We start from the raw sequence: 141,933 nt of genomic DNA, 5'->3' as shown, positions 1-141,933 counted from the left end.
AGTCTTTTTTTGTGGAACTCGGGTTTAAAATAAAATGTTTTACCTGCTGTTGTGTTTGAACCAGCGACTCCAGGTATTTAACAATGATCATCTTAAAGTCCTTAACTCTCTCTTTCTGCAGGAAAAACATGGATGGATTTAAAGTAACAGAGCAGAAAGTGTTGGATTTAAAAACGAGTGCGACTCGTACCTCGAACCTGCTGACTTCTTTGCGGATGGTTTTGGAGATTTGCTCGAAGTCTCTCTCGCCCTGCTGGACTTTTCCCTCCAACTGAAACACAGAAAATATTCAGAGTTTCTGTCTTTATTTGTCTTTAATACACACTGCCTGGTATAAATGTGTCATTTCACCTTTTATTGCACCAGGATTATGGCAGAGACTAGGGCCACACAAAGAAACTTTTTTAAATTTTGAAAATAAATTTGTAAAATTATGAGAAAAGTCATTTTAATTAGAACAAAGTTTAGACAGTTATAAAGTGATCAGCTCTCCAAGTCCATCTGGTTCTTTTTTTAAGCAGACTCAGTCGTTTGTACAATCGTTACAAAGTCCAGTAACTGATAATTATTTGATGTATTAAAAAAATAAGCATTTTCTTATTTGTAACATATAAATAATGTATAACTTCACAAGATACTCAACATTCCTTTGATTTGAAGAAGATTGAATTCAGGGGTTCTCATAAAATTACAACTTTGTTCTTGAACTATTATGAATTTATTCTCATTAAAACAACTTTATTCTCATGATTAGACAGTTTCTTCATAGCAGCATAAACTCAGTGAGAAATTTAGAAAAAAAATAATTTTAGTATTTTATTACAGGTGAAACATATTCCGCATTATGAAATTACTTTTTAATAACTCATCACTAAACATATTTACTGCTCTTAACCTCTTGACATGACCTCACTGTAGATAAATCTGGACTGTCCCTTTAAGTTTCTATGAAATTTAGTTTTAAGTTCAGCTTCATTAATAAATACATTTAAAAACTTCGGTGTAATTTCTTGATGCTGATTAAGTCACTTTTTGGTCTGAATAAAATCGTTTAGGTTCTGCTGTTGGGGGCGTGTACTAACATTTCGTCCAATGACAAAGTGAGAATGGTGGGCGGGGCTTGATCAGGCTACTGAATTCAACCAATCAGAGCAGACTAGGATTTAAACCAGCAACCTACTTTAGCAGGAAGTATTTTCCTTGTTAAATCAACGTTTCAGAGGAACTTCTAGGTTTTAAAAGTCAAATTTAAGGTCAGAAAGCTTTTTCATCTCTACTCAGACTAATTTATGTGGCGGAGGATGGATGTGAAAACACAACACATCTAAAAGCAAAAACAAAAATATGTTGAACTAAATGTGCTAGAGGTGAACTAAATGATGCAAATGAAGGCGTGAAGCGGGCAGCAGACAGGCAGCACACGGACAGACAGAAACAGGCGGGGGCGGGTCCTACCTCCTCAATCTCCTGGTGGTGGGAAGGCATGGCAAGGAAAATGCAACAAAATTTAAGAGGCTGGAGAAAATAAACTCAGAGCTTCCAGAACCAAAGAGGAAGATCCAGAAAGATGAGCAAACAGCGAGGAAGAACAAAACCACTGAGGGAAAATTTGCAAACTTACAGAAAAAATGCTGATAAATTTCAGTCCTTTAGTGGAATTCATGAAAAATGATCAACTAAAACTTTAGGAGAAGTTCAGAAAATGTCTGGAGCAGAAGTAGTTAATATTCTGATAATATTGCTTAGTTTTGCTCCTAAGAATCTAAACTTTTATTTTGTCAGTTTAAACAGGATTAAAACTGAGAGCAGACATTTACAATGAGTTACAGCCACTGAAGATGGAAAAACAAGGAGAAAATTTCTGCCAGAAAGTCTCCAGAATTTTCTAGAAAAAACAGAAAATTTCTGAGTTTAAGTTTTTAAATAGTGATTGAGTTTAATGTTAAAATGTATTTATTGGCCAGTTTTAGACACATCAGCGACTTTAAACTGATTTTTGAGCAGCAGTTTCCCAGCTGACTGCAGTTTGTGTTTGCTGCCCACAGGGGGCAGTGTGGGTTAATGATCTGATTTACAGCGGAGGAGCCTTCATCACAGAGAAGCTTGATGATGATGATGATGATTACAAATACAACTGGACTCAAAATGAAATTATTTTTCTCTAATTCAACCAAGAAAAGAAAATTATTTTGACAGAATTATTGACTTTTGTAAATTTTTGTGAGTAAATGATTAAAACTGACATTTTTTTAGTCAAAATATGCAACTTTTTAATTAAAGTTTTTGACTTGCATCGCAGCAGAAACTATTTATTAACATTAGAGTTAATTTGCTGATGATGCCTGGTGCAAAGCTGAACCTGCAGGGTTTTGATTTTGCTTTGTTGTGTTTCGTCCAGGTTCTGCTCCCAGGCTTCCCTGTAGGTCCAGTTCGGATCAGCTGCAGGTTTCCAGCTGCAGCGGTGAAGAAAACTCGTTTTCCCGTCAGAAAAAGCCGCTGTGTGTTTTCTGCTGTCAGAGCCGAAGCCCAACTGCTGACAGGAAACTCCAAATAAATGTGGGTTGTAACTCTACTGCGATCGCTGCGCCTGCAGCCTCTGACAGACAGCCCTCCCCCCGATGCTCCGACCCCCGACCTCGCCGTGTATCTGTGTGTGTGTGTGTGTGTGGGTTCTGACGGGTGAATTTGTGCAGTGACGGCTTCAACAGAAGCTCTATTAAAGTACTTTTCGACTCTCCTGTTTGTCGTTGTGAGTTGGGCTGAAGTCTGCAGACGGGAAGGAAAGAAGTTTTCGGATGACTGAGTCGAGTTTCTCCTGGCTGCCGGACGGGATCCGCTTTGTTTCACTGGGAAAGGATTCAGCTGATCAGAGCAAAACGCTGCAGAGTCCGAGGAAACAATGATGGTTCCATCAAAGCAGCTTCTAAATTCAGATTTTATTAAAATGTGGATCCATTGATTCTGCATCAGCTTTAATCACAGGTTTCCTTTCTTCACTTTTCAGATCAGATCAACATTCTGCCTCTTTTCAGAACAATAAACAGCTTAGAGCAAAATAAAAAACCATGGGGAGAAACTGCACCCATGATAATTAAATGTAATGCTGCTTTCCACCGCCAGGGGGCGCTCCAGACTCGGTCATCTGGGGTTAAAGGTCCCTGATGAAGGGAAAACGCTCAGAGCTTCCTGTTGCAGCTTGAGGTTTGATTTCTGTGAGAAAATTATCCACATGAACAATCTGATGACGAAAAAAACAAAACGACCCGGAAACGATCCGAGAATCAGTGAAAACCTGGAGAGCATCACCAGATGAAACAGAAAATCCTCTAATGCTGGCAGATTTTCCTTTCATTCTACAGAAAGTAAAAAATTATTCTCAACATTTTATTTTCTTTAATAAAATGTGACTAAAAACAGAAACATTTTTGTTTTATTATGATTTGATGAATGTCTCATTTCCCATGAGAAACAAACTTATTGTTAAAATTAAAATAATTTAATATCTAAATCTGCCAGGGGTATGAATAATTATGGGCTGTAAATATCTGAAAATCCACAAAATCTCAACTTCCTGTTAAAAATTAAAATCTCAACTGATCATAGAAAATCTGCAGAGTAATGTCAGAAGATGCTGAAACAAAGGTTGCCATGGTGATTACCAGTTTGTTTTAGGAAGCCCCAGCAGGGATGAAAATGAGATGAAGTGAATCTGTTTTCAGGACGGTACCAGTAGAACCTGACCAGCTGGAACCACAGCCCCGCCCGGTTCTGGACTCTCTCACCTCTTTGATCTCGTCTTTGGCCTGCTGCAGTTTGTCCGGTTTGTTGGTGAACTGCAGTTTGGCTTCAGCTTCCCGTTTCTTCTGCAGCAGCATCTGGCTGTCCTGCCACTTCTGCCACGTCTTCATGCGGTGGTCAAACACTCCCTGGACACAAACACGCTCGCTTTCAGAATAAAAGTCCAGAAATAAAAATATATGACACTTTCCTCTCAGGTTTTATTAGGATTTTCATGTCATCGTTCCAAGGATCCAAATCTGGATCAAACTGGACATTTGGGAGGAAATTTTTCTGTTGTGAACTTTTTCGTAACAGAAAAACTCGTCTGTCCAAAACTACAGTGACCCTCCGTCTATTCATGGATTTTTCTCCAAATTATTAGCGGATAGTTTACGTGGTACCAGATGTTTTTTGTAGAACGTATCTAAATTATTCAAAAGAAAATGCAGCCTTAGAAGCTGAAATATCTGGATACCATGCTAACTGACTAGCTATCAGATGGCGTTTGCAAAATGGCTACTCTAGAAGCACCATTCGTTGTCCTTGGCTCTGACTGGCTGAACCTCAAGAATGGAGATCAGGAAGATCACAGATATACGTTTTTGAGTTAGCACCAAGGCATCTGGTTCAGATGTTTGATGTAAAACATAAAGAATCAAAGTAAATATTTAGATTTTCCCGTCTCTGCGGTCGCACCTTGACGGCGCCGATCAGCCGGACGTAGTCTCCCAGTAACTCGGAGAACAGGTACAGGTCGGCATTGGCCTGGTCCTGGTGCAGCTGGTCGATCTTCTCCTCCACCTCGGCCAGCTGGGACAGAGCTCTGGACAGGGCCGTGTGGTCCTCGCTGTTCCCCAACATGGCCGCCGACTTGGCGAACTGCGCCGTGTTTACGGACAGCTCTGGAGGCGAGGAAGACGAAGAACTTAAAGGTCTGATCCGTACGTCAGGATGATCTATCGATCTTCTGAGCTGTCGGATCGTAGAGTCCTTATACTTAAAATGGCTCCAAATGACGTCATTTTAGGAAAATTCTTAGAATTTCTTGAAGTTTTTAAGGTGAAGATTATTATTGAACCACCTTCAGCCTTCAGAAATGTCCTAACATTACTAAATGTTACGTCTTATGGTTGGAAACACCAACAGAAAGGGAAGACATTCTCCATAAAATGACCAAAGCTCTGCCAACAGCAGGTTCTGCATAGGGATGCTGCCTACCAATTAATTTAATTTTACAGTTTCATCATCATGACTCACTTTTTTTAATCCAGTATAGATTCCATGATCTGGTTAATTTCCATCAACTGGTTACTGGGGGCATACTTGGATTTTTTGAGTCTTATTTTGTTTTGTGTTTTAACCAATTACAGAGAAAACTAGATTGATTTATGTCAGAAAGACTCAAGAAAGCCATCAGGCCATTTCCTACTTTTTAAGACAAGCATAATCAAAATCACAACAAATATAACTAGATTCAAGTAAAATTGACATTTTAAATGTATAAAATCCAAACTAGTTGATATGCTTTTATTTTGGTGACAGGAAGTGTACCTTTCCTGTGGCAGACGAGCGACTCCACGCTGGCGTGAAGCTTCTTCAGCTGCAGGTCCAGATTCTCAAAGTGTTGCTGCTTTTCCTCAAACCACTGATGGAAAAACACAGAATCTGAAGAACGGCTCAAATTTTCTCCCACTTTTTAAAACTAAATCCTTCATTCATCTTGTTTCCTCTTCTGTAATATTTCCTCTGTATTGTTTAGATTCTCCTCCTCTATTCTTCCATCTATCTTAGTTTTTTGCTGCCTCCTCTGTCCCTCTTCCTTTTCGTCTCATCACTTCTTTATATTCCTTCCATCTTTCTTCATTTGTCACAACTTACTTTTTTCTTTTCCCATCTTATTCCTTTCTGTTTCCCAGCATCTTTCCCTCCTCTCTCTCTCTAACTTCTTTGTCGTTTCCATCTCTCCATCCATCCTTTAACTTCCTTATTTACTCTCCTCTCTGCATCCAGGCTCCTTTTCCGTCCTTTTCTCTAGTTTCTCTCTCCGTTTCCCTCTCTCTGTTCATCCCTCTGTTTTCCTCCACTCACGGCGTCAGACTCGTTCATCTTGATGGTCATCTTGTTGACGGCGTCGGCGGCCTTGTTGACCATCCTCAGGATCCCGGCGCTGCTCAGAGCCTGGGTGTTGACGGCGCGCGGCAGCTGCAACACAAACTGAGACTTAATCTGTTTTCTGTGGCTTATTTTTTATTTAATTATCATTCCCATTCCTCTTTCTGCTCTGGTTGGAATGCTGCTGATGTCTTCCTGCTCCTAAATCAGCCACTTTATGTGCAGAGCAACTTTAGCAGAACCAGAACCAATCGGATCAGGTGGGAAACAGCCTCATTTCTCTTCATTTTGGGAAAGTTTTACCTTTTCCCCTTCCGGCCGCTCAGATCTCATTTATCCGGAGCGGCGGCGGCGCTGAGGGGACGGCTGGGTCCCCGGGGCCCTCGGTGAGGGAGGGTCGGGGGTAAAGTAGCTCTAAATTGCATCTCGTCCGCTCGTGTTTCATTAACCGGACGGAACGCCGTGCTCAGCTTCCCGGCGATTCGTCTGATAGATCTGTGACACGGAGCCATTTATCGGAGCCAGAACAATCCCGGCCGCAGTTAGGCGTCGGGTCGACAGGAACCAGGGCGGACCGGTCGGAGGCGACAGGACGACACGCTGCAGACGATTAAATGTGAGTGGAAATAAATGGAAGAAACGGGAAACGTCGGCGGCCCTTAAAGCCTGCGCTAGTTTTCAGAGGATCTCTGGTTTGACCTTGTTGGGGAAAAAACAAAACAAAGACATCCGAGTTTTCAGCCTTTTTTTGGAGAGAAGTGTTATTTATCTGTGTGTCCGGGAAAAAGTTCAACTCAACAAATATTGGAGTCAAATTTTACTGGATTAGGTGAAGCTGTTTATATTTGCTGAAGATAAAAAGCATTACAAAGTGATTTCCCTGACAGAAACAAAATAAATGATGGAATAAATTCATTTACTGGTGGCCTTGGTGACTGGTGACTCTAGCAGCAGGTGGAGGTTTTAGTACTTTTTTCACCTAAATCATTAGGTGTAAAATAAAACCAGCAGCTATGGGACGTTTGGTACCGCTCAGGCTTCAAGCAGCGACTTAAAATCATTTCCTAATTCTAATACCCATAACTCTAGTGCAGGGAAATTTTGTTTTATGACTCAAATATTATCCGCCAGCTTTGAGTCGGGTTGAAAACGGATTGTAATCGATCGTCTGTCAAAGTGATCCAAATTTGGATTAGAAACATCAGAGAGAGAGAGAATAGGACATTCAGCAACTAAAATACAAAATGTGTGTATTAACTGCACAGACATAATGGTCAGATTATAACCACTAATCTGATCATTATGGGTTAGATTTAGCGTAATTCATGAAAATACCTGAAGTGTAACTAATCCCCAAACAAAGTACACTCATTCATTTATTCAAATCAACTTTTTTTGCAGATAAACAGTGTAAATATGTTGAGGGTGCCATCTTTATGTTTCTGAGGAATTATTTTTAAGTTTTTGTGTAAATTTTCTTAATTCTGCTATAGTTGGCCTAAAACCATCTCAGTGCTGCCCTCTATGGGTTGAACAGTGGCTAATGCAGGTGAATTTTTCTATTGGTTCTCTCTGTACAGCATAGTTAATGTCCATACGTCCATAAAAGTCTCCAATAAAAAATAAAGTTGATGTATATATATATATGTGTGTGTGTATGTATATATATCTTGGCTCCGCCCACTTTGGTATTTTTTTCTAAATTCCTCAGGGAGCGCTATCACAGGGGCGCTAGTTACACTTTAAATGTAAGAAAAATAAACTGATAAGCAAAGGATGTTCACCAGAAATCTGCAACCTGCAGGTCTGGATCTTCTATGATGGCTCAAAATAAATCTGGCTAAAAATTACAAAACATAATATTAATCTTTTCAAATAAAATAATAAATGTTGGTCTTAGAAGTTTTTTCATAAAACTGGACAGAAAGATACTAAAAGTACCAGTAGTATATTTTACATTATTTCCTTGCTTTTTTTAAATTTCAGAAGTAACACCACATCGAAGAAAATGTTTCCAACCTTATTTTGCTAAAGTTTTATGATTTTCTTTATTTTAAAACCTAAAAATAGAAATAAAATGGTGGTTTCTTTAAATATTAAAGATGACAATGAGTAACCTACAGTAGGAAGGGACCCAGTTGGGAGAAAGAACTGACCAGTTAATATTATTTTCACTGGACAACCAGAGAAAATCTAAAGCCTGTCCCAAGGATTCGACAGCATTTCTGATTGTTTGTTTTCAAAGTTCCTGAAATGATGAACCAAACACCCTGAACCCTCCTGGAATCATTGAGGGATTTTTATTACCCATTTCTTGTTTGGAATTGGCAGTAATTCAGCTTCCTGGGGACAGTTTTCCCTCTTTAGGAGGACAGGAGTACAAATGACGACGTTTTATTACCAAGTAAAGATGGTTTTGGGTAAAATCAAACAAAATGAGTGCTTTTCAATTTGGATTAAAGCAACAAACTTCCAACTTGGAGTTCAGACACCAGCAGTTTGCAGGTGTTGATTTTCTGCAGTGAAGCACAACCAGCAGCAGTTTCTAAGTATTGATGCTACTCTTTGTCTTTTTTATGAAAAGGGGCTCCAGATGAGGCAGAGATGTGGAGAAGTGGCGATAATGAGCAGCGCCTGGTTAAAGCGTCTGATTTACCTCAGTGCTCTCCAGGAACTGCAGGACGTCAGGATCCTTCAGCAGGATGGGGTGTTTGACCGTTCTCATCAGATACCTGCAGCAGGGAGGAAATACTGATCAGAAGAGGAAGAGCAGCGTTTGTTCGACTACATCTGGGTTGTTAATGCAGGGCGGCTTCCTGTTTGACATGCTCCACTGCTGCCAAACATCTAACTTCACTTTTTAGCCATTTTCAGCTGTGTGAAAATCTATGTGGAGCTGGGAAGCCAGTAATGAGAAGCAAACGAGGTCACTAAATCATAAATATTCACAGTTTATGACAAAAAAGAAAAATGTGTTTCCTAAATTTCCCGAGTGAGGATTTTTGTCCTCATTAGGCGTTTCTGAGTGTTTGTCCATCAGCATGTAGTTCTGTCACTCTGAGCTCCATCAGCTGTCTCCGGCTGACCTTCCTGCCAGTCAAACGGCATCAATAAAGGGCAGCAGAATGTCAACCCCGACCCGTCTCCTCACCCTCCAGCCTCCTCTGTATTCTACATACAAACACAGGATGTGTGTTGTGATAATGATGTATCTAATATTTGTAGTTTAACCTTTCAGCCTTTACTGTTCTGATCTCATTGAACTTTAATACACAGACACACAATGGGAGTAGGGGCAGCATTTTTCACCTTTTAGACAGTTTAGGCTAAAACTCAGTTTTTTATTTACGTAGAAGATATTCATGTTCTCTGTTTAACTATAAATAAAATGGTTTAACTTAGAATATCAGCTATGTCTGATTTCAAGGCTAACAAAATGAAAATTAGTGATTGGCTGCTGTTCACTTCTAGATTTGTTAAAATTGCTAATTTTCTTAGCAGGTGTTAGCAGTTAATTACTGCTGACAAAATTAACATAGTCCATAATAATGTCATTTAGCACCTAAACAACTACTAACAAAATTATTCATCAGAATTATGTGTAGTTAGGATGTAGCAGCACCAAAATTAGCTGCAGTTAGCTGCTTAGCACTGCTTGCAATGCTAAGGTAATTAACGCAATTAGCAATTAACAAAACACTGCTAGCATAAATAACGGTCAGGTGTAAACCTACTGATTTTGTCTAAAGTACTAATTTTAAATAGTTTCAAAACATATTTCAAAGCCAGCGTTGTGCAGCTTTATTAAATAAAACTGAGTAAATATCAGGAGTATGGCTCCACCAAGAGTTGAACAACTGATGAAAATATGTTTAGTCTTTGAAGCTTCTTCATTACTTTACAACCAAATTATTAAAATAAATGTACATTAAGCAGCAAATATTACTTTAAAAACAAGTAACACTAATTTAAGACAAAAACAGTTTTATAATTAACTACATTTGTGTTTCTTTCTCTTCTTCGTACCTCTCTAGTGCGGACCTCCTTTTCTCCACAAACTCGTTGGATGACTGATCCTCCTTCCCAACCTTCACTTTGGTCATCCCTGCAGTAGAGAACAAATATTTAAGATATTTAAAACATTTATTGAGAGAACATTTTAAAGACTTTTTGCTTGAATTCCTCTTCCTGACATCCTGAATATCTAATAATTTGCTTTGAGACAAATTACTGAAAACTGCTTGTAAGAAATCAAAAATTCTCCACGAGTTTTCGCAGCTTCAGCAGAAGATGATGATGCAAACCAGTCAGACTGTTAAAGCAGGTTATAACCTGCTTTAACTGAAAGCCAGAACTGTCGTGGTTCTAGTTCAACTTACCCACAATGCTTTTCTCTGGTGCAGGGGGAACGATGTAGCCTATGTGCAGGTACTTGGAGGCCAGTTTACTGTGCAGACCCAGAAAATCACTGAAACGCCTTTTAACTGCAAAGTCTCTCTGCTTAAACAGAGACATGGAGGTCTGGAAGAGACAGACAGAAAGACTTGAAAACTTTTAAAATAATTTATGAAGCTGGAACATTAAACTTGCGTTCCAGCAGTTGGTTCTGTGAAGGAACCAACCAGAGAAGATCATGGAGGTCTGGAAACTGTCACCACATACTCTAAGCAGTGAGGATTTCCACATAGAAGCAATCAAGATGCACCTTTAAGACCAATGCTTTCCTAAAATAAACTGTTGTCTAACAGAGTGATGCAGGGCTAAAAATAGAACATTAGTAGGTAAAAATAAGTCAAGGAGTATGTTTCTGCACCTAGGCTCTGATTTGACCTGGATGAGAGATAAAAACTCAGTTTGATGGAACTCACCTTCGTTGTCACCTTGTAGGCCATGTATGCGTTCATACCGTCACCTGAAACACAGAACCAGTTTGAACTGCTCTGCTTGTTTCATGACACGATGTTTTAAAACAGAAACTCTAATAAATAGAATAACTGACTATTGAATGAAGAATGCAGTTCATTTAACTGGTTGAACTGGTTATTAACTGTTTTATTTACTGTTGCTGATTTAATGTTTAAACACAGGAACTGAGGACCAAGTTGAGCATTAGTGAACATTTAAAAACAAGGCTCCTGCAGGCTCTACAACTCTAATTTAACACATCTTAAGGCTTTTATGAATGAAATTTAACACGTATTTCATGACAGAAATGTACTGTGTCTATCATAGATTTGAACTAACACACAGCACACACAAAAAGCTAACTAGCAAATATATATTAGCAGCTAGTTACTAGTCACAAAACACTATGTCTGTGCGCGACTCAAAATTTGGCCTGACTACAAATTCCTACAATTAAAAAAATAAAATAAATTACATGATTATATGAGATTAAATAGGCATGTTACAACAAAATCCAATAAATTTGATTAATATATTTAAGACAACCTTACTTTTTCATGAGTAAGATATTTTAAGGCATTAATTTTAGATACATAAATTTAAGACTTTGTAAGGATGAAACGTCACTGTTAAAAAAGTTGGTGTCTGTTCAGAACAAGCATGTCTTCAGTTAAAAACAAAGAAGTTATTGCTGCTCTGTTGGAAATATACTGTAGCTGCAGTTACAAGTAAAACCTCCAGGGGGCTCCACTGTGTCAATTAGTAAGTTCGATGAAGCAGATTTAGCTTTGTCCTCTATTTTGGGAAAAATACCATCTCATTCTTGTTCTGACCAACTTTTTGTTTCACCTCTTTTAATGTTGGGACATGCCGAGTTATTTCAGGGCAACAGGGACACTTTACCAGCGAGGACCCACCAATTTTCTCAGGATCTGACACTGATATGTGGACGTCGAATGAATCTCCACCTTCTTCCTCTTCAATCTACAGGAAACAGAAACAAGGTACCTTCAGTTTTTTATATGAAACATCATTCTTTTTAACGTTTCATTTTTAAAGTAAAATACCGTGTGTGTGTGTGTGTGTGTGTGTGTGTGTGTGCGTGTGTGTGTGTGTGTGTGTGTGTCTGTGTGTGTGATTACTTCATCAAATGAGGAGTGCGTGAACATGTCATCATGCGTGTGGCCAATGCGAGGAGTTATCACGGAGGTGGGGGGCGTGATGGGAGTGATGGCGGGCGACGGGCCGTCAGACAGCAAGACGTCTCTCTCTGGACTGTCCAATGACACCTCTTCTGTAGCCTCTACACACACACACACACACACACACACACACACACACACACACACACACACACACACACACACACACACACACACACACGCCGTCATGTCTCAATGGAACCCCTGGGAATTGACCACTTTATGGGGTCAAAAACGTCCTCCATGTTTTTTTGTTGTTTTTTTTTTAAACAGATGTTCTTGATATTTCACACAGATTAAAATATCACCAAAGGCCAGTCAGGGACTCTTGAATGAAAAGTCTGATAGAACAAACATCCCACTAACCGACAATACAAGAAAAATGCTGAAGATCAGAACATCCTAAACATCTGAAATACCCTTCAAAACCACTTTTAACAAACATAAATGTCCCAAAGTCATAGTTTAGGTTTAAAGCTATATCAGCAAAAACAACTACATACTGGCAAAAGGGTATAAAAGCAGATTACTTGAAAGACGTGATTAAAAACAAAAAACGAATTAATTAAGAAGCAGTTGATATGAAATTCCTTAAACAAAAATGTGATTCAAAAGGATAAGTTTGAGTTGGAACCTTGCTAAAAAGATTTTCCAGAAAATCTTCACCATGAAATTCTTGTCTTGAGTAGTTAAAGCAGAATAGTGAAGTAAAATACTGTTGAAAATAGATGTTTCCCTTTTAATAAATAAACATGGAAATCTGGAACATCCATCATGGCCCCTTGATTAAACTACTAGGTCATTTCCATATTTAAAAGAAAAACAGGAGCTCACGCAGTTGGAAATATCCCAAAAACTGTGCACTTTTTATTATCCGAGTAAGAAATAAGATGAAATTCAGACTGTATCATAACCTTGAACAAACACACCATTACAATAACAATGTGTTAAAATATTATATTAACAAAAAACATTAAAATACAGGTAATAATTTATAATGTAAGTTCTGAATACAGAAACTACATGTAATTTTACTTAAGAATAACTTATTCTTCAATTTTGATGGCAAGATTAACAAAGTGAAAAAATCCCTAAAAAAGTTCAATCTTTTCTGCAGCTGCCTTGAGGGGGCGCCACAGCAGATCTTTTCACTCCGTTTCCCTCAGAGCGTTTCTTCTGCTGTCTCTAGGTCAATAAACACCACTGGAAACACTTCAGACACTTGAGTAAAGTATAAACTAAAGTAAAATTACCTTTGTTATTATTATTCTGTGTGTGTTCATACCTGCAAACAGATCCTCGTTGTCATCATCAAAAAATGAGTCCTGCTTGGGTCCATTTGCGTTGGTGCTGATGTCCACAGCAGACAGACTGGCTGGTTGTGACTAAACACACAGAAACAGAGACTTAAAAAAAACAAATAAACAGAGCATGTTGGGTTCTTTACGTCAGAGATGAACAAATACAAACTGAAACAAACAAGCATAAAGGATCTCTGAAATAATCCAGCATCCCATAAACCAGATTCTAGTTTGGGTTTGTTTTTTTTAACTCAGCTGATGTGGACGAAAATAAAGGTAAAGATGTTCATGATGGGATTTTCAGAACAAGTAAAGTTAAATTCTTTTAAACCCTGAACTTTAATGGAAAATTTAATCAAACTGATGAGATTAGGACTGATCAACATTTACTCTAATCATCTGACAGATTTCTAAGCTTCCATCTAAACAGGAAGTTCCATTTAATTTTAATTTTCTGTCATTTCCCTAAAGAAGGAAAGTGTTACTGTTGCTGGGGGAAAATGGTTTAGTTCATGACTGTAATTATTGAGGAAATGATCAATAACCACAAATACAAGAAAAAGAAAACGAATGAAATGGTGGTTAACGGTGTAGTATTACTATGCAGTCAAAGATCCTTGTTGAAGGCCAGACAACAAAAAGAAATGCAGTTGATGACTCAACGTAGTCATAATGTTTCTTTACTAAATCAGTGAGGTAGCAAGGTTTTCAAAACAAGATAGTTGTTTAAGAACATTAAATGGTAAAAATATGATGGAAATCCTTTGAATACGTGTCCTGCTCCTTTAGGTGGTCTCCTCCTCAAGGAGCAGAAAGAAGCGCGCATGTGACCGAGGCTCAGAGCTGGCAGAGTTCAGAACGTCACAGAACCCAGGTGAGCGTGTGTCAGATATAAACATCATAAATTATTGTTTGTTCACATAGATATATGTTCTCACATCAGTGCCACTGCTAAAACACAGTTTAAACACTCAGACTAAATTATCTTTAACTTTTGGTTAACAAAGGCACATCAGTAATTCAGAGATTCTGAAGGTCTTTATTTTGTAGGCAGGATAAAGTTTAGATTCTCTCTCAGTCCCAATTCCTTCACTTCAGTCTAATGGCTGATTTTTATTGCCTAATTTCTACCATCCAGGTTTCATCACCCTGAATCCATCAGTGCAGGAGAAGAATCTGATTTCTTCCTCATACTGCAGCAGAAACCGTTGACAGAACACGTGGACTTCGTCTCAGAGAAAATCCTCTGCTCCTTAGTGAGCAGCATTCTCCCACAGAAGAAGCAGATAAACCCTCCCAGCCGTGTGTCATCCATCCTGCTGAAACTCAGAGCGTTCCGACTGTAACGGACCCAGTTCTACACCACCCGGTTCTACACCACCCGGTTCAACACCACCCGGTTCTACACCACCCGGTTCTACACCACCCGGTTCAACAACACCCGGTTCAACACCACCCAATTCTACATCACCCGGTTCTACACCACCCGGTTCAACACCACCAGGTTCAACACCACCAGGTTCTACATCACCCGGTTCTACATCATCCGGTTCTACATCACCAGGTTCTACATCACCAGGTTCTACATCACCCGGTTCTACATCACCCGGTTCTACATCACCCGGTTCAACACCACCCGGTTCTACACCACCCGGTTCTACATCACCCGGTTCAACACCACCCGGTTCTACACCACCCGGTTCTACACCACCCGGTTCTACACCACCCGGTTCAACACCACCCGGTTCTACACCACCCGGTTCAACACCACCCGGTTCAACACCACCCGGTTCTACACCACCCGGTTCTACACCACCCGGTTCAACACCACCCGGTTCAACACCACCCAATTCTACATCACCCGGTTCTACACCACCCGGTTCAACACCACCCGGTTCAACACCACCCAATTCTACATCACCCGGTTCTACACCACCCGGTTCTACACCACCCGGTTCAACACCACCCGGTTCAACACCACCCGGTTCTACACCACCAGGTTCTACACCACCCGGTTCAACACCACCCGGTTCAACACCACCCGTTTCTACACCACCCGTTTCAACACCACCCGGTTCAACACCACCCGTTTCAACACCACCCGTTTCTACACCACCCGTTTCTACACCACCCGGTTCAACACCACCCGGTTCAACACCACCCGGTTCTACACCACCCGGTTCAACACCACCCGGTTCAACACCACCCGGTTCTACCATCACCCGGTTCTACACCACCCAGATCTACATCACCCGGTTCTACACCACCCAGTTCTACACCACCCAGTTCTGCAGGCCTTCACTGAGAGAATAGACCTTAAACTACTGCTGGTAGTTTAGAAATCACTGAACGGCTGCTGTTGTTGGATCAACCTTCCAGATCTCTCAGGTCTCCTGGTTCTGCTTTGCATCCAGAACCAGAACCAAACATGGAGAAGCTGCATTCAGCTTTTATGAACAACAAATCTGGAACAAACTTCCAGAAAACTGAAAAACAGTAGAAACACTGAGTTTCTTTAAAGAAAGACTAAACCCATCTGTTTAGAGATGTTTTTGACACATAATAAATGAAACTTTGACCAAGACAAGGTTTCGTTTCTTTACTGGTTTTCAATTGGTGACTGTATGGTGTTTTTATAACTTTTTATTTTGGGGTTTTTATGATGTAAAGCACTTTGAACTGCCCTGTTGCTGGAATGTGTTGTACTAATAAACTTGACTGATTGATGAAAACAGGATTCGAGTGAAAACCTAAATCCATACATGTCAAAGTCAGTACAGGACATTTTTAATTTTCCTCCAACAGTTTTTTAATCTCTACTTGTAAATGCTGAACTTGGAGAATGCAGGAATTAATTTGCTCCTTTCTGTGTCCAACTTGACTTTAGATGTGTTGCTTTGCAGAAACACCCACCACTGCTGCAACAAATTTTAGCTTTGTAACATTTTTAATCTAAAATATTCATTTTATTCCCAATTGAATTTTGCTTGTTAAAATAAAAATATTCCCAGATTTATTTTACGCCATTAAAAGCTTATAAATGAAGTCAAACTGCAGCAGTTGACAGTTACTAAACCACAGAGTGACGCAACTTTACTGCTGAGTCAGTTCAAGACCAACGGCCTGTTTTCGTCACACATGCTGCATCATTCAGCCCGAAAACCGGCAACGTTCAGCCCGAAAACCGGCAACGTTCAGCCCGAAAACCGGCAACGTTCAGCCAGAACCGGCAACGTTCAGCCCGAACCGGCAACGTTCAGCCCGAACCGGCAACGTTCAGCCAGAACCGGCAACGTTCAGCCAGAACCGGCAACGTTCAGCCTGAAAACCGGCAACGTTCAGCCAGAACCGGCAACGTTCAGCCTGAAAACCGGCAACGTTCAGCCTGAAAACCGGCAACGTTCAGCCTGAAAACCGGCAACGTTCAGCCTGAAAACCGGCAACGTTCAGCCTGAAAACCGGCAACGTTCAGCCTGAAAACCGGCAACGTTCAGCCTGAAAACCGGCAACGTTCAGCCAGAACCGGCAACGTTCAGCCTGAAAACCGGCAACGTTCAGCCTGAAAACCGGCAACGTTCAGCCTGAAAACCGGCAACGTTCAGCCAGAACCGGCAACGTTCAGCCCGAACCGGCGACGTTCAGCCAGAACCGGCAACGTTCAGCCTGAAAACCGGCAACGTTCAGCCCGAAAACCGGCAACGTTCAGCCAGAACCGGCAACGTTCAGCCTGAAAACCGGCAACGTTCAGCCCGAACCGGCGACGTTCAGCCAGAACCGGTAACGTTCAGCCCGAACCGGCAACGTTCAGCCAGAACCGGTAATGTTCAGCCAGAACCGGTAACGTTCAGCCAGAACCGGCAACGTTCAGCCAGAACCGGCAACGTTCAGCCAGAACCGGCAACGTTCAGCCTGAAAACAGCAACGCTCCTGTGATGCAGCAGGAACTAAACTACAGGATCGTTTTTCGTGCTGCTGCAGATGGCAGACGTGTTGCTGGGTGTGTCTAGCAGCAGGTGGAGGTTTCTCAGGTCAGTGCAGGATTAAAAACAACAAGCCTGTAGAGGCAGAAACAGAACCGGGCTCACAGCTGGAGTCCACGAAGAGCAAAGGAAGGACAAGACGGACAGATTATAGCTGACAGGACATAAAAGAGGAGAGGATGAACGACTGAGGAGGAAATGAGTGATGATAACGGTTGACTTCCTCCCTTCTTACTCAGCAATGTGTGAAGGAAACAAGAGGAAAACGTCACATTTAAAAGCAGAATAAGAACGAAAATGAGTGAAATCACAGAGAAACAAACCGATGAAGCAAAAACACAAAACTTCACAATAAACTATGTATTTGAGTGTATTTTGAACTCAAATTGTAAATTTTTAGTTGCAGTCCAAATTTTTTGACTAAGGCTGCAATTATCTTAGCAATTGATTATTCTAATGATTAATCACTAAATAAATACTTAACTGAGCAATTTCTGCTTGACTTAATATTAATACAGTGAAAGGCTGTGCTGAACAAAAATAACCAAGCAACTTTTCAGCAAGATATCAAAGCTTATTTTAACTCAATAATTCTTCAATATTATTTTTCATTACACACCAGACAAGGGAAAAATCCCATGGTATAAATGTACGTGTAATAATGCAGAACATTTTCTGCGCTTCACAGTTCCAGCAAAACCATTGAATCCAATAAGAACCCAGCTGAGAACCCAGCTGAGAGTGGATCATCAGGAATTAAAAACAAAATCTGATTGGATCTGCAGAGACGCCTCAAAGGAGGAAACAGGAAGAGTCACAGGTTAATCAGCACTGGACCCGACCCCGGTCCACCTGAAAGGGAATAAAACACCCTTCATCCGTTTAATGAGGCTTTGTGAGGCAGCGACACTATGAACACACACACACACACACACACACACGCACACGCACACGTCACTGAATAGCTGCTATAATACTTGAGGAAGACAATCATCACCAGGAATGAAACCAAAGTGCTGACAGGACAAAAGAGGACAACCAGGCCTCTAATAGTGTGTGTGTGTGTGTGTGTGTGTGTGTGTGTGTGTGTGTGTGTGTGCGTGCGTGCGTGCGTGTGTGTGTGTGTGTGTAATCCTGCATAGTTTGTTTCTGAACTGACATTAGGTTCTGATAAACCCATTTCTGCTCCTGATTCTGTCGTTTGTTTGTGTTTCTGCAGCAGTAAAGTTTTATTCAAGCCTCTGACAGCTGAGCCGAGGTTCCTCTTCAGGACAGCAGAACATGAGAGAGAGCAACAGGCTGTGAACAACTGGGATGTTTTCACGTCAAACTGGACCAGGACCTCAGAGGACCGGTTCCGACATGTTGAATCCTTTCCATGCAGGATTAAACGGTTCTGAAGGATAAAATGGGATCAACCTCCCAGAAAGGCGACCCAGTCCAGCCTGCTGTATGAACATCTGGGTCATTGCTGACCTGCCAGGATAATAAATTTTACTGGACGATATATAGTCCCAGTAATCGATGTGATAAACCATAATATTGTCATTTTGAAACCTTTTTTGAGTCACATAGTGATAAAGGGACAATAATGCAGGTTCTTCTGTCAAAGACCATTAAATTATAAAAAAACAGGAACTGGAAGATATCTTCAAATATCCAAAATAAAACAAAGCAACTCAAAACAAGTAATAAGAATATAAACCGCACTCAACCAAACCATGAATAAAATGGATTATGAAGTCAGAATTACAGCTCATCAGAGCAGAAATCAATGAGCTCATTTAGTTCATCATCAGAATCGATTAATTGATTAATTGCTCATTTGCTTACAGCCTTACATCAGAAGAAACTAAAACATAACTGATCAAAATGCTTCACAATAACACAAGTAAACCTATATATATATATATGTGTGTGTGTGTGTGTGTGTGTGTGTGTGTGTGTGTGTGTGTGTGTGTGTGTGTGTGTGTGTGTGTGTGTGTGTGTGTGTATTTTAAAAAATTGGATTTAATGGTAAAGCAGTGAAGAAACTCAGAAACTTTGATGAATCGACTGTTTTACACCTAAACAGCAAAACAAAAAAAATGGCAAACCGTTAAAAAAATGGTATAAAAAAACTGTTTTAATTCAGAAACCAGACAGAAAAAAAGCTGTTAGAAATAAAACCAAAGCTGGACTTCCAGCTGCTTTCTGCTCAGATCGGGTTCTGAAAGTCCAAATCAAGAACTTCTGAACCTCCAGGTGGATCTATAAACAAAACCCTAAATATTACAACAAGTTTTTGATTTCACTTCTTCATCCCATAAACCTGATGGGTCATAAAACCTGTTGATGTTGGTTTCTTCACTCTGTGGCACATAATGACCTCACAAAGCAGCACAAAGCTCGTCCAGCTACACTTCAGAGAAGTTTTTAGACTTTAAAAACATCAAATTCAAGCATTTCTAAGCAACAAGAAGAATCCTCTTCCAATGACAAACAGATCGTAGTATCTATCTGAGAGCAGCAGGAAGCTGCAACCTCCAGAGGTTGATGATCATTTTTCTAATTATCGTTTATAGTTTGTTCAGAACCCAAAACAAACCCAGATCAGCCACGTTATCACTCAACGGTCCTTCAGATATAAAGATAACATGGAGAAAAAATCCTTCGAGGCAACTTTGTGACTTTTACTCAGAAAACAGCAAAGGTTTGGTTTATTTATGGGCCAAAAATTCAAAGATTGTAACTTTTAATAGCAGCATTTTCATTTACACACTAGCTTCGGTCCGGTTCTGTCTCTTAGTTCATGTTTTCACACTAAACCAGAGAGAAACGCATCTGAATTTGTTATTCTGATCCTGTATCTGTTTCTGTGGAAGCCCATCCCTGCCTTGAAAGAAAAATTTTAAAATTGTGACTATATTCTCACATTATTACTACTTCATTTTCATAATACTGATTTTATTCTCGTACAACTTTTATCTCCTAATACTATTTTTTTTTCTTTTCTTAGTTTGTCCTTTATACTCTGTTTTACTAAGAGAAACTAAGAGAAAACTATAAATTATAATTAGCCATGAAAAGCAGAGCAGTTTGTCTATGGTTTGGACCAGAATGAATATAATTCAGTTAAGCTTTAAGGTTTTATTTCCTTTTCTTACTGTTAAACGTCCCATAAAAATGTTAAACTTGTGTCTTTATTCTTTAATGTTTTTGTCTTTAATGATTGTTGAAAATAAAAAACAGATTTAAGAACAGCAGAAAACAGCTGAAATGCAGCTTTACAACTGTTTCTTTTTTCCTTGCCTCCCCTGAAAGCACCACCCTGCTCACCTGTGTGACCGTCACCTGACCAGCGCGTTTATTTGCAGGAAATATTGACCCTAATCGGCTCCTGTACATGTGGCAGTGAAGGCCACTGTTTGGAGATAAAACCCCGTTTCTCTTCTAAATCAAGACTGAACCCGAACTCCCCGTCCGAACTGAACTCCATTCATCCATGCTCGGATTTAAGCGGAGTTTTCCTCTGCTGTCAGCCGGAGCCATCACGCCCTGCCCGGCTGTCTGCCTCCCCTCGGCCTCCCCCCTCCATCACCCCGCCGCCTCCCTCCTGCCTCACCTCCGGGGTGGCGGCGCTCGGCTCCGGGAACAGGTCCTCTCCGTCCTCCACCTCATGGAAGTCGGTTCGGTCCGGTGGAGGGTCCCGGGCTGTGTCCGCCATGTTTCTGCTGCTAACGGAGATCCAAACACCGAGGTGCTGACAGGAAGAGAGGAGGAGCAGGAGTCAGGAGGTTCTCCTGCTGCGTCATGTGACTGTCCTGCTGGGAACCAGAGAGGAGCGGGAAAACGAAGATGGCTGACTCTGATTGAAGTTTTATTTTATTTTATTCTTAGCAAATGTACAATAGTACACAAGTACATCCAAGTACATATAATAAAAGGTTTGTTGCAACATCTAAGTAAAGACAAATGAGAAGCAAATTTAGAGTTATTGTTTTTCCAATTTTCTGATTATTTAAATCCAATGTTTTAACAGAAGAAGCATATGTTTTAAATTTGTTTCTTTTTAAATTATTGCATCATATAGTTCATTCAAAGAAAATGTTAACTGTTAAAGAGCACTATTTACAATTATGATAATATAATGTTCTTTCCAACTTTTCCTGTAAGAAGACTTTGCAATGTGACCAAATTATTACAGAATGAGAACAATGAATGTTCCCCAAATAAATGTTCAGTACTTTCTCCCTCACACTGATAAGAAGAGTGAAATCAGAATCAGCTTTATTCACCGCGTTGGTGAACAAAATCAAGGAATTTGATGTCCGTTCTACTTTGCGCTCAGTGTAACGATATTTAAAATATAAACATTTAAAAAGGATAAAAAATAAATCTTTTTGTTCATCTTGTAAATGTATATACACTGTGTTTTGTTGAAAGAGTTTGTGTCCAGGATGTGTGGGTTCCAAGTCCATGTTAAAGTTTAACCTCATCATTAATTTAACCCAAATGTTTCTACAGAGTTTGTGGTTGGACGGTCACATCATGAAGAAATGAATGAGGAATTGACAGACATGTCTGTCTAGTCAGGAAAAATGTACTGAGGAGGTCAGTGCCCTCCCTGGTTCTCAATGTAGAATAAATCTGATTAGCTGCAAAAAGGAAAGTTTTCTGGAAGTTAACAGTTTCTGGCTTTAAACACTGTTTTATATTTAACCTCATCCCATAATTTTAGTTTTTTTCATTTGGAATTTAATGATTCCTTTAGCTAGTACGGATAACAAACCGACCATATTCAAGATGTCTTAAAAATCTGCTCGTTATCAAATTTATTATGTGAACTTTTTTATTACTTGTGAATTAATTGTTATAGACGATCTTTGTTCCGTAACGTCCCAACGGTAAAGGTATTTCCGCCGGACCTTTTTAGGGAAGCACAAACATCCGTGTGTCCAACTGGCGGAAACTGTAAACTGCGTGTTGAAATAGTTAAACAAATCGGTTTTTGTTCTTCAAAAGCGTTTTTTTAAAACGAAGATAAATCCCTCTGAGACATCCACGAAGCGGATGGACCGGTAGCTTGGCGTGTTGTCGTCAACCGGAAGTCTTCACATTTGTTTTTGTAGTTCAGGTAGGAGCATGTATGCTAGCTGGGAAACAGCTGCTCCTGATGAAGAGGACGAGGAGCTGGAAAACCGGATCCAGGAGGAGGACCTGGATCTAGACTTGGACCTAGAGTTGGCTAAAATGACGGTTGAAGGTAAAATTTCGGTGTTCATGTCAGAATAATGTATTTGTAGTCCGGTTCTGGTTCTGTTTTATATCAAGAGTAGAAGAAGAAACTTCCAGGAAAACAAAACTTTAAGGCTGTTGTTGTTGAAATAGTCTCATTATGTCGTCAAACTGAACGTAAACAACACTTTTGCTATGTAGAATTAAATAGAGTTCGTTAAAACAACTTTGTCACGTTTTTTCCTGATTCTATTCAAATAATTTTATTTGTGTTAGAAAAGAAGCAGAATCTCTACTTTCCTTCGTTTTTATTGATACAATAAAGTTTCACTAATTGGAATCTTTTTCCAAAGTTGTACATAAACATCCCCATAAACTGGAAATGTAATAAAACTTGTATTTCTTATATATTTTGAACATTTATTTCTAGTAATATTTATGATTATATTACTAGAAATCACAGCTAAGAAAACCTCAAATTCAGTTTATCAGACCAATATATACAACATTCTTAATACAGATGCATGAACGTTATTGCCTCCAAATGTATGACTGTAGACTTGCAGGGTAATTGCTAGAGGTGCCGATCGATCGGCTATCGATCATAATCGGCCGATCTCCGTGAAAAAGTGTATGATCGGTGATGATCGCCGATCACGGTCTCTTGTTGCCGATCACCACCTGCATCTCATTTCCCAGCCTGCCTGTGCAGCTGGTCTCCTCTTTCCTTCACACTGTGCAAACGGCGCGCAGCAACAAATCCTAAGCGATGTGAACTATGACGCGTGTTGCGGCGGAAAATTACCTCGGGGTGAAGCAGGTCAAAATGCATCAACACGACGACTCTAATATGGCATAAAAACAAAGCCATACTTGACGGAGTTTGGCTACATCGAGGCTCACTGCAGTAAAAGACATATGGAGGATCAGATAGCAGGTAAAGCAGCGCACAGCTACAAACACTCACCAGGATTAGCATGACGGTCAGAAAACTAAACAAATAAACCACAAAATTATTTAAGTCTTCGAGCTGCGATGTCAGACGCTGGTTCTGCTCTCCTGTTGAACCGCTGCTACGCTACAGGTAGTAATATCTGACAGACGGAGCTTCGCTTCTGCTCCACCTGGTAGTGACTCTCACACCGAACCTGCTTAAAGCTGCAGCATCTAACTTAAAAAAATAAATTTTACATACGTATTAAAACTTTCGCTGTCCTAACATGAGACATATAATTTCTAAAAAAAAAATAATCGATCTCCTCCCTGTTCTGCATAATTACTCCGCTCAGTCAGAAACAGCCAATCAGAGCTAGCAGTAACCAGCTAGCCGCCATGCTAACAGGAAATTTTAATTCAGTAACTCTGGATTGTTTATTGTAATGGAACCTGTTTTTGCCTTTGAATGTTAAGTTTTATACTTGAATCTTTTGCCAATGTTGAGAGGTTTTATTTTGGCTCTTTGTATTATTTAGCCTCTTCAGAGCCTTCATATGTTATCAGTCTGTTAATATAGTATTATCAATAGCAGTACAATTTGAGCAATACCTGTTTTGTTTTTCTTGGAAAAAGTTATTAAAAACAAGTTTTTGTCTAAATTAAGGTGAATTCATGGTTCCTTTTTCCACATAATGTAACCGGTAGTGCTTATGATTAAAAAAATAATAATTATGTGATCGGTATCGATGATCGGCAGGAAAAAACCTGATCGGCACATCTCTAGTAATTGCAAAAGAAATTGTGCTTTATCGAAGGGTATGTAGTGGAAGGAAGAAAAAAGGCTGAACAGTAAAGTCAGATTAAAGCAAAATGTTTTGCTTTATCTGTAAATTAAACTCCTCCTGGTTTGACCGTCTGTCGTCTCCTAATGAACCGTCCGTCTCCTCCCAGACTTGATCTATAAGGTCCAGGCTGTGCAGACGGACAGCACCACGACGGACACCGGCGTCAACACGGAGCCAGACTGGGAGAGCCAGGTGGCTGCCGTGTTCCAGTTCGGCTCCCAGCTGAAGGAGCGCTACGAGAATCTGCAGAGGGAGCAGGAGGAGGAGAAGGAGCTGCAGGAGAGGCACAAAGTTCAGCTGAAGAAGAGGAGGGAGGAAGGCATCCGGCAGCACCAGGTGACCCAGACGGGCTTCGTCCCGCTGCTGCTGCTGTTCTGCCGGGTTCTGACAGTCTGTTGTTTCAGGCTCTGCTGGAGAAGCTGGAGTCGCTGCGGGTGAAGCTGCAGCTCAACAACTCCAAGGCCACCAGGAAAAACTTTGAGAGCAAGAAACGGGAGCTGCTGACGGAGAGGAACAGAGCGGAGGAGGAAAGGAACAGGTGAGGAGCCGTGTGAGGTCCCGTCTGCTTCCTCAAAGTTTCCTTCTGCAGGTGAAACTGTTTATAGACGGGATCCGGTCAGCGGCTGCAGAAAAGTCTGCGGCGCTTCCGATGATCAAGTCCAGCTCAAGTCTTTCCTAAAGAAGCACCGATCCACGTTTTTCACGACCGATATCTGAGGTTTATTATTGGTCTGTTTGGTCAGACATGAAAAAACAACTTCAGTCGGTTCAGTCAGGAGAATAATAGACGATATAAAATATATAATAAAGGAACTGAAACTGACAGAAACAAAGGTTAAATGCAATTAACCTTTCAAAGGCTCAGAAAGTGCAATTAGGCATATAAATATAATGTCAAATAAACAGTAAAGCATAGAATTAGATGGAATAGATTGGGAACATTTTTACTGATATCCAATCTAGAATGTTTTTCACGTTCTGCATGGATACAAAATATCAGATTAGTGCATCTTTAGTTTTTCCACAGATTTTCAAGTACATTTATGCCTGGACTTTGACTAGGCCATTCTAGCACTATGCTTTGATGTGAAGCTGCAGTTTGACCTAAAGCAACACGAAGCCTAACGGTGTAAACCATGTGACCCGACATGTCCCTCCGTTAGACTGGCGAAGGAGCTGGAGGAGAGCGACAGGAAGCTGTCGGCGCTGAGCGAGGAGCAGAGCGAGGAGCAGCGGCGCTGGGCGGAGGAGCTGGAGCATCTGAGGAGGGAGATGGAGCGGGTGAAGAAGGAGGCGGCCAAGGCCCAGCTGCAGGCCCTGCGGGACGAGATCGCCGCCGTGGAGAAGCAGAGAGACGGCTCCATGTCCCGCATCGAGGCCTGGCTCAAAGAGGTTCACATAACCTTTCAGAAACACTGAATCTGTCTTAAAGGGACAGTACACGCTAAAGTTTTCCAGCAACACTGTAAAAAGAAAAAAAAAAAAAAATTTTTACCAAGAATTCCTTGTTTAGTTTCTAGAGCAAATATTTTACTACACCTGAAATGAGACAAAACTAGATGGTAAGCAACTTTTTCAGAGATACGAGAACTTATTTTAGACCAATAATTCCTTAACATTCTCGTCCCACTGGCAGATTATTTCACCTATTTTTCAAATGTTACAGTGAAATAATCTGCCAGTGGAACTAGAACTTTTCATCAATATTAAGGAATTATTGACTTGGTTACTTTTTAAGTTAGTTTACTTGAAATGAGACAAATTTAATATATTTGTACTAGAAACTAAACAGAAATTCTTGGTTAGATTTTTTTTGTAGCGCAGAAACATTCAGACTTCCTAAATGTTTTTTTTTCATCCCTGCTTGTCTCCTGTAGGTGGCGCAGTACCTGAACACACTGCGGGTGGAGTTCCCTCAGCAGTACCATCATGACCGGGGGAAGTGGGAGAAGAAGGAGGGTCTGGTCCGGAAGAGCCAGGCGGAGCTGCAGAGCCGCTTCCAGGAGGTTCTGCAGCAGCTGCAGCAGGGCAGGGAGCTGGAGTCCCTCCCCAGGATCAACGTGCCGACGCTGCCGCACGTCCCCATGGTGAGACACGCCGGGGGCCTCCTGGGGCCCACCGGGTCCCGCCGGGGAGGATTAGGGTCACTGAAAAAAAAAACATTTCCAATTCTGGCATTATTCTCAGAATTATCACTTTTTTTAAGAATTCTTTTTTCTGAACTTTCTGACTTTTGATCTCAGAACATCAAAGTCAGAATCCTGAGAAAAATATCAGAATTTAGTTTTAGTTTTTTAGTGGCTCTAATCTTCTTTTGTTGTCTAATCAGTGATAAAAAGCAGGAAATTATTGATAAGTAGCCGCTTATCGCTGATAGGCAGATGTACAGCAGCAGGTCGTCATGGTAACAGTGAAAGACTAAATAAACCTAAAGAAAACCAAAAGGCAGAAGCTACAGAGAGAACAGCAAGGGGCCCAGCCCACAGCCCTGAGGGGCTCCATGCTTCAGCTCACGGTCCAATTCAGAAATACTTTATTGATTCTGAAGGGACAGTAAATGTTGTAACTCATTTAAACCGTCTGGAATTTCCCACACAGAATTTTTCCTGTAACTCCTGTGTGATCCGTCTCTGGCGCCCCCCGGTGAGGCACCCAGCGGCCTCCTGGGTCGCCGTCTCAGCTCCTCTGACTAACGCAGCGCTTCCTGTCTCCTCAGGCTGACCTCAGGTTCAGACAGGTGATGCAGGTGGTGACGCAGCCCCCGCCCGCCATGCCGCCGCCGCCCCCCCAGCACCCGCTCTACCAGCCCCCCGTCCCACAGTACTATCCCCCCCGCCACAGACACCCCCACCCGCGCCACCCCATGCACCGCGGCGCCTACCACACTCCACCTTACGTGTACTACGCCCATCCCCCTCCTCACCACCAGGCTCCGCCCCCTTTCCACACCCACCCCCCAGTGAGGGTGACGCCCCCTCCCAGCCTGTCCCCGTCCCCTCCGGTCCTGCCCTTGGGACCGTCCCCGCCCCCGGCCGCCGCCCCGGCCCCCGCCGCGCCCTCGGCCCCGGCGGAGAAGCTGGAGAAGGTTCTGGAGAAGCTGGGGGCCCGGTTCCCGCAGTGCGGCAAGCCGCAGCTGATGTCGCTGCTGCAGCAGGTGAAGAGTTCCCGTGGGACACTGGCCGGGATGTCGGTGGAGGACCTGATAGAGCAGGTCGGCTTCAAGCTGAGCCAGAGCGAGCGCTCGGCGCCGGGGCCCATAAGCCGGCCCGCCCCGGGGCCCATCCAGAGGCCCCCGGCCCCCACCGGGCCCCGCAAGCTCTGCCTCATGTGCCAGAACCACGTGGACCCGGAGAACCGGCACCCGCTCAGCTGCTCACACACCATCCACAGAGACTGCATCCAGATGTGGCTCCAGTCCAGCAAGAACAACTCCTGTCCCTTCTGTCCGGACCAGTAACGGACTGGACTGGACTGGACCGGACTGGACTGAACCGGACCGGACCAGACTGAACTAGACTGGACTGGACCGGACCAGACTGAACTGGACTGGACCGGACCGGACCAGACTGAACTGGACTGGACCGGACCAGACTGAACTGGACTGGACCGGACCAGACTAAACTGGACTGGACCGGACCGGACCAGACTAAACTGGACTGGACCGGACCAGACTAAACTGGACTGGACCGGACCAGACTGGACTGGACCGGACCAGACTAAACCGGACTGGACCGGACTGGACCGGACCGGACCGGACTGGACCGGACCGGACCAGACTAAACTGGACCGGACCAGACCGAACTGGACTGGACCGGACCGGACCGGACTGAACCGGACCGGACCAGACTGAACTGGACTGGACCGGACTGAACTGAACTGGACTGGACTGAACCGGACTGAACCGGACTGGACCGGACTGGACTGGACCGGACCGAACTGGACCGTACCGGACTGGACCGGACCGGACCAGACCGGACTGGACTGGACTGAACTAGACTGGACCGGACTTTACTGTACTGTACTGGACTGCTGCAGGACCCAGATCGGACCGCTTCCCGGTTCTGTTTCCTTGAAGCTTGATTTCATGATTCATGTTTTGCGTCTCAGTTCCGGTTCTTCTTTTGAACCCAGAAACCGTGAAAATCAGTGAAGTTATTGATGTTATTAGTTTGTTCAGAAACAATAAATGATCAACTTTAATAAGAAAAAGATCCATTCCTGTTGATTTGTGATCGGTTTTAAATGAGCTCAGATTCATTTAGATCAAACTTTTATTTTGACGTTTTGGGCGGGGCAGTGTTTTGTAAACGACTTTTTTTAGCGCCACATCATGTTATAATTTATTCCCTCACCCAAAACAAACCTGGAGTGTCGCCTTGATTCTGAGCAATGCTTTCATCTCCATGGCAACTGTTCAGTGGGAAAACAGCTGGTGGATCTAACCCTACCCCACTACTCAGCTCCTTCAGACTAGCCAGCAGCAATTAGCAAACAGCTGGTGGATCAGCTGAGCTCATTATAGGAGCTGCAGCTCAGAGCAACACTAGTAAAAACATTAAAGGGTTAATGGAGGAGCCATGTTTGTCTTCCTGAAGGCGGAGTCGGAGCTTCTTAAAAGGGACAGAGGTTTAGTTTCAAAGTGTTAAAGTCAGATTTCTTTTAAGTCATGTTTGATATTTAAAGCATCTTTATAACTGAAGGTGACATAGCTGCTTGATAACGTGATAAAATCCCACAAAATCCCATGATCCACCTCTAAAAGTCCTGATTTGAGTTCAGAGGAAGAAGAATCGCTGTATTTATTGGATTATTAAAGGTCAGTGTGAGGACTTGTCAGCATGCTGCCCCCTGCTGACCGGAACAGAAACAAACTCAGTGGCATCGAGTTTCATTAGGAACTTATTCATCCGTTTCCTTTTTAATTTGTTTAAAACATCTTAGTTTTGCTTCAGTTTCAGTTGAGCTTCCAGTTTCTGCTGTTAAAGATGGCCGCCGTGGGTTTAACACTCCTGCTCTGTGTGTGTGTGTGTGTGTGTGTGTGTGTGTGTGTGTTATGGATCGGCTCGTCTCCGGGGTGTTGCTGATGCTCTGCTGTGTCTCCTGTGGCAGCTCTAATGTCGGTGTGATTTACAGACCGCTGGACAAACAAGCATCATTACTGAAGCCTGTAAACGCGGCTCTGACTGACTGCTCCCAAAATGTGGAGTGGGGACCCTCAGGGGCCCTTACCAGGCTCCCGCCGGACCCCTCCGTGAAATGGGAGAGTTTTATTTGACTATTATTTCACTGTGGGGGAGAGCAAAGGGTTGAGTCTGGATCTGTGATCCAGGATGGAGTTAAAGGGAAGGTCTGCCATAAAGCACACCTGTAAAAACCAAACAGGCAGAGAAAGGAGAAGCGCCTCCTCTGATCGGTCACTTTGGGTAATTGAGCCCTCAGAGTCTCATTTCCTTACAGAGAAAAACCTTCTCAGGAGGAACAGAGTTATTTACTGCTGCATCTTTAAAACGGGTGAGAATCATTATTTGGAAAAGAAAAAACTGATTTTCTCATCAACTAAACTACTGACCACTGACAGACCCAAGGGTGGGCTAAAGGGGCCAAAAGCCCCCAGCCAACATTTGATAAACCTGTAAAATATCTGGTCTTTTAATTTATTTTTACTTCTTTCATTCCTTCTTCAAATAGACCAGAGGTCTGCAGCCATTTTGCTTTTGAGCTAAATAAATTTAGAGTCTGAAATGTCACATGGCCTTTCAGAAAGGAAAAAATACTTATTGTTTTTGTAGATTAAAATTTTATTCTATTATTAGATTTTAAATAGAGAAAAGACAAAAGTTTTAAATGAGTATGGATACATTTTCTTGATTTGTGGAAAAAATCAACAGGCTAATTTTTTCCAACCTGATAAGAAAAACAGAATCAAAAATATATTCCAGGCAATTTTAGTGGCATTCTACTTTGGAAGTTTCAAATTTAATCTATGTTACTTTATTATTTAAAATCTTTAGTTCGCAATTTTAGACAAAGTCATCAAGACCCGGCGTGGAACATCCAAAGAGCCACTTGTGGCTCTGGAGCCTCAGGTTGAAAACCTCTGACAGAACCCAAAGTATGAAGCAGATGTTAATGTTAACATCTACAGTTTATAAACTTGTTTAAACTTTTAAAAGAGGAGAGGAATCATTTCTGACGTTTTCCTGCAGCAGATTCTTCTATCAATAATCCACTTTCTGGTTTCTCCGGATGTTTCAGGAGGTGAAGAAATGCAGCTCGTTAAAGATCTGCGCTAAAAACATCCAGACTTTCAGGAAAGTCTGCAGAGAAATCGATGGTGAGTTTGAGAGTAAAGCTGTGTGACATTCAGCAGAACATCAGCAACGATCGGAGTCACAAACTGCCGTGAAACTGAGCCTGACTGGCAATTACAGCGACAGGAGGATTAAAACAAACCGGTTTACGGCAGCGTGTTCCGATCTGGGCAGTTCAGGAGAAAAACGCGTCAACAAGGAGCCGCTGCTGGTTTAAGACTTGATGGGCGGATAAACGACAAACTGCTGCTGCAGGTCGGATCAGTTCTACTGCGGGGCTGAAGCACAATGCTGCCCCCTGCTGGCCCTGCAGCGGAACTACAGGGAATACAGTTTTGTCCAAAAAATGACGTAGGCCATTATTTTATGAAAGTGACGATATTATACTTGGATGCTTCACCAAATGTAATGACAACATTAAAGGAATAATACAAAGACAGGTGTAGAATAAGAAAAATAATGCATTAAATTTTAATCTAACATATAATAAAATCATACCTAAATGTTTATGAGGGAATATTGATAAGAAATAAATCAAAGTTCAGCAGCATAAAAAAGCCTAAAAAAATTATATAATTAGAATATATATGAAAACTTGATAAACTTGTGTTGTAATTTCATTTACTCTTCGTGCAAAATTGAGCAAATTGTTAAATATTCAAAAACAACAAAATAAAAAAAACATTTTCTACGAGGTGACAATTAATATCATTTTATGGATAAAGACTGAAAATAATGTGAACTATTCCTATGATTTGAATTCTTCCAGTTTGGAAACGCAGCTGTTGTCCCAAAATGAAGCCGAGCTTTACATCCTGATTCAGTTCAGGTTCTGCTGAGGAAGAACCCAGCGGACCAGAACCAGCAGACAAGGCGACCCAAACATCACTGACTGTGACGTAAACAACGTTAAACAGAGATGTTAGTTTTCACCTCAACAATCTCCCCAAACTCTGCAACTTGTGCATCTTTTTCTACCAAACTTTTTCTTTCCACTCAACTTTCCATTGATATGTTTGGACATTCTTCAGCAATGCCTTTTGGTGACTTTCCTCTTTGTGTATCATTTTTCTCCTGCAGGCCCAGATCATCATACTGACACCTCCATGCCTGACTGTAACTAAATGTTCTTCTGAAATGGTTCGTTTGGGTTTAGGTGATTGGAGGTTCACTTGTCTAGTCCACAAAATATTTACAAGAAAATCTCAAAGTTCATCGAGATGATTGTGTTCTAGTTATTTATTCATTTATAAGTTTCACAGTTTTAAGCTAAATATTTAACTTACAAATTAAATACTTAGTTCAGAGATAAATATTTAGCCTGCTAGCTAAATAAGAAGTTTGGAGGTAAATATTTAGTTAGCAAGTTAAATATTTATCTTTAAACTAAATATTTAATTTGTAAGTTAAATATTTGCTTGCTAATTTAGTTTGAAGCTAAATATTTAGCCGTGATGATCGGTTTCCCTTTGGACTCTTGGAACAGGAACAAAACGCGACAATCTGTCCTGACCAAAATGTAAATGTAGTTTGATCTGAATATTAACTGTGTGTGTGTGTGTGTGTGTGGGTGGGTGTGTGTCTCTCGCTGGAAGATGAATGGTGTTTATCAGTGCGGCTCTTTGACCAGGGCGTCGTCCAATTACCTTTTTTCTTAAAGGTTGGATTTATTAGCAACAGTCATCGCGTCGTTACATCAATTAATGCCGTTGACGGGTCACCGCCCCCCCCCCCCCACCTCTCTGATACCCCTCTGTTACCCCTCTGCCCCCCCCACACCTCTCTGCCCCCCACCCTTCAGAAACAGAGGATCTCTCTCTCTCTCCCTCTCTCTCTCTCGTTGGCATTAAAGCCTGTCATATCCCAGCATGCCGCGGGGCCCCCGGCCACAGCCCAGCGGTGTCAATTAAATTTGATTGACTGAGTAAAAGAAGCACACAAATAAGCCGAAACAACAGACACAAAAATCTATACATGACCCCCCCACACACCTCGCCCCTCCGCCTGTCAAATCAGCGGCTCGTCTCTCCCAGTTTCATGGAGCCGGTGTGTGAGGGCCCCCCCCACAGCAAACAGAGTGAACCAATTAGCGGCTGTGGAGCCTCGTCCAGAGGCCCCTGGGTATCGACTCAAACTGTTGTCCAATAAATGAGGTCTAATTTATCAGCTTAACTCCCCCCGCCCCCCCTCAACCCCTCCTCTGCAGGACGGAGGAAAGAAAACAAACAGCTTGTGGTTTTTGTTTTGTGAGCCCCTTCAGCCTCCCTCACATCTCGACTTGTTGTTTTACTAATTGTCACGCGGCGGCTCGTGTTTCATATTTGCCGCCATGATGGAGGGCGGCCATTACAGCGGGCCCATTAGGCTCCGTGGGGAAGCGGCGGCGCTGCGTGGGAACCATCAAAGACCAATTTGGCCTCCAAACACCATAAATCCTGACCGCCGGTAAGTGACTGTTTTTGATGCTGCTGAAGCGCGCAGGAATAAATGCAGGCTCCGTTATGAATCGTCCATTAAACTAGCAGTGAGAACAATTCACACAACACATCCGTCTTGATCCGGGTGGCCAAAAGTGGGGTCCTGGGACCCGTAGAGGGCCTCTAACTGGCCTGCAGGGGGACAGGGAAGGAAACATCGGAGAGATGGAAGCTGATATTCTTCAGGAAAACACTGTGATGAGTTAATAACTGTCTGACCTTTGACCCCTTTTACTGCTGTTTTAAATGGCAGTTTGATGTCAGGTGGTTTGAACTCAATCAGGTTTATAACATGATGCCGTTTGTAAAGATCAAGTCTAAAACAGTTTGGGTTATTTAGCCTCTCAGGTAAATGAGCCATTTTTCTTTCACCATCTTATTTATTCTTTTGTTAGTTTCAAACAAATTTTTTAGTTAGACTAAATATTTAGCCAGCAAGCTAAATAAATAAATATTTAACTTCTACTAAATATTTAGCCTAATATTAAACTTGCTAACCAAATATTTTGCTGTTAAAGATTTAGTTTGTAATCTTAATATTTACCTTGATAACTAAATAGCTGGTTACTAAATATTTAGCCTGCTAACTAAATATTAAGCTTAAATATTTATTTTCCAAGCTAAATATTAAGATTTCTAACTAAATATTTAATTAGCAACCTAATGAAGTTAGACATACTTTCTACAAAAAGGGTTAGGATGAAAAATTAAAGAAATGAAAAAGTTATTAAAGGTGATCTGTTCACTTTTATTTAAAATGTTTTGCTATGAATGTGATGAAAAAAAATCCTGTTTTTCAGTGAACTCTTAAAAATTCAAAAATAAATCAGAGGAAAAACTTTCTGAAGGTTTTTGGTTGATTCCCTTCCTGCCATTGAGGCCATTTTGCTTTGGCAAAATTAAAAATTAAAAAACAAAAATATAGTCAGAGTGAAAATAAAACTCAGAGAAAATCAACATGACTCCAAATTAAAGTCCAGAAATAAAAGTTTATTTCAGTTTGTGTGAAACCCTCCACACTCTGAATGCGCTGGGTAGAGAAATGAACCCGACCTCAGATCATTGACCACAGACTCCTTCATTCAACAAGGTTCAGAGTTTTACTTTTTGCCAACAGTCAGTTTGGAGTTTTTCTGCAATCATTTGAAAATGTTTTTGACAGAACTTGATCCCAAAAAAACTTTAACTTACAAAAAAACAACCAGAATCAGGAGAAATTTCTGGAAACAGACAGACGTCCTCCAAAAGTGGTGCTGAGGTCATGAAGGAGCAAACTGCACAGCAGAAGCTCACAGCGACAACCTTTAACCCAGGATGTGAATGGGACAAAATGGAAAACAGAGGCTGAACTCTGAGAAGTTACATCCCCTAGTTCTCACCAGGGGGCGCTATATCTGTAAAAATAACAGAAATGTGGCTGAAGGTTTCAGCATTTTGAATGTAAACTAACTGGACTCACTGAAGGAGATCATTTAATAACTTTGGTGCCAAACAGAAACTTTAAAAATCAAGAATCAGACTCCTGAAGTTGTTCATCAGATTCCAGCTTCATCAAATCGAGCTGCAGAAAACATTTTCCTCTCACTTCAAACCTCATGCAGATAAAAATGTAGAAGGTGCTTCTTCAAACCTCCCCGTCATCTAACGTCTACCTCATGCCAAAAATACTGCATAGATAATAAAGAAATAAAACGTGGAATATAACGTAAACAATTTAAATACTAATAAAATATATACAGTGGGTTTTTTAAAGTATTTGTTGTGCTGGTGCATGATTAAAACATTTCATTTTGAACCGTAACACTGTGGCAGAAACATAAATACTTTGTCTGTAGTGAAGTTCAGGAAACAAATATGAATCGGTTCAAACGTTTCCCAGTGAAAATTAACTAAAAACGATGGGAAGGTGAGAAAAGAAGTGAGATCTGAAGTGTTCAGACTCGCATCACAAATACAGGCAGATCTGAAAAAATAGTTTGTCTATGAAAAGTTTAAAAAGGTTGAAGATTTGAGGCAAAGAACATGAGAACCTTTAAAACAAAACCGAGACGTGAAAATGAAACAAAAGTGTTTAAAATGAACAATTTGTGTCAGAAAGATTCATCCAGCCGCCTGGAATCTGGTTTTACTCTAAATATGGTCCAGAATATCCAGCAGTGAAACTGGGAGTGTCTTTTTTTAGGTAAATTAAACGTGGGGTTCCTCAAGGCTCCGTCCTCGGGTCACTTTTATTGAACATTTCCTCCTGTATGTCGATGACTCACAGATTTATGTTCAATCTTAGACCAGGTTTACTGCCAGTTTCATTAAATCTACATATATGATCAAAAATAACTTTAGTTATTAAAATCACTTTAAAAAAATTCTCTCTTTTGAAGTTAATTAAATATAACGGTCAATCCACATCAAACATAAAAACAGTTCAGTTTGTTGATTTTATTAAATATTTGCAACATTTGAAGTTAATTTTTTATCGTTTTGTGGGAACGGTTGGATGTTTGGCTTATACTCCTTCTGTGCTGTGATGCATTGTGGGTCATGTAGTTTTAAATCAAACTTATAAAAAAGGAAACAGAATTTACTATTCACCCAAATTCTTCATTTATATGATACAATAATTGGAAATTACTGGAAAATCCAAACATATTTAAACTAAAAATGTCTAAATGGAGATTATGAAAAGTTACCTTTTTTTTTTTACTTTTAAAGGCAGAAGGGAACCAGCAGACCGGATGAGACCGAAACCCAGAGAGTCAGAATCAGGGATGTGAAATTTAACAAGCAGTAAATCAGCCGTAAAGGATTTCATTACAGATCTCCACAACGATTTGTTTCATGAAGAAACTGATTTAAGCTCATAATAAAAACACTATAGAAAAAGAGAAGTAAACAGACACAGCACCTCATCCAGAATCCCGACCAGCACCAGGAAACCGGATCAGCAGCCGCCTGGAAGTCCTGTTGGTTTAAAAGGCACTGAAAGGTTTGGGGTCCAAATCCAGACTAAAAATCTCGATCCTCTGGTCATCCAGAACCAGACGTCTGATCATCAGCTCTGAATTTGGACCTCTGACAACCTGAGATGTTCAGAACCAGTTCAGAACCGACTGGGTTCTTTCACTCAGAGCTGAAAACAAATCTGACGGTTCGGTCTGGACAGATGGATCAGAAATGAAATTCTTTGGCCAAATCTAGAACTGTTTCTGGAGGATTGGGTCGAGGATCCGACCCATCAGGATTAACTGCTTCATAAATGAAGAGGTTATTGTGAAAAACTAAAGAACATGTCAACAAGAAAGCTGCTGTTTGTGATGCTGCTTGGAAATGCTAATCAGAGAGAACAAGTTCCTGACTCAGGCTGTTTACGGTTAGCGACGGATCAAAACATTTTCTCTGATCAATTACAACAGTTTGTTCTAATAGAGATGATTGTCACTTTAAACATCCATTCATTAACCATTCATTGCAATTTGTTCCGATTTCACTTTGGCTCCAGCTAACGGTATTAGCTCCAGCTAACGGTATTAGTTCCAGCTAACGGTATTAGCTCCTGCTAATGTTTTAGCTCCAGCTAATAGTATTAGCTCCAGTTCATGGTGCTAGCTAACGTTGTCAGATTTAGCTAAGGGTGTTAGCTCCATCAGTGTTAGATCTGACTGATTAGTCGTGGATCCCTTTAAAGTCGGATGATTTAACTGGAAAATGATCCGTTTATTATGACCTCCAATCATTTTGTTCTCAAATTAATTATTTTTCTTTTAATTTTCATGTGTTGAAACTATGAAGCGGATCAGTTTCCATGAAAAACTACATATTTACGATCTGATTGGTTCTCATGTTCTGTGCCTCGTCTGCTTCAGGCCGGTCAGACGTTGCTGACTCGGCTCTTGCCCTTGGCTCCGCCCCCGACGGACTTCCTGCCAGGTGAGTTCTGATAGGCTGACGGTTTAACCGGACCGCCACTGCTGCTGCTGCTGTTGTTGTTGCTGTGGTTGGAGTTCCCGCTCAGCGTCTCCATGATGGAGCGGAACGTCCCGAACGACCTCTTGCCCTCTGAGCTGGCGGCTGCAGTCCTGTCCTTGCCCGGCGGCGCCCGGCTGGGTTCTGGCTCCTGATTGGACGAGCTCTTGTGGACCTGCTCGTCGAAGGTGACCCGGAGCTTCAGGTTCTGGGAGGTCTTCCTGCGGGACGACGGCGACTTCAGGGCGCTCTTGGGGCTGGTGGCGACCTTCTGGCCGTCGGCGGCGGGGGTTTCCGGGGTTCTGGTTTCCGTGGCGTCCGGGTCACTGGACGTGGGCGACGGCGTGTAGCCGATGCTGTCCACAGACTTTGACCCGCTGAGAGAAAAGGCCAGCTTCCTCTCAGTCGAGGAGGAGGAGGGCAGGTGCTTCCTCATTACCTGATGGAGGTGGTTGGACGCCGGCTCCTCCTCTGTGATTGGCAGGTGGGTCGGCCTATCGGGTCGCAGCGCGGCCTGGTTCCGCCCCTCCTCCGGCGGGTAGCCCTCGGAGTCGGACTCGCTCAGAGAGCGCTGCATGATCTGTTTGAGTCTGGCCAGTTTCAGCTCCCTCCTCTCCAGCAGGCCGGTCCTGTGGCCCCCGGGGGCCGCGGCGCCGGGGCCCTCTCTGCCCAGGCCGGCCCCCGGCTGCAGTCTCTCTCTGACGCCGTCGCCATCTTTCCCCAGAAGCTGCCGCAGCACCGAGTCCGGAGCCACGCCCCCCTGCCGGACCAGCCAGTGTCCGTCGCCAGGCGCCGCCTCGGCCGTCAGCAGCAGCTCGGGACACGCCTCCACCAGGGGCTGATGGGAACTGGAGGCCAGGGAGGGACACACATCACACACCATCATCATCGACCAATCAGCTCCCTGACGGCTGAACATCCTGAACTCTTCACATTACAAACAAAACTTTAAAAGTTTCCACTAATGTTGAAAACACAATTTTGCATTTGTGGTTTTCTATTAAATAAGAAACGATTAAAATCAAACGTGAATCAGTTTAAGGCATTAAAAACATGCCACACCATCATCATCCTCCAACCACTTCCTGTCGTCTTCTTCATGGTTTCCTCCAGTAGTAACAGCTGGTTGCTGATGAAATCGTTTCCATCTCAGTGTTTTAAAAAACCTCATCTTAGCGCCAAAACTTTTAATTAACAAAACAAGTTTTCTTAAAATTGCTGTGATTCCATTAAGCCAATTTATTTCTGAAACGGACAGTAAATAGCATTTATATGGTCAATGGAAGCACAGCTAGAGGCACACAAACATCTGCTTCAGTGGAAATGTGAAGAACTAAAAGCTGCTAAAACCTGGTTGAGGTTAGTCTTCACACCTTTAAACTAAAACCTGCAACAGGCCCATTTTTACCTGGTGCTACAGTCCTGCCAGAAAACACACACACAGATACACACATTAAATATTTCTGTCAGGACAAGAACCATGAATAACATATTAGAGACCAGTTTATTGTTTTAAATGAATTTAAGACTTTCTAAGGAGGCGCAGAGACACTAGAAACCCTGCAAGTGTAGAGGTGTGTACAGTGTGTGTAGTGTGTGTGTACAGTGTGTGTAGTGTGTACAGTTAGTGTAGTGTGTGTACACAGTGTGTGTAGTGTGTGTGTGTACAGTTAGTGTAGTGTGTGTGTACAATGTGTGTACACACTACACACACTGTACACACACACTGCACACACTACACACACACACACTACACACACTGTACACTGTGTGTGTAGTGTGTACAGTTAGTGTAGTGTGTGTGTACAATGTGTGTAGTGTGTGTGTGTACAGTGTGTGTAGTGTGTGTGTGCACAGTGTGCACAGTGTGTGTAGTGTGTGTGTGCACAGTGTGTGTAGTGTGTGTGTGCACAGTGTGTGTAGTGTGTGTGTGTACACTGTGTGTAGTGTGTGTGTGCACAGTGTGTGTAGTGTGTGTGTGTACAGTGTGTGTAGTGTGTGTGTGCACAGTGTGTGTAGTGTGTGTGTGCACAGTGTGTGTAGTGTGTGTGTGTACAGTGTGTACAGTGAGTGTAGTGAGTGTGTGTGTGTAGTGTGTACAGTGTGTGTAGTGTGTGTGCACAGTGAGTGTAATGTGTGTGTGCACAGTGTGTACAGTGAGTGTGTGTGGTTACCTAGGTGACCTGCTCGGCGTCCCCTCAGCCTTGCTGGGGTCCATCAGCCTCTGCAGGTGTTTCTGCAGGTTGATCCTCTCTGCAGTTTGTCTAAATGGCATCAGATGAAACAAACTCAGTTTGTTCTCAGACAGCTGAAGGTTTGGTTCTGGTCCGGCGGTCGGTTGGACCCACTCACTCGTTGAGCTGCTTGGTGAGCTTGACGACCTGCGAGGCCAGCGACATGCAGGTCTCCACCACCACCAGGTAGCGGGCGCAGGTGGTGTGTCCCTGCCGCTCGGCGCTCTGCGACGGCCGCTCCCCCTGCTGGTTCTGGATCGTCACGTTGGATCCGTACTCCACCAGAGTCTGGACTCACAGATGCAGGAGCTCAGCTTCCACACATCAACAGGAAACCAGCGGCTTCATTCAACCAGCCGCCCAGCTTCAGGTTACCTGGATACAGGTGAGGTGTCCGTACTGCGCCGCCACGTGGACGGCCGTGTTTCCGTTCTGGTCCACTTCGTCCAGGGAGATGGCCTGTTCCTGCATGAACTGCAGCAGCCACAGCAGAACCTTCTCCTGCACAGAAACAAACTGGTTTCTTCCTGGAGGTGGAGCAGCATAACACCACAAGGGGGCAGCAGCGCGCCAGGCAGCTTCATAACAGCCATGAAGAAAATTGTTCTGAGTTCTTCAGCGTGTATTTAGCTCTAACTGGACAGAACCTGGTTCTGGAGAACAAAGTGATAGTTTTAGATTTTGCTGAATGATTTTTCTGAATGACGCTGCTTTTTACGTGATGACCTTGAACTGAGCACAGCGTTGCTGAAACGGCTCAGGTGGTTTTAACTGAAACGACTGATCCTGAGTTTAAACTGCATCTGGAGTTTATTAATGAGGAAAACGGCTTCAGGTGATTCAAGATTTCAGTCAAAATGTCATTTATTTCACTTTCTGACAATAAAAACTGAACATGAGAGCAGATTCATCGAGTATTCAGCTGCAGCTAAACGATTATTTTAGTAATAATTTATTTTGTCAATTAATTGGGAAAAATAACCGACACATTCTGCAGAATTTCCATTGAACCACTTTCTTATTTTATACAATATCTGAAATAAATAAAAATGCAAATACTGTAAATAATTTAGTTCCGCTTGTAGGTAAGATATATGCCTAAGAGTGGAAGACGGAAATTACAATTTCTTTGAGGGAAAATCCCAAAGGGATTAATAAACTTTCTATTTAATACAGTATTGGACTGATCTGGTGATTATTGGTGGATGAACTGATTAATAATTGGATAACAGGTGTTGAATGTGAGTTGTTTTTTTTTACAGAATTTGAACCAGGTGATGCTAAAACTGGACCTTCAGTTCTGTATAGATTTACAGAAAAACATTTTTCATTTCAGTGCAAAATGTTTATATTTTTGGACAGTTTGGCTTCATTAAAGCTCTGAATGTTTTATTTTAGCAGATTGCACATTGTTGAGTTTATATACACCATTTACTGATTAATTAATTATTTGAAGCAGTGAGTGCTGATGAAGCCAACTCGGCTGCAGGTGTTGCCGTGGTTACCTGTCCGTATCGAGCAGCATAGTGGATCAGACTGGGATGCTCTCTGGTGCAGCTCAGCTCGGCGATGGCCTCCGTCTCACTGACCATCCACCTCACACACTCCAGATGGCCGTTCTGAAACACACACACACACACACACACACACACACACACACACACACACACACACACACACACACACACACACACTCTTATCACCCAGAACCGAGTTCTGCACAGAGACACCGGCTCCTCAACCTGCAGCTCTAAACAGTTTGATCCCAACATCAACAGACCTTCACACTCTGACATGTTTTATTAATGTTTTTATCAGCTGGTAGGAAATCCGTCTTCCTTCATCTAGATGAGCCAATCAGAGCAGAGAGCAGCTGCTCAGCTTCCTGTCTGGCAGCCAATCAGAGCAGCAGGGCTGAACTCTCCTCCCTCTGCCTGATTGGAGGAGCTGCTGTTAGCATTCACATCGTTTTATCTCAGACCTGATCTTCCTCCGAATCAGAGTTTTTACAGCCGACTTCCTGTCTGCAGAGGAAGTTAAACCAAGCTGGACGTTTTAACTGGACAGCAGAAACAAAAACACAACCTGAACCGTCGGGATGCTGATCCGGTACTTTATTCACAACAGAACCAGACGGAATAACAGTCTGAAACTTTAAATGAGCTCATTCAGATTTGATGCTGCAGGAAAAAGAAAACTTGGGTGAAAAAGCAGGAAAATACTAAAAGATTCAGCTGAGAGAACATTTAGCATCTAATTAACGTCATGTGAGCAACATGATGAGCTAGATGTGCTGGATGAAAGGAGGAAATAGAGAAACAACGTTGCTCAACGTTAAAATGCTCTGCTGATCTAAACTAAAGCAGCATCTGCTTTAGTTTCAGCAGGACGGTGCAGAACCTGCATCTGGTGCTGCTGGCTTCCTGAGCTCCAGATCCAGAACATTCAGCTCAACAATAAAGGAAAAATGTGGCAATGGCCTAGTCCAAGTACAGCCGTGACGGCAATGCTGTAGTGGGACGTTGGGGAGCGGGTGGCTGACCTTTACCCCCAGGCCGGCGGGGGTGAGCTGCAGGCTGTTGCGCTCGTTGAGGCCGTCCTCGCCCATCAGGGAGGTGAGGTGCTGCAGGCAGTCGGCGTGGCCCTGGGAGGCGGCGGCGTGCAGCAGGTTGTTCCCGTCCTCGTCTCTGATCAGCTCCAGGTTGTCGGCCGCCAGGTGAGGCTGCAGGAGGAAGAGGAGGAGGAAGAGGCCTTTTTATGATATTAAAGTGTGAGATCACTTTAATCTAAATGGAAACAATAAAGCAGCTCAGTGTGTGAATCGCTGAACAGAGTTATTGTTTCACAGCAGCTCAATGCTGCAGCAGGAAACAGTTAAAACGATCAAACCCAACATGTTAAACAGTTTAAAACCCTCCCAGACCTCTGACTTTACTCTCAACAGGATTATTAGTGACATTTTCCCAGTTTTTAGCTTTTGTTTAATATCTTCCATCTCTATTTTGTCACTTGATCATCAAGAAGAGTAAAAACATTTACCAGCATTTTACTTAACTAGCGTAAGCAGCTGCTGCAGGATGGAAGAATCTTTTATTTGGTTAATTGGAAATATTCAGCAGATTACTCAGTGATGGGACTGAAAAACAACACGATGTCAGTGTTCATATCAGTCAATACCGATAATTATTGATTAGTTTTTTGTTTTATCTGATCTGCCAAACTGCTGACATTGTGACATTTTCTGTTTTATCCAGTTTTCACTCCATGTCTTTTATTTTTCAGCAGATATGAGGCGCAGGGGAAAACCTGAAACAGGTTGTTGCTAAGCAACCAGCTGGAGTGAGTGAGTTAGTTGATGCCACACAGCCTTTCCTCCGCCTACATCTCCCAGAATGCTGTGTGGTTCTGGATTGGAGTTGGGTGAAATAATTGAACATTCTATCAGTCATATTATTTATGGATATTGATCACATATCTGCTGTGATTATTGATTTATTGTCCAGCCCTGCTTCAGTCCTACAGTAATGGTTTGCAGCGGTTCTGTTCCCTCCAGATAAATTAACGTTTTTATGAAAAATGTAGAAACCGTTGCGGCTCGCTGTAATGCCTCCACCCACCAGCAGGGAGATCTGCCCCTCCCTGACGATGTTGATGATGTTCTGGTTCTTCTTCGTCTCCTCGTCCAGCTCTCCCCTCGCTCCTCCTCCTCCAGGAGTCCAGGGTTTGGAGGCGTCCGGTTTACCCACAATGCACCCTGCCAGGGGGAACGCCAGCCCCCCCGGAGGCTCCGCCCCCGACCGCTGGCTGTGGGGGTCCGGGAAGACGCGCGCCGACAGCAGCTTGTCTGGAAGCAGAACCGATCGGGTCAGAGCGTTTCCTGATGCCAGAGGAAAGTTTTCACAGCCCACCTGCGTCAGAGAAGGAGGAGAGAGAGGAGGAGCTGAGGAGGCCGGGCGGCGGCAGCTCCGCCTGGTAGCCGCCGCCGCCGCCGCCGGCTCCTCCCGGGGAGCGGTGCAGGTGGTGGAGGTCCGGGTCCATGGACTTGGACTTCCTGAGGTCCGACCACTTCACCGGAGACAGAACGCAGAACTGCAGGAGAGCAGAACCCAGACGAGCTTCAGGGTCACAGCAGTCCGTTTATTAAGGAACTAAAAATAAAACCTGTTTTCCTTTTAGTGGAGCGTGAGTCGCTGCTAGAACCCGTCAGTGAAGCAGAACCAGAACCAGGCGGTTGGACTCACCGGGGTCTGGCTGCTGCTGCTGCTGCCCAGGCTCAGAGGCTCGTTGTGGGTCAGAGTGGAGCTCTTCATCCCTCCTCCTCCTCGGTTCCTCTCCAGGGTTCCCCCGCCGGCGCCGCCCCCCGCCGCGGACCGCCTGTCGTGGGGGACCCGCGGCAGCGTGGACATCTGCTGGCTGGACTTGATGTACGGCACGTCCAGAATCTCGTCCATGTCCAGGTCGTAGTGCTCCAGCTCCCCGAACAGAGCCTGAGCGTTGCCGCCGACCTTCGCCTTCCCGTCGCACGGCGTGGAGGCGCTGGTCTGCTTCTCAGAGCTGGACTCATCCTTACTGACCTCGCTCTGCTCCAGAACCGGACCCTGGTTCTGGTTCTTCCCGTCCGAGTCCGACTCTGTGGTTTCTGGCTGGTGCTTCAGGGGGGAGACCCTCTTCACCGGTCGGAACTTGCTGTGGACCTCGGCCAGGCCCGTGGGTTTGATCCCCCCGCCGCTGTGGGAGGGAACGCCGCGGCTCCAGTTGATGGCTGGAGCTGCAGAAGAAGAAAATATTCCATCTGAAACATTCCTGAGAAAGCAGACAAACATCCTGGATGTCTTCACTTTTAATCCTTGAAAGTTATTTGGTAGCTGCTTTAGTTCTGTGAGTTGAGACCAAAACCCAACAAACTGCTGTCAGTCTGATGGAGAACATCTGTAACTGAAACATGCCGACATTCTGCCAGGTTTATGGAATATGGAGAACTGATCCTGCCAAAATTGTCATTTAATACAGAAATACAGAAATGACTTGGTAATTAAAGTGCCTTATTTGATCACACACAGTATAAATGTAACATTTCTACTATTATGTAATTCACCATTTCATGTTAAAGTCCATTGTTTTATTAGTTTTCTATTATATCTCAATGTTTCCCATTTTTTCATGATATTTTAATTGACTGCCACTATTTTTTTTTGCAAATTTATTTTCTTAACATTCCTTCTTTGCATTTTCTTGTTTATTTAAATATTTATTTTTTATTTTCCTTCTTTTCCAGACTGATTCAAAGGTCAGAGGTCAGCAAATCAACAAACAAAACAGAACAATTCCTCCAAGAATAGTTACAGAAAGTTCATTAAAAAGCTCCTCAGAAAGCTGCAGAAACACTGATCTGAACCGGTTTCCATGACCCAACCGTCCGGTCCGGTCCGGTCCGGTCCAGCTGCTCACCTGGTCTGTCCTCTGCCGGGCCATCGCTCCTTCTGGACAGTTCTGGGATGTTCTTCAGTGATGTGACAGAATACTGGAAAACAAATGACAGGTTCTGATGTTACAAATCATAAACGGGTCAGAACAGAACCGAGCGTGGTTTTGGGTTTCCATACGGACCACTGAGTCATCGGAGAAGTCGATCTCATCCAGGTCCAGGTATTCAGGAGCCTCCATGTTTCCACCTCATCATCAGAATCAGAACCAGCTGCAGACAGAAGCAGAGTCACAAACCGGGCCGGACCAGAACATTCTGCTCTGCTGCCGCGATACAATCAGCAGGAATCAAACAGGAAGCGGCTGCAGGAAACCCAACCAGCCCTGATGAAAACTGGGTTTCTGACCCAGACTGGGCCCGGATTTACACACAATACGGAGGAAGTTCTGGAAGTCGGGTCCAATCTCGGCAGAACTTTCCCCTCAGCAGTAAACGGACTGAAGCTCAGAGCTGAAGCCAACAAACATCAGGATAATCTGGATTAATGAGGAGCGGCGTTCCGCACGGCGCGGCCGACCTCAGACGGCCCGAACGGGTCGAACCGGCACCGCAGAGGTCCGGTCCGGAGAGGGTCAAGAGGTCAAACAGATCCAGGAGAACCTTTAATACTGATGCAGATTAGGATTATCTCAGATGTAAATATTAGACATAAATAACTAAATGCATCTAAATATTTATATATATATCAAATATTTATTTAGATATTTAGAATAATAATTATTTATCCTCTAAAATATAAATGTAGGCATTTATATATAGATAATATTATAGGTACCATATAGTCAAATAAATAAAATATCTATTCATGAAATATGTTTTCTGTACTTCAAACTTGAGATTAAAAGTGATATTTGAATCATTTCATATTTTAATCAAAATGTTTTCTTGCCAAAAAAAAGAACTGAATTGTTTTTTACCAACATTTTCTCTCTCATATTTTTCTTTCACTAGTTTAAGTATCTGCTAACGAATGGGGCAATATCAATAACATAATCAATATCGATTGCTAAAATTATCGTTTACAAATCCTACCTAATGCAGTGCTTTGTGGCAGAAGTTTTTCACATAATTACTTTTAAATCATTAATCTGATTTATGTAACCATAAACATGATGTAATACTCAAAAAGTAAATCTTACATAATACTTTAAAATGTATTAATTCACAGTGGACCCACCTCAGCGCTACAGCAGAAGCTAACGTCTGGGTGTAACAAAATCTGAAGTTCTGAGACAAACCAGTCACCCGTCTTCCTGCTGCGACCGGCGACCGTACCATGTTTTTACGATTTGATTTGTTTTTATAATGTAAAGCACTTTGAACTGGCTTACTACTGAAATGTGCGACACAAATAAACTTGATGGATTGATTGTTACAAGAGGACAGCTACTGACTACTTATCCCTACTCCACAGAACCCAACTGTAACACAACAACAAAACGACCTGGAATCACATCCAGATGTTCCAGGATCGTTTTCTGATGATCCGAGCAGAACATCTGGGTCCTTCTGGACTCAACTGCTGGTTCTGTCCGGGCTCACAGTCCCAGCAGAACCTCAGCGTCAGACCTCTGCTCACAGGATGGCAGAACCGTCTAGAAAACCCGACCAGACTAGAACCTGCAGCAGCAGGAAGTCCACAGAATAATAAAAAGTTCTGGTTCTGGTCCAGCTTCCACTGAGGCCACAGCATGCTCAGGAAGCTGTGGAGCTGCTTTTTGCGTGGGAGGAACCGCCGAGCTGAAACCCCTAAATGCAGCTTACAGAACCGGGCCGGCCCGGATAACAACCATTTGGGTCGGGAAGCTGAAAATAAGAGCGGAGTGAAAATGGGAGCAAACATCTGGCTGCTGTGTTTATGTGAACAGCTGATGATCCGCCCGGCTGCCGGGCCGCCAGCAGCTAAAATAAGCCCAGCAGGCCGGCAGCTCCGGACCGGTTCTGGAAGATCCACCCGGACTTTACTAGAAGAGCGTCAGAGGTTCTGCTGCTAGAACCAGAACCAGCACCAGTAAACCGACCCGACTGAACGCAGCAGACCGAAGGGAACAACAGGCTGGTTCACTGAGAGAACCAGAACCAGAACCAACTGGGTCTGGTTCTGTCAGTGGAAATGTTTCCACCAGTAAGAACCGCTATAAAAAAATCACATGAAAAGACGAATCAGAGCAAACCGTCGAGATCCAAACGATCAAATGCTCAGGTCCGAGCGACCCGGAGAGAGTTTTAAAATCTGTTTTATCAAAAAAACAATATTTTACAAAAATAAAGAGAAAAGATCAATATTTTATGTGGGTTTCACAATCTTAACTAGGTCAGAAATTCATAACTTTTATGCATTATTATTTTTGGAGCAATGAGAGTTAAAAGAGAAAAAAATGACCCAAAATAGAATATCTTATAAAAGTGAAGTAAAACTAAAATTTTCTTTTTCGCTTTTACTGCATTAAATCTTTTAAACAATCTGCAGCATTTTCTGTCTGGAGATGAATCATAATAATATCCAAACAGTTCACACAGAATTCAGTCAACTGCTTCAAGACAAGAGGAACGCCTTCAGGTTAAAGTTATCATCATAATGTCACATCACGTTTAATGCTTTAATTTAACTAGGAGCTTTAAATCCCTGTAAAAACCCAGCGATGCAGCGCAGCACCAGAACCTGACCCAAACTGGACTGGCAGGTTCTGATTTGTAGTTTTCCTGGAGTTTCCTTCTAACTGGTTTCATTCAGCAGATAAATTTAAAGAAATCTGATCATGAAAGAGAAAAACATCCAGGCATATATTTTTATAAACTTGCATCCAACAGAACAGAACATTTATGGGTTTTTTCTCCTAAAGAATAAAATGATATCTGGTAAATAGTAGTAAACATAATTTCAGTCATTTAAATTTCGGTCCTTTAGCAACTACCTTTTAAAGATTTTTTTTTTCTGGAAAGTTTACAGATAAACTTCTGTCCATTTAATGTAAAAACTTAAAGACACCTGAACGCAACATTTAGTGATTCCAGGTTAATTTTTCCTCCAGTTTAAAAACGAGCTGGATGTTTTCAGGCAGGGATGAGAGTCAAACTGCCTCTCATTTGATGCTGGACAGTAAAGGTCTTCTGATCTGTCCTGATTGTTGCTGCCAGCTGGTTTAATCCGCTCATCCTCCAGCAGGATCAGCAGCTAAGCTAACAGGCTAATCAGCTAACAGGCTAACGGGGAAAGCTGCTGGAAAATTGGGTCGAACCGGCGGCTCGGCTGGGAAACCTGGAGCTTCCCGCTCAGGGTGTCACAGAAAGCCGTGGAAGACTGTACCGTATCGAAGTCAGGGTGGGAACCCGGAGGAATGAGCCGGTGTAGGGGCTGGAGGAGCCAGCGGAGCCGCTAGCTGATCCAGCTGTTTTTTTCCCTGCTGTCGCCTCGATGTCTTCAGGAGCACAAAGACTTTGACATATGGGCCAATCAGAGAGGAGCGCAGGACAGGAGGGCTCACTCCGACACGTTTTCACAACCACGGAGCGCTGCTTCTGTTTGAGATGCCGAAGCTGGTCCGTTAAAATATCGCATTATGAAGAATGTAAAGGAGCAAAACAGCAAGAAAACAAATACATTAAGGTTTAGAAATCAAGATTAATAAAACATAAATTACATGAGAAAAATATTTTTAAAAATAATTTTTAATGAATAATGCATTATAATTGATCCTTTAGGAAATCATTCATAACAGAAGCTGTTTCATATTTGAAATAATGATTTTATCATGAATTGTTTTTAAAGAAAATCTAATTTCTCTAAAATAAACCTAATCAAAACAAAACAAAGATATTCCTAAAGTTGTTGATAAACATAAATTGTCACAACAATTAGTGAGTCAAAACACGGACTAATTCAATCAGTTTTAAATTATTTTCATTTTTGTTGCTCATAATTAAACACTCCAGAATGAAATCTTGATCTTTCTGTATTATTATAACATGAAGTGAACTAAAACACATATTTTGTTATCACAGTCAGTGGTGTTTTTATTTTTTGCTTAATTAATTTATTTTTTTGACATGGTTAACATGGCTCACCACCCAGGGCGGCATGAGTGGGGTCAGCCTGTAGACCAACAGAACTCGCTACGAAGCCAAGGAGGTTCACTTCTTTCTTTAGAAGTACCATCTTTCAACCCAATACCTTAGAGTGCCTGTTTGGTACATTTTTAGAAGTGTATCCGATCACACGTCTGAATGGATGTGGCTTCTTCTGTGGCTGGTCTGAAACCCACTGGCTGTCTTTGTGGGTTTCCTCTTCAGATGGCTGCTGGTTTTGTTGTTCCACTATGTCTCTCAGCCTTTTGTTCAGCTGTTCAATGTCAAGCTCCAAGTTGGTGTTTTTCTCCTTTAAGAGGTAGTTTAACTGCTCGAAGACAGAGTTTTTCTGCAGGACGGTGTAATTCTCCTCCAAGTTGGTGTTTTTCTCCTTCATCGCAGTGTTTTCCTCCTTTAGCGCGGCGTTTTCTTTCTTCATGAGAGTGTTTGTCTTATCCAGGTGAAGAAATAGTTAATATTTGCTTTTGTTTGTTTTTCTGCCAGACCAGAAAATTAAAAATAAAAACTTTTTAATTGATTTTTCTAATACAAACATTGTTAGATTTTCCTGCTGCCTTTACATCAAATTAAATTGAAGGTGCTGCTGGCTGAAATTGAGCTTTATTCTTTTTCCGATATGGGTGACTCATCGTTACGATAGACGATCTTTGGCAGCCAGACAGGAGGAGGAGAGCCGTTATTTGGACCCGTTATCCCTAGAATAAAAAAACCCGGTTATAAAACCATACAGAGTACTTTAAATCATTATTCTCATCAAACTGTCCAAATTAGCATTTAATTCTCATAAAACCTTTCATCTGTCTCTTATTTAAATAAACTTTACTGATTCAATCGGCTCAGATAAGTAATTATTACATTTCAACATGACACGTTCATCCTTAACACTAAATCCTTTTTACAGTTTTTTTCCCCAAATATTATTTGGTTTCTTTATAGTATAATAAATAAAGCTGTTGTATATTTTTGACTTTATTAAGCGGCTAATTACTTTAATTAACTAATTTACCAGTTTTATTAGATTAATAAATATCTGCGTCAGCTTTTGAGATTTAAGATTAAACCTAACTTTGTTAACTTTGTGATATTTATTTATATCTTTTCTGAGACAAAATGATGCAGCACATTGAAGTCCCAGCATCAGCAGCTTCATCGCAACACCGCCACCTAGTGACAAACGTAGAACATAACAGCGAGAAATACTTTCTTAAAGCTGAGTGACGCTGAACTTCCTCTGTCTGGACGCTAGGTGGAGACAAACTCTCTGCCAGAGTTTCCTGTGCAACCGGAGAGTTTTCTTCTTCTTTATGTTTCCGGACGGTGCGCTCCATTCTTCTCGGTTTCCTCCTGCTTGGTTAATCTTTATAGTGAAGTAGTTGTTTATAATCTATGTGTTGCCGTAATTGTCACATTTAATGGTGAGAAAGAAGGTTTTTGTTCCTGCCAAAGCATCTCAAGTCCACCGTTTTCCTCCACTGCTCGTTTCCTAATCCTTTTGTCTCTTACACATAATATTAAATGTTATTAATGCACACAACACTCGCAAAAACCTTATATTTTGAAATGTAATATTTTATAAACACACACTTTTTTCTGCAAGACAGAGTATTAGAACCATGCTAAGAGAACAATTAAATATAATTAGGAGAATGAAATTATGAAATTACCAGAGTAAAGTTGTAATATGACTTATTCTTGTAATACTATGAAAGAAAATATTATTTTATTATTTTGACTTTATTTTCCTAATACAGTGACTTCCTAATATTATTACTTTGTTCTTGTTATTTAATTCTTTTTGTTTTCTTAGCGTGGCTCTAATACTCTGTTGTAGTTTTTCAGATGACTTTGTTAATAAAAATCAAGCCTACAGGTAGTTTTCCTTCCACTTAACTTTGTGCTGCTTTGTGTTGGTCTGTGTTGGTTTGTGTTGTTTAAATATTGTTAAACAGTTAAACAATATTTAACTGAAGTCCTAAAAGGGGTGCAGGTTTTAATGTTTGTCTTTTTTTTTCAAAATGTCTTTCTCTTTCCCAGTTTTTTTTCTGTTTTTATTTTAATTATGTGAAGCACTTTGAAATGCCTTGCTGCTGAAATGTGCTATACAAATAAAATTTGATTGATTGATTGGTCTGACACAAAACACTGAAGTTTCTTGCTCTAAAGAGAATGTGAAAATGAATGTGAAAAGTTTAAAGTGTGTAAATGAGTCTGCATCAAGAAGACGACTCCTTAACATAACATTTTGTTAAAGCATCCAGTCACACAGGAGTTCACGTTTAAGCCAAATTTATTGAAGCAGCGATGGAAGAAGACACTGGGAGCTCCTCCGCTTACGGCCCAGCTGGTTCATGTGTTTACAGGCAAACACACACTCCACTCCTCACCCCACAGCAGAAAACACACACACACTCACACACACACATCCACAGAAATCTGACTTCAGCTGTTATTTAATAGAAATAAAAAGCCACAGAGGGAAAACCTGGTTTTTAGCACCAAAAGACAAAAATCTGTTCTTTATCACCATAAAGGAAATATTAAAGTTTGAGTCAGTTTCCTGTAAAAATATCTAGAAATTATTTAAAATGATTAAATTAAACATCACATATCATGTTTTATATAAAAAGTAAGAGAAAAACATGCAGATAAAAAGTCTTTGTGTAATAAAAGAAAGTTTTTTTTTTTTTTTTTTTTTTTTTTGCTCTTAGAAATAAGCAGATTTGAAGAAAATATTTCTGAACTGTGAGAAAACGCTCATATTCCCTGGGATTCTTACACAGATGAAAACTAGAATGAAATAATAGTTTTAAAGCTTTGCATTGATCTTCATTTCTGCCATAAAAATGTTTTTCATACAGTCTAAATAATCAGACTCCATCAGTAAATGCAGCGAATATAAAACCCAGTAAGGGAAGAAGAAGAAGAAGCAGGAAACCAGTGAGTCCAGCTGTGAGGTAATACAGAACCCATATGAGGAACCAGAGCAGAGTCCAGTCAGAACCGGGTCGCTGCTGTGGAAACGTGTCACCTCTCTGCTTCAGGCGTTTGCTTATAAGTGAATATTTTGGGTCTCATGTAAACAAAGTGTAACCTTAACTTCATGAACTTTGACCTTTGACTTTGTCTTCAGGCTCGGATTCTTCTCAATACCTGCAAAAACAAACCCAGATGAGAAACAGATCATGTCTGATTACACTTACTGAAATATTAATAATTCACTTGTTAAGATGTTTGTATCTAAAAATAAGGAAATACTAGTTTTACTACATTGGTGGACTTTTAAAACAGAAAAGAACCGGCTTCGCTTCCCTTTTTAGAAGCAAGTTTTAAAAAGTTTTAATTAAGAAGTCCAATTGAAAATCTTCGCTCAGCCGTTTAGGGAACCACTGATATGTGGAAGAAGGTTCTCTGGTCAGATGAGACCAGATTGAACATTTTTATCTAAAAACTGTAGCATCTGATAAAATCTTAGATCTCAATTTGTGCTTGCAGGACGTTTCTAATCTGAAGCTGTGCAGAGCCGAAACGTTACAGCCAAACTAAATAACCCAAATTATTGCTGCTCATTTTTGTCACAGAAAAAAAAAACAAGGTTAATTTTTCAAAGTCATTTTTTCACCCTTTTATTCTTTTATTTCTAAGTCTCACAATTTCAAGCTTAATATTTCGCTCCAAATTATAATATTTAGTTAAAAATTAGCAAGCTAATATTAACTTAGCTTGCTAAATTAATATCTAAGAAGTGACATATTAATTAGCAGGCAAAATTTAGTTTGAGCTAAATCACATATGTCAAACTCAAGGCCCGCGGGCCACATGTGCCCCCCCCAGCATTTTATAGGCTGATGATTGACTTAAAATAGGGTTTGAGCACGAATTGATTACAAACTACATCTCCCACAATGCATTCCGATTGTTACCAGCCAACATTGCGGCTTCTCGCCACTAGAGAGCAGCAGAGTCACCTCAAGCTGCTGATTGATTTTCCCAGCGAATAAAACTGAGACAAGCTAACATCAAAACGTCCAAGAAAAGAAAAATCAATTTACAAGTAAGACTGTGAATGAAGATGTGTGAGTTGGTGTCAGGGCGGCAGGTGGCGCTAGACTTTTGTTGTTATCCTTATCTTGACCGACAACATAAAAAAAAATCGGTCATGTACTATTTTTATCCGTGAAATTACAATCATATTAACATTGGATATTTAGTCGCATTTTATGCGGTTTAGTTAATATTCACCGTGAATCCAGATCCCATCACAGATTAAGCAGATACATGTATCTACATTTTTCTCCGTAGTGACAAAAACCACTGACTGAGGCCCCAATAACTTTTAATAAATTGAATTAAGCGACTTCACTTAAATTAGCATCACTTCACCCGCTGGGGTCTGAACAACTTCCTCCTGGTTCCCATCTGCAGAAAAATCTGCGCTAATTCATCAGTCAGTTGGATCTGTCTGATCCAAACAGATCAACTGAACTCTGAGTGTTTTACCCTGTCCGGTGTGGCTTTTACCAGGATTATTATTTATTTATTTATTTTTTGCGTGGTTTCGCTTCTTCGAAACGGACAGATGTTTCGTCTGCAGCTCCTCCAGAGCGCCGCTCTCCTGGGTAACGTGAACCCAGGAGGCTCCATTTGTTAAATCCGCTGGATGAGTTACTTCCAGCGGTTTTTAATTCTTCGCAGCGGCGGATGTTACAGTCTAATTAACTTCTGCGTCGTCATTTATTTCCTCAAGATAAACTACTGGCTCCTGAAATGGATTAATACAACCAGGGGCGCAGCTACATACTATTCAGGTGGATGCGAAAACATAAATGAACCATTTTTAATTTTGAAGTGTTGATTTTATTTTTGAACCCTTATTTATTTAGAAGTGTTGATTTTATTTTTGAACCCTTATTTTTTGTAAAGTGTTGATTTTATTTTTGAACCCTTATTTATTTTGAGGTGTTGATTGTCTGAAGGACCTTACACATGAATTGCCCCATGTGGGTTTGAACCGACAACCTCAGGATTACCAGCACGGTGCTCTAACCTGCTGAGCTAACTCACCTACCTTACAAACTGTTGAGTTTCCATGGATTTAAGAAGAACTTACATGGTCTTACCACAATGAAGATTTTTAATTTTCAAGTGCTGATTGTATTTCAGAGATATTTTTTTATTTTAATGTGTTAATTTTATTTTTGAACCATCTTTTATTTGTAAGTATTGATTTTATTTAATAGCCATTTAGCCAAGTCTCTGTAGAACCATTTGTCTCTGCTAATGACATCTTCAATACAATTTTTTAATCCCAGGCTTAGTTTATGGACTGTGATGTGAAATTAGGCACAAGTATAAGTCTGACAGTTTGTTCACCAAGTTACTGTGCTCTCTGAGAGGATCTGTAAGTATTTGACATTGTTCCATGCCCATCGTTGACATTAGTCTCTAACAAAATGTGGATCATCTACCAGGAACACTGCAAAGAGCCTGAGGTTCTATAGTGTAGTGGTTATCACGTTTGCTTTACATGCAAAAGGTCTCTGGTTCGAAACCAGACAGAAACAGATTTTGCATGTTCTATTCATCACAGGTGTTTACTAAAGGCCAACAAGGGTCTGTGGTGTCATGGTCTGTACTCTGAATCCAGGCATCTGAGTGCAAACCTCAGTTTAAATTTTCATGCGTTGCATCTCACATCTTCAACTTTGGAACCTCAAACTGAAACAAAGCAGAGAAGTTCATTTCCTGTAGCGTAGTGGTTATCATGTCTGCTTTACACGCAAAAGGTCTCTGGTTCGAAACCAGACAGAAATGGTTTTTGTAGGTTCTGCATCTCTTGGGGTGCAGTGAGACAACAAGAGCCTTCCTCTTTGGTGATGGTTCATTTGCCAATCGACTTCAATGTCGGCTTCTTTGAAATCGAAGCTACTTTACTTCAGTTACCAATTGGCAGTTCTATGGCGTAATAATATGTCAAACTCAAGGCCCACGGGCCACATGTGGCCCCCCAGCATTTTATAGGCCGATGATTGACGTAAAATAGGTTTTGAGCACAAATTGACTACAAACTACATTTCAACCAAAGGTTTGTAATGCGCTTCCTAACCAGACGCTCCAAAGCGTCCGGTCCATAACTCTTCAACTCGCTGTCAGCTCCCGGTCAGAAAGACGCATTTAGTTCAGAGACCATGAGATGATATTCAGAAAGTATTTTTTATTAATTGATTTCAGTTGCCTCTGAGACTAAATCTCTGTGTAAAGTCTATCATGTCTGCCCATGTGACCTGTTTTTATTATTTGTTTGCTTACCTTTAATCACTGATTTAAATATTGTAATTTTTAAACTGAGCAGTAATTTTACATCCATGGAAACTCAAATGTAATATTTAAAACTTTAATACATAAAATCAGTTATTTAACAATATGAGGTGTTTAATTTATTTTTAACATTGTATTTTATACATTTATGCTGGGGCTGCCCAAGCCTAGTTTTCCAGAGCTACCATCTGCAGTTTTAGATGGTTCCTTCTCTAACACACCTGGACCATTGACTCATTATAAGCCTCTACAGACCTGAATGAGGGAAGTCAACCTTTTGTCTGGGGTGTTTTATCAGGGATGCACTCCTGATCTGTACCGTCAATGAGGCCCGTTGAGGGGGGCCAATATGCTGAAGTGGCCCTCGGTGAAATTGAGTTTGACACCCCTGAGCTAAATATTTAGCTCCAAACTAAATCTTTAATTATCAAGTTAAATATTTAGTTTGATCTATAAATGAACGAATAACATGGTGAAAATAGGACTTTGAAAAATTTACTCCAATTTTTTAAAATCTTAAAACAGGATAAATAACCCAAATTATTGCTGCTCATTTTTGACAGTGTAACTGTTTTCCCCATATGAAGCCTCAGGCCGAGGGATTCCAGAGACGTTTGTGAAGCAGATTCCAGTATTTTGGTCTGGGTTCAGACCCAGATCATCCCTAACGCTGCAGGTTCCCCTCTGCCCGAGTGTTTTACCCCGTCAGGCTGCATCCAGAGATGTGCGCCGCGTTGCCCGTGTAGTCAACGTTACAGCGAGCCACGTTGTTGTTGAAGTTGGACTCTGGGACCTGCTGCCTGGGATTCACTGTCACCTGCAGGAGGACAGGAAGGCTAACAGGTTTATAGTCTGGACATGAGACATTTCACAGGTTGGACCCTAATCTCTACTGTAACACCTGAACAGAGATGAAGAGAGGAGGGATTTTCACCTTCAGGATGTATTTTCCAGGCGAGACGTCGGTGATGTCGATCCACTGGCAGTCGATGTCGGCGCTGTAGGTGTCGTAACATCCGGGACTCAAACCCTGAACAGCAGCAAAAACAACTTCTTTAGATTTTAATACGTTAAACTATTTTTACGTTATGTCTTTACTCACAGTTTGAGCAGGTGAATCTTATTTTGGGAAAGTGACTCTTCTACTTCCATTTTGCTGCCTTTAGAGGGCGCCACAGTGTAACACAGCCATCACATCCATGAACTTTGACCTGTCTGGTGATGACTCTGTCTTGCTTTAACTATGCTTCATTCCTCCACCTTTACAGACCGTTGGGTACTGCTAACTAGCTAGCTAGCTAGCCCTAAAGCGCTACAGCAACGCAGCATTTAGTGGAAGCTAATGCTAAAGCGCTAACTTCAAACCCTGCAACACCAACTCAATTTTAAAATAAATGTATAATTTACATGTTCAGTAATTGTCATTGTGTCTGTATCTTGTTCTCTACTGTCTGTTTTATTTGTTCCTGAATGTTTCTTGTTTATAATAATGTTGCTGGGAAACAAAAGAAAATAAATGTGAAGAATCAGACGTTGAGCAGGTGTGTGTACCTGTGTGTGTGTACCTGTGTGTGTGTACCTGTGTGTGTGTACCTGTGTGTGTGTACCTGGGTGTGTGTGTACCTGTGTGTGTGTACCTGTGTGTGTGTACCTGTGTGTGTACCTGTGTGTGTGTACCTGTGTGTGTACCTGTGTGTGTGTGTATCTGTGTGTGTGTGTATCTGTGTGTGTGTGTGTACCTGGGTGTGTGTGTACCTGGGTGTGTGTACCTGGGTGTGTGTGTACCTGTGTGTGTGTATCTGGGTGTGTGTACCTGTGTGTGTGTGTACCTGTGTGTGTACCTGTGTGTGTGTATACCTGTGTGTGTGTACCTGTGTGTGTGTACCTGTGTGTGTGTGTGTGTACCTGGGTGTGTGTACCTGTGTGTGTGTGTACCTGTGTGTGTGTACCTGTGTGTGTGTACCTGTGTGTGTGTACCTGTGTGTGTGTGTACCTGTGTGTGTACCTGGGTGTGTGTACCTGGGTGTGTGTACCTGGGTGTGTGTACCTGTGTGTGTGTACCTGGGTGTGTGTGTACCTGTGTGTGTGTACCTGTGTGTGTGTACCTGTGTGTGTACGTGTGTGTGTACCTGTGTGTGTGTATCTGTGTGTGTGTGTATCTGTGTGTGTGTGTGTACCTGGGTGTGTGTGTACCTGGGTGTGTGTACCTGGGTGTGTGTGTACCTGTGTGTGTGTATCTGGGTGTGTGTACCTGTGTGTGTGTGTACCTGTGTGTGTGTGTACCTGTGTGTGTGTACCTGTGTGTGTGTGTACCTGTGTGTGTGTACCTGTGTGTGTGTGTACCTGGGTGTGTGTACCTGTGTGTGTGTACCTGTGTGTGTGTGTACCTGTGTGTGTACCTGGGTGTGTGTACCTGGGTGTGTGTACCTGGGTGTGTGTACCTGTGTGTGTGTACCTGTGTGTGTGTATCTGTGTGTGTGTACCTGGGTGTGTGTACCTGTGTGTGTGTATCTGTGTGTGTGTACCTGGGTGTGTGTACCTGTGTGTGTGTACCTGTGTGTGTGTACCTGGGTGTGTGTGTACCTGTGTGTGTGTACCTGTGTGTGTGTACCTGTGTGTGTGTACCTGTGTGTGTGTACCTGTGTGTGTGTACCTGGGTGTGTGTACCTGGGTGTGTGTACCTGTGTGTGTGTACCTGTGGGTGTGTACCTGGGTGTGTGTACCTGTGTGTGTGTACCTGGGTGTGTGTACCTGGGTGTGTGTACCTGGGTGTGTGTGTACCTGTGTGTGTGTACCTGTGTGTGTGTACCTGGGTGTGTGTACCTGTGTGTGTGTACCTGTGTGTGTACCTGTGTGTGTGTACCTGTGTGTGTGAGGTGCAGGCGTAGCGGCGGTAGTATCCCGGGTCGCAGGACGTGTCCTCCAGGCAGAAACTGGCCTTGTGGCCCTCGGCCACGTGGCTGTAGGTCCGAGCGTCCAGCAGCTCGTACAGGCTGAACTCATCCATGCTGTGAAAGTGGCTGAACACACGGCAGGTCAATATAAGAATAAAAATTCATTCAAATATTCCAGAAAGATGATCAACCTTACTGACAAACTCTGTAAAAATAGATCCTGTAAAATGTCTTTTTAGTCACTTCTGGAGTTCCTCAGGGGTCAGAGTTCAGATTTTACTTTTTACATTTTTGGATCATGTTTTATATTTCAGATTATTTAAAATCCCTCACATGAATCTGAGCTGTAGAAGAAAAGCTAATTCAATGTCAGACATATTCTAATTCATCTAGCAATGATAAAATGTTTCTAGTTTTATGATTAACAGATTATTTGATTATTTTCTGTTCCTTGTTGTTTTATTTAAATATTTAGGAATATGTTCAACTCTTGGTTTTAGTTGTGCTCTAAATGTGATTAAATTGAGTAATTTCAGAGTATTTATTTTACTACCTAGTGATTAGAACAAAGTTTTAAACCAAAGTGATGTTAGCAATGAGGCTAAAAATCCTTCTTTGTATATTTTTGCATTAATCTACTCAGATGTTCCTCAGTTATATGATGGAATATAACATTATTTTCACATTAATGGAAGAATTTCAGAATAATAGCTCATAGCTTGTAGTTTGTCGGGTTTGTTTTTACCTCCAGCCTCCATAAAATCAGCTCTAAAGTGGAAATCTGTAATGATCTGCGTACTTGTGACAGCTGTGCCACTCCCAGGCGTATCGGGGTCTGCTGGGCAGGAAGTCGGCCGTCCCCTGATTCTTCACCCTCTGAGTGAACCGCAGCAAAACTCTGGTGTCGTAATCCGCAGAAGAGCGAGACGAGCTGGAAAACAGAGGAGATGATCCGAGTCGAACGAACAAATTCACAACCTTTAAAAACATAAAGGATAAAAAAAATCTAATTTTCAGTTTTATTGTCTTGACTTTTCTTTGGTGGAAACATAAATTTGGCTCAGATGGATCAGCAGCCAGTCCTTTGTGATGCTGTAGCTCATATTAAAGCAGAAGAAGAAGAGAAGACGCTTCCAACTGGTTTATATTTATATATTTATGGCACTGATTGTCGTTTTCTGGCTGATCTTTAAAAAGTCTGACCTGCTGATTCTGAGTTTGGCTGGTTTTGTCTGAAAAGTCTCAAAGTTGTTAACATTGAGGTGAATATTGTGGCCTGAATGTGTCAGTCATCCCTTTATCACAGCAGAGCAAAAACAAACTGATTTTCAGGCTTTTGCAGAACATCAGCTGATCTCTGATCTAATTGTTCCTGATTTATGAACCAGCTGATATTTTACAGATCTGCAGCAGTTTGCAGCGAAGCTTGAAGGATCTGAGCTTCCTGAAGCAGAACCGTCTGCTCTGTGCTTCATTAGTTTTCATTACAGATGTGAGCAAAACGTTGTCAATATTCTGCTACTGTCAATTGAATTGTTGTGTTTCCACTAAGAAACACAAATAAAATCAAACCTAAATGAGTTTGTTCACATAATAAGTCATAGAAAAAGCCACACCTTCATCGCCATTAATCTCCTTTGTTTCATTAACATTCAAGTTGAGGTGATTGTGTCCAAACCAAAGCGTCCAGCAGATCTCTGGACTCATTCTGGACTTGGTTCAGGAAACAAACAGAACCAAAGTCCAAAAGCAGGTTGGGAAATTCAAACTGAGTTCAAAAGAACTTCAACTCCTTCCATATCTTCACTAATAAACTCTGCATGACTGAGGAAGAGGAAGCCTTACGATGCGAGGCAGTTCTCCTCAGCGGCGCAGCGCAGGTTGTACATGGGCGACCTCTGGACGTACGAGGCGATCTGGATGTAATACGGATCCGGAACCAGATCCGGGAGACCTGCAGCCAGGAGGAAGCAGTGAGGAAAAACTTTCTTTAAGATCATTTTAAAATATCTGAGCAACAAACACAGAAACGTTTAAACGGCTTCAGTCAGAAAGAGAAGACGACTGAAGGAAAGTTGATTCTTCTGTTAACTTTAAAGCCTCTTGTGAGGGTTGCTGTGGTGGCGCAGGGGCAAAGCACAACCCACCTATTGAGGCCTTAGTCCTCATGCTGGTGGTCACAGGCTTGATTCCCAGCCTGGTGACATTTGCCACATGTCTTCCCCGTCTCTCATAACCTTCTTTCCTGTCAAACTACCTTCAAATAAAGGCCACTAGAGCCAACAAAACCTTAAAAAAAGCCTCTTGTGATGACAGGAAACAAGTTTATATTAAACTGATTTAAATGGAATCAGACATGATTTAGAAGAAGCTGCAGCCTCTCAGTTCCTTCTAGTGTTAAAATTAAAATCAATCTCCAAATTCAAATCTTACAGATTTGAAAGAACATGCAATCTTTCTTTCTTTCTTTCTGTCTTTCTTTCTTTCTTCAGTTCCACCTTCTCTGCTGTTCTGGTTCTGGTTCTACAGACTGGGTTGGAAAGATTGCAATAACAGCTCTATAACCAACAGGGGGCGCTGTAAATCCCTTTTGAGTGAAAATAAAGAAAAGTTCAATATTTCATTATAAATTATACAAGTTAAAGCTTAAAATATGTCATTTAGAAAATGTATCTCTTCTTCTGCAGTCAGAGAAGAACCAGAGGAACAACTGGAGCATTTAATGTTTAAAGTGTTTGATATGAATGCAAATATATTTATTTCTGAGATTTATTAACCAAAATCAGAAGGATTGGTTATTCATGTTTACACAAACTCAGCGGGTTTGATTCACTTTTCAGACACAAAATTACATTAAAATTATTTTCAGAGACAGAATAATTAGATTTGTTGGTTGAACAAAATAAAGTCAAATTGTTGCATTCTTATTAGGATGGATTTTCTCTCACCATCAGATCTGCTGCTCTGATTCCAGCTCAGAAACTCATTTAAACAGTAACAGCCATCACTCACATCACTAATATTTGCTCGTTTTTTAAATGTTATCTGTTTTCAGCTCCTCTCTTATTATTTTTGATGCCGTTGTAACGGTTCGGTTCTGTTCAGTAAAAGATGCTGATGAGGATAAATCTGTTTTCCTGCAGAGATCAGGAGGTGCAGAATGAAGTCAAACATCTGTCTGTCTTTAGCTTGGAGCTGATTGGGGGCCTGAGCTGCAGTAATGAGTCAATAAAAGCAGGAATTTAATCACCAGGATTTTCATGAGAGAAAGATAAAAACCACAGAAGACAGAAACTTATTACTGAACATGAACCAGTCTGACTCCCGTTTTCATTAATTAAACAAAACCAAACTCAAAATAGCAGCTGGAAAAGCTCGGCGTTGCTCTGACCGTTCTGGTGGTACCGGGTTCCGTATCCGGGCCGGGGCTGGGTCTGGGGTCTGGGTCTGTGGTACGTGTCAAAGTAGTTGTAGTAGGGGTCGTAGCTGTGGCGCTTGTAGGGGTTGTAGGGGTCATCTCCGACCATCGTGTCCTCCCTGTTGGCCGGGGCAGAGCCGGCCTGAGGCTGCTGGCGCGCCATGGCGCGGAGCTGCGCGGAGCTGCTGGCGGCGGGGACCCGCGGCGCCCCCCGGGGCGCAGCGCCCGCCGCCGTGTCGTTGGCGCTGCTGAGGACCAGGACCGGGTCGCTGCGGCGCGGGGAGCCGCTCTGCCGCCTCCCGGTGGGTCTGTACTGGGCCCCGCGGCTCAGGATGCTGAAGACCTGCCCGTTGTGTTGCCATGTCAACCCCCTCCGGAGCGCATCAGACTCAGCAGCTTCCTGAGCGCAAACTGCCTCCAGAAAGCAGCAGAGGAAGCAAACATGCGCAAAGGACAGCGCCAGGCGTGCAAAAGAGCGCAGCTTCATGGTTCAATAAATTAGGAGCCGCTGCTTTCCGCTCAGCTGCAGATCTGAGGAGGTTTGGAGCTCAGCTGCTCCGACCTCTGATGGAGGGAGGAGTGAGAGAGGAAGAGCTTCTCCACCTCCAGCAGGATCCTGACTTACAGGAGGGTTTAACTCTTCACGGATCGCTTCACACTGAAACTGTAAAGATCAACCTGGAGCTCGTTTTAACTTCAAATAAACACAAACAAACAAAAGTTTATTTTTTGTATTCTTCAAATACATCTATTAATCCTGCTAATTGGACCTGTTGGACGTGTTTAGTTGGATTCTTAAATGTTTGGAAAGTTGAGTTTAGTTGTAAACAAGCTGTGGTCTGACTCTGTCCTGAGATTCTTTCATAATGATGCTGCTGCTGCTGCTGCTTGGTGCTGCAGGCGTCACACAATTGCAGCTCTGCTGCAGCCAAACCAAAGTGCAGCAGCTGCAGCTCGAAGCTGCAAGGGAGGAATAAACTGCAACATTTTATCTGGAATAATCAATCACTGCCAAAGATTTTCTCAAATTATTTTTCATAATCACAAAACCAAACATGAATCACTCAGTAAAACCATCTGGAGTTTTTCCAGAGTTTTCAGCTTGTTGAGATGATTTGAGTTAAAATCAGAGTTTTGATCCATTTTCCACAGTGAGGTGTGAAACTCAGCCTGTTTGTCTAATTACAGCATCTCTCTGGTCAGAACTGAGGCTGAAATTATTCTGAGGTTTCACTTCTGACTCGACGTCGCTTCAACCTGAAAACTTCTCCACCGAGTCGTTTTCAGGTTATTATTCACAGAACCGGTGGCATCCAGAGCAGCACAGTGATGGAGAGACTTTGTTATTTTGTCGAGTGACGACCAGGAATGTCTGAGATGTTTGGAGACAGAACAACTGAAAGTGGGTTTAGTGACGAACGAGAAGGAAAATTATGCTTTTTTTCTTTTTTACAGAAAAACTATAAAAATTGTAAGAAATTGAATAAAAATGTATAAAACATTTTATTTGTATTTACACCTCTTGAAGTTTTTGAAGAAAACAGAAAAACATGAATGATTTTCCTTCCACTTCTCAGCTCTGCTCTACTTTGTGTTGGTTTATGACAGAAATCCCATAAAATGTTAAATTCTGCCCTGTATGACAAAATGGAAAAAAAGTCAAAAGTTTTGACTCTTCACTATAAAAATACAAAATCTTACCAAATATTTTTGTCTCGTTTTTAGTGCAAAAAACTTGGCATCAGACAAAACTAACACAATAAAGATCAATAATTCCTTAATATTGATGAAAAAATACTGACATTATTTCACTTGAATTATGAAAAATATCTTGTTAGAGAACTAACAAGCAGAACTGCAGAACTGCAGAACTAACATTTCTTTAACCAATAGGGGAATGTTTACTTAAAACTTTATATCTTGCTGAAAAGTTACTTTGTTGTAGTTTTATTTCAAGATATTTACCTGAGAAACTCGTCTAAAAATACATTTAGTGTTTCTGCAGCGTCTGAAACTAAACCTGCCGTCTTTGTTCTACAGCTGATGTGTTCAAACAAAATGCTTTTGTTTGGTTTTACTGGTAAAGGACGTCTTGTCTCCTGCTGGGAGCTCAGGATGCTTTAAAACAGCTGAAAACGAGGCTCTGCCAGCTGAGACGTTTCCTCTGCAGAGCGCCGTAAAACACACAACCTGCCACCCAGACAGACGAACACTTTCCTTTTCTACCACGTTCAGCTGCAGGTTTCATTGATGTTCTGTGATCCTGTGTGAGGTCATGCAGTGATGTGCTGAAGGCAGAGGTTGATTCTACAAGCTGAATTCATGAGGTTCTCCTGGTGCATCTGGGAACAAGAGCTGCTGTTTACATTCAGCAACACATTTCCTCCACCTGAGAAGAAATAAAGCTTCTTCTGTAACTTTGAGTTTTCCAGTTATTACTGAAGTCAAAAGTCTGAAACTTTCATTTAGAAACATCAGTGCAGATGGATAATCCATAATCCATAATCCATACCTGAATCAGTGGATGTTCTGCATAATCCAGGCTGAACCAGTTTGGTGATGAACAGCTGAGTTGGTGACCAAGTCGAGGTTTGATGAGGACGGATTCAGGTGAGTGAAAAACCTCAAACCTAAAATCTTTATTCTGTTTCTGCTGCTGAGCTGAAATTATGATTTCATGTTGATTAAAATATGCATGAAAGCTCCTGCACCAAACCTCCATATGCAAACATCAGGTCCTCACAGCTGGGTCAAAGGTCAGCACACACAGAGAGAGGTGTGTGTCTCTGTTGATAGTCGGGTTTAGGCCTGAATGAATCAGGGTGTAACACAAGTTGTATATTAAATCTGAAGCCGATAACTAAAAGAAGTTAAAGTTAATATCTCCATTATTTATTTTCCACTGGCTCAGGACTTTACAACACAAACTTCAGGCTTTCTGAGGCCAAAACAATAAACTAAAGTAAACCTTTTATCCTTTTATCCACTGATGAGGAGGAAGTGGTTCCAGGTGTGGCAGCAGGTCTGCAAACACAGGAGCACAGATGGATCTCTATGGCGACCCCTAGAGGTCAGAGGACGTAATAGGTCCGATTCTTTACCCTGAGCAGGCCTGGAGGACCTTTCTTCTTCTTCTTCTTCTTCTTGTTTACCATCACTGCTTTGCCTTAATTATATTTAATAGTGCATAAAATGATATTTGTTTCTGCAAAAGCAAATAAAGTTCATGTGTTCTCCTTTCACTTTGTTTCTATTTTACAAATATCACTAAAATATTATTAATGCAAATTTATACCAAACAACTGCATGAGGATTTGATGTTTATACTTTGATATTATACATTTAATATCAAGGATTGTTATTAAACGGCTCATTGTGAAAGAAGATCATAACAGGCAGAACTGATGAGACTGAAATCATCTAATGATTTTGTGCCCAAAATGTGATGAACATGTTTTGCAGCCCACAGAGTTAAATAACCTGTTCAGGTCACCTTTGATAGAAATCATTCAACTTTTTACTGTAAACTTCGCCCACACATGCCAGATTTCTCTAAATGAATAAAAACTATATGGCTTGTTTTCAGAAATGTTCAGAATCGTTTGAACGGCTCTTTGAAATGAATGAATCCTGAGGACTGGGCTCCGTTCACAGAGCCTGTAGTCCCATCATTTCATACGTTTAGTCGCCACCAGAGTCAGTCAGGAATCCAGCAGTAACTCAAAATTAAACGTGTGTGAACTTAGATACCAAACAGGCAACACAGTAAAATCAGACAAGCTGAAATGTGGGTCAGTCCATGTTGCTGGACTGAAGCATCCTGATCCTCCCTGCTGTCATTTTGACTCAGGGCTGGTTAGTTTCCTCTTCCTCTTCCTGTTCTCTCATCCCTCCTGTAACAGCAGCAGTTTCTGCAAACTCTCAGCTGCTTCGCCTGCATAGAAGTCGTTCTGTCAGGAGTCGGATCCTGGAAAACCTTTAAAACAGCTGAAGAGCCGGGCAACCTGACACGACAGAACCAACAACCAGCAGGGCTTTCCTGGAGTCCTGGCTTCTTTACAACAGGAATGGAGGATTACTCTCATCTCTGTTGGGTAGATTTAATCCATTAGTTCTGAGCAGAAGTGAAACAAAACTTTACTGCCAAACTAACATCAGGGGTTTGGTGAAGGAAATGCTGGCGTTAGTTTTTTCTCCAGGTAGCCACGCAGCAGCTTGAAGCAGCAAAGTTTCCCCAAAACTCCTCAGAGCTGAAGGAAACATGACCTGTCTGCACAGGAGCTGCATTTTTACTGCATTGTGTAAAGATCAAAGGTATCGCAGCGCTCTGCGCTTTCAGGTTGAAAGCAGCAGCCGCAGCTCAGGCCCCAATGAGAAGCAGGTGTCGGTTTACACGGCTTCATAATGAGAGCTGCTACCTGGAGGGGCCTCCTGCACACAGGACACATAAACAGGCATGGAAACCCCAAACATTACAAACACTCCACAGCAGCCGCTCCGCCGTCACCAGATTGAGTCAGTTTGGGTTCGTAAAGGACGAGTCAGCAGAGAGAGATGAAACATTTCAGGATAACTAGCAGATCAACCAGGTGGGAGCTTCAGAAACGATGCAGGTCAGTAAGACGTTGGTACAGAATGAGGTGTTTGAATTCAACCAGCAGTCCTGAGGCTGCTCTGGAAAACCGCAGACCTGATTCATGTGGTCGAATTAAAGAAACAGAGACGTGACACACGTGACTGCTGAGGATTAGAAACATGTGTTACAGGGAGCGGTGCAGCTGAACCTGGAGGACCGAGACGAGCCGAACGACCTGCAGGGATCAGGTTGAACTGGTTCAGCTGCTGGTTAGACTGGGATTCATCCAGTACAGAACCTTCCTCACCTTTAACCAAGATATCCATTGATTTGTCAGATATTTTGATCACTGAGGATTATTTTTGTTTGTGTGTGTATAAGGATCAGATGAGGAGTTCCTCAGGGCTCCAGTCTGGTGCCACTGCTATTCAAAGGTTATATGATTCTAATGATGGAGGTTTTAATCCACAGAGAAATGTCTGGAGTAAAGCTGGACATCTTAGCATTAAGGTTAATGTTTATTGCACTGAGTTAAAAATGGCTTTTTAAATTATTCCACTTTCTGTTTCTTTATCCATTTAATGTTGGAATATTTCAGTTTTGTTTCCAGACCCTGATTGCTGGTAGAAAGTCGTCTGTAAGGTTGTGAGGACAGCAGGAACCCTGGACGTAACACTGAGACACAGCTTATGTCAGCTAACAGTAAACTGAGTTTCATCTGTCTGGTCTTGTTCTAATCTGTGGGTTTAAATATAAAATGTAAGCCAGGCTGGTCTTAGACAGACATCCTCCTCAGTTTCTTATCTCCATGGTCACAATATACAGAATTATTGCTTTATGTGGTGAAAATCTTTATCTTTAAGCTCCATTCTGGGCTCTGAGCTGAACTTCTGCTAGTGAAGACTTTGGTTCTGTTAAAATGAAAACGCTGTCAGTATTCTGTGTTGTAACGGTTTGACATTAAAACCTGAGCAAAAACCCAGAAAAGAAGGATTTCATCTGAGTCTGATGGAATGTCCTTGAGGACGTGACACTTCTCACTCTGAGGAGATAAAAATACTCGTCCGTGTTACCAAACCTCTGCAGAGCAGCACCAGCAATTAAAGCCAGGTTGGGTTTGGCTGGGCCTCCTCTAGCATCATCTGAAAAAAAAACTGTTATAAAAGCTGCTGTCACAGCAGACGGTTTTATGAAAACTAACAAACATGGAGCATCTTTGCAAGACTCCTAGTTTCCTAACTGCTGGTATGTCAGTTTGTGCAGAAGCTGCAGAGTTTTGGTGAAATATGGAGCTTTTATCAGATTACATCACAATGAAAACCTGGCACTGCTCCTGTGTCTGTGGCCTCCTGTTGGCCCAGAGGCACCGCTGAACCACCTTATGAAAACTTCTGTCACTGAGCCCAGATCTCAGAACAAAGCCCCTTCCTTTGTCTGTCTGTTAAATTTAGCTTCAAAAACCATACACTTACAAAATCAGAGGTTCAGACTCTTTCCTTCCAGGTGAGCAGCAGCTGATGAGCGAAGGCCTTTTCTCCACCATCCACTTCATTCAGCAACCGGTGAGAACAAATACTGACAGGATTTGAAAGTTCATGTCAGTCAGAAGAGTTTCTGTCGTTCTTCAATTAATCGTCATTTCAGATTGGGTTAAATTCCCATTAATCTCTGATTCCAGATTTCCGATTTGCCTTCATCAGTAAAATGTTGAACTTTTCACAGGAAACTAAAATTTTTCAGGCTGTTTTCTAGAAAATTCTAAGTGCTTTTAATTTGTTATTTCCTTTGTTTTTTGGTTCTCTTCCAGATTAAAGATCCATTAAACCTTATTGACTGATCTGACCTTTAACCTTATCTGTCTGCAGTCCTTCATTTACCAGATCATTTCTCACCTCATATGCGATATTATCTCTGAATTAGAACATATATGAACAATGAGTTTGAATCTTTTCAAGTAAAAATCCAGCAGTGACAACGAATGTGAAGAAGAGAGGAAGTTTTGCTGAGTTTAGTTTCTTCTGGGAACAAGAAATGTTACAAGAGGCTCCAAAACAACACGGCTGGTTTCCTAACACACTGTAAAAACCATTTTCTTTGTCATAACTATCCGTGTGGAGACTGACTGGTTAGGTTTAGGACTAATGTGTGAATTCAGTTTAGGTCAGAGTCTGGAGGTCAATGCAAAGTTCCCAGAAAGATAGAAACATAAATATGTTGTGGCCATTTATGTTGACTATTGATAAATCATAACTTCTATAAATTTAGTTCTTCTTTGGGCACTTAGAATAAACTTTAGTTAGTTTAGAACCAAGATCTGTAATTAATTTCATATTTATATGTGTTTAGATTATTTTGGTAACTTTCAGACCCTCCCATTCGTTAAAGTGACTGATGACACAGCGGAGTCATGGCAACGGGAGGTTTTTGTAAAATTATTACCTTATAACTACTTTTTGAACTTAAAACATTGGATTAAGTTAACTTTTGTTTTCAGCTAAGTTGTAAGAAATTTTAGTTATTTTTTGTCTATATTTTTTGCAATAAATAAAGTATATATATTTTTTTCAAATAATGAAGTCAGAATGGTAAGAACCAAACTACCTGTTTCCACCACGACCTTTCCTGGAAAACTTTGATTTTGCAGCATTAGAACGAATGAATGTGTGTTTATCTCCAGGTTGTGTTGTTTTATGTTTAGGACAGGTAAGAAAACGACAGTCAAAAGACGTTTCTTTAGGTGGAAAGTCAGAGAAACAGAATGATTTACTGTCTTCCTTCTCCAACATTATGGCTCACATTTTACTGAGTCTTGTCTGGTTTTGTCTGCAGCTGATAAAAAGATTGAATTTTTATAATCAAATTTATATTTGATTTAGTGGAGGAATGCAGTGATCAGGCCTTTTTCATTTAACACTGATCTACAGTTTTCATTCAAGTGTGATCTTCAAGATCTTGGGATTTTTTTCTTCAAGAAGAAAAACAATATTCAGCATGCTCTGTTTCAGGTGGAAGTTCTGAATGCAACAGAAAAATATTAAGATTTTTCCACTTTATGCTTCAAAGCACATATGTCAAACTCAAGGCCCGCGGGCCACATGTGGCCCCCCCCGCCCCCCCAGCATTTTATAGGCTGATGATTGACTTAAAATAGGGTTTGAGCACGAATTGATTACAAACTACATCTCCCACAATGCATTCCGATTGTTACCAGCCAACATTACGGCTTCTCGCCACTAGAGAGCAGCAGAGTCACCTCAAGCTGCTGATTGATTTTCCCAGCGAATAAAACTGAGACATCGACAAGCTAACATCAAAACGTCCAAGAAAAGAAAAATCGATTTACAAGTAAGACTGTGAATGAAGATGTGTGAGTTGGTGTCAGGGCGGCAGGTGGCGCTAGACTTTTTTTGTTATCCGTTATCTTGACCGACAACATAAAAAAAAAAAAAAAAAAATCGGTCATGTACTATTTTTATCCGTGAAATTACAATCATATTAACATCGGATATTTAGCCGCATTTTATGCGGTTTAGTTAATATTCACCGTGAATCCAGATCCCATCACAGATTAAACAGATAAATGTATCTACATTTTTCTCTGTAGTGACAAAAACCACTGATTGAGGCCCCAATAACTTTTAATAAATTAAATTAAGCGACTTCACTTATTAGCATCACTTCACCCGCTGGGGTCTGAACGCACTTCCTCCTGGTTCCCATCTGCAGAAAAATCTGCGCTAATTCATCAGTCAGTTGGATCTGTCTGATCCAAACAGATCAACTGAACTCTGAGTGTTTTACCCTGTCCGGTGTGGCTTTTACCAGGATTTTTTTTTTTTTTTGCGTGGTTTCGCTTCTCCGAAACGGACAGATGTTACGTCTGCAGCTCCTCCAGAGCGCCGCTCTCCTGGGCAACGTGAACCCAGGAGGCTCCATTTGCTAAATCCGCTGGATGAGTTACTTCCAGCGGTTTTTAATTCTTCGCAGCGGCGGAGCCGCGTCCGCAGTGGTTGAGCAGCGGACTGCGCATGTTACAGTCTAACTTCTGTGTCGTAATTTATTTCCTCAAGATAAACTACCGGCTCCTCAAATGGATTAACACAACCAGGGGCGCAGCTACGTATTATTCAGGTGGATGCGAAAACATAAATGAACCATTTTTAATTTTATTTTTGAACCCTTATTTATTGTAAAGTGTTGATTTTATTTATGAACCCTTATTTATTGTAAAGTGTTGATTTTATTTTGGAACCCTTATTTATTGTAAAGTGTTGATTTTATTTTTGAACCCTTATTTATTTTGAAGTGTTGATTTTATTTTTGAACCCTTATTTATTTTGAAGTGTTGATTGTCTGAAAGCCCTTACACATGAATTGCCCCTTACAGGGTTTGAACCGACGACCTCAGGATTACCAGCATGGTGCTCTAACCTGCTGAGCTAACTCACCTACCTTACAAACTGTTGAGTTTCCATGGATTTAAGAAGAACTGACATGATCTTACCACAATGAAGATTTGATAAAAGTGCTTATATTCTAATGTTTTTCAAAACAACATACATAATATTACAATATATTTTTTGATCCCAGGCTTAGTTTATGTACTGTAATGTGAAATTAGGCACAAGTATAAATCTGACAGTTTGTTCACCAAGTTACTGTGCTCTCTGAGAGGATCTGTAAGTATTTGACATTGTTCCATGCCCATTGTTGACGTTAGTCTCTAACAAAATGTGGATCATCTACCAGGAACACTGCAAAGAGCATGAGGTTCTGTAGTGTAGTGGTTATCACGTTGGCTTTACACGCAAAAGGTCTCTGGTTCGAAACCAGACAGAAACAGATTTTGCATGTTCTCTTCATCACAGATGTTAACTAAAGGTCAACAAGGGTCTGTGGTGTCATGGTCTGTACTCTGAATCCAGGCATCTGAGTGCAAGCCTCAGTTGAAATTTTCATGTTGCATCTCACATCATCAACTTTGGAACCTCAAACTGAAACAAAGCAGAGAAGTTCAGTTCCTGTAGCGTAGTGGTTATCACGTTTGCTTTACACGCAAAAGGTCTCTGGTTCAAAACCAGACAGAAATGGTTTTTGTAGGTTCTGCATCTCTTGGGGTGCAGTGAGACAATAAGAGCCTTCCTCTTTTGTGATGGTTCATTTGCCAATCGACTTCAATGTCGGCTTCTTTGAAATCGAAGCTACTTTACTTCAGTTACCAATTGGCAGTTCTATGGCGTAATGCACGTGTCAAACTCAAGGCCCGCGGGCCACATGTGGCCCCCCAGCATTTTATAGGCCGATGATTGACTTAAAATAGGTTTTGAGCACAAATTGACTACAAACTACATTTCAACCAAAGGTTTGTAATGCGCTTCCTAACCAGACGCTCCAAAGCGTCCGGTCCATAACTCTTCAACTCGCTGTCAGCTCCGGTCAGAAAGACGCATTTAGTTCAGAGACCATGAGATGATCTTCAGAAAGGATTTTTAAATTAATAGGTTTCAGTTGCCTCTGAGACTAAATCTCTGTGTAAAGTCTATAATGTCTGCCCATGTGACTTGTTTTTATTATTTGTTTGCTTACCTTTAAACACTGATTTAAATATTGTAATTTTTAAACTGAGCAGTAATTTTACATCCATGGAAACTCAAATGTGATATTTAAAACTTCCATACATAAAATCAGTTATTTAACAATATGAGGTGTTTAATTTATTTTTAACATTGTATTTTATACATTTATGCTAGGGCTGTCCAAGTCTAGTTTTCCAGAGCTACCATCTGCAGCTTTAGATGGTTCCTTCTCTAACACACCTGGACCATTGACTCATTATAAGCCTCTACAGACCTGAATGAGGGAAGTCAACCTTTTAGCAGGGATGCCCTCCTGATCTGTACCGTCAATGAGGCCCGTTGAGGGGGGCCAATATGCTGCAGTGGCCCTTGGTGAAACTGAGTTTGACACCCCTGCTTCAAAGCATCAACCTCTGATCTGCATTAACTTCAAAATAACTGATAAGTTTCATAACATGACAAAAATCTAAATCTTATTGGTTTTGATCAACATGATTCTATTGATCAGAACAAATCAAAGGAAAATCTAAATTATTTGTTTTTGCTGTAAATTTATTCAGTGAAAAAATATCTCCCATTACAAAACATGTCAGAAGGAAAATGGAAACATTTACTGTAAGCGTAGTGATAGAAAAAATAATCCTGGAATAATCCTGGAATAATCCTGGAATAATTCCTGCTTCCACCATTAAAGGAGTGAAAGAGGAAGAAGTTGAATCTTTTAGACGAGTTTCAAAAAGAACCAGACTGAATCAATGAATCTGAAGAGAGACAGACATGAAGAGACTGAACTGTCTGTTCAACAGTGACAGAGATTCTCTGACAGGAGGAAACTCTTCAGACTCAACTGAGCAAAGACACTAGAAGAACTGAACCTCCAGACCCCAAATCCAGGAAACAGAGGTTCAGTGAACGTGGTGTTGAAGGTGTAGAGGAGGATCAGTGATCCAGAGGAGACGTCATAGAAAGACAGAATGCCAGCAGGACAGTCCACATACACGGCTGTCCTCCTCTGTCTCTCTCTGTTAGAGACAGAGGAGGCGATTGGTGTTTCTCTGTTGTTGTGCCAAACAGAGTAACCATTAAAATCAGAGCAGCTCAGACTCCAGGACTGATCATTCAGTCCAAACCTGCAGTTTCTTCTGTCTGCTCTTCTCCAGAATTCCCTGTAACTCACAGAAATCTCAACTCTTCCTCTCCACTCGACCTCCCAGTAACAGCGACCAGTCAGACCAGTTCCACACAGCAGCTGAGGAAGATCAAATCTGTCTGGATGGTCAGGATACGACTGAAGCTCCTCCACCCACGTCACCTTCCTGTTGTCTTCAGACACTTTGAGCTCTCTGCTCACTGTGTTTGAGTCGATGGAGAGTTGACAGGAATCTGATGGAGAACAAACACAATCCAGCTGCAGTTATTGATCAGTTATTGACACTGATGATGACTCCTGACTGAGTGATGAAGATGGTTGAGTGTGAGCTGCTTTGTCGTCATGAATCAGGTGAAAACACACTTACACTTCCTCAGACCTGGTGTCAACCATCGGCCTCCAGCAGGCTCCACCCTGAAAGGAGGAGGGGGGTCAGACCATCAGCCTCTTTCAGCAGCAAACATGGACATTACATGTCTCTCACTGTCCTCCACTGAGACAGGGACAGTCCAACACTTGGACACGTCCACTTGTTGTACCACCTCTGGTATAAAACAACCACAAAGAGCTTTTCCTGTCCTCCAGCCTGGCTGGTGAATTTTGGTTCAAACTTCTGTCAGATGCAGAGAAACTCAACTTCTTCCTGTCTCACTTCAAAATAAGAGTCCCAACATGAATACAAGATGCCAAGTTCAGAACAGACATATTTCTATCTGCTTCTCATAACCAAAGTTACAACATGAAGTGAAGACAGAGAAAAAGCAGAACCTAGAAAACTGACTGCATGAAGACAAACTGTGTTGTTCCAACACATGTTTCAAAGCTTTAAGTGTGTTGGGTCTGATATTTTACTGAATTGTAACATCAGTATCAGTTCTGATGATGTTCCAGAGTTTTAAACATGAAGTCTGCAGACACAAAGGAGATGGGGGAACATTTTACAGCAGGCATTTTAAATAAGGTGACTAACCTAATTACAAGCTCATACATGAACTTTGACACATTAGAATACAATAATCATCAGTAACATCATGAAAATTCAGCCAGAGCTTCACTCAGAGGAGAGGCTGCTGTTTCTGACTGAAGAACAGAGACGTTCCTCCTCTTCCTCCTCCATCAGACCGTCTCTGCTCCTCCATCAGTTCCTCCATACCTGAGAGCTTCCAGTCTCCACTTTGGATCCTTCAGTCCAGCCGACAGCAGCTTCACTGCTGAGTCTCCTGGATGGTTGTAGCTCAGGTCCAACTTCTTTAGATGGGAGGGGTTAAAGGTCAGAGCTGAGGCCAGAGAAGCACAGCCTTCCTCTGAGACCAGACAGCCTGACAAGCTGCAGACATGATTCATCACATGATGAGAAACAGGAGAAAACTGAGGGAGAACACAAGCTCTGATCTGGTCATTTTCTGAAAGTAAAAAGCTCCATACACTGATTATTACTTGTTAAACTATTTTTGTTGGTAATAAAAAGAAGCATTTGACACATTTAGAATGGATTACCTAAATAATGTGGGTGTGTGGCTTTTCTGTTAAGTGTGGTGACAAGTTAGATAAATATCAGTCAGTAAAATGTGAAATGGAGGCAAACAGTCAGTAGCTACACTAACTATGCAAAATATATATATGTATATATTTAAACATACACTCACGCACACACACACACACACACACACATACATACACACACACACACACACACACACACAAGAACATTCAAAGGGAATAAAAGTCAGAAAAGAAAAGTTGACTAAACTATTGTTGAATGAACTCTTCTATCATCTTTGATTGCAGGTAATGGACAGATATCTGCTTTGAACAGGATGGAGATCGTCGTACCTGAGAGTCTCCAGGTTGCAGTTTGGACTCTCCAGTCCAGCAGAGAGAAGCTTCACTCCTGAATCCTGCAGGTTGTTGTTACTCAGGTCCAGTTCTCTGAGGCTGGAGGACTGGGAGCTGAGAGCTGAGGACAGAGCTGCACAGTTTCTCTCTGACAGGTTACAGCCACTCAGCCTGAGGAGACAGGGAGGAAATATTTTACTAAGCAACCAATAAAAATATATAATTATTCATGTTCAGTCAGCAATGTTCTCCTTGGAATTATCAGTGGAACCGTCTTATTTTATGTGTCTTTGTGTTTTCTTTTGTTGTGAAATGACAAAATAAACCGAAACAAGAATCAATATGTAACTCATCACCAGCAGATTTATAAGTGTAAAAAATATGTGAAGTAACAATGTATAAAAGAGCGCACCAGAGAAGAGGAGAGGTCATGCTAACATATAACACTAATTATATATTAGTGAGTGAAAAGTAATCTGATAGGAGTGTAAGTTCACCAGGTGAAAGCCTGGAGATGAGGGCTATGGCCCAGGAGGCCTCCAGGCTGCAGACACAGGCTTATTTTACTGCCATAAGTTGAGAGCAGACATTTTCAGTTTGAAAGAGGATTTTTATTTCCTTGTTCTCAAAACTTGTAATATTTGTGGTTATATTTTGGGTTTGAAAGCAGAATTTCATGCCTGAACTCAAAATGTCTCTTTAGTTCATCATTATTTTGCCTCAAAGAGCCTCACTACTGGCTTTCTTTGACAGCTTCATTTTCAGCAGTACAGCTGTAGGTCACAGCCCGGTTTGGGTATAAATCACAGACCTCCCTCCCTCCTCCGCCCGCCGGATGGCAGTGGAGTCAGAATCTGAAGTAGCCAGGGTTGCCATGGCGACTGGCAATAGTTGATATCTTTTCTCAGCTGCACAAATGTGTGATTTATTTGCCATGTGGACACAGAGTGAAATGGGTCTGTTCTGCTCTGACTGTTGGTGAAGGTTTGGTGTTGAACAGATGACCATCAGACCGGCTGCAGGGCTGAGGAAGCAGGAGAAGCTAATGGCGGCTGCAGAGCGCCGTCACTATATAAGTTTCCAATAACACAGAATAAGAGTCGCTAAATTTATTATTCGTTATTATTTTGAAAAAGTAGAAGTCACTAGCAGTCTGAAAATAGCGACAAAGTGGATAAGATGACAGCAGTGCTCCTTTCGTCCTGATCCCTCTCCTCTCGTGGATCCGCCACATTCGCTGTAATGTTTCCAAATTTGCGATGGGCGGAGTTTAGCTTTCAGAGGTTAGTTACACTTTAAAGAGTCACGGCCTTTTCAAAAGAATGGCTGTTGATTTTTATCAGTTTATGGGTTTTCTATTAATGTCTACCTAGACAGACAGATGTTCCTATCTACACATCGATATAGAATAGATCCGTCTATCTGTCCTATTTGTGTGTTCTCCACACACCACACAGGCACACCCACTAGAAGAAAACAAACGCCCCTTCGAGGAGGCTCCCACTGAACAGGAAGGATAGTTTTAGGTCCAATAGGGTCACAGTAGAGAGTGGATGACTTAACAAGTCTCAGAGGAACTATGGTACTGCTGTTGGCTTTAATCTCATTGATGGAATCAAGCAATGAAGCTGAGATCAAGAATAAAACAGTGGCTTGTACTCAAAGGTCAACACAAGAAAAGTTGACTAAACTATTGTTGAATGAACTCTTCTATCATCTTTGATTGCAGGTAATGGACAGATATCTGCTTTGAACAGGATGGAGATCGTCGTACCTGAGAGTCTCCAGGTTGCAGTTTGGACTCTCCAGTCCAGCAGAGAGAAGCTTCACTCCTGAATCCTGCAGGTTGTTGTTACTCAGGTCCAGTTCTCTGAGGCTGGAGGACTGGGAGCTGAGAGCTGAGGACAGAGCTGCACAGTTTCTCTCTGACAGGTTACAGCCACTCAGCCTGAGGAGACAGGGAGGAAATATTTTACTAAGCAACCAATAAAAATATATAATTATGCATGTTCAGACACCAATGTTCTCCTTGGAATTATCAGTGGAACCGTCTTATTTTATACATCTTTATGTTTTTTGTTGTTGTGAAATGACAAGATTCAATATTTACATCATTATCCTCATCATCACCATCATCATCATCATCATCATCATCATCATCAGATTTCTCACTACCAAAGATAAGTGCAGTAACTATGTATAAAAGAGAAAAACAGAGGTCATGCATTCCATACCATACACAGCCAAAAACACAAAAACAAATTTTCTCCTAAAGTGCAGTGCTAAATAAGGTTAAAGTGCTAGTTTCAATAAAGTGCAAAAGGTACCATTAAAGTGCTATACAAGTTACTTAAGTAAAAATGGGTCCAGGTAATGAAGACCTCTTCAATACAATGACTGACATCATTTTCCCCACGTCGGTATTTTTGATGTTTTAAGAAGATTAAACATAGATAACAATTTGCACCAAAGAAGTTTTAACTATTCATTGAATATTTTAATAATTAGCTTGCAGCCTTTTGTTTCAGGTTCTGCACAGCTGCTCCTCATTGAGAAGTGAGACGGCTGCCTGTGAGGAGAGGATAATTGTTACTCAGAGCAAAGAAGAGCTGCTGGTTCGTAGGTGAAGTAATCGTTTATGTAGAATTAGTTAAATATGGATGCTAAAGTGATGTGGTGCAGAATGACTAACCTGTTCTGTCCGTTTTGGAGGGAAGCAGAGCTGGGAAACTTACTGCTCAAATACAGCTGCACATTTTCTGACATTATCCTACTCAGCTGCACATCCTTGGAACTGGAGTGAACCGTTTATAATTATTCCAGTTTTTTATGCTAACATTTTGTCTATGTTACCCTTAATTTGTTTTTTATGTTTTATCTTTGAGTGAATCTTTGTGGTTTGGTTGTTTGTAATTTTGCTGTTGTTGCACCAGAGTTTCCCCCATTGTGAATTATTAAAAAAATATTGCTATTATTTGATATTTATTCATCTAACATGGTGATATATCAGTTCTCTAATTAAACAGTTATGAACTATTAATTGTAGAGGAAATAAAAATGAACAACAAACCTGAAGAAAACGACAGTGGTATTTGATCCATGGCTGTATGTCTGCATAGGTCTAAAACTTACAAGTGATTAAGTTTTTTCTTTAATTTACACAACTATTCTAGTTATTTATAATTGTGTATGAAAGGTAAAAAATGTTTGTATACATACAAAGTAACATGTCTGTTTCAAATAATTCCTTCTGTGTATGTGACTTCCACATTAGCATGTCTGTGTTACTGATCTACATTTATGTGCTATAAGCTATAACATCTGATTACTTTTCCCAGGGAGCAGAAGGAGAGCAACATGGCTGACATGATGGAGAACGATGAGGAGAACCATCAGAACAACAGGATCTCCTTCAGGAGGAACCAGCTGCCAGCAGATGGCAGAGCTCCATGCAGAGGGTTCAGGCAACAACAACAAAAAAATAAATAAATGTCTCAATGAACAAAGTCCTTTTTTATACTCACTCCACATATTATTGTACATATTGTAGTTTGTATCAAGGTCCTAATACAATCCTCACAAAATGTGAGGAGCTTTAGCCATAGTGAAAATAACATTATATCATATAAATATTAACAATGTAGATTACCAATGAAAGTATCCAAAACTGGATACATTATTCAGCAAACCAAACATTTTGACATTATTTCATGGTTGCTATAAAAAAGAACCCAAAATACAAATCATGTTTGTTCATTTATACTTTGTTCATCATTCTATCCACTCACTGTTTATCTGTCTTCCTGCAGAATCTTCAATGTAAGAAAGTGAGAATGTGTCCAAAACCTGTAGCCTTAATTAGTGATAAATAAGACTGAGTTTAAACTTTTAAGCCCCCGATCAACTCTCAGTGACCAAACTGTGAAAACATGGAAGGTTCGATTAAAACTAGAACCAGTCAGATTAGAAGGAATAAAGTTTTATTTGTTCTCAGTTTAACTTGGACATCATATAATTGGAACCATATTTAAATGTATTGTACCTGAGAGTCTCCAGGTTGCAGTTTGGACTCTCCAGTCCAGCAGAGAGAAGCTTCACTCCTGAATCCTGCAGGTTGTTGTTACTCAGGTCCAGTTCTCTGAGGCTGGAGGACTGGGAGCTGAGAGCTGAGGACAGAGCTGCACAGTTTCTCTCTGACAGGTTACAGCCACTCAGCCTGAGGAGACGGGGAGGAAAATCCCTGTGATTGAACAATCTAAAATTATGTTTATAGCTTTCAGTCACCAATGTTCTTGGAATGATTAGTGGAGCGGTCTTATTTCACAGGCCTTTGTGTTTCTTTTTGTTGTGAACTCGTTCATTATAAATAAACTTAAACAAGAATCAATATCTTTCTCATCATTAGCAGATTTCTCTCTATCAGTGATAACTGCTGTAACAGTCTGTGTCCTTACAGAGCTTTGTTGGAGGCTTTAACCACTGGCAGCAGCCTCAGAAGAGCCTCCTCTGAAGCAGAGTATTTCTTCAGGTCAAACACATCCAGATCTTCTCCTGATGACACCAAGATGAAACCCAGAGCTGACCACTGAGCAGGAGACAGTTTATCTGTGGAGAGACTTCCTGAACTCAGAAACTGTTGGATCTCCTTTACTAGAGAACGATCATCCAGTTCATTCAGACAGTGGAACAGATTGATGCTTTTCTCTGCAGACTCATTCTCACTGATCTTCTCCTTGATGCACTGAACTGTTTCCTGATTTATCTGTGAGCTACTTCCTGTCTGTTTCACCAGACCTTGTAGGAGTCTCTGATTGGTCTGCAGTGAAAGTCCCAGGAGGAAACGGAGGAACAAGTCCAGGTGTCCATTTGGACTCTGTAAGGCCCGGTCAACAGCTCTCTGATGGAGATAGTTTACATTGGATTTGTTGAAGAATGTAGAAAACAATGTTGATTTTGGTTCCATTAGATTGACTCCAGAGTTGATGAAGGTCAGATGAACATGAAGAGCAGCCAGAAACTCCTGAACACTCAGATGGATGAAGCAGAACACCTTGTCCTGGTACAGCCCTCTCTCCTCTCTAAAGATCTGTGTGAACACTCCTGAGTACACTGAGGCTGCTCTGATATCGATGCCACACTCTGTCAGGTCTGATCCATAGAAGATCAGGTTTCCTTTCTGTAGCTGATCAAAAGCCAGTTTTCCCAGAGACTCAATCATCTTCCTGCTCTCTGGACTCCAGTGTGGATCTGTTTCAGCTCCTCCATCATACTTGACCTTCTTCACTTTGGTCTGAACCACCAGGAAGTGGATGTACATCTCAGTCAGGGTTCTGGGCAGCTCTCCTCCCTCTCTGGTCTCCATCACATCCTCCAGAACTGTAGCAGTGATCCAGCAGAAGACTGGGATGTGGCACATGATGTGGAGGCTTCGTGACGTCTTCATGTGGGAGATGATCCTGCTGGCCTGCTGCTCATCTCTGAATCTCTTCCTGAAGTACTCCTCCTTCTGGGGGTCATTGAACCCTCTGACCTCTGTCACCATGCCAACACACTGAGGAGGGATCTGATTGGCTGCTGCAGGCCGTGTGGTTATCCAGAGGAGAGCAGAGGGAAGCAGTTTCCCCCTGATGAGGTTTGTCAGCAGAACATCCACTGAGCTGGACTCTGTAGCCTCAGTCAGGATCTCCTTGTTGTGGAAGTCCAGCGGAAGTCGACTCTCATCCAAGCCATCAAAGATGAACAGAACCTGGAAGTGTTCAAAGCTGCAGATTCCTTTGGTTTCAGTAAAGAAGTGATGAATCAGTCCCACCAAGCTGAACTTTTTCTCTCTCAGCACATTCAGCTCTCTGAAGGTGAATGGAAATATGAAGTGGATGTTCTGGTGGGCTTTGCCTTCAGCCCAGTCCAGAGTGAACTTCTGTGTTAAGACAGTTTTCCCAATGCCAGCCACTCCCTTTGTCATTACTGTTCTGATTGGTTGATCTCTTCCAGGTGGGACTTTAAAGATGTCTTCTTGTCTGATTGTTGTTCCTGGTCTGTGTGGTTTCCTGGATGCTGCTTCAATCTGTCTGACCTCATGTTCATCATTGACCTCTCCAGTCCCTCCCTCTGTGATGTGGAGCTCTGTGTAGATCTGGTTCAGAGGGGTTGGACTTCCTGCTTTAGCGATTCCCTCAAACACAGACTGGAACTTCTTCTTCAGACCAGATTTAAGTTTATTCTGACAAACTGCAGCAAGATGTTCTAAAACAACACAAAATGTAAAATCAGAAAACAAAATAATCTTGTAACGATGATGTGAATAAATGTGATTCCATTTCTTCAGACATCAGTAAATGTGTCATTTCTCCATCAGGTCAAATCTTTGTAGAAATCCTCTTACTGCTCTGCAGACGGTCAGCCAGCTCCTCCTGCTTCATCCTCCTCAGGAAGTTCAGTGTGATCTTCATCACTGCCTCTTTGCTGCTCCTCCTCTGCTCTTCATCCTCACCTTCCAACACCTCATCATCCTCTCTCTGACTCTCTGAGCTTTCTGGATCATCTGGACTCAGAACCTTCTGGATCTTCTTCAGTTCGTTCTTCACAAAAGTGACAATGTTTTCCTCCAGCAGCTGGAACAGAATAACAGATGAAGGAAACATCAGACTGAAACCATGGAGCCAAACATCAGATCCATGTTGGACAGACTGACAGTCTTGTGGTTTACAAATTGCAGCTTAGAGATAACTGAACAGTCCAACCAAAAAAGGGCCGACCAAGAACTGGTTCTGTAAAGAAGCCAGTGGCTAGAAAACCTTTACACAGAACAAGTCCTTGTTTTTAATCATGTAACATTATTTACTGTACTTTCCTTTATTAATTTTTAAAGCAGTAGTTGTACACACACAGACCATAAATATGGAGTCCAGCTGTGTTTGATGCTGCTGGGTAGATGGACCAATGGGGACCTCTGAGCTCTGCTGGTGCAATCTGAGGAGGAACAAGAACAATTAGGATGGGAGAAAATATTCATCCAGCAGAATTCACAAATAAAATCACCAAGGGACTCATGCATACATGAGTCCCTTGTCCCTTTAAGTGAAAGTTTCACTTTACAGTTTGCCACAGGGACAAATTTTTAAAAAGCGGAACACAAAAAATTCTGATGTGCACATGCATGTGGCTGTTCATCTTTCCTTCATGCCAATTTGTAAGAAATAGACATCTGTCCTGGGCCAGATGACCTGGACACCTGGACTCCAGTTGTCACAGTACACGGTGTAACACCGATGGCTCGGTCTCCAACACTGGATCCTGTTCAGCACAGATGCAAGAGCAATGCTCCAGTGAGCCTATCTTATCTCTTAGCCAGTTGTCATCAGGGGCCAGAAGATCTTGGTGTTCGCTAAAATTACAAATGTACATGTACAACATTGTTCAGCTGTGCCAAATGCATCCATCAGGCACCATTATCAATGGGTGTCATCATGATGTTTATATGCTCACAGCTGTCACAGAACGCTTCAAACCTGGTCACAATAGATATGTTAATCTGTGGTAAAATAAGCAAACAAACAAATCAACAAACAAAACAGTTTATTGTCTCACCTTAGTGATCACTGGGGAGAGGATTGGAATGTTGTGCTGACTGGTTTAGGATGGAGGCTGCAGCATAGACCTTTTTTGTTTATTTGAAAGGTCTTGATGTATAGTTAATGTTCACCAGTGGAAGCATATATCACACAGAGTTTTTGAATGTTTATGATAAAGTTGATTTATGGTTAAATTTCAATATATGACAAAGGATCTTAGGGAATCATGAAACAGCATGGCTTAAATTCCTCACCACTTGTGTCACCATTTCCTCCAGTTTCCAAACAGGTGTACATAGTTCACACTGGTCAGAGTTGGAATGAGACACATCTTCACGCCAAGTTTGTGTTTTATAAATCAAAACCTTTGATGTCGCAGAATCCAGGATGCCTCCAACAGCTACCATTCTACCCATTTTACCTGTGCTTTTAGAAAACATCCAACTGCTTGACATATGAACATAGAAATGTGAGAAAAGAGCTGAGCTCACATAAATCACACATTAAAATAAAAACAGGTCAACAGGTTTTTCCATATTTGTAAATGTTTCAGATCCAGCTCACCTCCTTGATGGTGGAGATCCAGGAGATTTAAAGTTGGTATAAAGACCCTTTGACCTGTTACTCATGAAGGACACACAGCTGGGTTCTGGTTCTTGTTCATCAAGAAATCTGACAGGAAAAAAAGCTATTTCAACATTATTCCATCCATATTTTCTAGGATGAGTCATATTGAAAACTTTTGTCATTCAGATCCAGAAAATGTGTTAGAAGTTGGTGAGTTTTCCAGATGTCTCCTGCTGGAACCCAGAGCTTCATCACCTCGTCTGTTTGGGCCTCATACAGTGTGAACGCTGTGTGAAAAGGGCTGTGGACACTTAGAGATGGTGACCTCACCTCTGACCTTTGCTCCGGCTCCCATCTTCCCCACACAGAGTGGTTTTAGAGGGAGGGACTCCCTCCTCTCTGTCCTCACACTGATCCATGCTGCTGAATTCACTTCAGCTCACACACACTTTCTACCTGCAGAGGAAACACACATCATTCATCAGCTCTGATCATCCTTTACATCATTAGAGCTGGAAAAAGACCAGCTGCTCCTCCTCTGATTGGCTCTTCTCTGCTTCATGTCAGTGTCAGGTGAATGCACTGATATGCATTCACCTGCATTGAGAAGGCAGAGGAAGCTGCATCAGCTGCTGCACTTCTATCAGTCCACTAGATGGAGACATGGAGCAACATTTACATTCATATACTCTGACTCTCCAGCTGTCAACGGGGGAGAGGCGGGTCACCCAGGAGGGTCGCCAGTCCATCAGGGCAACACAGAGACACACAGGACAAACAACCATGCACACACGGCTAAGGAGAATTTTATACAGAACAATTAACCTGACAGTCATGTTTTTGGACTGGGGAGGAAGCTGGAGTACCTGGAGAGAACCCACCATGCACAGGGAGAACAGTCCATGCAGAGAGATCTGGGCCGGGAATCGAACCCAGGACCTTCTTGTGACAGTGCTACCAACTGCGTAACTTGATTATTATGAAATTCAAACAATATACTTTATGTATTTGAAATAAATGCACTTGTCATTATTAATTTAATATAACTATACTTTAATAATACCAAATACATAAAAGGATTATGCAATTAAAATAAACAGGCTTTATTACACTGATGAATATGAATCATGTAAAGTTTATTTGATAGGTTTGCATTAAAATGATCTAAAAAAGGTAAATGGAAATTTGTCATGTAATGAAATTACATAAAATTTAAAAGTTATGGTTAAATATTTCTGAGTGTGAGGCGCCCCTGCGGACGGCGTTACATTTATGTCCACAAACCCACAAAACCAAACACGGTTCCAGGAAGAGGAATCTGTCACAAAAAATGGCCACAGCCCCCATATCCAAGTTCTTTAATATGTGGCTTAAATTAAAGATGTGTAAATGCTGGTGTTTATGTAAACTATCCTCTCTGGATGTAAATATATAAACGTTTGGGTTTCTGTCAGTTCCATTAAGACGCAATAGAGGACTAAGAAAATGTATCTTTTAAAACGACCAATAATTTCATTTGACCGAACTGCTGCTGTAGGAGCCATGGTTCAAAACTGAACAAACTTTGACTCCTGTGCTTTTTAAAATATTTCATTAGATGATTGCTTTGAATGTCGCCACGTTGCCATGGCAACCGACAGACAGCCCCAGAGGTAGAAAGAGTAAAGATTACGTTCAAGTGTATTAACAGTTAACATAAAGAAAAAACACTTCCCTCACAAAAAGTAGTTAAAACACCAAAACGGAGCATTCGCTCCGTTACAGGTTTATGTTATTAGCTCATTTAAACGCCTGATAATCTGATAATCTGTCATAAAGTGGATGTTTGGGTCGTTAACGGAACCGAAACACACACGGGAAAGTTGGTCAAAGTTAAGCTACAGTAACTAATCTACTGCCCACTTTTATAAAATGTAAACTTTTTACTGACCTGTGAAATGTGATTCTCTTGGATCTTGTTACTGCTGTAGCGCTGATAAACTGAAACGTTGCGTCTCTTTCCAGATTCTTTGGTTGTTATTTTCCCGACCACTGATGAATCAGTTAGTCATGTGATATTCACTCCACTAACACAGACCTCCGAGAGGACCTGCCACTCACGTTTTATACATTCATTTTAAACAGCAGTCGTCCACTGACTGTTACTGCTTTGTACGCAGTGCGCAGCCGCTTCCGAGCTACTGTCCGCAAATAGATGCAGGTACATAACGGAACAAGGGTATAGGAAATATTGGTGGGGACTGTCCTCTTCAGGACAAACTGGTGGGGACATGTCCACACCTTAGAGTCCAAACACATGATGAAGGACATCTGGACACGGCAGACTGAGGCCAAGCAGAACCACAGCCGAACCGGACTCTGTGTGTCCAATGATCAGGTAAATTGAAATTGAAAGTAAATGTTGCATAACTGATGGCGCCGCAGTTTTTTCTTCTTCTTATTTTGTGTTTTATTGGAGGATGGCAACCAACTTAAGGTGCATTTACCGCCATCTACCGGACTGGAGTGTGGTCATCAAAGATATTCAGAGGGGATCTAATAATACACACTTCAATGGAGTGTATGCATATTCACACACATACTCATGACCTCATATAGGTATGTGTATGCACATGTATATACACATATATGCACTTGATTACATAACCTAGTAGTTTTTAAAGATATAATTAATTCATTTCTAGTAGATTTTGATACATTCCCTAAATGATTTATTGTGGAAAATCATTCTAATAAAACATGTTCCACTGATTTCATCTGATTACAATAATTACAAGTCCCAGTTTCATGTTTCCCTATTTGAAAAAGAGAAATATTAAGTCGTGATATTATTGCATCTTCTTTCTGGCTTCCATTCTTACATCTATTACCCTTCAGTCTTTTGAACATTATATAAATGTCTGCCAGTATCATGACTACCCCACTGTTCCTGCCACATGTTCAGGATTTTGTTTTGAACAATAGATTTCCCCTCATGAATATTGAAGTTAATTATGTCCAGTTTCAGGGCCTGTTTAGCTAATATTTCTACTTAATTTCCTTCTATACCTACATGTGCTGGAATCCAGACAAATCGAGTGATAAGTGATACATAATTAATAATAAATCCAACCTTCAAGATTTGCCAGTTTCTATACTTAATAATGCAGCTTGTCTATCTGATGCATTTATACATTTATTTAATTCCCTAATATCAGCAACTATTACAAAGCTGATATAATATCAGCTAATTCAACTGCTGAATAATCTGTTGTTCTCCTTTTAATCATGACTTTATGGTGTGGGATGTTCACAGCTGCCCAGTTCTGCCACTTTGTTCATCACAGATTCTGTTCCTTCCTTTAAAGAGGAACCAAAGAAATGCAGCGTGACTGATCAGAAGCTTCTTCTGTTATAGTTTATTGATGATGCTTTATCAACAGGAAGGTGTGTGTGTGTGTGTGTGTGTGTGTGTGTGTGTGTGTGTGTGTGTGTGTGTGTGTGTGTGTGTGTGTGTGTGTGTGTGTGTGAGGCCTTGAACATTAAAACAGAAAAGGCCGGTCAGTCCCTGTGGGAAACCTGAAACATTGCTGATTGGATGATTCTACCTTCGTCCGTTCTTCATCGACCAGAACGTTTCTCACCTCATCTGAAAACCTAGAAAACATTTAAACAGTTTGAGCTTCTTTAAGATGAGTTTGAATCTTTTCAGGTAAAAATCCAGCAGTGAAAACGGACGTGAAGAAGAGAGGAAGTTGTCATCATCTCATGGAGGCACCGACACAATTATTGATCAAAACCATTAGAAATGAAACTACAAGTTTAGTTATAAAATGAGAGCTTTAATATAGACTTCTTAATGTTGTAACTTTATCAGACATTTAACAGGATTCAGCTTCTGCCTCACATGAAGGGTGGAAACTCTCCATCAGCTTCCAGGTGATCTGCTGCTTCAAACAGGAGAATCAGTTTCTTCAGATCAGGCCCGATCCGTCTCCATCAAACACAGCGATAATCCTCTAAAGGTTTGGATCAAACAAACGTTTCATCACTGATAAGTTCAATGACAGTGGAGAATTTACAGCTCATAAAGAAACAGCCTCAGTTCTACGGCTTCATGGTGTTTAGGAAAGTTTCAACATGATTCCTGAGGCGATCAGGACGGATCTGAGCTCCAGATCAGGTCCACAGCCGCTCTGCAGAACCCAGAACACAGATTGGACTCTACCTTTGGACTTCCTGTTTGCATCAAACATTTCATCTCCAAAGTACAAGCTTCATATGTTTCATCATGTCAGAAAGTGAAACTCATCTTCTATTCATTACACAGAGAGTGAAATGTTCCAGATTTTATTTCTTGTAGTTTTGATGGTTCACAGAGATAAAAACCCAACATTCAGCGTCTCAGGAAACCAGAATGTTACATCAGATCATTAAAAATGATCTTTTAAGCAGAAATATCAGGGTTATAGATCTCAGTCTGGGCTCCAGTGTTGATGAGGCAGCATGAAGATCCACCTGAGGTTCTGCTGAGGTTCTGGAGGTCCAGGTTCCTGTAAAACGTTCAGGTCATCTTCCTCAAAACCAAACTCCACAGATTGTCTATGGGGTTAAAGGTCAGGCCAGTTTGCTGTTGTTACCATGGTGACTGAACTATTGGTACCAGCAGATGACCCGAGTTTATCACCGACTGTGGAAACGTCATTCTGGTTCTCTTCACTCTTCCTCCAGATTCTGGGACCTTGATTTCCAAATGAAATGAAAACTTTCAGTTCTGGTTCTCCTCAGTCCAGTTCTGGTTCTGGTTCTGGTTCTCAGCCCAGGTGAGGCTCGTTGTCTCTGTGACTTCAGCCTTAGTCCACCATGTGAAGCTCTCTCAGACTCTTGAATGGATTGTACTCAACAATCCTCTCCAGGTTTTGGTTATTCCTGTTGCTTTTGCGCCTTTTCCTACCTCACTTTTTTCTTCCACCCAACTTTCCATGAGTCTGCATGGACACCACTCTGAGAACAACCAGCTAGAAATGACCTTTTTCATAATCTGAAAGGGCTTTTAGCAAATTGTCTTTAACTTTTTGGTTATGTTTCCTTGTAAGCACTTTATGCAGCTTGAATTATTGGAAACATGCTAATAATAAATAAATATGAAACTCGACACAAGTTTCCAATATTTAACTTAGAATATGTTAAAAATGTTGGGGTTTTATTTTCTCCAAGTCAAAATTAGAAGAACTAAAGGTCTGAAATGTTTCACTGCATAATAAATCGACATCATGAGTTTCATTTTCTGCAAAGAGGAACAAAAACATTTTTCACAATCTAGGAATTTTCTGAGCTGTTCTTGTGTTTGTACATAGAAACGGGAAGTTTAATGTGATTTAGACACTTTAGTTTTGGGAGGCTGAACTTGGACTCGACTCTCTTCTGTGTAAACGACCAAACAAATGTCAAAATATGAAAATAACAATAAAACTTAACAACAAAAAGTCTACGCTACACTTTGACTTTAGCTCCAGTGTGGGTTATTATCTACGAACATGAATAACTGAGACACAGACACAGTGCTTTACAACAACCAGAACCACGCAGACAGAAACACCAGAGGCTGACAGCCGTTGGGTTCTGGGCTCCAAGGGAACCGAAGATGGGAAGGAAATCAGGTTTCAGGCAACATCTGGCACAAGAACAAACGATAAAAGTTCATCTGGTTCCTAAAGGGACTGATGAGGTTCAGACAGACTGACGGGTTCTTCTCCCTCCTCTCAGATCGGACCTCAGCCAGCAGAGTAGTTCTGGTCCATCATGTTCATGTCTGTCACCATACAGGAGTCCCAGCAGCCCCGGGGCCCTGAGCCGGAGCGGGGCCCCTGCAGGGCCCAGCGGGCCCCAGCGGCTCACTGGTTGACGTGGGGCCTCAGGGCTTGGTAAAGTCCCTCAAACGTGGGTCGGTCCGTGATGTTGCGGCTCCAGCAGCGCATCATCAGCTCGAACAGAGACGGCGGGCAGAGAGGAGGGGCGTACAGGAAGATCTGGAGATCAGGAGAACGGCACTCAGTCACCATGGCAACAAAACATCAGGCTCTGATGAAATCAGTCAGACTTGGTTCTGTTGGACCAAACAATTAATCAGCTTATGATTAATTGTCGATTAATGTTTTTTTAGATACAAAATATTTCCAATTGATCAAATAAAAACATCACTTAGATATTCTGTCATCCTGCAGAGGACGCCACCGGTCATCCATAAACGGAACCAGTTGACAGTTGTAAGAGAAATAATGATGGCGGAGGCATCCCAGAGCACGAAAGAGACTTTGGTGTCGGATGCAAAATGTATTTCATATGATTCTGTTAAGAAATATAAACTCTCAACAAACTCCTTAAGTGTTTCATATTTAATCCTTATCTTTTATTTTTCTAGTCCTAGATTACAGTTTTATTATAGTTTGTAAATATGTCTAAGATTAATAATGTATGATAATCCCAATCTTCTGTTTATTCAGTCAGTATTTCATACAGCTGACACAAAACAACATTAAAGTTAATGTTTTTTTTTATTTAGCATATTATGAATGCAGCCCTCCATGTTAAGATGGTCAGCATTCTTAATACAAGAGAAAACTCAAGATTTTAAGAACATTAATTGTTCTTAATCAAATTAATCAATTAATTGTTAGTCAGTCAAACTCAAGTTTAGATTAACTCATTAACTGATAACTTTCATGCTGGTTGAACAGAAACAAACCTATAAAACACACCAATCACAATAAAAGTTCAGAATAACAGCAGCAAAATGACAGCAGCTCCCCCTTGTGGTCAAACTTCTTCTTACACCCTGAACAGACCAGAACTCCCAGCCTGGTTCTGATGGACCCGTCTCACCTGTCGGCCCTGGTTCCGGAAGAACTCGCCCGAGTTCTCGATGACCTGTTCGTCGGACAGCAGGCTGTACGGCTGCTCCTTACACAGAGTGAAGATTTCCCACAGCGTCACTCCGAACGCCCACACGTCGCTCGCCGTGGTGAACTTCCCCTGCAGGAGGCAGCAGGATGTTTAATCGGCTCATTTGATCTGACGGCCTGTTGGGTTTCACCTCCTCACCAGCAGGATGCTCTCCCAGGCCATCCAGCGGATGGGCAGCACGGCCCGGCCCTGGATCCGGTAGTAGTCGCTGCTGTACAGGTTCCTGCTCATCCCGAAGTCGGCGATCTTGATGGTGAGGCGGCGATCCAGCAGGCAGTTCCTGGTGGCCAGATCGCGATGGACGAAGTTCAGAGACGCCAGGTACTTCATCCCAGAGGAGATCTGGACGGCCATGTGGAGGAGGTCCGACAGGCTGCAGGGGGAGGAGGAGGCGGAGTCAGAAGGGAGGGAGTGGAGCCAGATGGGGAGGAGGTGGAGACAGATGGGGAGGAGGTGGAGACAGATGGGGAGAAGGTGGAGTCAGATGGAGAGAAGGTGGAGTCAGAAGAGAGGAGGCGGAGTCAGAAGTGCTTCAGAACCGCTAAAGGTTTGGGCTCCTTTTGCATGAATTTTGAAGCAGATTTTATGACATCATCACATATTGTTTTTACGCGGCGTTGCACCTGACAGAGGGAATGTTGTTGGCGTGCGTCAGCGTGCTCTCGATCTCACGCTGACACAGGAACATGTTCAGGTCTCCGTTCTCCATGTACTCCGTCACCATGCACAGCGGGTCGGACGACACACACACACACAGCAGCCGGATGATGTTCGGGTCGTCCAGCCGGGACATGATCTTGATTTCCTTCAGGAAGTCGTTCCTGGAGGACAGACAGAGGACAGACAGAGGACAGACAGTGGACAGCAGAGACGTCTTCAGTAAACGTTGGACCCTCAGACACAAACTAAAGTCTCCATCTGGATCCAGCTGAACCCAGAAGCTGCAGTACCAATTAGAAAAATCCCAATCAATGAGATTATTACTGAAAAGTTTCAGGAAAACTCATAAATTATACAGATGTATTTTATTACAGATTATTGGTAATATTGATGATCTATGGCTCTCAGTGGATCAGAACATTAAATCACATCAATAAAAAAGAAAAGATCAGTTTCTGAGAACTGATCTTTTCTTTGTTCCCAGTTCTGGTCTGGGCTCCTTTTGCATGAATTTCTGCATCAGTGCAGGGTCAGGGTTTGACCTCTGACCCTGTCCGTCTCTCTGAATACCTGGCCTGGCTCGTGGCGTCGGCCCTCAGCTGCTTCACCGCCACCAGAACCGAGTGTCCGTCTCTGTCGGGGAGGGGCGAGCCTTCCCCAAGGAATTCTGGGAGTCCCTCAGCCTCACAGAGGTGGACCTGCAGAGAGGAAGAGAGTTTCTGATTCTCTTTCATTTTCTGGGTATTTATGATGTAAAATATGTTATGCAAAAAAACTTGACTGATTAATAGATAAATCATAGCCCATGTATGTTGTTCTGCATGTTAGCTGTAATTGTTTACAATTAACATGTTGACTAATATACACTGAAAAGAAATGAATCTAAAACCAGGTGAGTGTTGTACCTCTCCAAACTGCCCCTCTCCCAGCTTCTCCCTGAAGATGAGCTGGTGTCGTGGGAACTCTGCGGCGGAGATGTCCTTCCTGGTGAGGGAGTCGACGGTCAGGGCGGGGACGGCGTACATGTTGCTACCGGTGACGCCCTGCAGCCGGACGATGTCCGTCTCGGCGTAGTGCGGCGCGTTGTTGTTGAAGGACTGGTGAGGCGTGCACTGGGTGACGTCCGGCTCGGCGTAGCCGCCGCCGCACGCTGTCAGACACACATCATCATCATCATCATCATCACCATCATCATCATCATCATCACAACCAGCAGCAGCTCAGACTTCATGTTTCAGCTCGATTTAAAGACGGAGGAATGAAATAAGGAAGGATGAGTTACAATATGATCTTAACAAGAAGAATTTACTTCAGCATTAAAATATCCAGGAATTAGTAAAATTAGAGATTAGGTAGAAAAAATAGATTAAACATGCAACACAATGAACTTTGCAGGAATATAACGTAATAAAGAAATAATGTGACGGTAGTGATAAAAAGGTGGCAGAACCACTAAATCTATCCTGATCAAATGTCATGTAGTTACAGAGTAATAACCAGTAATTACAGCTTAGTTAAAAAGACAATATGAACACATTAAAGCTATGAAGCATTTTGATCAAATAAATGACTGAGAGGCTACAGAGTATTTAACATATTAGCAAACAGTTTAGTACCAAATTAATGAGTAATTTTAACTTAGAGATAAGATTGTAAAAGAGGAGTAAAAGGTCCATAACAATAAACACAATTTATTATTATTATTATTATTATTATTATTATTATTACTAATTTAAGCTCTCTGTTGTTTTGATAGGTCAGTTATTAAATTATTGTAAAGGTCTAATAATTATGTGACACCATATGATGGTGAGCCAACTTGACCGTTTTAGATAAATGATATTTTTTAACATGCGTAATGAAAAATACTTACACCAAATGAAATAGCAACTTGAAATTTGTTGAAAAAAAAAAAGATAAATGTAGTAAACATGTAATTATGGCTCAATTATAGATAATATTTCTATTTTTTACAGAGTAATATTATGTAAAGACCAAAATAGAATCTAATACTTCGATAATAAGATGGTAATGGGGGAGAGCGAAATAATTATTAATGTAAAAACCAGTTAATCACATTTCAGTTAATATATTAATACAGAGGTTGCAGTATTATTATACAAATATCTAATTAAGGTGTTGAGTAATTATTAAAGTAAATTCTAATAGTTATTCTGTTGTAAAAAGATAATAAATGGTTAATCTAATGTACAAAATACTTTTTTATTAAAGTAGTTTTATCTGTACTAGTGAAGATGGTTCCACTGACTAATATTTTACAGATTACCCAAAAATACTTTTTATATTTTCTGTCCTTTTGTTTTCAGTTGTTTAACTTTGAGTTGATTTTTAGATTTCACTGTGCAGAGCGTTAAAACTCTGAACTCTCGCTCTTCCACCTGATAAACGTCTCAAGTCGTCACACCTTTCATCTCTTACCACCAAGCCATCCTGACGTCTGGCGACAGGAAGTCAGCAGCAGCAGGTCATAGAGAGGGTTACCGAGGAAGAGCGCTGGAGGAAGAGGAGACACGGAAAGAGGCAGAGAGCTGCAGGAGGAGGACAGGAGAATGAGGATGCAGGAAGATCCAGATGAGAAGAAGAAACAGAACAGACAGAGTCTGAGAAAAGTGAAGGAGGTGATCCAAATGTTCCCCTGCTGGGTGGGTGAGGTGCTTCTAATGGCCACCAGGGGGCAAAGTGGAGCAGAAACACTGATTTACAGAAACCCTTCAGATCTGGCAGCTAAAAGTCTAAAATTAGAAATGATCAAAAAATAAACCAGAGATTATAAGTTAAAAATCAAAGTAATTGAAAAGTGAACAGAAGCATAATCTGTCCTCTCTGTGTCTCTGGAGAATAAATATTAAAGGGACATTGCCCAAAGTTTTACTGCTATCAACAGTAAATTCAAACCTTTATTTGAAAACAAATAAATGAGTCTAATTAGAAGCTCATGATGTTTCCATAAACCAGGAAAACATCAGAGGACAGAGAAATCCCATCAACATCCAGCTGGGATCCAGTTACAGCAGACAGAAAGGTTCTGGTTCTGCTAAATGGAGCGGATTCATTTTGGGTCGATAAAAGTGAGTCTGGTGTACCTGAAGCCTCGGCGCTCTGCGACAGCTCCGGCAGCTTGTTCCTCAGGACGGCCGGGTTCTGGTACTGAGGGTCCAGCAGGAAGACCCTCTCATAGTGGGGGTCGGTGTTGGTGGGGCCTGGAGGCAAACGTACAACGTGAGCAAATAAAGTCTGACATCAACGCTGAAGTTTTGTTAATTCTTCAAGTAGTGAAACGTTCATATTCATGCTCTTATTTTGAAGTGGGTGAACACTGCTTACGCAGCAGGTCTGTTTCCTCTCCTCAGGTTCTCTACCTGAGCTACGGTGCAACAAATGACGTTTATTCCAAACCCAGATTGACTCGTTCTACAGTTTAAAATCCACTGATGCTCTTTCTGACTGAAGCTCTGCTGAGGCCAGCTGGTCATAATCAGCAGCAGAGTTAGAAAAACTCAACAACAATCAGACTGAAACCAGAAGTTCTGTTCCTGAGAATCACTTCCTGAGGCGCAATAACAAATCTGAACTGTTGAGGGCGATGTGTCGGCACATGTTATCAACATATTTAATTTAGCATTTGAGTGTTAGCTTCTGCTAAACACCATGTTGTTGTAGCGCTTTAGCATTAGCAGAGCTAATGTTTATGATTAGTGTTTTAAGATAATCGTAGCTAACGTTTTAGTTAGGATTGCCCATCATCTGTCTGTTGCAGTGTTTTATAAACTTTGGTGAAATCTATCAGATGTAAATCAGGGCTACGGGAACACTAAACATCTGAACGTCTGAACAACTTCCTCCTGGTTCCCATCTGCAGAAAAATCTGCGCTAATTCATCAGTCAGTTGGATCTGTCTGATCCAAACAGATCAACTGAACTCTGTGTGTTTTACCCTGTCCGGTGTGGCTTTTACCAGGATTTATTTATTTATTTGCATAGTTTCGCTTCTCTGAAACAGACAGATGTTACGTCTGCAGCTCCTCCAGAGCGCCGCTCTCCTGGGTAACGTGAACCCAGGAGGCTCCATTTGTTAAATCCGCTGGATGAGTTACTTCCAGCGGTTTTCAATTCTTTGCAGCGGCGTAGCTGCGTCTGCAGTGGTTGAGCAATGGACTGCGCATGTTACAGTCTAATTAACTTCTGCATCGTCATTTATTTCCTCAAGATAAACTGCCGGCTCCTCAAATGGATTAACACAACCAGGGGTGCAACTACATATTATTCAGGTGGATGTGAAAATATAAATGAACCATTTTTAATTAGTGTTGATTTTATTTTTGAACCCTTATTTATTGTAAAGTGTTGATTTTATTTTTGAACCCTTATTTATTTTGAAGTGTTGATTTTATTTTTGAACCTTCATTTATTGTAAAGTGTTGATTTTATTTTTGAACCTTCATTTATTGTAAAGTGTTGATTTTATTTTTGAACCCTTATTTATTTTGAAGTGTTGATTTTATTTTTGAACCCTTATTTATTTTGAAGTGGTGATTGTCTGAAAGCCCTTACACATGAATTGCCCCATGTGGGGTTTGATCCAACAACCTCAGGATTACCAGCATGGTGCTCTAACCTGCTGAGCTAACTCACCTACCTTACAAACTGATGAGTTTCCATGGATTTAAGAAGAACTGACATGATCTTACCACAATGAAGATTTGAGAAAAGTGCTTATATTCCAATGTTTTTCAAAACAACATACATAATATTTTATTTTCCAGAGATTTTGTATTTTGAAGTGTTGATATTATTTTTGGACCATTTTTAATTTTCAAGTGCTGATTGTATTTCAGAGATATTTTTTTATTTTAATGTGTTAATTTTATTTTTGAACCATTTTTTATTTGTAAGTATTGGTTTTATTTTTTAGCCATTTAGCCAAGTCTCTGTAGAACCATTTGTCTCTGCTAATGACATCTTCAATACATTTTTTGATCCCAGGGTTAGTTTATGGACTGTAATGTGAAATTAGGCACAAGTATAAGTCTGACAGTTTGTTCACCAAGTTACTGTGCTCTCTGAGAGGATCTGTAAGTATTTGACATTGTTCCATGCCCATCATTGACATTAGTCTCTAACAAAATGTGGATCATCTACCAGGAACACTGCAAAGAGCCTGAGTTTCTGTAGTGTAGTGGTTATCACGTTGGCTTTACACGCAAAAGGTCTCTGGTTCGAAACCAGACAGAAACAGATTTTTGCATGTTCTCTTCATCACAGGTGTTTACTAAAGGTCAACAAGGGCTCTGTGGTGTCATGGTCTGTCCTCTGAATCCAGGCATCTGAGTGCAAACCTCAGCTGAAATTTTCATGTTGCATCTCACATCATCAACTTTGGAACCTCAAACTGAAACAAAGCAGAGAAGTTCAGTTCCTGTAGTGTAGTGGTTATCACGTTTGCTTTACACGCAAAAGGTCTCTGGTTCGAAACCAGACAGAAATGGTTTTTGTAGGTTCTGCATCTCTTGGGGTGCAGTGAGACAACAAGAGCCTTCCTCTTTGGTGATGGTTCATTTGCCAATCGACTTCAATGTCGGCTTCTTTGAAATCGAAGCTACTTTACTTCAGTTACCAATTGGCAGTTCTATGGCGTAATGCACATGTGTCAAACTCAAGGCCCGTGGGCCACATGTGGCCCCCCAGCATTTTATAGGCCGATGATTGACGTAAAATAGGTTTTGAGCACAAATTGACTACAAACTACATTTCAACCAAAGGTTTGTAACGCGCTTCCTAACCAGACGCTCCAAAGCGTCCGGTCCATAACTCTTCAACTCGCTGTCAGCTCCGGTCAGAAAGACGCATTTAGTTCAGAGACCATGAGATGATATTCAGAAAGGATTTTTTTATTAATTGGTTTCAGTTGCCTCTGAGACTAAATCTCTGTGTAAAGTCTATCATGTCTGCCCATGTGACTTGTTTTTATTATTTGCTTGCTCACCTTTAATCACTGATTTAAATATTGTAATTTTTAAACTGAGCAGTAATTTTACATCCATTGAAACTCAAATGTAATATTTAAAACTTTAATACATAAAATCAGTTATTTAACAATATGAGGTGTTTAATTTATTTTTAACATTGTATTTTATACATTTATGCTGGGGCTGCCCAAGTTTTCCAGAGCTACCATCTGCAGTTTTAGATGGTTCCTTCTCTAACACACCTGGACCATTGACTTATTATAAGCCTCTACAGACCTGAATGAGGGAAGTCAACCTTTTGTCTGGGGTGTTTTATCAGGGATGCCCTCCTGATCTGTACCGTCAATGAGGCCCGTTGAGGGGGGCCAATATGCTGAAGTGGCCCTCGGTGAAATTGAGTTTGACACCCCTGCATTAGGTCATCATGCTAAAGGTCATTAGTCGGCCTTGATGCTAAATCCAGGTTCTAGAAGCTCAGTGGGATTTCAGAGCGATGCCACTGAGGCCCAGTTTGACGTCCATGTTTCTCTGACAGGAAGCTGAGGAGCAGCAGGAGGAGCAACATGCAAACAGAACTCAGACAGAGCAGGACTTCATCTGAGAGCAAGCCTCTGCTTCACCCTGCAGCCAACATGACTTCCTGTAGTTAAAACTGGCATCACTTCCTGGATAAACAGACGCACAAAGCCTGAGTGGCGGGTCAGGCTTCGGATCTGACAGTCGTGTTGCTCTTTGTGCTGGAAGGGTTGAGGCGGCAGCTGGAAAACCATTTGTCCTGACAGACTGCGAGTTGTTGGCCTTCTGCTGACAAATGTTTCCTCCATCTGAGCTCTAGATGTTTCCTCTGATGACCTTTAAATGAATTATGTCTCATCTCATCCCTACAAACAGTCAAAAAGTGTTTTTCTAGAAAATACTTCTGTTTTTCTGTGATAAAACATGAAGCAGCTGCCGACTCTGTGTCTTCAGAACATAAGACGCTTCAGCGCTGAGATGAACAGTAATGAATCTTAAGACCTGAACAGGTAAACCGTAGTGGCTTCCCAGTGACAGCGCTACCTGCTGGAGGATGCCGGGAGCGCGGCGGCACCGGGGGCGTCTGCAGGATTATGGTGTCGCTGCAGGACGACAGGCGGACCGTCACCTCCTCATCCAGGATCTGACGAGGAGCCTGGGTCCGAAAAAATTAACTTTTACTTTTCAATTCACAGGATCTGTATTTTAACTAAGATCAGTTCAAGAAAGATATGTGTTTTTTTTCTTTGCACCTTCTCCAGCACCTTGCAGACACACTGGCACCAGAGGATGAGGAAGATGATGATGACCAGCAGGAGGATGATGGTCACCAGGCAGCCAATCAGGATGGGCGTGTTCCCTTCGTCGGAGCTGCTGCTGGCGGACGGAGCAGCTGCTGAGGAGAACCGGAGAGAACATGAAGGTTTCTGCAGGAAACTAAACAATCTGAAGGAACATGATGTCTTACCTGTGTTATCAGACTTTGGTGTGGTTGTCATGGTGATGTCCCTATGTCCTCCTGGAACAGATGTCCCCATCAGTGGCTGTTGTGTTGGCAGGATGATGTCTTCTAGTAAACAAAAACATTGTCATTTTTTATGTTTTACAACCTGCACAAAGTTTGACTTTGTGGTAAATTGCTAAAAAGCAGAGAACCGAACACTCAGCCCTGAGGAACGCCGATAGGCTGAATCGTTACCTGACTGAAATGAGATCTCACTGAACATCATCCAGACGTCTGCGTAGTAGAAGCGGCAGCGGAGCGACCTGGCGGCCCGGCGGCTCAGCGGCACAGTGACGTAACGGGCGCTCGGGTTCCTGTCGTCCAGAATGGTGGAGAAGGAAACGGGCTCCGGCTCCCAGCTGAGGGAAGGCTTAAACCAGCAGGACACGGAGGAGAAGATCTTCACACCGCGGGTGTACATGTTGTTACTGTGAACCTGCATCAGGAAGGGAAGTGAAGAGTTGGACAGAAAGACAGAGGAGGACAAACGAGTCAATGTTGGGAAAAACAAACATCTCTTTCAAGACAAACTGTTCAAAAGTCACTGAATTTGTTACTAGTTGCTTTTTTAAAAAAATAAGAGGGTCAGACCACCAAACCCCCTGTGTTCAGCCCCACATTAGGCTCCGCCCTCTGTGTCTCTTGGCTCCGCCCTCTGTGTCTCTTGGCTCCGCCCACTGTGGTGAAACGTTTTTACATTTGTCTGGAGGCGGGGCCAGGCATTCGGGGCCTTGCGTTCGGGGCCTTGCGTTCGGGGCCACGTGTTCGGGGCCACGTGTTCGGGGCCATACCTTCGGGGCCACGCGTTTGGGGCCAGGCGTTCGGGGCCTTGCGTTCGGGGCCAGGCGTTCGGGGGCAGGCGTTCGGGGCCTTGCGTTCGGGGCCAGGCGTTCGGGGCCACGCGTTCGGGGCCACGCGTTCGGGGCCACGCGTTCGGGGCCTTGTGTTCGGGGCCAGGCGTTCGGGGCCACGCCTTCGGTGCCACACATTCGGGGCCAGGCGTTCGGGGCCACGCGTTCGGGGCCTTGTGTTCGGGGCCAGGCGTTCGGGGCCACGCCTTCGGTGCCACACATTCGGGGCCAGGTGTTCACAGGAGGGTTTAGTTCCACTCTAACTGAGGCAGTGAGGCCTTTAAAACTGAATGTTCTGGTTCTTCTGGACCTCCTGAGCCCCTGATGAGCTGTTGGGGTGATTCTGGTGGGTCGGCCCGACCACTCTTTCATGTCTCCTCCATGTTTGGATCATGTTTGTCCCGAAGCCTCAGAGTCTCTGTAACGTCTCCCCACTGATACATGTCAGGGACTTTGGGCCTGGTGTGGTTAGTTAAATGCAACCAGAGAAAGTGGTTAATCCCAGTTAATTCTGGGTTTAAGAGGAAAGGAATTACTGTCACCCAGGACGGGTGTGGTCAGGACAACTTCCTGAGTTTTCTCTGGTCAGTTTTGTCTGATATTTGAATTTATTTGATGATTTTCTTCATGACACTGTAACTGTGAACTTTCTGGATGTTTTAAAGTCTGAGTGAAATGAGAAGAGAGCTGAGCTGCAGACCTTCATGGAGGTGAAGTTCCTCAGCCTGTCGAACACAAACTCCATCTCCACGTATCCCTGAGTCCCCGGCGTGTCGTTCCTCCAGCCCAGGTAGTCGTATCCCTGCCACACGTTGTACTGGCGGATTGCCAGGAAGTCGTCGCGGCCCGTCACGCCGTCCGTCAGCTGACCCAGGCCTCCGGACAGCTTCCTGTTAGGAGAGACGCCGTCAGTCAGAGGGAACTGGGGAGCTGGACCAGCTGGTGTTTAAACATTCTGACCTTTTCTCGTGGACGCCGTCGTACGTGGAGTCGTTGAGGCTGATTACTGACGGGTTACCGGGCGCCGTCATGAGCTGACCCTCTGGAGCGCTGTAGGACAGCAGCCCGTCTGCAGACAGCAGGGAGAAACCTGAAGGGTTCTGCTTCATGATCAAAATCTGAAACGGATCTCTGCCCAGCGTGCGGCGTACCGTCCCAGGGACAGCCGTACAGCTCCACCCTCATGCAGACGGTGGAGGACAGCCTGGTGACGGGGATGACGCGGACGAAGCGCGCGATGATCGGAGGCTTCAGGTCGTTGGAGAAAATGCCGTAGGTGTCTTTGTTTCCGTCCAGGACCTGAAGGAAACAAAAGTCTAAAATAAAATTTACTGACAGAGTAAAACCTGGCTCTGACTCAGTGAACCAGTCTGAACTGGTTCCCTCCAGTCCAGCTCCAGTTGTTCGGTTCTGTTGTATTCGGGTCTCTCACCTCCTTTCCCAGCCGGTTCTTCCAGGACTTCCACAGCTGTCCGTCTCGGCTGTAGTTCAGGCGGTAATGCGTGGCGAACTCCTTCCCCAGACCTCTGGCGTACCGACCCTGAGTCCCGAACAGCGTCAGGAAGGTGAGTCTGCGCAGGTCGATCTGCAGCAGAGCGTCAGTTCAAACCTTTCAGTCTGAATGAGCAGCATCACTTCCTGCTCCACCTTCCACTCCTCACCACCTTCACCTCATCTAAACCACGTAGAGCCTAAAGCCAGAGCAGAGCTGCTGTTCAGATTGATTTTTAACCTTTGACCCTTTTGAAACCAACCTGCAGGTACTGAGAGTCTGAAGGCTCCAGCTGCCCTTCAGGACACCAGGCTCCGTCTCCGTCCTCAGAGTTCAGCCTGCAAGTCAAACATGTTGGAAAAAAGTCTGAAGGTTCACAAGGTTTGATTTGAAACGGCATGCAGAAAGAACCAGGCTGGGATTCGAACCCAGAACCTCAACTGTGCTGCAGCCACATCACATTCACAACCCTTCACAGTAAAACTGATTCTCCTAGAGCCATCATTTTATTTTTGTTTAGGTTTATTACATTTTATTCAATGGGGCATTAAAATGTTATGATAGAAAATGACATTAAAATGATTTCACAAAAACCGATATTCCTTCCAGTCTCCGGCTCCATGGAGCCTGGCTGACCTGGCGTACTGCGGCCCGGTGGTCTCGTACCACCGGCTGGACGCCGTCAGGTCCTCGTTGGGGATCCGTCCGTCCTCCATGCCCAACGCATAGCGACAATGTTCTGAACACAGAATCACAAAGAGCCGTTTTACTCAGAGGTTCCAGAACCGTGGGGGTTTGGGTCACGTCGGGGCGGCCATCTTGTCTCAGCGTGTTCACCTGGATCGATCTGTCCAATGGCTGCTGGAAGCTGAAGGATCAGCAGCAGGAAGAGGTGCATGATGGTCCAACGGTCACAACAGCAGGCGCGCTACATCTCTGATAGGAAAACAGGAAAAATTATTCAACTTTTACATCAGTGATGGTTTTTATGTAGTGATCAGAGACAGATGTTACATTTCCAATCAGATTCCATCTTCATTCGATGAACTGAACCAGATTTCTCTCCATGTGCATTTAGAACCATTCGCTTTATTTATGGAAACTTTTTGACTTTTTTAGAGAGAAATTTTCCTCTAAAGCTCTGAACAGTTTGAATTTGTCTTTTAACCAGAACCAGAACCAGAACCAGAACCAGGACCAGAACCAGGACCAGAACCAGGACCAGGAGTTACTGAAGTCAAACTGACACACAGAAGATCATAAAAAATGAAATATTCACAGAAACAGGAAAGTTTACATGATCCATCCAGCAGGATGTGAGCCGCGCATCCTCAGCATGTTGTGTTTGTTGCCAAGGTGACCAGAAATCCAGAAAGTTTCAGTTTGATGTGGGATTTTCTGACCTTAACTTTTAGAAACATACAAATCCCACAGAGCTGAGGGTTAGGGTTCAGGGTCCTGCAGAAACATTCAGGACTCCAGTCTTCAGCCTTCAAACATTTTAGACAAAGATCCAACATTCCTTTTACGACATGCAGCGACAGACGGGTTTTATTTATTACAGTCAGACCCGGTCCAGGACATGCAGAACTGTTTGGTTCTGAGACTCGACCAAACTGTTTGTGTTTCCTGCTGCAGGTCAGCGTCTGAACGGCTGAATTAATGACGGTTTCTGTGTGATTTCATCATGTTGCTGCTGTCGGCGCGCTCACTGAGGTTACACAACAGAAACATCTCAGGCTCCACATTCATTTCTGATCCCCTCTCTGCTGCCAAGGCCCGTTTCAGAGGGACGGACGTCTCTCCAGGGAAAACAGCTGGACAGGGCGGGAAGAACGAGGACCGGACAAACTGGGAGAGAGGGACGGACACAAAGACAGGAAGAAGGAACGCTGAGCTGATAAGAAGTAAAAGAAAAACAGGCAGAAAGAAATGAAGGAAGGAGAAAAGGTCCAGAGAACAAAGAAGGGAAGAAGAAGAGAGCAGGAAGCTGAACTTTCCATGGTTTTAAAAGGTCATTAAACTTTACAAGGTCATTTATTTAAATGTTAGATATTACAACTTTTATAATTCTGAGACTTAACAACCAAAACTCTTTCAACATGGCATGAAATGTTAACAATGCAGACAAAATCCTAAAGTTTAAAGTAAAAACCAACGAGGAACAAACCCATCCAGCCACCAGACAGGTGAAATAATCTGGATCTTACAGTTTGACTGAGGAGAAACACGAATACTTTGTATTCAACTGATGAGTGGAAAAAAAGTAAATTAAATTAGAATAAAGCTCAGTGGCTCCACATAACAAAACATCTGAATCGTTTCCGTTGCAGCAAGGAGGCAACGGCAACACCAACACCAACGGCAACACCAACACCAACACCAACACCAACACCAACGGCAACAGCAACGGCAACAGCAACACCAACGGCAACACCAACACCAACACCAACACCAACACCAACGGCAACAGCAACGGCAACAGCAACACCAACGGCAACACCAACACCAACACCAACGGCAACAGCAACAGCAACGGCAACACCAACACCAACAGCAACACCAACACCAACACCAACGGCAACAGCAACAGCAACGGCAACACCAACACCAACACCAACACCAACACCAACGGCAACGGCAACAGCAACACCAACAGCAACAGCAACAGCAACACCAACACCAACGGCAACAGCAACAGCAACGGCAACACCAACACCAACAGCAACACCAACACCAACGGCAACAGCAACAGCAACGGCAACACCAACACCAACAGCAACACCAACACCAACGGCAACAGCAACGGCAACAGCAACACCAACACCAACACCAACGGCAACAGCAACGGCAACAGCAACACCAACACCAACAGCAACACCAACACCAACACCAACAGCAACACCAACACCAACGGCAACAGCAACGGCAACAGCAACACCAACACCAACACCAACGGCAACAGCAACGGCAACACCAACACCAACAGCAACACCAACACCAACACCAACAGCAACACCAACACCAACACCAACACCAACGGCAACAGCAACACTAACGGAGGATTCATTTCACATCGGTACCAATAAACATGGAGGTTTTAAAGACCAAAATTCATCAATGCTTTATGAAATATTTTATTCTTTCATATTTAGCTAATATGCAGATTCACTTGCCTAATTAAACATTTAGATGGTGAGCTAAATATTTAGCTCTAAACTAAATGTCTAGTTAGCAAACTAAGTAGCTCAGAGATAAATGTTTATCTTCCTTATTAAAGATGTAGTTTAGAGTTCAATATTAAATGTGTAAATGAAATATTTATCTTGATATCTAAATTAATTTGAAAGTGTAGAATTTATAAATGAATAACATGATGAAAATATGAGCTTGAAAAATAAAACCCCGTTTAGCTTCTGACTGTAACTTTACAATCGTCTCTCCTGTCAAACTGAGACCCTGCAGGAGAATCTCTGCATGTTTGACCTGAAAGCTGCAGCTCAGCTCAGGTTCCAGGTTCACCTCATTCAGCACTGAAACTCCAACAGCAACTAAACCTGCAGCAACATGTTGGGGACGGTTCCAGTCAGGCCTCAGATTATTCTGCTGCTTATTCAACAAAACTGAACCTGAAAGTATTAAATGACCTGAAAACTTCCTCCTGCAGCTCCTGAAACAATCTCTTTATTTCTGTCAGAAATGTCTGTCTTGGTCTCAGGAAGTGACTTTATTGACTTGGTCCAGAGGAAAAGGCCGAGCCGGAGGCAGAGCGAGGGAGAGGAAGCGGCTTTATGTAATGTTCTGGCCGGAGCTCAGATTCCTGCACCGTTGCTCATCTCTGCAGCTCAAATCACATGACAGCAGAGGGAAAGACACGGGGGACCGAAAACAAACCGGGTCCAGATGACGGTTCACTGACCAAACATCTGCAAACAAAACATCATTTCAAACATTTTTTAAATAATCTGAAACATATTTTCTGCAGCGGGAAATAAAACTCCTCCAGGAGCCGTAAAAGAAATAATAAGAATATATCTCAGCATGTTGCTGCCTCAGTGAGGGACCAGGCCTGAAACAGCGCCACGCCTGGCAGCTCGTGGTATTACACCCTACAGTTTGGCTCCAGTAAAAACATGCAGCAGAACCTCTGCAGGTTCGGCTCAGTGTGCATCATGTTCTGAACCCTAAAACTCAAAGATTTAGCCGTTATTTTCCCCAAACCAACAACCAGGCAGCAGATTATTTCATTTAGGCTGAAATTCTGGACATTTCGGATTAAAACAGTGACAGTTTGGGATGTTTTGTAGTAATTAAGGAACATTTTGATTCCTGACTCAGTCTGCAGACATTTAACTCAGTAACACGTTCACCTTCATGAATCCTCCCAACAAAACAAAGAAAAACGATTATTTACTGAACGCTTGCCTCAGCATCATCATCATCATCATCATCATCATCATCATCATCATCATCATCATCAGCAGCAGCATGACGCCTCAGACACAAACTGGTTCATTTTATCTCTAATCCCTGAATAAAATCAGACACGTTTGGTCCCCAGATAAATAAAATCCTTCAGTAAAACCAGACATTAACATGAACATGGTGACGCCTCGCTGTAAATGTTCCTTACAGGCTCCGGTAGCTTTACTGGCCTTAAACTGACAGGAAACCAGCAGAGAGGAAACGCAGCAAACGGGCCGGGCTGTGAGCAGAACCCGGGACAAACCAGAACCAACGGCTCCGGTTGGTCCAGAACCCACTTCAACCCAAAACAAGTCAGACGTTAAACGGTTTGACTTCCTGCTTTGAATAAAAATAAAAACCAAACTCTGATCATAAACAGTTTGGTGATTCTTCTCTGTTTCTATGAACTAATGAAGGAACCAGAACCTGATCAATAACAACATTCATTCTGATAAGATGATTAAAGTCTCGAGGTTTAAAACATTTCTTTCAGCTGCTTCAGATGATTTATGGGATCCACTTCAGCCGCTTTGCTGCAGCAATCATCTAAAATAACTCTGTTCTGGTTAATTAGCTGCGGCACAGAGTTACTCTGTTTTTTTTCTCCTTTCCTTCTTCACTCTTCTCTTCTTATCTCCTTTGTCTGTTTCCCTCTTCCTCGTCCTCGTGCCCCTCCTCCTCCTCCTCCTCTTCCTCCTCCTCCTCCTCCTCCTCCGTCAGAACGAACTGAAGCCAAAAGCCTCAACATTCCAAACATTCAACGCAACCCAGATTTCTCCCTGCTCCTTTTCCCGGCCCGTCTCCGGCTCACACAAACACACAGGAATCCGTTCCTCTGCTCCTCACCAGATCCCAGCTTATCGGGGTGAAGGAGGCAGAGTTCACTGGGAGCAGAGCAGCAGAGGAACCTGCGTTAAATCCGTCTGACGGCCCGACAAAAGGCCAGAACAGACGGCCTGCCTGAGGTCCAGCAGCACAACACGCCCAGAACCGTTTCCTCAGTCTGGAGCCTTTTGCTTCTTGCAATAATCCTGAAGCTAAAGTCTAAGGTTAAAGGTCAAAGTGTATTACAGCATTTATCCTTAGTGTGTTCTCATAATTAAAAATCCAAAGTGAGTTTAAATTTATCTGGTTAAGACGCTGATTTTCAGAGATTTGGTTGAAGTTATTTTGTTTTTATTTTGGGGCGTTGGAGGACAGGCTGACTCCATCCAGGTTCATCTCTGGTTTTTCTTTCTCTATGAAATCATAAATATATGGATCAAAACTCATCCTGCTTTATACCAACTGCAGGGGATATTTAATCCTCTTTATGCTTTTTCTTCTGGGTTTTAGCTTTTGGTGCAGACAGAGAACAGCAGCTGAAGCAACGCTACACGGCTCGTTAAATGGGAAGGAAGGATCAGTACGTAACACCATGAAAGATTAGAAAGACAGGAGGAAACCTAACAAACCAGCAAACAACAAGTGATTTAAAAGAGCTCTGAGGGAAACCAGTCAATAACAGTACAGAACAACTGCTTTCATCAAAACTCAAATTCAGATGGAGAGCATAACTTCTGCTCCAGTTCTGACCAGCATTCTTACTCTGATGAGCTCATCGTTACCCTTAGCAACTGTGTTTGGTAAAATATCAGCAAGTTATGGTGAAGGAAAGCAGCTGAAAGTCTCACTTTTCAGTCAGTCTGATTTTGCCTTGTGAGGGTTTAGCTAGCTGTAGCATGTAGCCGTCAAAACGCTCTTCCACCAAAGTGTCCCAGACCCAGAAAGTCTCATCATGTGGTGGATAAGAGAAGTTAAATCTCAGGCAACATATTCAGTCCAACCATCTCTGCTTCACTTGGCTCAGACACAGGGAAGAAAAAGGTTTTAGCTGCAGGTAAACACAGGAGGAACATCTGGAGAGAGCAGTGAGTGATTTATTGATATAAGGAAGACCTGAACTGAGTCTGATGTGATTAAATCTCTATTGACTCTTTTGAGATAAACAGCACATTTAATATGAAACCACCCAAAGCTAAGCGACGCGTCCGACTCCATGTTGGATTAGCAAACAGCATCAGGTGAAACGGTCAACATGATTCTTTAACGTCTCTGAGGAAACTTTCTGTCCAGGCGCTTCAGATCAACGTTTCTTCAGATCAACGTTTCTCCAGATCAACGTTTCTCCAGATCAACGTTTCTCCAGATCAACGTTTCTCCAGATCAACGTTTCTTCAGATCAACGTTTCTCCAGATCAACGTTTCTCCAGATCAACGTTTCTCCAGATCAACGTTTCTCCAGATCAACGTTTCTTCAGATCAACGTTTCTCCAGATCAACGTTTCTCCAGATCAACGTTTCTCCAGATCAACGTTTCTTCAGATCAACGTTTCTCCAGATCAACGTTTCTCCAGATCATCGTTTCTCCAGATCAACGTTTCTTCAGATCAACGTTTCTCCAGATCAACGTTTCTCCAGATCAACGTTTCTCCAGATCAATGTTTCTTCAGATCAACGTTTCTTCAGATCAACGTTTCTTCAGTTTCTTCAGATCAACGTTTCTTCAGATCAACGTTTCTCCAGATCAACGTTTCTCCAGATCAACGTTTCTCCAGATCAACGTTTCTCCAGATCATCGTTTCTTCAGATCAACGTTTCTCCAGATCAATGTTTCTTCAGATCAACGTTTCTCCAGATCAACGTTTCTCCAGATCAATGTTTCTTCAGATCAACGTTTCTTCAGTTTCTTCAGATCAACGTTTCTCCAGATCAACGTTTCTCCAGATCAACGTTTCTCCAGATCAACGTTTCTCCAGATCATCGTTTCTCCAGATCAACGTTTCTCCAGATCAACGTTTCTCCAGATCAACGTTTCTCCAGATCAACGTTTCTCCAGATCATCGTTTCTTCAGATCAACGTTTCTCCAGATCAATGTTTCTTCAGATCAACGTTTCTTCAGTTTCTTCAGATCAACGTTTCTTCAGATCAACGTTTCTTCAGTTTCTTCAGATCAACGTTTCTTCAGATCAACGTTTCTTCAGATCAACGTTTCTCCAGATCAACGTTTCTTCAGATCGTTTCTTCAGATCAACGTTTCTCCAGATCAACGTTTCTTCAGATCGTTTCTTCAGATCAACGTTTCTCCAGATCAACGTTTCTCCAGATCAACGTTTCTCCAGATCAACGTTTCTTCAGATCAACGTTTCTCCAGATCGTTTCTCCAGATCAACGTTTCTCCAGATCAACGTTTCTTCAGATCAACGTTTCTCCAGATCAACGTTTCTCCAGATCAACGTTTCTTCAGATCAACGTTTCTCCAGATCGTTTCTCCAGATCAACGTTTCTCCAGATCAACGTTTCTTCAGATCAACGTTTCTCCAGATCGTTTCTCCAGATCAAAGTTTCTCCAGATCAACGTATCTTCAGATCTATGTTCCTCCTGTTGCTTCACTTCCTGTCCCGCTTCATTTGCATCGCCATGAACATGTTCATCTGGTTAGAGCCGTAAATAAATAACAGATTTTTGACACTACATCATGAAGTAAAGCGAAACATTTTCCCCTCCCCCAGGAATGTCGTGTCTTTCCATGAACAGACTGGATGAGATGCTGTGAAACCAGAACTGATGCAGATCACTGGATTCAGGGGAAGTTTTTTAAGACGCATCAAACATGTTTTCATTTCTCCTTCAGCTGGACTGAACCAAACCAACCAGTCAGAGAAGATAACGACCAGATGGAGATAAACTTGACAACCCAGTGGTTTCACCAGGCAGGTTTAGAGGCAGATCCTTTTGGTGGTAAATAAACTCATCTTTAACTTCCAGCTGTTCAGAGGTTTCAGCTGACTTTACGTGTCCTGAAGCAGAGTTTAAGTCAACGTGTCCTGGAGTGAATGCTGCCCTGCTGATGCTTTGTCTTTGTGGGTCGGTGCTGCTGCTCTGATTATGCAACAGCAAACAGTTTGTTCCAGATGTGCTGAATGTGGGAGGCTGTCAGCCAAGAAGGAGTTCCAGCTGTTGGACCAGAACAGGAAGAAAACGTCCTTATAAAAAACACAAACAGATTCTCTTATCAAACTCTGAAGCAGAAACGTTCAGATGTTCTCAGCGTGAAAACTTTCTGCTTCAGTTTCTCTTCTCCATAAAAGTGATTCTCATATTTATGGATATGCTAATAAACGCCTGAGGAGGCAGACATGTTGGAGGGAGATTCATGTTTTAAAGTTTCAGATAAACGTTGAGGCGTTAACCAACCGCAGCTTTAAATCGTTTCCCTGGAAACCAAAAACAAATCAGAGGTTCTGTTCTTTATTTGGGTCAGGCTAAAAATATACCAAAGATTATTCACTTATGTTGGTAACTTTACATAAACCAATGATGCTTCCATTAGTTGTTACTGTATCAGATCCACAATTTAAATTAAAATCAGATATCTGATGAATTTTAGCTTTTAGACGGGAAAATATTTAATTTTAATTTAGAGAAATGTTGGAAGTTTGAGTTAAATGACAAAACGGTTTTCAGGTATTCTTGTGTTTTCAGAGGGAAGAACGATGCAGAGCAACATGGAAATGAAAACCAGGAAGTTTAAAAATGACTTATGGCTCCAGCATTAAGTATCGTTTCACCCTAAAGACACAAGAGACGTCCAGTTCCAGTTTCATGTCCTGGACGACTCAGAAATCATGTTTAAAACAGCAGCAGAAGTTTTAGGAATTATTACTAATAAATGAACGTTGATATTAAAGTTAACCTGTTGAGGTAAAACTGCTTTGACTCTGACTGAATTTATGTCCATCATTAAATGGACGGTCAGATTCTGACGGTTTAGTTAAAGACTCTGAGGACAAACAGCAGATCCTGTCCTGGCTTCATCAGATCGTTACATTCTCCTCATTCATGATTTCACTGCACACACTAAATGGCTCAAAATATATACATTCATATTCAATAATGATCTATGAATGACCCAGTGTATTGAGTGTCATCCCTGCAGAGCGCCACCTGTGTTACATTCAGGTACAACCTGAAGAAAAGCCCAAGAACCAGGCAGCCTGGCAGCAGGTCGAGTTCCTTCAGTTCATGAACTGAAACTGAGCAGTCAGTCAGTCAGACTGCAGCCTGAGTTCCCCTTCAGTTCCTGCTCCAGTTTGGGTTTGGGCAGCGACCCGAGACGGCCGGCCTGGCATGGAGAGCTGAAACCTTAGAGGAGGCCGTCCGGCACCGAGCCGCTCACTGGGTCAAAGCTGAGCTGCAGGAATGTGCAGAATGTGCAGAATGTACACATTCTGCATATCCCATGTTAAATCAAGGATTTGCATGTTAAATCAAATCCCGATTTAACATGCAGGGATTTGAACCGACACCACATGAATCAGACCCACCTGGGAACCTGAGCGTGGAGACCCAAAGAACCCCAACAGAACCAGAGACTGGTTCTGATGGGACCACAAACTGAGCTGCTTCACATCCAGCTGAGGTGAACATGAAGCTGCTCAGGTTGAGGAAAGTTAAACGGTAAAACTGGCTGGATGTGTCAAAGGTTTCTGATAATTATTAGTTATAGTTTCTGACAGGCAGCAGGTGCTGGAGATCTGCTGGAGGTCAAGAGGTCACTCCTCTGTGACAGAGTGAGGCTGAGAGCATGCCGGTCCAGACAGACCAGAGTTTGGTTCCGTCTCACCATGAAGAACCTCACCATGCTGTCCAGAACCGGTCAGAACGACACTGCAGTCAGCATGATGCTGCCACTTCCTGTCCACCAGCAGTTCCTCCTCCAGCCCAGCGCCAGCAGCTCGCCTCAGACCGTGACCTCACATCCTGCTGTCAGACGACATCAGCATGCTAAGCTAGCACGATGAGGTTAGCATGTCAACAGGCCCCGCCTCATCCCACACTCTGACTGTTCCCATGGCAACAAGCCTGGGAGAAGACAAGTGGAGCATCCAGGCTCAGGATGATAAATGGGCGCCTCTTCATCCAGAACACCGGGTGTTCCAGTTCCACTGGGTTTCTCTGACCAAACAGAGACGCCCCGGCCTGAAGCCGGATCAGAACCGCCGACCCGCTCAGAGAACTCACTGCTGGGATTCAGACAAACAGCTGATGCTAAATAAGGTTTGTTATGGTGATGATGAGGAGGAGGAGGAAGGAGTCCAGATGAGCCTCAGGCTCCATCAGAACCAGAACACAAACAGAACCTGTCAGTGGAGCCGCTCTGAGGCTGCAGACGCGTTTCCCTCACAGCGTGATGATGAAACGTTTCAAACTTCCAGACGTGGAGCTGCTGAGTCAGCAGAACGCTCCGATAACAGAAACATCTGCAGCCGCTGACAAAGAACCCGATGAGGAACCAGGAGAAACGAAACATCCCAGAAACACCAAACCACAGAGAAACGAGGAAATAATTCATGAACAGAATCAGAACAGGTTTAACCTGCATCAGCCTGAGCAGCAGCTCCTCATCCAGGTTCTGTCTGCAGCTCAGAGGTCCAGACCCGGTTCGGACCCGGTTCAGATCCGGTCCAGCCCCGGTCTATACCCGGTCCAGACCCAGGGTTCTAACGCGCTTATATGGAATGACAGGAGTGCCAAAAAAATTTTATCTACTTTAAAACAAATGGAAAATAACAAAAGACATGTAAATAAGCTAATAAATATTTTAAAATTCTATTTAGTATCTAGATGTATTAAAATATTTTTTATTAAATTAAATACATTTATATATGACTTTTATTTATTTATTCTTAACTTGAACAACAAATAATATGTGTTCAATACATTTATTTATTATTAAATTAAAATAATAAATAATATCACTAAAAATCTTTTGTCCAATTATTATTTATTTTATTTTGGGTTTATCCTTTTCATTGTATTGCACTTAGTTCTGATGATGTTATTTTGATTGATTAAAATATACATAACAATAAACAAAGATGTTTTTATTTGTAAATGTATTCATACATTTATTAATACGTTTATCTCTGTCCAATTGTTTTTGTATTTTGACTATTTTTTATTTCTGTCTGGAGTGAAAGTGAATTCTGTGTTTAAACCATGAAGATCGTTCTGGTCAACCTGTTCCACTTCCTGTTTCACTCCATCACTTCCTGTTCCACTCCATCACTTCCTGATCCACTCCATCACTTCCTGTTCCACTCCATCACTTCCTGTCTGTACTTTCACGGGTCAATCGGCCGACCCGTCTGCAGGTCTGGATCTGGATCTGATCGTCCTGCTGCAGCTGATTGAGTCCAAAGATCTGATGTCAGAATATAAATTCATAAAACAGAAAATATTCCTCCTGCTATCAGAGAGTCTGAACATTTTGACTCTTCTCTCTACCAGAGGATCCTCCAACAGATCGGAGCTTTATTCAGCCAGCCAATAGGAACACAGCAGGCTGCAGCAGGTTTAAACTAAAATTATTTGATCAGATTTACAGAGAAACTGAATCAAATCTTTAGTTTGGATCAAACAGTATCATCTAACTCTGATGTTTTTTCTGGCCCTAGTGGCTTTTATTTCAGAGTGAAGTGACAGGAAAGGAGCAACAAGAGAAGGGGAAGACATGTGGCAAAGGTCACCAGGCCGGGAATCGAACCTGCGACAGCCACTGATGACTAAGGTCTCCATATGTGGCTGGTGCTGAACCTCTGCACCACCACAGAGCAACTGAACGCTGATATTCATGAGAATAAAGTTCATATTAGAGTTAAAAATGCTTCTCAGGAACCCGGCTGGTTGAAACCTGCAGGTTTCCATGGAATTAATAACTTTAATAACTGGATCAGATTAGAGATTAAGGAGGCTTTGAGGTCTCAGTTACCATGACAACCAGCGCAGAGGTCAGACTGTGTGCTCAGAAAGAACATGAAGCATAAAGAGCCAACATGGGAAAGACAGGAGAACATGCAGCTGTTTGGTTCTGAGTCAGAGCAGAACCAGGAGCCACATCGCCATAGCAACCAGTGGACTCCATCAGCAGGTAACTGGATGTGTAGGGTGATACCATCCATCCATCATCCATCCATCCATCATCCATCCATCCATCATCCATCATCCATCCATCCATCATCCATCCATCATCCATCCATCCATCCATCCATCCATCCATCCATCCATCATCCATCCATCCATCCATCCATCCATCATCCATCATCCATCCATCCATCATCCATCCATCATCCATCCATCCATCCATCCATCCATCCATCCATCATCCATCCATCCATCCATCATCCATCCATCCATCATCCATCCATCCATCATCCATCCATCATCCATCCATCCATCCATCCATCCATCCATCATCCATCATCCATCCATCCATCATCCATCCATCATCCATGCATCCATCCATCCATCCATCCACCATCCATCCATCCATCCATCCATCCATCCATCCATCATCCATCCATCCATCCATCATCCATCCATCATCCATCCATCCATCCATCCATCCATCATCCATCATCCATCATCCATCCATCATCCATCCATCATCCATCATCCATCCATCCATCCATCATCCATCCATCCATCCATCCATCCATCCATCCATCCATCATCCATCCATCATCCATCCATCCATCCATCCATCATCCATCCATCCATCCATCATCCATCCATCCATCCATCATCCATCCATCCATCCATCATCCATCCATCCATCCATCAGCTGTTTCTGTCTCCATGTTTTTTCTGGTCTGTTTGTATTAACCTGGATCTGGTTCTGGTTCTGCAATCGGATCAGAACCGTCTCTCAGTGAGAGTTTGTTCTGCTTCTGTTTGTTCTGCTGGTAAAGATAATAAACCCAAACATGATCCAGAACCAGCACCGGGTCAGAACTCAGACCCGACCTGCAGAACCTGCAGAGCTGGTTCTGGAAGAACAGGAAACAGAACCAGCAGCACAGCAGAACCCGTCACACAGAACCCGGTTCCTGCAGAACATCCAGCAGGAACAGGAGGATCTGCACCGCTGTTGTCATGACAACGTCCCAGCATGCAGTCTGGTTCCTCAGTGGACTGAACGTCCAGATGGTCCAACTGCAGCGGATCAGAACCATCAGAACATCGGAACCGACCTGAAACATCTGGAGTTCTGCAGCTGACTGAGAACAGAATGAATGGACCGGATTAATAATCCAGATTATTCCAGATGTTCTGTTCTGGATCAGCTGCAGGTCCAACAGAACCATCCAGCTGCTGCTTGTTTCTAACTTCCATTAAAACCTCTGAAAGGTTCGGGTTTCGGTCCGGCAGACCCGGTCCAGTCTTTGCTCTCCTGCTGGGAAGGATTAGTCCCAGTTCATGGAGCGGATCTGGATAATTCCTGGAAAACCAGCGGGTTCGGTTCAGAACAAAGCCCAGAGTTCCGATGGTCTCCTGAAGGCCTCATCTGATCTCAGAACCCTCTGGGTCCGGTCGGGTTCGGGAGGTTCGGGACTTTTTACCTGTTTTCCGCTGTTTCTCTCCGGGTCCAACGCAGCAGCTTCACAGCTTCTCCCCGGCTCGGTTCGGCTCGGTTCGTGTTCCCTCACTGGGTCATGGTGGGGGAGTCGATCCGTCTCTTTAACTCCCGGCGACTTTCCGAAAAACTCCTGATTTGATCAGATTCGGCTGGTTTCGGAACAATCCGTTCGGATCCAGAAAAATCCGATCAGCTCCGAAGACAAAAAAAAGTTTCTGTGTTTTTACATCACATCCCGTTTCCGAACCGGAGGAGGAGGAGGAGGAGGAGGAGGAAGGCAACATAAGCCTCTGACTCTGTGACATCTGAGAAGTTCTGCAGAGGAGCCTAAGAAGGGAACTACGGAGGGAGAGAGGGACAATTCCACCCCTTCCTCCTGGTTCTGGTTCTGGGATTCAACCACACGGTGAAACATTTTTGGGTCCCCTCATACATTTCTTCTTTTTTCTCTTCTTTTCATTTTTCTTCTTTTCTTCTTCTTAAACAAAAATAAAATACATTTTTCAGATGATTTCTTGTTATTGGGAAATAAATCCGTCTAAGCCAGAGGTCTTCAACGTGAGGATTGCGACCCCTAGGGGTGTCGCGGCGGTACTGCAGGGAGTCGTGAGATTTCTAATCAGCCCCGGAGCTTTTTTTTTATTTTTTATTTAAAGTTATGTCTCTAAATACACATTACTATAAAAACAGCATGAAACTAATTGATAAAAGGAGGCATGAATTAATGTATTTCAGAAATAATAAACAGATTCAGTGAACAAATATCAGTTCATTAAATTAAAAGTTGTGTATTTTAAGTTAAAATAACGCAGAATGTTCATGGCAATATTAATCCATCGCTGCTGTTTTCAAACTGAAGTTGAAAATTAAAACAGGAAATAAAGAAGTTGTCTGATGAATGATGGAGAAATTCTGCAGGTTCAAGTTTCATTGGATCCTTGTTCATTTGGAAACATAAAAACTGTATTAATGGCTAAAGTTTTTCAGAAAAATAAATTCAAATATTATAAACAGAATCATATTGACCTTTTAATCCCCAAAAGTCTAATGTAAATATTTAAGATGTTTTTTCAGAAACAGATCCTGACCTGCTGACCGAAGCAGCATTTCACTGAAGTAATTAGCTTTAATTAACTCTTCATTTAATTTGCCCTAATTGAGGAAATAAATAATATTCAGCAGTTCTTGGTTTCTTTGAGCCAAACAGCAGCGATTCAATTTTATGTGCTAAAATGCATCAAGTTATTTCCTGAACAACAAAGATAAATTATTATTTCAGACTCAACTTTATAAAAATGTTTGATTTGGTGAATTTAAATATTTGTTTTGACGAAGCAACACTGATGTCAGAGGAAGTTTTTGCAGCTGATGTTGAACTTTTTAAACATTTCTGACCTAATGTTAGCCTCTTATTGATGGTTTAAATAAACTTCTGTTTGCCTGAACTGTTTCTTTATGCAAACAAAACTTTATTTTCTTTAATACTCATCAACAAAACCACTGGGAAACAGCAATAAATATTTTCTGTAAAGTTTCTGTGAAGTGTAGAAGTCTCATATTGTAAATTATATATAAACCCACAGGTCTGAGAAACATGACGATGGAGAAACGCCGCAGTGGGAATTTAAGTTTTTTTATTGATGCAGTTTAAGGTGAAGGTCAGTTTCACCTTCCAGTTTTATTTCTCTTATTTTCAGATTTTCCTCTTCAGTCTCTTAGTTTTTTGGTTTCAGGTCTCCTCTCACTTCTCCACCAGGGGGCAGTGTTGTGTTATCTTTAAGCCTCCATTCTTCATCTCCCGGCCTGGTTTCCGTCTCTTCACGCATCACTTCCTCCCAACAGGTCCGTCAGCGGTGAGCGGGGTTGTCCTCAGACTGATGACGCAGGACGTCCCGCTGCTGTGGACACTCAAACAAAGACTGAAGTCAGAGGGAATGCACCACACACACACACACACACATGTTTGTTTTGCTATCTTTGTGGGGACTTTCCATTGACTTCCATTCATTTCTACTCATTTCTACAGCCTAAACCTGACCTTTACCCTTTTCCTAACCCTAACCATCACATACCTAACCCTAACCAACCAAAACTCAATTCATACCTTAGCCCTAACTCTGACCCCTGACCCAAAAACAGGGTTTCCCCTCGTGGGGACCAGGCTCAGGTCCCCACGAGGAGCGATTGGTCCCCACAACGTAGCATATGTCAGGAAAATCGTCCCCACAATGTATTACAAACAAACGCACACACACACACACACACTGAAGGGTCGCCTCCAGCATCAACAGCTACTCTAAACCTCCTGGACCTGAAGGAGACCAGAGACTCTACGGATCTGTAGATCTTCTGCAGGGTTCTGTTCAAAGATCGTCCACTGGTCTGTAGATCGACTGCTCAATCACAAACTAAATCCTGAAACCTTTAGATGAGTCCCAATAGTCCATCACACTTGGAGAAAATGACTGAATAGTTCAGAGTCAAGCCAGATCCGGATCTGATGCAGCTGTTGAAGCAGAAACACATTTAAAGGTCCCAGGACATTCAGGCGGCTGGGACCTCATACCCTGGGGTAAGTGCTTTACCCTGGGGTAAGTGCTTTACCCTGGGGTAAGTGCTTTACCCTGGGGTAAGTGCTTTACCCCGGGGCACATTGACAGACTGTCCAACAGGAGTGAGCAGGATCTCAACCCACATCTTCTGTCCTGTGGCATAACGCCCCACTGAGCCACAGTCCCCAACGGGTTCCAGTTAAATACAGCAGAAAGGTAAAATCATGAATAAAATCATTTTATACGTTTTTACCTCTGGTGTTGAATCTGTTTATTATTTTAAAGTAAATTATTTGAAACTATTATAAAGCTCAGCTGTGAGTCTTTGCTTTATTTGTTTCTGTTCACACTCAGATAAATGCATTAAGGCTGTGGATGGTTACAAATCAGATAAAACCATTTTGGTGACAAACGGAGCCACAGGAACCTGGAGTCCAATAAATCCAGACTGATGCAGGTCGGCGTATGAAACGCTTTGGACTCCGAGGACGGAGGACGACTCCTGGGCAGCTAGTTATCAGGTTGTTTTGTATTATTGTCTGCATTAAGTTCATATAAAACTGTGACCCGGTTTCAAACTGTGGACTGGACCAGACAACCGGGGGAAAGGGGCGGGGCTTGATCAGGCGACCCGCCAACTGGAGCACAAGAAACGACTGAACTGGGAGCTGGACCAGTTCAGCTGAGGACGTCTGCTGATGCTGGAGCAGATCAGAAAGACATGAAGGTCATCAGTCATCAGTGAAACTGGATCTGATCTGCTGGGACGGAAACATGAATCCATGTGGCTGAGAGGCTCTGAGGATAAAAACAATAAAAATAAAGTCTGGTTGCATCAGTGAGGATGCAAATCAAGTCGCATGACCTTTGACATCCAGAGGGAAGTAATAAAACAGGATCAGGGGATGAAAACAGAAAAAAAAACATCTTAATCTGATCCAGACAACAAACTGAAAATGTTTCTAACAGATTATTGAAACATTGCATTAAAAATCTGACATGGAAAACATATCAGGCTTCACACCAACATCATGTTAGAGATCAGTGGAGTCCACCTTTAATCACAGGGTCTAAAATATATAATAAAAAATAAATATATTGTGAAATTTTTAATGTGCTTTAATGTAACATAACATATTTTATTATTCAAATAAAGTTTGATTTTTTTATTAGAGATGATGAATTCATCAACTTCTGGATCCAGTTTATAAAGCATCTGTGCCTTTAAAAGGAAAGAGTCGCTTTGCAAACAAAGAAATGTACTTTCTGTTTAATAGAGATAAAATTATGGACTATATTTAGATCATTTTAATAAAGTTATTAAAAAAGCTTTCCCCCCCTAATTAATAATAAAAATTCAAAATTCTCCATCTGCATCAAACTCCACTGAGGTTCTGGAGACCAACTTTTCATCACTGTGGACCACAAATGGCCCCCGGGCCGCACTTTGGACATCCCTGTTACAGATGATGGGAAATCTGCAGCTCACCAACAGCAGGAAGCATTAACCTACTGCTGCAGCATCTTTCTGCTGCTGCGTTTTTTGCTGCATCATCATCTTCCTGCGGCAGCATCTTTCTGCTGCTGCAGCATCTTTCTGTTGCAGCATCTTCCTGCTGCAGCATCATCTTCCTCCCAGTCCAAGCACAGCTCTGCCCTCCATCGTCCTCCAGCTGTTTGCTGTTTCTTGCCCCAGCAGAGGAACAAAGTTGCTGAAGTTTGTTGGACGTGTTGAACCTGAATCATGAAGGAAGCAGGTTGAGAAGCTTTCAGCTCTGAGGAGGGAAATGTTTGGATGATGGAAGAAGCTCAGACTGCAGCAGAATAAAGAATGAGAGGAGCTGAAAACGCTGCTGTTATCCAACAGGTGGCGCCGGTCCAAACGGCTGACACACTTCATGTCCTCTTTCTGTCTGACTCACAAAGACACGATTCACACTGGAAACACAACAAGTGATATCCTAGAGAGGAAACGGTCACAAGCTCCAGTCTGATGCTGGAAATGAGACAGAGCTGCTGGACTGAACTGGGCCAGAAGCATCAGAACCAGCTGGCCTCCCACTCAGGCCCATTCAGCTGCATGACTTCAGTTCTTCCATTACGTCTGAACAGAAACGGCTTTGCTCTCGCCTCATTGTCCTGTTGGGCCCCCGCTGGCCCCCGACCCGGGCCCCGGGTCAGGCTGCAGGCCCAAAACGAACAGCTTCAGAAAAATGTGTCACAATCAGTAGAAACTAATTTAACTGCAGAGACTCTTTAACGTTATGAACTTTAGTTCTAACTGTAAATGTTAAAAGTATCTTTAAGTTTCTGATTAATGTCATTTTAACAATCTGAAGGCGTTCATTAGTAACTGGACCAAATGGAGCATGAATATTAGAGATGATAAAAAAACTAATAATGTTGCAGAAGTTTGAAACAGAAAAGCACAAAGCAGAACATCTAGAAACATGGATCTACAATCTAGAGCCAGGAGGCGACACTGATGGAAACAACAACCAGTCAGATGAAAAACATCTGTAGTTGTTTGAAACATCTGGAGGTCGGGCTTCCTTTATGAAAACTGGACCAGGATGGAAGAACCCGACCAGAACCCAGACGGTCCTGCCGGTACCCCGGCCTCCTTTCCTCAGGTTTACAGTGAAGCAGCAGCAGCTTTAGTGACGACCAGAGGCAGCGACTTCAGAACCTTCTATGGTTCTGTTCGCAGCGTAAACAGAACTGAGCTGGTTTACTGTTCTGTTGGCAGCGGGTCGGATTCCTGGAGCGAGGAAGAGGAGGCGAACCTTCATCAGTCCAGTCCAAATGCAGCTCCTGCTGAGGAGTCGACTGAAGAAGTGCATGATGGGACGGAGCTGCTGACGTTTAGCGCTGAATGTCTGAGAGAAACTGGATCAGGATCAGGAGGAGATCCAGGATCAGGATCTCCTCCTGATCCTGATCTAAACTCTGATCCAGATCAGAGATGTTGGGTTTTCACTGCTCCATCAGTAAAAACTTTCTGAGTTCATGTGTTATCGTTTTAAAAGGAGGCAGAAAGGAATCTAAAAATGATCAGGACACCTCAAGGAGGTTTTATGATGAAATTCCTGTTGTTCTAATTTAATCCTGGCCTCCATCTGAGCTGCAAAAAGCCCAGATTTCCTCACCTTCAGTGTGAAGTTAACTCCTACAGTCATCTTCATGCAGCCTGGGGAGGTGGAGGAGGACTTCTCAGTAAGCTGGTGATGCATTCGGACGCAGCAGGAAAAGGAGGCGATCTGGACAAAGTCCAGCTGGCTGGCGGCTCAGACAGACGGCCAGAGGAATGAAGAAAGAAAAGAAAGGAGGAAACTTAGGAGTTTGCTCCGTTTTCTGCTGACTGGCAGCTGGAAATAAAACAGGTTTTATCAGAAACCTGTCAGGATGTGTGTGTGTGTGTGTGTGTAGACACAGACAGCCAATAGAGAAAGGAATTTAAAAAATGTAATTAAAAATCACAACAAGGTCATGATCAAAGTTATAAAGAAAACCAAAACACAGCAGGGATCGTTACTAAAATGTCAGACGGTTCAAGGAACATTTCAGGTGAACAAACCTACATCTGTAACAGCTTTGGGATTTTCATGCTTTAATTTTAAATAATAATTTCATAGATTATAAGGCATTAAATTTTTTTGCGCAATTAACTGTATTTTGTTTTTTTACATACAAAAAAACCCCAAAATTTTTTTGTATGTAAAAAAAAAATGTGTTTTTTAGGAACCAGAACCTTTTTATTGTCACTCAAGCTACGTGCGCTAACATCAGCGATGGACGCTGCTTCTCTCGACCCAATGGGGGATCATTTCTGCTTCTAATCGATCTGATTGGACGCTGGAAAACTACAGTTGTATTAAAATGAGTTAGCTTATCAGCAGAGCTATTCAAGCCTAAAATAGCATCTCAATGCTAACGTGTAGCAACTGCACAGACGCTAATGCTAACAACCACAGTTCACACAAAAAATTAGATATATTTCAATTAAAATTGTGATTAATTATTAAATACCCCACAACTGACTTGTTTAAACATGTAATCGAGTCCAACATCTAGTTTTCATTCATTCGGGTTGAAAACATTTAACTTCAAGCTGATGTTTTTTCAGTCTGGTGAAAAGGGAAGTAAAGATGTAAAGAGGATGAAAGCGACGGGAACGTCTGGGTTCACAGGTTTTATAAGGAAGTTCAAAATGTTTTATTCCAAACTTAATAAAACTGAAAAGAGCAACAAAGAAAACATCACATTTAAACCAAAACAGAGACAACTGAACAGGAACCTTAAATACTGAGTTAGAGATGAAAGCAGAACCAAATGTTAGTGGAATAATTTAAAATAAAACATGTTCACAAAATCACTGCATGTGGCCTTTCTGTGGTAAATCAAACAGAATAAATGATTCCACTAGTTCATCTGAATTAGTAAGGCATTTAAACATCTTTAGTAACCAAAAACCAGTAACAGAGGTCATTTAAAGCCATTATTTCTGAGTGCGTGTTAAAGCTGACGGATCTGATGTGTGATTAATGAACAGGAAGTAACTCCTGGACGGTTCGGCTTACATCTCCTCGCCCACACAAACTGTGTTTCAGTCCACTAAGCCTCTTTAACGGGTGGAACCTGTGATGGACTGTAAACTGGGATAAAAACAGCAGCAGAGTCAGAGGAGGAGGAGCAGCAAGACGTGTTTACTCAGAGCGCTCAGTGATTCACCGCAGAGCGGATAAACTGACCTCTGAACATAAACCAGGCCTCTGACTCCACAGCCTGGATTAAACAAACCTTCCTCCATCAACGCTTCTTCTCTTTCTCCGTCTCTAAACCTGCAGCAGGCGGGAACTCCAGTTATGAAACTGTTTAGACAGATTCACCTGCTGGGGAAACACCAACCCAACCTGTCACACGTTTGATTCCCACTAAAAAACTTCAAACTGAACAGGGATTCAGATAAAAAGCTCCATTTATTTATTTATGCACAAATCAACCTCATGACCTCTGACCTTTTGGTATTCCAGGCCTTTAGCTTGTGTTCAGATCCTTTTGGTATTCCAGTAGTGAAACTCACTTTAAATGACCTCGAGGAACCACAAGTTGGAATAAAGCTAACTTTGTTTCCTAACTTATCCAAACAGCAACGCAGAGGAAACAACTTTTCAGGTTCAGATTTATTTCACTTTCTAAAAGTGTTACAGCAGGTAGAAAATAAGAAAGACATAAAAATCAACATGAACGTTACCTGGCAGCCTCAGATCATGTGGTTGTTTTGTCCTCTCAGTCTGTGATGCTGAGATACAGAAAAGATGAAACATCAGCATCTAACAGGAAGGTTTATATCCTTCTGTGTTATGAACATACTCCATACACAAAACTACAATACTTCATTTTAAATACTTCAGGTATCACTCAGTAACTGAAACAGATAAAAACTCTAGGCCTTAGATTGAGTTCATCACAAATGGCTATAATATACCTTTATTTTTTATGAAATTTATTTTATGAAATGACTAAATCTATTCAAAGGCTTTTGAATCTCTAAGCCATGTTAGTTTTTAGTTAGTGCTTTAATTCAAATACCTTTTCTCTTTTTCTTTTGTATTTCTAACTATCAAAATAAAAATCTATTAATTTTTTAAACTACTTTAATAGCTTTTACAATTTTTATTCTGCACAAATAAAATGTATTTTAATATGAAAGCATTTTAGATTTTAACTATCCATTATTTTAACAGAATAGTTTTTTATTCTCTCACTAAAAAGCCGCAACACTGAAAAGGTGTAATGCTCCTTTAATGCTGTGTGCGCCATCTCTTACTCACGGAACGAGATAACAATATGGTTTCTCGGGTTTTTGCAATAATCCATAAAAATATCAAATTTAAATATAAAGAGACCAAAACAAAGTCCTTTGTGTGAGAGAACCATTTCAAAAAGTTTAAAATACAACCAGTTCAAAGTGAATTCAGCAGCTCTTCAGCCGTTTACTAGCTAGCTGTTAGAAAAATGTCGCGTTTTCTACTCAGTGTTAATCACAAACTGCATAACGTGACTCACCAGTTCACTTCTGACTCAATAACTTTTTCAACTCTAAGAGGTAAATATTATATATGCATCAAAATACATTTTTACTGACCTGTGATGCAGAAAACTCGACACACACGGTGAGTTTCTGTTGGCATCTAACAGGAAGGTTTATTCTTCTTCTATGTGCCCAACCTTCTCTATGTGACAGTCGCCCCCTAGTGGCTCTATGTGGAATCGTTAAGGATAAGGTTATTCAGGTCTGAATAACTGATTTCATCCTGTCTCAGTTTTAATGGATGTTTTAGTGAAAACATCTATGATCTGTAGATTATATATTATTAATTAAAAAAAACCATTTTATTCCTTATCACAAGAAAATCTGATAATTATTCTCATCACTTGAGATAAATTTAAAGAAAAAAATCTGGACTGAGGTTCCTGTCTGTTGTTTTAAACTTTCTAACTTCCTGCCTGTAATTTTCCACAGAGCTGATTTGTGTCGCTGCAGGCTCAGCGGTGAAATCAGCTCCAGCTTCAAGTTTCATCCTGAGTTTTAAAAGCCCAGCGTGAAAATCGAAGGCGTGAGTTTCTGTTGCGCCACACGTTGAACTGTTTCTCAGGTTGTGCCAACATTCCTGCCGTTCCTCTGCGGGTTTACGGCAGCTTGTCTCTGAGTTTAATGAGACTGGAGCCAATTTATCAGGACAGCTCCAACACAAAATGTTTCTGACACAGAAACTGATAGAAAAACCTCTGAAGCAGCATTCCTTTATAGAGAACAACAATGAACAACAGCTGCTCGTAAAATTCACAGTTTTTATGTTAGAAACACGTCAGACGAAGAAAGAAATCATTAGTTAATAAAAGAAACGAGGAATAAATAGAATCAGATATCTATTATGGGATTATTTGCAGTCAGTGATGTAAAAGTGTCACCTTAAACATCAGAGTGAAGTTAAATTGGAAAACTTTGGGGTTTTTATGCTTCTGTTGAAGAAGATGAGTAAACGGATGCTGAAGCAATAAAAAGGGAAGGAAGTTAAAGACGGGCAGTTTGTCACTCATCTCCATTACCAACCATTTCATCACAGGAGGTTCGCCTTCATCTGATCAAAGTAAACTCTTTATGTGTTCAGGGAGTGTTTCTGTGGGCCTAAATGACTCAGGGTCTGTTGGTGTGGCTGTTTGTAACGGTGTTTCTACCTGCTTTTACGGGCCAAACCTCACTTTAAACTGCTGCTGTTGTGTTTGTCGACATGGAAACTATCGAGGTCATAGTTCAAATGTAATCACACTCTGTTATCAGATCTGTCACCCTGGTTAATAAAGCTGATTTTCTTTGGTCAGGGTTTTGGGTCTAATCTGACTGATTTTATGTATTTAATCCTTTATTTAACCAGGTAAAATAAATAAGTTAAGAAATTTGCCTGGCAAGTGGCAATGACCTTACGAGGAGAAGGAGAGGGGTGTAAAATAAAAATACTGAGTTACACAAATTAGACAAAAAAACCTAAAAATCAATAAACAAGAAGTTAGTTGTGGTTTAGTTTTGGTTAACTCATTTGTTTTAAACCACATTTATACTAACTTTGGACTGAACTAAGTAGTTTAGAACAGAACTAACTAAACCAAATAATTTAAATTATTCCAGTACTAAACCAAAACTAATTCAGTTTCAGGCTAAAACAAAACTGGTTCTTCAAAGACCTGATAAAAATCACACCTGTCTCAGATCAGTTTGTGCTGACTAGACGGTTCAGTTGGTTTTGGTTTAACTAACTATGGTTTGTTTAGATAGAAAATACCTTAGACTGTAAAATATTTCATTTAGCAAACCAAAAATAATCTGATTTAACTCTAATCTAGTTTACAGGATGCTGTGAAGTTCAAACAGTTCAAACTATTCCAGTCTTTATAATTTGCTCTTTGGTTAAATTCTGAAAACTCTTAAAATATTTGGATTTTCAAACGTAGGTCTTTCTGTTTATAGACTCTTTATTTGTCTGATTATTTTTCATTCTTTTACATTTCATTTTAATATCTGAAGCCTCTATTAATATGTTTAACACAATTCAACATTTTTTTATGTCTGTTAGTAGAAATACTATTTAGACGTTTTATATGGAAGCAGTAACTATGAAAAAAGATAATTACTTACAAAGATACTAGAAACAAAGAGACACTAAAACATGTCAGATGATGTCAGAGTTTATTTCTGGTTTTCACACCTTCTGGTCAAAGATTGTGATAAAATTGTGTTTGGTGTAAACCTACAAAGGAAATGTTCAAAAATATGAAAGACACAAAAAATAAAGATAATTTTGAGGAAATCATATTGTAATTGTTTAGATAATGTCTTCATGCTGGTTGGCATGTGCATGAATTATTGCTCTTAAATTAAATAACACAAACAAAGAACCGTGATAATTTGTGCTTTAACTGTATGTAGATAATAATTTTACAGGTTTTGTTTCGGGGTTGTGCAGTGAATCCAGGCCTCTGCTGTCATCCTGGGCTTGTTGCTCTGCATGACATCAGCGCTGGTCTTTGTTGTACGGTATGTGCTTCATCCTCCATTCATGCTGCAGGTATGTTTGTTTTTGTTTCTGTGTGAATGAATGCAGAAGGTGTCCTCCCTCCTGATTGGCTGCGGTTTGTGTGTCGCTGTGTTGCATCGTGGGAAATTTGAATGAAGCTTCACAGAACAGGATGAGGGAACGGCTCCACCTGCCCGGCCTCTGGGTGTTCCCTCCAACACAAATACCTCAAATACTTCAGACGTCCTGCAGGTTCGAAGGCGCGACATGAAAGATGTTAAAAATAACTCAGACAGGCATTAAAAGGATTTTCATCTGACAAGTCTTGAAAAAATTAGAAACATCTGCAGAATTAAACTTTGAGGAAACCAGAATTTAGGTTCTAAATGAAAGTATTAGTCATTAGTGCATGAATGCATCAGAGTTATTATCCCTGATTTTAGCCAAAAACTGACGTTTGCACCAATTTTACAAAGTTATTTTAGGAGATTGTGTAAGAGAGAAAGGTCACCCGTTTGACCCTCAGTAAATCATCAGAAGCTTTTAAACATGTGATAAGAGTCTGCCGCACTGTTCAGATATGTGCTTCATCAGTGTGAAGTTTCCCGTAATGCTGCTGACCGTTCAGGCTCTGGATTTCCCAAACAGTAAGAAGATAATGAATTATTGGAAATATGGTTATATTTCTGCCTCTATCAGCAGAGGTCACCTTGAAACAGGACATGATGTTTTCAAACCTGTCCGGTCTGACCGCTTCTGCTTTTCAACCAAGAACTGGGAATTTTCCCTTAAAACCAATCAGCAAATTTTTAAGCTGTTTATGTTGAAATGCGATGGATTTTCAGCTCTCTGTGATTTATACGTCACTGAGTGAAAGTTTTTACATTCTGGTTCCTCTCTGAAACAGAAGAGGAATCTCAGCTGAAAACCTTCCTCCTCCTACTTGGTCAGACCTCCGGTTCCCCCGGTTCCCTCGGTTCCCCCCCGGCTCCCCCTCGGTTCCCCCCTGGTTCTTCCCTGGTTCCCCTGGTTCCCTCGGTTCCCTCGGTTCCCCCCCGGTTCCCCCGGTTCACCCCCGGTTTCCTCGGTTCCCCCCGGTTCCCCCGGTTCCCCCAGGCCCCCAGCTGAACCCTCTCAGGTTTCATCTCCACTCGCCCGTCACAGCTGGATGTTTCTCATGCTTCCTGCCTGCAGTGACTCAGAGGAAAAGGGGCGGAGTCAATGATTATGCAACAACAGAAACTTTCTTACCCTTTTCCTTCTCCCAGTGAGATCTTTAAGGACTTTATTCCCAATTAGCTGTTTGTTCAAATCTTGACTCATATCTTGTCTTATTTTCTTTGATGATAAAAAACATGGAAAGATTTTTGTTACAACTGATTATTTATCATCAGTACCTCGAACAAAACGAGCAAAAGGAAAAGCAGGAATGTGTTGATGTAGAGATTCCAGGTTTATTTTCAGACAAGAAGGAAAAAAAAACAGCAATAATCTACAAGAAGCAATGCTGCCTGTCAGTCTAAGAGGAACTGAAGTTCATTATTTACCAGATAGAAAGATTATTTTAGAGTTAAAAATAAAAAAATCAGATACCAATTTCCCCAGGAGTGAATTTCTTATTTAACTCCAAAGTCAGAGTGTTTAATACTCAGGAAAGGGGAAAAAACATTTTCCCAAAACGTCTCTAAACTTTCCCTCTCCAACTCCACAGACTCCAGCTGACAAGTTAAACTGTCAGGATCTTGGGTTGTGTTTTCTTTTTGTCTGGGTTTGTAGTTTTGATATTTTTGTTATCTGTATTTCACCTTAGAGAGTTTTCCCATCTGATAATCTAGAAGACTTTGCCTGATTAGGGACCAACATGGCAGCAGCTCCACCTCCAGCTGCTGTGGTTCTTTCTGCTCTGAGTCAAACCAACCTGTTCCCCTCCTCGCCTGTGGGGGCGCTGCACCAAGAACCACTTAAAAAATGACACTAAAACGTTTCTGTTTTACGTTAGATCAGTCTGCTCTGAGTTATTTTAGTTAGACGATGTAGTTTATTTCTTCTCACAGCTACATTTTCTCCTGTTGGTGTCTCTGCCTCTCCCTCAGTCTGCCTCCGGCTCTCCTCTCACAGCTGTACCTACTGTAGGTTTTGTCCTGGTCTGTGGTTCCAGCAGTCAAACTCCCAGCTTTTCACCGTCTCTCTTTCACTCACTCCTCACTGGCTTCACTTCTCCCTGTTTGGTTCCTGCTCTCTCTCATTTTGTTCTCCTCATGTTTGTAAGTTCTTGTTTTCTTCATTAAAATCTCCATCATCCACTCTCTGCCTGTTCTCAACCTTTGGTCCAACTTCTACTACACATCATAAACATCTAATATACTGCCAGGACAGGTAGAATAAAGTCTCTGCAGTGGACATGTTCTACAGAAACATATCAGAATAGGCTAATTTTCCTCAAATAAAGTCTGAATCCTGAGCCGAGACTAGAAGGAGTTCACTGAGGATCGTTTGGACGAGTTGAAGGAGAAAAACTTCTTCTCTCCAAAACGATGACTTGGTTTTACGAAGCTGGATCACAGAGGTTGGATGTTTACTCTGTTATCCTACAGAAGGGAATGTGATAAACAAACTGTTGTTTTATTTATGACACGATAAAAACCAGGGTATTTAAATCTCCCTCTGTAAGCAGCTTTGTGATGATGTTGATGATGTTGAGTCTTCAGTTTCCTGACCTGACTTCACCTCCAGGTTTCTACCTGAACAGGTCTCAACCTGATTCACTCTGGCTCTGCTAACCTGAGTCTGAGAAAAGCCGGATCTTCACACTTCAAGGAAAAGCCATTCAAGGACCATGAAAAGATTCCCTGCTGCAGCTTCCTGAGGCGTGTTGCTGTTTACGGGCAGATGAAGCTCCTGAAGAGTGTTTGGAGAGGCTGCTGGCTGTTTACACAGCTCACATGCGATGAGTGGGAGGACGGCGACCATGAGCTCATCCCCTCTGAGCCGGGAGATTCTCACTCAAACATTCCCAGGTTTCCTTCCAGTGATGCCCGCAGTCCCTGCAGCTGCAGGTTTCTGACACGTGAGGAGGGACGGTTCTGATCCGACAGTGTCACCAGGACGATGAGCTGAGTCAGACGGTCCAATACAACAACCAGGGAACAGAAAACGTCCCTAAAAGGTTAAACATGATCTCATGCTGCTGCAGACACAAAACTGGACGTTGTTACTCAGCCTGATGAAACTCTGAATCAGTCTGCAGATCTGGATCTACAGCCTTTACTGTCATTTATTTATGTAATCTGATGATTTATAATGATTTATTATTGGACTGTAAAGGTCTAATCTGCAGAATGATAAATAAAAGGTAAATATTTCGTCTGATGTCAGATCTTCTAGTAAATCTATAATTATTTTTGCTTTTTTAAAGTTTTAACTGCGTTTTAGGATGAAAGTGAACCGCTCTGCTCTCATCCCTTCAGAAAAATCAGATTGACTTATTATGTAAACCCATTCAGGCTGAAGCATTTAATCACTTTTATAAAACTGTTCTTAAACAATAAATATATGAAATAACCTGAATACACAATAACGTGTTCAGCCTTTTCATTCCTAGTTACATTTTATTTCTTTGTTTCAACCTAAAACCAACATCTTTGTTAATAAATCTCAACATTTTAATAAATTACAGTATGTATTTATTATGTATGTGAGTGTTAGATCTGCTTCTTTTTTATAAAAATATCAGAAGTGGAAACTTGAATTCATCACGTTTGTTATGAAGTTAAATCCAAATGAAACCCAACCGGTTCAAACCGTCCTGAACATCAGCTTCATTGTCTTCCTGCCAGGTAAACACCCTCATTTCCTTTCAGCTTTTTATTATTATTCCAAATGATTCCTGGAAGTTTCTATTTTTCTGAATTTCTTAGAATCGTCGTTGATCCAACTTGGGCTTGAAAGCAGAAACCTTCCTAGAGGAATCGCCTGGAGCTTCCTGTCAGCAGGAAATCTGGTTTGATCCTGATCCTGTGAGGAGCAGCAGGGAGGACGGCCCACCCTCACCTGGAAACACCTGAGAACCGAGAAAACACCCCAGATAAAACTCCTCGCTGCTCCGCTAAACATCAAGTGTCTCAAACATTCACTCTGATGCTTTAATGCCAGGATTTCACATATTTACTAGAATAACATCTATTAGCAGCTGCACTAACTGTAAAGCATGAAGTCAGTGGAATATTAGTAAAACTTTGAGAAAGGAAGTGAAGAAAAAGCTGACAGTGGGTTTCCTTATCAGTGTGGTTAGAAACTCAGATATGAAGTCAGAGAAAAACTTAGTGAGTGAATTTAAATATTCACTGATGTTCAACACAAACAAACTGTTGGTCTGAGTTCAGATTCAGACCTCAGACCCGATGAATGGAGTCAGTCTGAAGGCAGCGAGTTGGACCAACAGGAGTTTCTACCAAACTCTGAGATTATGGTTCACTTAGCAGTCAGTGAAGCTGCTAACTGCTAACACTTTAGTTCCAGTTTCCAGTCAGTGAAGCTGCTAGCTGCTAACTGCTAACACTTTAGTTCCACTTAGCAGTCAGTGAAGCTGCTAGCTGCTAACTGCTAACACTTTAGTTCCAGTTTCCAGTCAGTGAAGCTGCTAACTGCTAACTGCTAACATTTAGTTCCAGTTAGCAGTCAGTGAAGCTGCTAACTGCTAACATTTAGTTCCAGTTTCCAGTCAGTGAAGCTGCTAACTGCTAACTGCTAACACTTTAGTTCCAGTTTCCAGTCAGTGAAGCTGCTAACTGCTAACTGCTAACATTTAGTTCCAGTTAGCAGTCAGTGAAGCTGCTAACTGCTAACACTTTAGTTCCAGTTTCCAGTCAGTGAAGCTGCTAGCTGCTAACTGCTAACATTTAGTTCCACTTAGCAGTCAGTGAAGCTGCTAGCTGCTAACTGCTAACACTTTAGTTCCAGTTTCCAGTCAGTGAAGCTGCTAACTGCTAACTGCTAACATTTAGTTCCAGTTAGCAGCACAGAAATGTTTTCCAGCCGGTGTTACGTTCAGATGTGTTCAGATAAATGTTTATGGGAATCTTCAGAAGTGACGTCTGTTGTAATCAGTCAAAATGTTTCTGGTAGGAGGTTCCACAGTTTAGATGATTCATTTTGAGATGAAGATCTGGTTATCTGCTGGTTCCTCTCTATGTTAGTTTAACGGAAACAGCAGCCCAGGTGTTTCCTGCCGCTGACATACAGCTGTGGTAACACAGATGACATCATCAGTTAGTTCAATCCTGAACTAACCGTGACGAAGCAGTTTCTGATGCTTCTGAACTCCAGAATCCAGACCCGGAGCCGTCAGCCTGGACAGGTGGAAGATGATTATGAGCTGAAGCTTTTCTCCTTTAGGGTCAGCAGATCTGATGGAAACATGACAGAGCTTTAATCTGGAGCATCAAACTTTCATGGCTCAATGCTAAATATCATAATTAGACATGTTTCACAGGCCTCTGGGTTTATTATCTTGGTTTGGTCTCCAGACTTTAAATAAAGTTCAACGTTTGAAACTAAAAGTCTGAGTCAGTTTATCACAGACCAGCTGCAGATGTTCACCAGCACTGTGGTAATAAAAAGCAACACGTACTCAGATGATGTAACTATCAGTTTATTTAAACGCGGTTTTGTGGTGGAGGTTGAGAAAAGTTGTCAAGCTGAAGTTTAAGGTTGATCCTCAGAGTCTCTGATGTCCTGCTGAAGAAAACCGAGTTCAGGAATGAGAAGCAGAAGTTCAGTAACATCTGGACGTTTCATATAAAAACTAGTAAATGTGGTGTTTGTGTCAGTGAAATACCAGTTAGAAACACTGGTGTGAACTGGTTGGTGTGGATCCTGTGGTGGTTTTTCACGTCTGTCTGACCTGTGAGTCTGTTGGATAAATCAAATCAAAGACCTGCTGAGCATTAAGGGCTGAAAACTGGGAACTGACTGCAGGCTCTACTGGTTCTACTGGTTCAGCCTCTGGTCAGCTGGAGGTCATCAGATGGTCTGGAGGAAATCATTTCCTGGTTTGTTGATATGAGACCAGATCATAAAACTGATTCCCAGAGGATTATTTCTCTAAGATCCTGAGTCATTCGGTGCATATTTAGTATCTAACATGTTGGACGGGTCGGTTCCCTTCACTAAATGCCTCTGGACCTCAGAGCTGCTCTGCCTGGTTTAGGGCAGCAGAAACTTTCTGTCTGTCAGAGCAGGCGACTCGGCTGAGGTCATGAATGAAGCTGCATCCTGACATCATGAGAGCCTGGAAGTATTTTTACCTGCAGCTTCCTGGAAGAACCAGCAGCTAAACTTAAAATAGAAACACAACAATCTGTCTTTACTGGTCTGTTTAGAGGTCTGAGTGTCACTGATGTTACCCAGCCAGCTCCTCAGACTGGACGGTTTTATGAAGCTGTGTGTTTACAGCATCAGGTTTGGTCACAGTGATGATGCTGCAGAGCTCCATCAGAGACAGACTGCTGCATCCTCGGTGCATAAAGGAGCGTCATCACAGATCCTTCCTGCCAGCAGCCATTAGGCTCTGGACCATCACTGGTCCCTCCAGAATCAAGTCTTTACATCCCAGCTGGTATTTATACAGCTTCACTCAGTTTAAATGACATTTTCTGGTCTTTGCACAATTTTATTTTTATACATGTTAAATAGTTTGCTGTTGAGCAGTTTACACATTTAAAACAAATTATCCGACTCAGTTCCACATTCTTTAGAATCAGAGTATTTTAAAGTACTTTATTTTACAACTGTTTATTTTTCATTCTTTTAAATATATTTTTAATACTTTTATATCTGTGAAAACCAAAATTACCATAATTACAGTCACTTTACTGCTGTCAGGCCTAAATTCCCTCACTGTGGAACAGAAAAGGGCATTTCTATTCTATTCTATTCTATTCTATTCTATTCTATTCTATTCTATTCTGATCTATTCTATTCTATTCTATTCTATTCTATTCTATTCTATTCTATTCTATTCTATTCTGATCTATTCTATTCTATTCTATTCTGATCTATTCTATTCTATTCTATTCTATTCTATTCTATTCTATTCTATTCTATTCTATTCTATTCTGATCTATTCTATTCTATTCTATTCTGATCTATTCTATTCTATTCTATTCTATTCTATTCTATTCTATTCTATTCTATTCTATTCTATTCTATTCTATTCTATTCTATTCTATTCTATTCTATTCTGTTCTATCTTCACTCTGGTGAAAATCTTTCTGAGAAAACCTGATGGATTTCTTTGAGTCTTTAACTTGCAGGATTCCAGAATTGAATCGGATCAGAACCAAATCCACTGACGTCCATCAGGATGACAGAATCATTTCTAACTCTGTAGAACCTCAAAGAGGCTGACTGGGTTTGTTTGGGTTTCTCTGAACCTCACAGGTTGGTTCTGTTCTGAACTGGATATTTTCTGTTCTCCTTTAGAGGACAGAACCAGTGTGGTTCTGTTCTGATCCGGTTTGGTTTTGTTTACCTGTAATGAACAAGGCGCCAGGTACTTTTCCACCTCAGATGAAACCGGCAGCGCTAACGACATGTTCCTGCACGCCGCTGGAACACGGAGCCGCAGGGTTTGGTTCTGGAAGGATCCGGTTCACTCCAACCGCAGCTCAAACCAGGATTCCTAACAGAACCCGCCTCATGTGGACCTTTAGCTAAAATGGTTTCTGTCCTGTAAGCTGAAATAATCAGACCATTGAGTTTCTGCAGAACCCGGCCTGCCAGCCCGGTTCTGGTCCGTCTGACGGAGGAATTTTCATAGTTTAGATGCTTTAATCTCTGGCAGTTCCTGTCTGCAGAGAAACTTCCAGGAAAAATGTGTCTGACCTCTGAGTCGGGCCGAGACGTTACATCAGCAGATGTTTGGATAAGAAAGAGCCAAGACACATTTTTATAAATCAAGCTGCAAAAGAAGGGCTTGTCTTCCTGATAAAGGTCAAAGGTCAGATGACGTTGCTGCATAGAGCTGAACAGGCAGTAAATAAGGAAAAAAATCAAATTCAACATTAACGTTCAAACTTCGCCCACTGATGTTTGTTTGAACAGGTTGGTGTGAAACTTTAACTTCCAGTATCAACATCCAGACGAGACGATTAAAACTGAAAACTTCCTGATCCAGATTTACAGTAAAAACAGAGAGAAGTCAGAACCCGTCCGACCAGAACCAGCTTCTGCTGCTGCTCAGGATGACCTTTCACCTCCGTCCCGTTTCTGTGTAAACAGCAGGAAGTTGATCTTTAGATAAACGGCTGCTGACCAGACAGGATCAACAGACCCAAACAGAACCCGACCCTGACAGAACCCCCCTGTCCCATGATGCCTTTCACTGCCTGACCTTCTGATGACATCAGCATCTCTGAACCCGCTGAGGCTCCGCCTCCGGTCCAAACAGTTTGAGCTCCGGTGGCAGATTTGGAGCCGATGTGTTGAACTGAGTCCATAAACATCAGAACTCAGAACCATGTTCAGTGTTTCCAGAGAACAACGGTTCCCCTGAGGCTGAGCTGTCCAGTCAGTCCTTCAGGGCCCGGATCCTGCATGCTTTGGTTCTGGTTCAACTCAACTGGGCCAACTGATGACTCGTTATCAGAACCTCAGCAGAACTTTGACCTGCTGAGGAAACAGATGGAACCGTTTGAATCAGCTCAGCTGGAGCAGAGACTCATGTAAAACATGCAGGAACCGGGTCCAAATGGACTGACTGACCGACCGCCTGCCTCTCAGCCTCTCAGCCTCTCATCTCCAGCTTCCTGCTGAAATAAGAGAATATCTCCAATGGATCCTTTGTGTTTTCAGACCTTTCTCTGTTCTCTCTGTGTTTTCTGAGCTTGTTCAGGATCTGAACTCTGTGTCTGTGTTTGAAGTCGTCACTGATCTGCTCAGACCTGCTTCACGTCAGGATCACCTGACTGCTGCAGCAGCTGCAGCACTTTTCCAGATTTGATTCATTTTTATTGGCAGTTTGTTTGCAAACTAAATTAAGAATAAAAGTGAAAGTTTAAACTGATTCAGCTCCAGATGCTTCTTCACTTCCTGGTTGAATTTTCTCTCAATTTCCTGGTTCAGAAAAACAATTCATGTAATTTATTTGATTGATGTAAAGATAAACAACCAACTTATTGTTTTATGATTTAACAGTTTCCTCCATCACGTCCTCGGCTCTCGGCCGCTCAGCCACATTCCTGCTTCTCTCACCTGAACGGTTGCTCCGGGTTTCTGTGTTCCTTCTCAGTCACACCTGGATTATTTTAAGGTTTAACCCTTTCACTCTTCCTCTCTCTGTTTCCTCCTGCAGACTGAAACTCTTCTCCTTCTGGACAGTTTGTTTCTTTGTCCAACAGAAACACGTCTGATAGTTTAAAGCTGTTTTCAGACCATAAGCATTAAAATTTATGAATCAGAATCTGATTTATGATGCAAGACAATCTCTCTCAAGAATATTTAGCTTCCTATGCCTGAGCTTAATTTGTGTAGGATTTGCTGAAATCGGCTGGTTTAGAGTAAACCAGTGGATCGGCTGGTCAGCTGACTGAACTGGAAGAGGAAACAGAAAAACAAGAAACTCCTTTTATCTCTGAAGTTAATAATTTCCTCTTTTTTCATTTGCTGAAGTAGAAACTGAGCTGAATTAAACAATCAGAGGAACTCAGAGTCCTTTCCTGAACCTGGAGAACCGGCTGGAGAAGCTTTATGAGTATTTATGATAATATTAAAAACTTTAACTTGGGTTGTTAAAAGTCTGTTTCCTAAAATGGATCCTGGTGGAAGAGAAGCTGATATGTTAAATGATTTCAGACATTTGTCTTTGAATCATTTAGGATGAAGATCCGTCATCATCATCTTCATCATCTCAGCGGCGGTGACGTTTCAACGCAGGCGTGACGCATCGACCCGCTTTGATTACAGCCGGCGACCGAATCTAAACAAATGACCCGGCCTCAGCACACGTCACATCCTAACATATGAAATCAGAGACATTATGTCAGCCGGCAGCAGAGGAGAGAAACAAAACGATAAACAGAGAGAAGAAAAGAGGTGAGGATTATTTTAAAATGAGAGGAAAAAGAAGCAGCTCAGTCAAACATAACATCTTAAAACAGAAAGTAACTGAGAGAAATCAGTCAGACATGTTGGAGCAAGAAGCAGAGACTTCCGCCCATCACCGTTCAGAGAGGGAGAGCGTTCCCAAAGGACAGCCTTTGGGAACGCCGCTCTCCCAAAGGAAAACATGGCAGGCAGTTTTCCAGGACTGGAAACTCCAGACACATCCAGCCCAACCTGGACCAGTCAGGTCTGAGGTCATCTGAACAGAGGTCAGAGTTCAGAGAAATCAGCATGAACTCAGAGCTCCACCTCAGACACTACAGGCCTCAGTTAGAAGGTTAAAGGTCAAGACACTGAACCAGAATAAATGATTGGAAGGGTTGAAGGAAAAAAACTATTTTCTTTAAATATAGTACATGAAGGATGTTTTAGACCTGATATTCCAGTAACTGACTTTGATTAGAGACCAAAGCTTCACCACCTCCAGCTGCTGTGGTTATTTCTGCTCTGAGTCAAACCAACCTGTTCCCCTCCTGGCCTGTGGGGGCGCTGCAACAAGAACCTCTGAAGGAAACAACAAGAAAACCTCAGATGAGACCAAGTTCAATTTCCTTCTTCACCAAATGGAAAGAAAACAGAGTAGCGTCAGATTTTAGCAGTTGGAGGATTTCTCGTTTTTCTTTGGCAAAAAACCACGAGCCATTTCTTCTGCTAGCGCTAGGCTAGCACATTTGTTTTGGTGGTATTTACCCAGAATGCCCTGCACTATAGTCCACTTCCTGCTTTTGGAGCTGTTTCCAGTCCTCTTGGCGTTCACATATGGATTCAAACCGATCCAGAGTTCACTTCAGCTGAACAGACACTGAGGTGGACCAGAGCGTTTGAGGTTTGAGGGTTTGACCTTTTTGTTCCACATCAGAGATCGATTTCACATTCACACCTCCAAAAACAAACTGGAGTTGGATTAAAGTGGACTGAACAGAACTGGGGTGAATGATGAGTCCAGTGATGATCAGATCGGCACAAACACATGATAGAAACTGTAAAGCACGGTGGTGGAGGGTGATGATTAGGGATTGCTTTGCAGCCTGGGAGCCTTGAGTCGACCATCATCCCCTATATAATCTACAGTCAGGTATCGAACAGTTGGACCTGGATCCAAACTGGTTCATGACCAGAACCAGAACCCCAAACCCAGCAGCAGATCCAGACGTGACACACACTCTGGGGTCTGTGTGTGTTTTCCCTCAAATCACCCAATCAGCTCCTCTCTCTGCCCTCCACTCTTTATACCTGTTGTCTTACCTGTGCAGGTGAACGTGACTGGAACCCGAAGACGTCCCCATGGCAACCTCCAACATCAACATCAACATCAGGAGGGATCCCCAGCAGCAGCTCCATGAGGTAATGCTCTGCAGTGATTAATAATATCAGATATGAGTTACTTCACTGCATCACTAGAATAACATTCTGGTCTGCAGGTTTTTCACACGACTCACGTTGGGATGAGGGGGATGCTGTGATGTAACCTGGAGCTGCAGCGTCTGACTCAGCAGCCAGGAGATTCCTGAGCTCCAGGCCGAATAAACCAGAAAAAGGAAAGTGGCTGCAGAGAGGAAAGTTCTGCAGGAATTTAATGTGTTGGAAAATCATGCAAAGCAGCAGCTTGAAGCTTCCAGGCTCCCGTAGGAACAGAGCCGAACTTCCCTCTGAGTTCAGGGCAGGGAAGGTTTTCCAAGAGGAAAATGAGCCAAACAGAGCTGGCTTTGTTTTAGAAATATGAATAATCCTCTTCATGGAGGAATCCCTTTGAGTTATTTACATAGAAATCAGTTATTTATCATTGTAATAACAGATGGATTTATATATACACTGCTCATGCTGTCTCAGATTCAGCTAAAAGTCTTATTTTTACTCTACACCAGAAAAAAATCTCTTTATAAGATTTGCATTTTACATTCTTTATTTTTAAGCTTTAGATTTTGGTTTTAATATTTACTTGTTGGAAACATAACTTTTATTTAAATCTTTTAAAGTTTTTATACCATCAATGTTTCAGGAACTGCAGATGGAAACAGGCATAGTAACTAAATCTGCAACAGTTCATTATTGTGCACTGTTCCTTTAAATATAACCTTATTATCGCAAAGCTTATAGATGCACATCTGTTGATGTTTTATTTGGTTCTAAATCTGATTTTAAAGATAAAAACCCCCCAAAAACTTTAGTAAAGAGGCAGAAAACAGGAAGTTCATTTCAACATTTTTATTATAAAATAATAAATAGCAAATAAAATAAATAACCAAATAAGACATTTATACAAAAACAATATTAACATCAGTAGGAGTGTCTGGTTCAGGCATGTCGGCCTACATAAGTGACAGTTTTCATGTAGAAACATTTGATTCGTGGCTCAGTGCAGTCAGTCTGTGTGCAGAATTCACTGATTCAGTTCAAGTTTTCTGGAGTTCAAGTTTCTGTTTTCTTCTTAGTGTTCACAGTTCTGTCATTCTCCCAGATTCTCTCTGTCCCAGACACTTCATCCTCCCTGCAGTGGGGGAGTCTGCTGGCTGGGTGAAGCCGGCGCTCGGAGCCTCCTCCCCGGCCGCGCCGCGCAGGGCGCTCCGCTTCTCTCCGGAGGTTCAAGGGATCTCCTCCAGTTCGGCTCAGTCTTTCATCCCGTCAGCCCAGATTCGGGCGGTGTAGCGGAACCAGTCCGGGGGACTCAGTTGTCGTTGCCCAGTCTGTGGTAGACCAGCAGGGCCACCATGCCCTTCCCTGCGCTCTGCTCGAAGCCGGTGGAGTCGCTCTGCTGGGCGGCCTCCTCGCAGCGGATCGGCGCGGCGCTCCGCTCCGACATCTGCCGGGCCTGCTGCTCGGCCGACTGGAAGCTGAAGCCTTGGTAGTCGCTGATGGAGCCGTCTGCGCTCAGAGGCACGTCGACGCACGGCTCCTCGGTATAGATCTGCCACAGCACCACCAGGCACAGGATGACCAGCCAGCGCTTGGCCTGGCTGCGCTCCGGCGGCGGGAGGTGCATGCGGACCTTGGCAGGGTACATGACCCGGATGCAGCGCTTCTTGGGCCGGATTGGCACGTAGGAGCGCACGGCGGTGGCCTGAGGCGGGATCCGCTCGAAGGTGAAGACCTCCGGCTGGGTGCTGCGGGTCGCCATGCCGGAGCTGAAGGCGAAGCTCTCCTGAACGGTCAGGGTCACGCTGTCGGACCGGGAGTACATTCTCTCTGTTTTCTGTGTTCTCTGTTTCGGGTTTCTGTCTGCGCTCGGAGTCAGATAGATATGCCTGAAAACTTCCAGGTTCCGTCTTTTAAAGGCTTCCTCCTCCAGGAGTGTGTGTGTTTTAGGCCCCTCCCTCTGACAGCCTATTGCTCAGATGAGAAAACACCGAAAAATTAGCATATTTCAATACTTGAATCCAACCGGAGCAGGCAGCTGAGTCACCTCTGGGTGGGTCACATTATCTCACTGCAATGCTAAAATCCACACAAGCAAGTCTGGACAGGCATGAAACTATTCAAATATAAAATTTTACCTACTAAACTATTTAATTTACTCTAAATATTCTAACATCTGTTAGAATATTTAGGACAGATGTTAATCTAGTCTATAATCTAATCTTATCTGTGTATAGAATCAAATTTCTTCCCCTTATTTTAATCAAACATGTTTTACCTTCACATGATATTCACCAGATTTAATAAAAATGTCGTCATTCACATGTTGAGCTTACTGTAAACAGCCGACTGTACAGTTTGTGTTGGTCACGTTAAAAACTGGAAACTTCCCTTAAATCAACGTCAAAGTGTCTAAATGTCAAGTTCAGAAGGTCTGAAGGTTGAAGACAAGGAGAAAAACTTCATTTCTGTTCACAAGGATCAGAAACAGAAGGAAAAAATAACTAGAATATTAATACTAAAGCATCAACACAAAAACAAAATCACACATTTTCAATTTATTAGCACAAAGTATAAACTGAACCTGACTGATTTTACTCTCTTTACATATGGACAAAATATCCTAATAATATGAAATATGAGATGAGAAATAAACTATTGGTTAAAACTGAGAATAAACGGAAACAACTGAAGTTTTATAATTTTTAATAATGAGTTTAGATTAGATTTGAGGGAATTTCCTTCCTGACCAGAAGAGCAGGAAACAGCCACAAAGTTTAAAGTTTATTTTTAAACATTATGAAGACAAGTCAGATAATAGCTTCAGAATCATTAAAACTTTCTAAGAGACAAAAAATTAATGAGAAACATGGAGAAAAAACAGATTTTGGTTCAAAACAAACAAATATCATTTACTGTGAAAATATTTGGAACATTTTCTAAAAATACATTTTCTTGCCTCATGACGGATGTTGTTGGGGGAAGTTTTGGAAATTTTCCGCGCTGTGGTTTTGTGCGCCAGCGGTCATTATGAAACCTGAGGATGTTGTGAAGCCACAGAGGAGGAAACGTTTCTGATGGTGAATATGGAAACCTCCAGCTGAAATGTGGAAAACATGAAGCACGTTTCATTTCTGCAGTAAACATGGATCCTAAGATGATCTAAATATAACAATGCATCCAGCAAAAACAAAAATAAATGGTCAAAACTGAACCATAATTACATTTTTCTGACATTATCCATAACCCTGAGCTAAAATACAGATTAATTTTAAAAACCTTTAAAATTAATTTTTTTCTAAAGCAGGTTTGAGAATTTTGTAAAAAATAAAAAGATGAAAAAGTAACATTTTGTTTGCTTTTAACTGAAAACACAAAAACAAGCCCTTCTGTATCATTATTGGTGAATTTCTGATGAATATTCCTCTTCATGTTGGCTCATTTCACAGGAATCCTCAGACTGACTCAGTGATTAGGAGGAAGGTTGGTGGTGAAAGTGTGTTTGGTCCCAACCTGCAGGCTCCTCTGCTCAGGTTGGGCGACATCCTGTCAGCTTCACTAATCTCTCTCAGGTTGGTCAAACCTAAAGTCATGAATAATTTCAGGTTTTCACTTCCTGTTCCTGTTTTGCATCATTTCCTGTGTGGAGGAACAAACAGCATCTGAAGCTGTTTTCAGTCAGACTGAATGTTGGAGTTTGTTTCATCAGCTGAACTCAAACTGATCATGATGTTGATCTGGATCAGCTGATGATGGTGAATCAGTTTGTCCAGTTTGGAGAACGTTCTGCCCCCTAGTGGACAGAAATGTCCTAGTTAAAGGCCAGAATGTTCAGTTTTAGGACGATTTGGACCGAAGGATCAAATCATCGTCACGTGGTTCCAGGAAAACCTTCCTAATAAAACCTTCTGTATCAACACTTTCGGACCGTTTAGCCGGTTACCATAGAAACAGAGCCAAACACAGTTCCACGTCTCGACTGTAAGCTGTTTAATGAGTTGGAAGCCCAGTTCTGCTGATGTGGACCGGTAACTGTGTGGAGTCGGGACATCGTCCCGCCTGAGCGGATCCATTGACGGGATGCCAGGTCAGCTGGGAGCCGTTCCTGGATCTGCGTACGCAGGAATGTTCAGCCAGCCAAAACGAAAAGATCTGCTACAATGGAGCAATTTCTGGAACAATAGAGAAGAAAACTGGTGAAGCATGAAAGAACCTGGTTCTGGCTCTGGTTCTTGATGAGAGGACGTCCCTCCAGGCTGGAGCCTGTCAGCCGGTCAGAGTCACAATAATCCAGTTATTTTACAGTAAACGGACCAGAGTCAGTGTGAGTATTTATGGGATGTAAACAGCAGCCAGACGTCGTCAGGGCAACCTTTCACTTTGTTTATTAATGATTCTCCTGTTTTCAGAGAACCTCAGTAATAAGGTCCCAGTTTACATGCTGGTTACGGACAGCTGACCTTCATGACCTTTAGTCAGAGTTTCTGCTGAATTCAGGCCAGTGACAGTGAGTATAAATAAATAAAATAACTGTCATTTTACTCACGTGGCCTGGAGAACAATGAGGTTTAAGGACGTTTTCACACCTGATAGCCCGATGGACTCGGTTTGATTACAGACCAATAATCAAACATTTGCTCTAACTGCTGTGGTTTTTTTCTCACTGCAGTGATTCAAAACAACCAAACTCTGTGAACGTCCTGTTCCCCTCCTGGCCTGTGGGGGCGCTGCACCAAGAACCACTGAAGGAAACGACACAAAAACCTTTGAAGACACTGAGAGCAACTTCCTTCTTCACCAGATGGAAACAAGATGGCGGCGTCAGGTTGTAGCGTTTGGAGGATTTCTCTTTACCCTTTAGCTAAAGACCAGAAGACGTTTCTCCTGAAAGCGTTAGGCTACTGCATTTGTTTTGGTTGTCTTTACCCAGAATGCCTTGTGCTGTGGTCCACTTCCTGTTTTTAGAGCGTTATCTGGGCCGCTTGGCGTTCACATATTCATTCAAACCGAACCAGAATTCACTTCAACTGAACTGAATCCGAGGTTTGGAGACGGATCAGAGTTCACTTTCTTGTTCTGCATCAGTTTACGCGTTCACACCGACTCACAGACCAGTTGATCGCCACCTGCTGGACAGGAGTGTAAAGCTAAGTTTCCGTAGGTTGAAGCATCGAATT

At 42.1% G+C, this 141,933-nt stretch overlaps 7 protein-coding genes and 2 long non-coding RNA genes across 12 annotated transcripts in view; 2 read left to right on the top strand and 7 right to left on the bottom strand.

The window, feature by feature from the left end:
• snx2 (sorting nexin 2) overlaps positions 1-21,095 on the bottom strand; it is a 23,695-nt gene extending 2,600 nt beyond the window's left edge. Inside the window, exons 1-14 of the mRNA XM_014989096.2 lie at positions 20,885-21,095; positions 13,285-13,384; positions 11,940-12,100; positions 11,715-11,781; positions 10,761-10,804; positions 10,272-10,413; positions 9,919-9,997; positions 8,549-8,624; positions 5,869-5,982; positions 5,332-5,425; positions 4,477-4,682; positions 3,783-3,926; positions 191-271; positions 44-115 (exon numbers count right to left, since the gene is read on the bottom strand). Of these exons, the coding sequence (XP_014844582.1) occupies positions 44-115; positions 191-271; positions 3,783-3,926; positions 4,477-4,682; positions 5,332-5,425; positions 5,869-5,982; positions 8,549-8,624; positions 9,919-9,997; positions 10,272-10,413; positions 10,761-10,804; positions 11,715-11,781; positions 11,940-12,100; positions 13,285-13,384; positions 20,885-20,986 (1,482 nt within the window). The 5' untranslated portion in view covers positions 20,987-21,095. The remainder of the gene's footprint in view (positions 1-43; positions 116-190; positions 272-3,782; positions 3,927-4,476; positions 4,683-5,331; positions 5,426-5,868; positions 5,983-8,548; positions 8,625-9,918; positions 9,998-10,271; positions 10,414-10,760; positions 10,805-11,714; positions 11,782-11,939; positions 12,101-13,284; positions 13,385-20,884) is intronic.
• Positions 21,096-22,180: 1,085 nt separating this feature from the next.
• rnf214 (ring finger protein 214) lies at positions 22,181-28,487 on the top strand. The gene is made up of 6 exons (XM_088008596.1): positions 22,181-22,525; positions 24,385-24,614; positions 24,683-24,816; positions 25,442-25,670; positions 26,156-26,365; positions 26,995-28,487. The coding sequence occupies exons 1-6, from the start codon at positions 22,405-22,407 to the stop codon at positions 27,733-27,735; spliced, it is 1,665 nt and encodes a 554-aa protein (XP_087864722.1). The 5' UTR covers positions 22,181-22,404; the 3' UTR covers positions 27,736-28,487.
• A 4,345-nt stretch (positions 28,488-32,832) lies between these two features.
• On the top strand, positions 32,833-38,093 carry LOC148157572 (uncharacterized). The gene is made up of 2 exons (XR_015764224.1): positions 32,833-33,034; positions 37,751-38,093. It is a non-coding gene; the product is annotated as an uncharacterized LOC148157572 (long non-coding RNA).
• sncaip (synuclein, alpha interacting protein) lies at positions 34,036-48,198 on the bottom strand. The gene is made up of 12 exons (XM_014989094.2): positions 48,053-48,198; positions 44,868-44,955; positions 44,709-44,781; positions 43,502-44,028; positions 43,169-43,349; positions 42,878-43,104; positions 41,803-41,982; positions 40,766-40,879; positions 39,636-39,761; positions 39,379-39,548; positions 39,201-39,290; positions 34,036-37,874 (listed from the first exon to the last, which is right to left on the bottom strand). The coding sequence occupies exons 2-12, from the start codon at positions 44,922-44,924 to the stop codon at positions 36,932-36,934; spliced, it is 2,688 nt and encodes an 895-aa protein (XP_014844580.2). The 5' UTR covers positions 44,925-44,955; positions 48,053-48,198; the 3' UTR covers positions 34,036-36,931.
• Positions 48,199-55,621: 7,423 nt separating this feature from the next.
• Positions 55,622-62,069, bottom strand: lox (lysyl oxidase). Its single transcript, XM_088008475.1, has 6 exons — positions 61,432-62,069; positions 59,886-59,994; positions 58,840-58,971; positions 58,010-58,166; positions 56,081-56,176; positions 55,622-55,963 (listed from the first exon to the last, which is right to left on the bottom strand). Exons 1-6 carry the CDS (start codon positions 61,943-61,945, stop codon positions 55,844-55,846), a joined length of 1,128 nt encoding a protein of 375 aa, XP_087864601.1. The 5' UTR covers positions 61,946-62,069; the 3' UTR covers positions 55,622-55,843.
• Positions 62,070-72,141: 10,072 nt separating this feature from the next.
• LOC106934053 (uncharacterized) lies at positions 72,142-85,156 on the bottom strand. Its single transcript, XM_088008595.1, has 12 exons — positions 84,665-85,156; positions 83,065-83,190; positions 82,732-82,839; positions 81,487-81,565; positions 80,979-81,207; positions 79,051-80,839; positions 78,639-78,812; positions 76,371-76,544; positions 74,594-74,767; positions 73,914-74,087; positions 73,128-73,174; positions 72,142-72,993 (listed from the first exon to the last, which is right to left on the bottom strand). Exons 2-12 carry the CDS (start codon positions 83,151-83,153, stop codon positions 72,410-72,412), a joined length of 3,621 nt encoding a protein of 1,206 aa, XP_087864721.1. The 5' UTR covers positions 83,154-83,190; positions 84,665-85,156; the 3' UTR covers positions 72,142-72,409.
• Positions 85,157-86,534: 1,378 nt separating this feature from the next.
• On the bottom strand, positions 86,535-114,851 carry ddr2l (discoidin domain receptor family, member 2, like). Of its 4 annotated transcripts, none has more exons than XM_088008593.1 (19): positions 114,098-114,851; positions 101,023-101,121; positions 100,822-100,924; positions 100,448-100,523; positions 100,126-100,278; positions 99,845-99,992; positions 99,654-99,762; positions 99,394-99,583; positions 98,038-98,278; positions 97,807-97,905; positions 97,592-97,734; positions 97,383-97,494; positions 93,441-93,557; positions 91,242-91,486; positions 90,907-91,034; positions 90,300-90,497; positions 89,815-90,049; positions 89,596-89,745; positions 86,535-88,742 (listed from the first exon to the last, which is right to left on the bottom strand). In XM_088008593.1, the coding sequence occupies exons 2-19, from the start codon at positions 101,081-101,083 to the stop codon at positions 88,608-88,610; spliced, it is 2,643 nt and encodes an 880-aa protein (XP_087864719.1). In that variant the 5' UTR covers positions 101,084-101,121; positions 114,098-114,851; the 3' UTR covers positions 86,535-88,607. The 4 variants fall into 4 exon arrangements, with proteins under 4 accessions (XP_087864719.1, XP_087864720.1, XP_014869196.2 ...); XM_088008594.1 differs by having other exon boundaries at positions 97,592-97,731; XM_015013710.2 differs by having other exon boundaries at positions 97,807-97,908; positions 114,098-114,850.
• Positions 114,852-115,731: 880 nt separating this feature from the next.
• On the bottom strand, positions 115,732-122,968 carry LOC106934052 (uncharacterized). Its single transcript, XR_001421625.2, has 3 exons — positions 122,815-122,968; positions 121,921-121,968; positions 115,732-116,012 (listed from the first exon to the last, which is right to left on the bottom strand). It is a non-coding gene; the product is annotated as an uncharacterized LOC106934052 (long non-coding RNA).
• Positions 122,969-137,593: 14,625 nt separating this feature from the next.
• Positions 137,594-138,648, bottom strand: ier3 (immediate early response 3). The gene has a single exon (XM_088008591.1). The coding sequence runs from the start codon at positions 138,579-138,581 to the stop codon at positions 138,069-138,071; it is 513 nt and encodes a 170-aa protein (XP_087864717.1). The 5' UTR covers positions 138,582-138,648; the 3' UTR covers positions 137,594-138,068.
• Between the last annotated feature and the right edge of the window lie 3,285 nt (positions 138,649-141,933).

This window comes from Poecilia mexicana, unplaced genomic scaffold (assembly GCF_051168715.1).
Source record: "Poecilia mexicana isolate PSO_F unplaced genomic scaffold, ASM5116871v1 scaffold_9, whole genome shotgun sequence".
NCBI classification, from domain to species: Eukaryota; Metazoa; Chordata; class Actinopteri; order Cyprinodontiformes; family Poeciliidae; genus Poecilia; species Poecilia mexicana.
This window is presented reverse-complemented; position numbering and strand designations above follow the sequence as displayed.

Excerpts from the sequence above, each read along its gene's own strand:
- rnf214 (XM_088008596.1), top strand. The coding sequence starts at position 22,405 with ATGTATGCTAGCTGGGAAACAGCTGCTCCTGATGAAGAGGACGAGGAG. Across the intron at positions 24,817-25,441 it reads GCGGAGGAGGAAAGGAACAG|ACTGGCGAAGGAGCTGGAGG; the intron begins GTGAGGAGCCGT and ends TCCCTCCGTTAG. Across the intron at positions 25,671-26,155 it reads TCGAGGCCTGGCTCAAAGAG|GTGGCGCAGTACCTGAACAC; the intron begins GTTCACATAACC and ends TGTCTCCTGTAG.
- sncaip (XM_014989094.2), bottom strand. The coding sequence starts at position 44,924 with ATGGAGGCTCCTGAATACCTGGACCTGGATGAGATCGACTTCTCCGAT. Across the intron at positions 39,762-40,765 it reads ATGCTGCTCGATACGGACAG|GAGAAGGTTCTGCTGTGGCT; the intron begins GTAACCACGGCA and ends GTTTCTGTGCAG. Across the intron at positions 37,875-39,200 it reads ACGCCGAGCAGGTCACCTAG|TTCCCATCAGCCCCTGGTGG; the intron begins GTAACCACACAC and ends CCTGGCCTCCAG.
- lox (XM_088008475.1), bottom strand. The coding sequence starts at position 61,945 with ATGAAGCTGCGCTCTTTTGCACGCCTGGCGCTGTCCTTTGCGCATGTT. Across the intron at positions 58,167-58,839 it reads GAGTGGCACAGCTGTCACAA|CCACTTTCACAGCATGGATG; the intron begins GTACGCAGATCA and ends CCGTGTGTTCAG. Across the intron at positions 55,964-56,080 it reads CTGGAAAATACATCCTGAAG|GTGACAGTGAATCCCAGGCA; the intron begins GTGAAAATCCCT and ends GTCCTCCTGCAG.
- LOC106934053 (XM_088008595.1), bottom strand. The coding sequence starts at position 83,153 with ATGGATCAGTGTGAGGACAGAGAGGAGGGAGTCCCTCCCTCTAAAACC. Across the intron at positions 82,840-83,064 it reads AGCCGGAGCAAAGGTCAGAG|ATTTCTTGATGAACAAGAAC; the intron begins GTGAGGTCACCA and ends TTTTCCTGTCAG. Across the intron at positions 80,840-80,978 it reads GGCTGACCGTCTGCAGAGCA|AACATCTTGCTGCAGTTTGT; the intron begins GTAAGAGGATTT and ends GTGTTGTTTTAG.
- ddr2l (XM_015013710.2), bottom strand. The coding sequence starts at position 101,083 with ATGCACCTCTTCCTGCTGCTGATCCTTCAGCTTCCAGCAGCCATTGGA. Across the intron at positions 90,050-90,299 it reads AACAACATTCCCTCTGTCAG|CCTGTCGGACCTCCTCCACA; the intron begins GTGCAACGCCGC and ends CTCCCCCTGCAG. Across the intron at positions 88,743-89,595 it reads TCCGGAACCAGGGCCGACAG|ATCTTCCTGTACGCCCCTCC; the intron begins GTGAGACGGGTC and ends CCTGATCTCCAG.
- ier3 (XM_088008591.1), bottom strand. The coding sequence starts at position 138,581 with ATGTACTCCCGGTCCGACAGCGTGACCCTGACCGTTCAGGAGAGCTTC.